The following is a 144,179-nucleotide window of genomic DNA, read 5'->3' on the forward strand; positions in this document are numbered from 1 at the left end:
CTTCATTCATTGTGCAACACGCAAGGTGGAAAAATAAAACATGACAGAGTAATTAGAGACTGCAAATTAAGATCACATCTGCACGTAGTAAAACCCTAAAACTTCAATGTTCCCTTTTAGAAATGTCTTTTCTATTTAACGTTTGGCTGTAACTAATGTCAGATCATTCAGTCTGAAATCAACAAAATCACAGGGCAGATTATTCTGATGAATTTAAGAGACCTCTAATTACACTGCTGCTATTCTGTGTCTTGTTTAGGGAAAGCTGCTAACCTTGCCTCCCTGACAAAAACTCATGCAGATGATTCAGACAAGTTGCTCATGACAACACTTTGCAGGAATCTTCTAATATGAGTCACTTTGTGATGATTCATTTACTTTTTCATCATTTTAAAACAAACTTTGCTCTGTGAAAAAGTTTTAAGATCTCACTGAAGAGTCAAATTGCAATTGCAAAGGTGTACTTGTTATTAGAGACAGAACTGCTCCTTTGCTAAAACAAAGCTCTTCTGAGCAATTTTCATCTGTTTATAGCATTATAAACTAAGCCAAATCTGAGTGTAATGTTCAGAGGAGTAAAATCAGATATTCTGCAGCATGGGTGGGTTACTAGGCGACACTGAAAAGTTCTACAATTTTACCCCAACCCCCAAGATTTACCCAAACTATGATCATTATATTTTATTTACTTATCAAAGGTCTGATGCAATGAAGTAAAAAACTTGTCAAGTTTCTTATTTGTATCAATAGATTTTCTTTAAAAGCTAATCCTACACATCTTAGACAGCAGCTGAGGTTTTCCTGTGCAATGAAATTTTCTTTTGCTGTGGAAGTATGGGATGCTGCTTAACAAAATTGGAACCTACTGAGATACATTGAGCAGGAATTACTAGATTTGAGGTCCAAACTTTTTTTTTTTTTAAATGTCCCTGGAAGACCAGAGTTCTGACCAGTCCTTAATAGAGAGCTACACTTTAGGTGATACACATGTATACTTACCAAATACACACACACACATATATATAGTTTTAATATATTTAACCAGTTGCAGTGACTGTGTAGAAAAGTCACCTAACTTATAACCAATGGAATCCCCCTGACACTCAAGTTTCAACTCATTGAGAGCCAACGTCTATGAATCCCACACAAACAGTTACAGAGGTCAGCAGAATTCTGTAGAGACCAAAACAGAAGAAAGTTGTCTTTACTGCTGCTAAACTGATGGACTTCCGAGTCAATAGCATGGATTAACAGGCCTTTGCTAAATATAGAGAAACTAAACAGACAGCCCTAGGTTGAGGGAGGAAATTAAATTACTCCTTACACTCAATTAACAATAGGAGTGTGACAGGAACACTAAAATCAAGGGAATACAAAGTCAAATGTGAAGCGATGTCCTCATCAAGTGCTGCTTTCCCAAAACATACATAATTGTGAAACAGCAAAAGACTAAAAACTCAGGCTCTGGAGGGAGCTAAGGATACTCTCTCAGGAACCCAGATTTCAACATCACATTTGTTAGAAGTATGATGCCCACATAGAAGAGTCTGAGGATTCTGAAGAGGCCAAAAGAAACTATGCAAACACCATTCAGAAATATACTATGCCCTTTCCTATGTTGTCACTGTAAAATCGATACATAACCTGATGTTCTGCAACAGGAAGATCCGTACAAGTCATTCCAAAGGAGTGACTGCACATACAAGAGCAAAAGCTCTGTCTTACATTGTGCATCAATTATTGTCTTGTCCTTACCCAGCAAAGCAAGACTGACTAATGTATTATTCTGATTAATTTGTTGGGAAGATGAGCAGCTCTGGGATGCACTCTCTCCCCTGTTATATTTGTGCCATTCTGGTGGTTTCATAGCATTTGCAGCATGTCCTCAATTTGTCAGAAATTTGGATTTCAACTCTTCTGTGACACTTCAATAGGAAAGCACAAACATTTCTCCACATTGCCACAGAGACTGAACTCTGAGCTTAAGTAAACCTCTACAAGTCTCTCTCTACTAAGACCAAAGTCACATTTTCACACTGCGCCTATTTAGGGAAGAAATGTACAGAAAATCTGGCACTTATGAGTGATCTCGAAGGAGAACATTAGCTTGTGATTCTGGAGATCTTTCTAGACAAAACTGTTCAGCCATTCTATAAAAACTACTAGAGACAAGAACTGTTCTTATTTAAGAATATTCTTGACTGGAGCTTGCATTCTGCCTCAAGCAACTTGTTTCCCCTCAAGCCTGTTGATACACAGTGTTGTCTCTGAATATGCTATTTTTCAGTTACCTGCAACACCCATGCTAATAACCCAAAGCAAAAGGAAGCAAAGATGATAAAAATGATGTTTCAAACGTTTTGGTGGTCAGAAAAAAAATCTGCAATAGAAGAATATAACACTATCAAATAAATGGGACAAGGTAGACATCCATTAATACAATGAAGGTCCAGGGGTAACTCATCTGGCCCCTAGATGTATGCTTCTATGATACGTTAGCATTAACCAAAAGCAGAATCATATACTTCTTTAAGGCCATCTCTGCTTTCACTCATGCCAAAAATACAGGCATTCTTGTTGGCCATGTAAGGCCTTTCCAAATCTTTAACAAATTGAGCCACAATCAGCTTCCTCTCAAAAAGAAAACTGTAGGAAAAAAACCCTTGTGATATAAACCTCTTCTCCCATTTTAACTCATCAGCCTCTTGCCTCCCAGGTGTAGCTCTATGAGCTCCAGCCCTGGGTCACAGAACAGCCATAAATGCAGGTGTTGCTTGAGAGAAGTAATGGTCTCATAACTTAACCTTAACAAAACCCTTTGCAAATGCTCTCTTTCATGTCATGCCCCTATTTATCCGTAAATAGACACTACAGAAAAAGAACCACTCACAGATAAGTCAAGCACATTTCAACTTGCTGTTTGCCCAGACATACCACAGCAGCCAGATTCTAAAAGTTCTGGGCAGACACCAAAAATTACAGCATGCTTTATTTCACTCTGCATAATAATTCCAACAGACTATTTTAAAATTATGCAGTTTATTACTATGCTCTGTTCCTGACACTTTCATTCTTCAAGCATCTTCAGAGTCACATCTGGATTGTTGAAGCACCAACCTGTAGTATTCTAGCAGTCACATCCATATTTGTGCATATTTTTGTCAGCAGCTGAGCTTTACTCATTGTAGGGTACACACTGAAACCAGCAAAAGCAGCTGAACTGCTCTGTTAATGTGCACGGTTGCAATCCAGTGTATGAACACCTTAAACTACCAAGGCTCCCAAACTGGACAGAATTCTTCATTTCCTCTCCTGAGTATTGATAAATTGATATCTGTTACACCATCTGCTGACCTCCTACACTATCCCAGTTACCCATAGCTACTCCACTCTTGATGGTAGCAATCTTATCTGATGCTAGCACAACACAGAAGTACATTAATTCTACCCCTAGACAATTAACCCCCTGTCTGAATCTTATTTGCCAGGCTGAAATTTCTCAGGGACTCAAAATATTTTATGAAAGGCTTCACAGGCTAAATGCTAACAGCCCTTTTTTTGTTGAGTTCCCCCAGGGAGGAATAAGAGAGTCAATTTAGCTGACTAGCCTTTGTTTTCAGAAGCTGACAATATCAAAGGGGGCTGTAGATAGTGGATATAAACCTACAAAACAAGATTTTTTTGATGTTCTAAGTGAAGTAGATGTCTAAGTTATTAGTGTACATAACAGTTGCCCCTTTAATTGAACTGTGCAATTAATACAAAAGCATGAACACACCACGTTAGAAATTAAATAGCACCAGCATAAAGTTTGATATTAATGTTGCTTTCATTTAACATCAAGAGGAGTAAAAAGATATAGAGGGCATTTATCATAGAATCGACCAGGTTGGAAGAGACCTCCAAGATCAGCCAGTCCAACCTAGCACCCAGCCCTATCCAGTCAACTAGACCATGGCACCGAGTGCCTCATTCAGTCTTTTCTTGAAGACCCCCAGGGACGGTGCCTCCACCACCTCCCTGGGCAGCCCATTCCAATGCCAATCACTCTCTCTGTGAAGAACTTCCTCCTAACATCCAGCCTATACTTCCCCCGGCACAACTTGAGACTGTGTCCCCTTGTTCTATTGCTGGTTGCCTGGGAGCAGTAGAGTATCACTAACATATATGATCTGGTACATACTGGATTTGCCATTCTTATGTTATGCACTAGAACATATTCTAATTAATAAACACCTGATCACTTCAGAGCACTTTTATAAATAGCAATACTAATTCAGAGCCGTTTACAAACAGCAATACTAATCTGATAGATCCAAAGAAGATCTGGCAGAAATTATCTCTAACAGCATGAATAATCTTGCCATTCACAAAGCTGTGCTATAAATGCACATATTGCAAATGCCAGCCAAAACCACCCTAAAAATAGAAATTTATATTTTATTGCAACACCTCCATAGTGTAAGTTCACTCACCTAACTCATTAAAAACAAGCCTTATCCAGGCTTATCTTCAAATAAGTGCCTTAGAGAATGTGAACAATTTGTCAAGAACCACAATGAAAATCTACTTGGATGCCAAATTTTGCATATTCATTGTTGGGAAGGGAAATAGATTCATGGGTGAAAGATCATTTCTCATGAAAAATGCCCTGAAAGAAGAATGAACCTTTTCTGCACATCATTAATTATTTTCTAAATTCTGGGTTGGCAGCACTAGCAGCCTAACCAGATTCAGAAGAGAGCATAAATTCGTTTGGACCTCTTCACAGAAAACTAGTGAGAGACCAATGTGATGGTGACCAGGATCATAATCTGTGTGTTCCATTGTAGGGCGCAGTGCTCAAAAATACATGGAAATATAAGACAACTAATAACTAATCTAATCTTTTGGAGGGGCCCACCTAGTCAGTACAGTGCAATGGGAGCACCTGCAAAACATGATTCCCCTGGTCAGACAGCTCCTCAGAGGATGAAGCTGTGGCTGAATACTAGCCTGCAGAGTCAAAGATTTTTTTATTCCATACTTACTATGAAGGGTTTGAGAATTAGTTTGTAGCAGAATAATTGAGAACTCTGATAGTAAAGGGAGCAAATCTAGAGATCCATCAGCATTTAAGATATTAAAAAACACCTATATGAAAATCTAAACAAAATCAAAACACAATATCTAAACTGTATGTAGATAGTCACACAGTAACAGATTACAGCTTTATAGGTGAAACTTCCCGTGAGAGCGCTCCTGGAGGACGGCATAAGGGCTAGAAGGTAACAGGCAGACAGATTCACTTGGAAGAAGAACAGGAGAGGAAGGGTCTGCCTCAAATACAACATTTTGATGAAATCAGTACACTGAAGTTATTGTTCTGGCAGAGTCTGTTATGACAGCAGAGTAGCACTAACTGTAACCCAATGAGTTATGAGGCAAGCCTGAGTAAGAAGAGTGATCATGAGTGCATCTTGCAGCACTCCAGAGATGCTTGTTTATTACATTTCTTCCAAATGCCTTGTACTGAAGCAACTACAGAACACTTGACACAGTAAATAAAAATGCGGCAACTTTGAAAAGTTATTAATATTACACTGATTTTATCAATGCCATCATGAAATCATCAAGTTTAAATGCACAAATGTTTAGTTTACAGCTATTTTACTTCCATGTTTTAAGGTAGCATCTGCTAGCCTCCATTGGTAGACTTTGCCAGAAAACAATATTTTTGTGTGCTTCAGGGTACTTAGCAAAACCAATTTCCTTATTTTTACAGTAATATCTTGCGACATAGCAACAATTACCATGGACTCCCCTCTCACATCATTAGCAATTCATTAATAACTAGTAGTTTCCGTAGGTATGGATCTACTTGTTATCACAGTATCACCAGGGTTGGAAGAGACCTCATAGATCATCAAGTCCAACCCTTTACCACAGAGCTCAAGGCCAGACCATGGCACCAAGTGCCACGTCCAATCCCACCTTGAACAGCTCCAGGGACGGCGACTCCACCACCTCCCCGGGCAGCCCATTCCAGTGTCCAATGACTCTCTCAGGGAAGAACTTTCTCCTCACCTCCAGCCTAAATTTCCCCTGGTGTAGGCTTGAGGCTGTGTCCTCTTGTTCTGGTGCTGGCCACCTGAGAGAAGAGAGCAACCTCCTCCTGGCCACAACCACCCTTCAGGTAGTTGTAGACAGCAATAAGAAAAAAAACATCAGGCATAGAGCTTTCTTCTTCCTTAATCTATTTACTAATACTTTGGGTGACAGAGAACCAAGAATGCTCTTGTTTATTTCTACTATGTGCAGTAACATCCTGAAGTGCTGCAGTTAACACATTTCATAATGCTTTATCTCAAGGGATGAAGCAGTTTCCTAAGATTAAAAAGGGAGGGGTGATTACTTTAATTAACCTGATGCTACTAGAAATCTAAGGACATTAATTCCATATCTCTTAACGAGTGTAAGATAATAACTTGTTTCTTGTTAGCAGAAGAATTCATCCTGATCTCCATTTTTAATACGTATTCTATGCTCACACAAGAACAGTTGCAGTCCTCAAATATAAGGAGACAGCTTTTCACAAAAACTCAGTCTCACAAATAAAACTAATGCAGCAAAACAAATAGAAACATTTAGACAGTTGCTCTCCTTCAACTAAAATATGATGACAGCTCTAGCCACTTTGTAACACAGAAAAGTGAAGGGAAAGAAAATACTTTGCTCATCTTGATACAACCAGGAAATTGAGGGAAGTGGAAGAGTGAAAAGTGAGACACTATGTCCTGACTTCATGGAGTGGGCATGGACTCATTTTAGACCTGTTAAATTATTTTCATCTACTCATCTACATACAATCTCTAGAACATTCAGAAACGGTTCTGCACATTCTCAGTTAGAGAAAACTCCCACTAACTCCAAAGAACATTCAGCACAGCAAAGTCATTCCCTGAGAATGGTTAGGAAACTCTTTCTCAAACAGTCTAGGACTTTCCAGTATGCAGGCTTTTGAAAGTCAAGTCTAGCACAAGTTAGCATGTTGCACCTAGAAGCTTGCATAACACCAGCCAATATTACGCAACTGTAACCAAATGCTACTAATTTTTTCAAGAACATTAACAGAAAACTGCTTTATAAAAGGGAATTTGAAAATTATACACATCAACTCACTTTTTGGTTTCTAAAAGGAGATCTTCAATCCATTTTTTGTAGCTAAACTAATAGCTAGACACTGTAACACCACATACTGTGAGTTACTTGCAGCTGCATACTATAATTTCTAATTTCACCCATCTCCTAGTGGCAGTTAACAGTGATGAATCCAAACATGGTGCAATCTGTCAGAGCAAGTCAGGAAGATTCAACGAGTCAGAGCTAAGAGGTGGGATCAGTGAATTTGATAAAAGTGTGCAGCTCCAAAAGACATGTAAAAACAGGAGGCACTTCCTACTGAAACTGAAGCGCCAGAGAGACAGAGCTGTATATCAAATAGTCAATTCTTGACTTTCTAACCTATTGGTTTCCTGTCACTCTTTTTCTTTCTTCTTGAAGTCTATTATAATGATGTATTTTTAACCTGGTTCTTCAAGAAATGAGGCATATGTGGTTGTGTTGCCTGGCCATCTGTCAGTTTGCTATTTTCCCTCAAGCACATTTTGAACCTGTTGAACAATTTCAGCCAATTTGACAGAAGGCTAAAGGTCTCAGACACAAATTTCTGCATCTTTTCTCAAAAGCTATACCTAAAAGAAGAGAAATATCCAGCTGTTTGCTGCATAGCTGTGGCTAGCCAGGTGGCAAGACAACGCACCGTCACTGACCCACTCAGACGAGTAAGGGTATGACAAGGAGGCTGAAGGTGCACTCAACTTATATGCAAGCTCATCAGAAGCTGCACTTCCTCAACAGTGCTCTGTAGCAGTGAGTGTGACTTTTTTTTCTATAATAGTGTCTTCATGCCACATTCACAGAAGGATATTTTGTTCTTTTGGGTTTGTTCTTTCATTTCCTGTTAAGAAATGGACTAATGCTTTAGAGGAACATCCACAATCACTCCAAGATTTCCTCCCTGCACAACAACAGAGGATATAGAGTTCACTATGGTCTATCTATGGGTCAGTTTACTTTTCCCATGGCTGTTTTTTTTTAAACACTGAATTCTGTATCTTTTTCTTTCAGTCATTCTGTATTGTACTTACGTGATTATTTCCATCTTTCTCCCACTCTCACATTCTTTAACATCTTTGACATCTCCTCCTATTTTTTTCTATATTTCAAATTCAAAAGCTTGTAACCTTATCTCTATATCCTTCTAACCTGCACCTTCAAGTTTTACGAGGGACACTAAAGATTATAATAGTGAAACTAATTTTATATTAGCAAGAAAAAATGTTAAGTTGGTTGTAATGGAACATATTTCAAGTCAAAATCATTGTATTAATTTTCCTATTTATTAATTCAATAGCTGTCAGTGCTTTCATCTACATCCTTCTGCAGCTTCTGCTCAGGGATTTTGTGTACCTCAGACATATATACATACATAGTGTCAGCGTCTTTACGTAACAGATATTTTGAATATATACCCTGAAGCCTATTGCTCACTGTCAGCACCATGTGGAATTATCAAGATTCTTTGTAATGTGATTAGGAAGCCTTAAATACTGTTTTGTGCAGAGAAGATACGCTATGACAAATAGAGTGGATACGATGAGTCATCCAGAGTTTGATTTCATGAAAGCAGGACCGCATAACAAAGCGTGAGGCAGCAGCCTCGTCGGCAGTGCAGTCACATCCTGCCTCCCTCATTGAAAATACAGTCACATGCCATTATGCTACTTTTTATACAATATGATATCCACCTATTCTTAGCCAGCATCGTGCTGAATATAAGTGGAATAAAGCACAGCATCAATGCCCCTTGTCTATTTCAGACAAATACAGAGTGAAAGCCAAAGCCTTTTCACAGATGCTGTGTTTAGGTGGAAGGGTATTACATTACGATCCATAACTAACCTAAGCTGCATAGTTACCTAACAACTGCAGTAACCAGAGGTATGCTGTTCAGTGCACACAATTCCAACAAATATATAGGAAAAATTAGCTCTTTCACCTCTTCATTGCAGCTATTTTCAGTGTGCAAGTTCTTGATTCTGTGTTTTTCAAGTCATTTGACTAAAATAGTTTTAAAAGTTCTGCCACATTGTATGACATCATAGGAAATAATTTCAGTGAAGACAGGATATTTTAAAAGGACTGGAAACATACTGTCATCACTACAAAAAAAATAAATAGACAAAACACAAACCCACACACACTGTATTTCTTAAAAGCAAATAACAATTGCCTGCCTTTCTGGACTTAGTGCTGGCAATATGATAAGGAATCTGTGGAGAAGGCAAGACCTTCGTTTACTTCAATCCTAACACTAATAAGAAGGTAGCATACATCCAAATTCCTACCTCTCCAGCATTTCAGTAGACTATGCACTATCTTTATCTCCAATGATCACCAATCTCCAGCTACAGGGGCAAAAAAAGGAAAAAAAAAACCACACCAGAATTATTTGTTGTGATCATAGAAGTTGCAGCTGTTTATCCATTTATCAATTTAAAAGAAATTATAGGGCTAGCAAGGAAGCTTAGAGGTCATAAAGTCCATCTCCTTGCCTCAAAGCAGGTTCAAATGCCTCTGTATCCCTCCTGACAGACATTTGTCTAATATGAGTATGGCACTAACTCTGAAAGTTATTTCAGTGTTGCCACTTAAAAGGGTTCTACTGTGTTCAGTTCTGGGCCCCCCAGTTTAGGAGGGACATTTTGATGCTTGAGCGTGTCCAGAGAAGGGCGACGAGGCTGGGGAGAGGCCTTGAGCACAGCCCTACGAGGAGAGGCTGAGGGAGCTGGGATTGGTTAGCCTGGAGAAGAGGAGGCTCAGGGGTGACCTTATTGCTGTCTACAACTACCTGAGGGGAGGTTGTGGCCAGGAGGAGGTTGCTCTCTTCTCTCAGGTGGCCAGCACCAGAACGAGAGGACACAGCCTCAGGCTACGCCAGGGGAGATTTAGGCTCGAGGTGAGGAGAAAGTTCTTCACTGAGAGAGTCATTGGGCACTGGAATGGGCTGCCCGGGGAGGTGGTGGAGTCGCCGTCCCTGGGGCTGTTCAAGGCAGGATTGGACGTGGCACTTGGTGCCATGGTCTAGCCTTGAGCTCTGTGGTAAAGGGTTGGACTTGATCTATGAGGTCTCTTCCAATCCTAATAATACTGTGATAATGTTGCTGAGCCTAAAAAAAAAGAGAGAGACTGCTGATAGGAGTAGAACATACAGTTTAGGATAACAATTCTCCCTTAAGAAATGCTATAACATCTCTGCATCCTCCAACAAAGCACTGGACAAAAATCCAGAAAATTAAAGTAGGCAGTATCAAAAAAAAGTTGTAACAAAGCCCTAAATATGAGCCTGAAAGTAAGCAACCAGAACAAATATATGCAGGCTGTTTAAGAAAGATAGTTCAGAAGGAAATTTGATAAAGTGTATTGACAAGGAACAGAATCACTATGGATTAAAACTGCAGTTCCCAGTGACTGAAGGAACAGTATGAGTGGAAGATGTCCCTCACCATGGCAGGAGGGGTGGAACTAGATGATCTTTAAGATTCCTTCCAACTCAAGCCATTCTATGATTCTATTAACTTTGTATTTCTGATTTACCAGAAAAGTAACAACTTGAAAAGCATCTTTAAGGGAAAAAAAAAACAAAACAACCAAACCACACCACAAAACAAACCAAAAAACCCATAACCATAATGGAAGATTTCAACCACGTACACATGAACTGGTTAGGTGTCAATGCGGGCGACACTAAGACAAAATTCTTCAATAACAAACATTTTGATTTTGGAGAAACTTCCTAGGGACTGGAAGAAAATACCTAACTCAACTACACACTGAATGATATCTGTGTTCTTATTCAGGATATTGCTTTCAAAGCCCTAATGTAACAGAAGAGTCCCATAATGTAGACATATAACATCTCACAGGAGAAACAAAATACCTTTTGCACCTACTCTTAGTTTCAAAAAAGGAACCACAGAAGAGAAGCAGCAGCAGCCAGCAACTCATATTATGACACTACATTATGATATGACTACACAACATATGAAAAAGCACTTTAATAGCTGAGAAAGGTCAGTATAGTTCACTAACAGAGCCTATCAGAAGCAAGAAGACATGCTTCAAAAAGCACAAAGAAAAAAAGCAAGACCATCTTATCTACCAAGTTACATATAAAAAATGTTAAATGGAGAGGGAGGGGAATCTTGTGATCTTTTCTTGAGAAACAACTTTAAGAAGACACTAAAGCTATCAGTGCATCCTTAAAGGGCAGCCAAAACATGTAGACTATCAATCTTTTTGCAGGACCAAGTGACAACAGAGGTAGAAAGGGAACATTCAAGGAGGATAATGCCTTAAAAATAAAGGTAATAAATTACTGTAGCTGGGATATGCACAGCCACTTAGACTTAACAACCTCTGGGGATACATGAGAGGATTTATCTTAAACTGATGTGTTAGGAGAAGGCAGCATTAAGAAAACCAAACTGGTAAAGGAAATAGCAACACATTATGGGACACAGAGAAGCATCATAAATCTTAAATATAAAACTTCTAAACTGCTATGTTGATGACTTAAAATATCCTTTGCATCAGCTGAGTGGAAGATGGTAAATATGAGTCAAGAAGTACCCCATTTTTTAAAATTACTTTTTAGGGGATCTAGAGAATTACAGCAAGTGTATCTTCACCAAACCAGATTCCAGAATAATGAGCAAAGGAAACAGCAGATACTAAAACAGTAGATAATCAAAAAGTCAACACAGTTCTCATACAGGTAAGCCATACTCCTGAAACTCATTTGAGTTCTCTGTAGGGTACAGACAAAGCAATTTATATGCTGCACTTGGAATTTCTAAAGGTTTTCAGCCTCAACTAAAGGTTCATAAAATGCCATGGGAACGTCTTCTTATGGATTTAAAACAGATTACAAAGATAGGAAACCAAAGTAGGAATAAATAGTAAGACTTTAAATGAAGCCTCTGCCCTGGGGCTTGTGCTATTTAGTACTTTCATAAATGATCTGGAAAGGGGGTGGCAGGGGTAGGAACATTTGCTACTGATGACAAATTTTTCAGGGCAGTAAAAAGGCAAGCAAATTCAAAAACCTACGTGAAGAATTTCAAGATACATAATGACTGAGAATCAACTTACAGACAAAATTCAGCCTAAATAAATATAAACTGGCACACAAAGAACAGTAACCTTAATTACGTACGTTCAGTAACTGAGTCTGGGCTGGCTATTAACTTTCAGGAAAACTATCTCAGAGTCATAATAGATAGCACCATGAAAACATCATCTTGGTACTCAGCACCCCATAAAAAGGCAAATAAAGCATTAGGTATTATTACAAAAAGAGGAGTGGATGTAAGAGAAAACATCATTATGGCATTTTAGGATTTCATAGTGAGCCTACTGCTGTATGAAATCTGATTTCTCCATCTTGCAAAGCACCAAAGACAAGAGAAGGCACAGACAACTGCAGCAACGGTGATTAAAAGTCTTTTAGGACAGAGACAACAACAGAAAGGAAATGCTGATATTTCAGGATTCTCATAAAGTGGAAATTTTAGGGTGGAAGAGAAATCCATATTGGAAATGCCAGCATATGTTGGTTCTGAAACACAACATGCTTCTTAGGACTCTGACAGCTGTGACTGAAATTAAACTGGTGAAGTTTCATGCCTCTAACACTCCAATGACAGCCCTGTTACTCAGTGTATTTCGTTCTTCAAGGGTACTAAGTACTTCAGTTTCCTTCATTTACAAATTGCATGGCAGCCCCTGCCCTGCCCATCCTGAACAGATGTGAGCTGTTTCACTGCAGGAGCCTGGGCCTAAAACACTCCTACTATGAACTTGAACCAAGGCTCTGGAGAGCTCCACCTTGTACTAGGACTTCCAGGGGTACTACACTTCAGGACATTGACAGAAACACTTGTCAAGGCTCATGCTATGTCTGTGAAAATGCTTTTGCCTTTATTCCCATCAAGCATCCAACCTCCCCTTGAAAATTGGGCACTCATTTGTCAAACAACTGTCATAGAAGAATTGAAGTCCAACTTACTTTTCTGACAGCTTTTACACACAATATAAGGATAGAAGAGCTCACATGTCCATATAGATATGGACAGATAAGAAAAACAAATGGAAGAGTAACTTTAAAGTAGGTCATTAGGCTACTTTGCCTAAGGTCTGAAAAACCACCTGCAGTACTGTTGGCTAGCCTTACTGAATCAACCAAGGTGATGACACTCAACTTCCCAGCTACCAATATCTGATTTTTCAAATGACTCTCCAAAGCAGTTCAGAAGAAACTTTCAGTCACTTAGACTCAAAGAAAAATAAAACCACTCTGGTTTACAGCAAAGTTTACAGTAATAAGAGCAACTAACATGGCACTTCAGTCTGGCAGGTAAAGCCAGTGAGTTTCAATGGCCAGAAATGGAGGCTAGACATAGTCAGACCAGAAGTGGTTTTCATTGTGAGATTGGATAAGGTTGGAAAGAATCCACCAAAGGATATTTAATATCTTATATCCTCATTTCCTAGAAGACATATTCGACCACAGAAAGAAATTAATCCTGTAACCTTTAATACACAGGTGGTCAGACACTGGACAATCACAGTCCTCACTTCTGATGCTATAATATGTGAAGGTAAAAACATAAGTCACAGAAAGCACCTAATAGATTTTAGTTTATTGGGAAAAAATAGTCTGTAGAAGACAGGAATTCCCATGGTTAACACACCAGAACATAGCTCTGAAACCTTATTGCAAGACTGTTCTTATTTTTAAAATACATAAAATTCATGACCATGACAAGTAACAAGCACAATCATAAAGGCAGACAAAACTGTAATCTTCCTTTTAAAAAGTTCACAATTCATATTTGCAATTGGCAATTATAACATTTCACGTCTTTTGCTCCCATATGCCTGTGTCATAGCCACAACTTTCCACATCTTTCCAAAATAAATTCTAAAGAGTCAGTCCTGATCCTCTCTCCACTTTTGTTACTGTAGAAAGCAAAAGAGCAGTAAGAACTGTGGTTATAAAGCAGCCACAGTAGCAATTTCATGCGAAGTACCAAATGGAAATGTACCCACTAAAAGATTTTTAGGCAAAAATTCATTAAGTATCAGCCAACAGCTATTTTTTCTCAGTTACATTTAAGAGTTACAATGAATCTGAGATTGGAACAGGAAATTCATCTGAAACAACCAACTTGTCTCACTTGAGAATCATAAAATCATTGAAGTTGGAAAATATCTCTAAGATCATCAAGTCCAGCTGTCAGCCCAAAACCATGACACCCACTAAACCCCTTAGTCCATTCTGATTTTGATCAAAGTTGTTACACATCTCATGGTTTCTAGCCAAAATCTAAAGTAATCTCAGCTTCTTCAAACTGTCTTAAATTGCTGCTTTTGCTCTATTTTAATCAGCCTAAAATGTCACAGATTTAATGAAATTTTCACACAAATTTAATACAAATTTTGGCTAAAATCGAGGCCAGGCTAATATGGCACCTCTTCAGGCTGATCTCTTCCCCAGGTCAGTTTGGGAGGCACCAGTTTGATAAACTAACCTCTCTAGCACATAACTAACTTGCTGAAACTGAAACCCCAGCCAATTTGAAGGCAATGGGAATGTTACCATGACCTCAACTTGGATCCTGTTAAACGTTTTATAAATGCAAACTCAAAAGAACAACTCTATCATGCATTTAATAAACCAGCCTTTTACACATCTTAATGATCTTAGAGATCTTTGACAACCAAAATTATCCTATGATATGTAATTTGTAGCCACATTACTTAGGGTTCAGAACCCATCAATTAGTAATTACTTCAATATGTTGCAGTCATTGGAGAAACAGAGAAGCCCCAAAAGCAAAGTTGTGGTTCCACTTCATTTAGTTTGATCAGAAGCTTGCCACTGAATTGGTGCAGTTGAGTCAGACTCTGTTCATTCAGTTACAGGTATATATAGAATATGTGAGGACAATAGGTACAGGCACATAGAACATTAACAACCTGCCCCTTATTCATGGAGTGACAGCTCTTGAGTGAGCCAGACACATGAAATAGACCCAGTCACTTCCCTTATTATCTCTCAATTTACAGAAATAATCTAAAGTTTCATGGATTAATGATTATAGATCCTTCAATGACAAACTGTGATTAGCCCCCTCATTAACATTAATGCACTGCCTATCTGGAATGCTGTGGTGAAAAACACTCAAAATCTGATTTTTACTAATAGTCTTTTTCCTCTCTTTAGTGTAGTGGTAAATGTAAGGACTCAAATGTTTTTGTTGCTGTTGATGGGCAAAATTTCCCTAAGTCTCTAGCTGTGCTCATCATTTGTATGGCCATAAATTTAGGCAAGGGGATATACTTTTATATGTCTGAAAAGAGAAAGAATTATATATGAGCCTAGAGAAGCACAGAAAGTAAACATGTCAGGATTATAGGGACTATATCATGACTTGACATGCCATGCATGCATCTAAAAGTATTACAACAGTAATGAGTAATTTAAAGATGCATAAGAGATGATCTCTTGAGCAACTGAGGCAAATGGATGTAGATACATGGCCATGGAAGCTGACATCTGTGTTTCCTTGACCCCCTTGCCTGTCCACAGTCACTGTATTTGAGTGAACTTTCTGCTGTGCCAGCAGTAATCCAGGCATATAATTACAACATCTTTGAGAAAACTCATCTGAGGAGCAAATAAGCTCACTCAAAAGAAAAAAAAATTCTCCATATTGCCCTGACTCATAAATCTATGCTACACTTAATTAAATTCAATAAGCAATTTTAGGGAGAGATAAACAAATTAAAGAACCTCTGCTAAAAGACAGAGAACATTCCAAATAAACATAATCCATTTTGCATTCTAATTTCAGTGTTGCTTGTCCTTGTCAGGGCTGATGTCTGCTTTATTCATCCTTTTTCTTCTTGAAAACAGTTCTCACATAATGATATTAAGGAAATATACTACAAAATATGTATTTCTGTTTAAATTAGGTAACCCACTCCATCCTCTATGGACACGTAGAAGGCGGCTGCAAAAGACAATTACAATTTTTTATTATGCCAAGGAGCTTTTCTTTAATGATTCTTCTCCTCCTAACCCCTCTGGAGAACAGCAATTAGCATTCTGCTTGTCCAGATCCATCAACAATGGCACGTATAAAGCTGCAAATATGCCATGCATGTGTTGGATTTATTATGGTATCTCCTAGTCTGACAGATTTATATGTTGTCTTTTCCCTTGTAAAGGGGAGAACTGCTGTACAAAATGAGGAAAATAATTTGCAAGCAGAAGTTTTCAGCTATGTGTAAGAGTCCATCTGAATCTATCCAGATTCTCATCTTTTCCTATCACCTTGAAACCCCTGTTTCCTATGCTCAGTTTCTCCCTCATCACCTCTGGAGAAGACCATTTCTTGCTGTTGCATCTCAGCATGTTTGTCATTTTCAAGAATCCCATTCAACACATGATCAAGGAATAGAAAACAGTTAAGACACAGGTTCTGAATTCTACTCAGAAGAGATCTTTTCCGTATAGGTGTCATGAAAAGTTTTCTCAGTGCAGACTGAAGTCTCTCAAGCCTGAGAAGCTGCAGACACTTCCCACCTCCTGTTTTCTCATGCCCACATTCTTCTTCACAGATTGCTCTCTCAAACACCAAAAAGTCAAGCTTTCTGTCACTCCTGTCCCTGTTCCACTGATGAGCACCACACAGCAAGTGTGGTCTGTAGGCAGGTGGGGGGGGATTTCTGTCACCAGTAGCCAGGAAGCGTTACCCTGGGCCATGCTGATTTGCTGCAGCTGCTGGGGAAGGCTGGAGGCAGGCAGAGAGTGCTAGCAACAAATGACAGAAAACATTTGTCTTCAACAACTTAAAAAGTAAAAGGAGAAGAAAATCTAGAGAAGCTGAAAGGTGGTAAACCACGAAACAGTTCACATGGAATTTTTAAAAGATAGAGGAAACCACCATGTGGTGCTCCCACACACAGATTTGTACTATGTGTGTCTGTCGATGAAACAGGGGAGCAAGGGAGATAGGTGCACTGCAGAAATGGTCTATGAATGCTTTTCAGCTCCCTGTCATTTGGCTTCTTTCATTCCACCCACTGAACTTGGAATAGCAGCCTAGTTTAAGTCTGGCATCTTCTCTCTCCTTATTTCATTTCTCAGTCAAGCACTTGCCTCATTTCTCAGCTCTTTGCTTTTTCCATTCTCTCTGGGTCTGTCTCCTCCATAGACCTCTGGTAGTTGAAAATCCATTCCAACCCTGCATCAATTCATACAATCTTTCACCCTTTGCCTCACTATCTCCCTAATTTGTCTCAATTCTGCACGGATAAACATTTTCTCACTGCCTTTGATATGACAAATCTGTTAGAAATGCTTATAAATAACTGTGCTGAAAAACAGCAGGGCCTGCAAGGTTTAATGGGAAAGTCTACTTCTTTAGACTCTACATCTTTCCAAGACCTTGAAAAATCTTAAGTGTGGACTACAATTTCCAGCGCTTGGGTCTATATTATGAGCTTACTGGACAGATAATTTCAGTTTCCAAATGTAAAAATGCATCCTCGTGACATGCATTATGAACAGAAAACATGTGCAGATATGGAAAAGGCTAGGTGTTTTTTCCTTAGATCAGGAGAGGAAGCAATATGGGGAGGGAAATAGTCAACTGAGTCTTAAACATATGAAAACCTTTGGTGATTTTTTGAGTGTATTACACCTTTTAACCTCAACCAAGCACCAGACAGGCAGTACCAAGCATATTTCTCATGCAATTTTTATTCTTCCTCCCTTTTCACCAATGATGGAAGTAAAATAGAACAAAAACTCAATACAAATATTTCTTTGTATATTAGGAATATATTCAATATTTCTGTAATTAGGATATACATATATATATATATATATATATGTAATATTAAGGATAAAGAAATGACTCATGGTCATAGTAGAAAAAGAATACTACCACTGTGGGTAGTGGTGGCTCAGCTAATTTGCCAGAGGTGCTATGTATGTATCTTGAGAGGTACACTGAATTTGATTCTTCCTGCACTACGAAGAGTTAACATAGATCCTGGAGTGCTATTACAAAACTGAGCTGTGTTATTCAGTATACAAGATGTTACAGTCAATCAGCTGGAACTTTTGCATGACCAGTTGAGCTACTGAAATTGCTCTTAGCCAGGATGCTGTGGTCATTTTTAAGACACTTCATGGTGAAGAGGTCTTTCATGAGCTTAGATGTCAGCACGGTTAGGTTTTCATCTAATAGGACCTCAGGTCCTGAAATCAGAACAATCTCGGTGACTGAGAAGCAAGGCTCAAATGTCACAGTATCACAGTATCATCAGGGTTGGAAGAGACCTCACAGATCATCAAGTCCAACCCTTTACCACAGAGCTCAAGGCTAGACCATGTCAGACATATAATATTTATTAGAAAGAGCAGAAGAAAAGTTTGCAGCCACCCTACATAAAAAATAGCTTCTAACTTCTCAACTAAATGGAAATTACCACAATTCTCATTGACAGAAGAGCCAGCAGTTTAAGAACATAAAATTATTAATAAAATCCTTAAAAAGACCCTCCATTTTCTCCAGCTCAGAGTCTGAGTCCATGGCTGACTGCAATTCCAAAGGTTCAAAGAGAATGAATAAGTGCAGGCTACTATCTAATGTTCCAGACAAACAATGCACTGTGCAGTACAGTGAAACACCTGTAAGGGCATTCCCTGATATGCTTCCTAGTGCTTTCTGCTTTCCAAACTAGGAATATCAAACCCACAATCTCTTCCATTGGAGCCTGCATTACAGAAAAACTGTAAGGTAAGGGACTCACAAATATAAGTGAAAGTTAAATGCCAATATGGAGTACTTAAGTTGCCTAAACTACCTACTCACCCTTGTGAGAGGCCTATTGCAATAACACAGCTGTATTATGGCTGTACAAAATTACCCAACACTACACAGCTCTTGCAAGATCTCTAGGAGCATCCTGAAATCATTAACGTGTTTGCGTCTGTTCCTACAGAACATAAATCAGTGTCTGAATTAATGTTCATTAAAATACTGCAAATATTTTATCAAAGATATCAAGACCAGCAAATTGGATCCACTCTTCTATTGTTTCCCATCCAGAGTCAAAAATCTATATTTGGGTTTGTAGGGTCTGATTCAGGAACTAAGTCCAAATTTTGCCCTGGGTTGACACTTAAAATATGGTTCGATCCACCCCTGTTATCTACTGATCCTTATTGTTCAGTGGAAAATTACTTTGAATCCTGCAGCTCTCTGCCTTCTGTTCCTTAGAATAATTTCTTTCATATGATATTTGCTGCATGTGTGGAAAACAAATGTATCACCCACATGCATATATTCCAAATGGTCTCAAAAGAACACCGACTTAAATTTTCAGTAGCATTAATACTGCAGAGATTGGGGGGGGAAACCCTCTAGAACTCTGTTTAAAGAAGAAATATGTGGAACAATATCTAAATGCAGACAATTTTTCCCATGCAAACCTGTTCACAGAAAACTATTAGTGGTGAAGAGAATTCTCCATGCATTGAGACAGCTTAATTTATGGGTAAAATAAAAGAAATCCTACAAACTTTGCAACCCAAGTGGAATCTTTTCACTTAATGAGTTAAAGTAATGACAAATTGCATGATGAATGTGAATGTTAAGTCCACAGGCACGATAACCTATTAAGAATCTTGCCCACACACAGTCTCTCACATGCATCACTACTGTCTAGTCCCTGCTCAAAGCAGAGACCTCCTTCTGTGTGGTATCAAATTCTGCCATCACCATGGTAACCAATGGACCACCAAAATTTCACAGAGCAAACAAACTGCATACTCCTACTTGCCTCATTATGCACTGCCAAAAAAAAAAAAATCTCCATCTTACTTTATGATGGTGGTTTGAGAAAGTTGATGGGAAACATGGCCACTGCCATGTCCAAATGCTAAATAAATTCAAGATGACAACTGAGAACAGCTATCCTTTGTAGCAAGCACTACAGCAGTTGACAGCAGAGGCAGTATAATGTTTGTGAACACTGGAGCTGAGACGGTAATAGTTTCTAACAGTATTTTTGGCTGCATTTGGAGACTTGAACTGAGAGTCCAGAACAACCAAGAGACAACCTTGACTGATGAGGTGGGACACTTGTTGGGGCCATGCTATTCACCTAAGTTCTTTCTTTGGCTCTTCACAGTGGCAGGCAGAACATTTCAGAAGGCAGCACAGCATATATGCCTGAACTACAGCTGCTGGCTGCAGAGGAAATGTAAGAGGAAGCTACAACGCATGGACTGCAACAAAAGGCTTGACCTCTAAAGAGTCAACGTTTATGCAAAATAGGACAGAAAGTAATATTGTGCTCATGACTGTTCTCAAGTCAACTGCCACTTGCAGGTCTTTGTCGTCTCTCTGTAGGGTTCTTTCCTGAGAAGTTAGGGTTCACTATATCAGCAAGCATGCACATGTTTGTCTGCTGCCCACAGCTAAAAGGAGATGCTCACCAGGAAACCTGCTCTGTCAAGATATAGCTGCACCCTGGCCTGAAGACCAGCAATGATGTCCAAGTGTAGCAAATGAAGTAAAATGCTTATCCACAGCTCTATATCTATCTATATTCTCACTTGCACATGACTTACGTTGGTTTCAGTGGGTGGCAATTCTACTGCTCTTGACAGTATTTTATAATAAGAGATCCATCTAAAGAAAAGTGGGAAATACATTCTGACTCCAACAGTGCACTCAAGATGGAAACAGACTTCCATCTGAAGACATTCTTGCAGATGTATTTTATTGGTTTCATAGTGCATCAGCAGTTAAAAATGAGTACGTGGAATTTATCAATTAACTGACACCAGGCAAAGACAAATGCTCAGCACCTCACAACAGTATGCAGTAGCTGCCTCTACCTGCAGTGCTGTTGGATGCACTCTGCTAGCTAGGCATCAGATCTCTGCAAGCAATTTCCATTTTTGGAAAGGTAAATTTTTTTTATCCTCTGTTCTTATATGCAAAGGCTTTCAAGTGAGAAAGAAAAAAAAAAAAAAAAACATGAAAGATATATTTGCATTGTATTTCGATTTTTATAGCTTTTCCTTGTAATGCCAAAGTACCAAGCATTTATTTGGTTTGACCCAATTAAGCAATACATAAAAGCCTAATTCACTAAAGTTCACTGGTGCCAGGAACTGCTGCAAATGACAAGCACAAGGACTTATTGGGTTGCTGCTGCACATTGAAATGCAATCAAAGGCTGGAATGTAAAAACATACAATGAAAAATGCAGCTGTCCTCCAAAAAGAGCTTCCTACTGCAAGGATTTGCACTACATTCCTCTAAACACAAGCACAATATATTGACTGAAGAAGTTTGAAAAGGTAACAAGCTAAGTTACATAGGAAAGATCAGTCCATTCAGCATGAGGATACAGTAACAGTGTGCTGTTTACAACCCGTGGAAAATATATCTTAAACCAGTGATAGTGTAGTAGAATCCAGCCAAAACAATGAAAGAAACAATACCGTGGCCTAAACACTACATGGTTACATCCAATATCTGATCATCAGCATCAATAAATGACTACAGGCATCAGAGCAAAAACTTTGCTGCTTTGTAGTTAGGAACTCATTCTTGTAAAGCCACTCTCCTTTTCCCATCTCCTTCCCACCATTTATTGATAGTATGCTGGCAAAAGGAAAAGACTTTGCTGTCACTTAAACTTCTTACTGTATAATTCTGAGTTGTCATAAGGCTGCTGCCCAGCTAACAGATACATTTGCATCTACCTGCAGCTGTAATACCGAGGCCTCCACGTGGTAAACTGCTTACTTCCACAAAAATTACACATCCTCTGGGTGTCCTGTCCTGTATCAGCCCACACATAGCTCCACACTCCTCTTCAATTTAGTTCTGTCCCTTTAAGCTCCAAGGACTGTGCCAGAAGCAAGTTACACGAGACGCAGCTGCATCACCACATACTGAAAAGTACCTCACTTTTTTTTTTAATTTAGCTTGAAATAAAGCAACTGCAAACAAGTAGTCCAAACAGCAGCAACATGCTCTTTAGCCTTAGCTACACCTGTGCTGGAGACAAAAGCAAATGTTCCCTTTTACCAGCAACAGAAAACTCACTGCTATGCAAGCAGTATGGTGGGAAGAGCAGGATGGGATGTTTAGCTGAAGTACTGACCCTCCTACCTCATCTCTATTCTTGGGCAGGTCAAAGAATACAGTAAAAAGATAACAAGCATCCCAGAGCCTTGCATGCCAGAGATGTGGTGTACCACAGAGATCTGCATCTACCAATACAGCAGCTATAGTTCTGTTTGAATTTCCATGTTTAAATATAGGTTCACAGCAGTAAAATACTGATCCCCAAAAGAATCAGAGGCACCACTGTAGCACAAGCATGTTATTAGTAAGAAGAGTTTATTATCCTTTGCCTTTAAAACACTTAATAGTAAGCTGATTCAGTAAAACTTGGGCTCCTATCTTCTGCTTTGCTTAAAATTCTTTGCAAGAAGCGTGAATCAGAAAAGATATGATGACCACCATATCTAGGGAAATAGTTCTTGACTTTCTGACTCCCAGCACAGAAAGCAATGATAAGAACATTGGCAAAGGCTACAAGGAAGCTTTTGGAACTGCGACTATCTAAAGTGTAAATGGGATTGGTGCCTGTCTGGTCTCCTTTGTCTACGTGTGGACCCATCACTTCTGAGATCATTCCTGTTATCCAGCTACTCCTGTTAGAGTGGAAGTCAAATGAGAGGAATGTCTCAGAAGCTCTTCACAAATTGGTGGGGCTCTCCCAGGTGATAGAACAGCATTATTGATACAAAGCACCAGGGATGCACTCTGTTTTCCTTTCCTCAAAGGGCTTAGCCATACAGGACTGTAGATAAGGAGAGCACCGAGACGGTTTAGGACTGCTGAGTATACTAAATCACAATTAGGGAAGCAGCAAAGGTTAAATAGATGCTCTCTGTTGGTCAACAGCAATGCTCTGTCTGACACACACAAGCATATACTGTGCATATAACCGGACGGGTCACCCTTTCTTTCCAAAGAGTCCTCAGACATTCATGCTGTTCACTGCTTCTTTCTCTGGTTCTGGGTTTTGTTGCTTTTCAAAGAAGCTCCAGAAAGTGCTGACATGAGCCAGTGCTCTTGGACTGTGCCAAGAGTAACCAAAAACCCTAGTGAAAGCTATGAATCTATATCTTTTCCTTGTGATGTCAAAAGGACCATGTATTTCTTTGGTTTGCTCTAATTAAGAAATGCATGACATGCTAGTGGGGTCACTCTGGTTTTGAACTAACAAGGAATTGCAAAGACAGATTCCTGTATCTCTGGAAACATTTGAATCACATACTGGATTTATCACTACAGCAAAATTAGAATCTCTAAACAGTACTAGCCATTTCCCTGCCTTTATTTCTCTTTGTACTGGCACTCCCAGTAGTAAACACACAGTGATATTATACCTCTGTCTTCAGTTGATAATAAACCATCTGCTAGTCAGATTTATATCTGTCACTTAGATTCTAGGATCCATGGCACATATTGAAAGGACATTACAGGGTTTCAGAACTTGGAGTTTGATGTATGTAAATGCTTTTAAAGTTCTACTGACAGTGGAAATTCATTCTCTGAGTTGTGCATCACCAGACTGATGTCAGAGAACATGATATTAACTTTCAGTCATTTTGGCATGTCGTTCTCCCAGTGATGTAGCAAAGAACTTGATAAGCATTCAAGTAGCTTCTAATTTTATTTCTAGCAGACCCTTTGGCGCAACAGCAAACTGAGCACATCCCAGTTAATAATAGCGCATGGAAGTTCTCTTCCCAGTTTCTGTTGGCACAGGTTTACTGAAGAGCAGGTTTCCTGATTTTGCTCTGAAATAGATGTATCAACAAATTTCAATAGAAGCAACATTGTGGAAGAAACTCAAAATCGCATATTCACGATCCAGCCTGAGATTTGTTATAAATGCAAGCCCTTACTTATTCACCTTTACATCATAGCATATCTTGGTACTCTCCCCTGGCATAATCTTGTCAACTCTACAAATCTGAATTACTTCATTTTCAAGTGGTATCTATATCAAAAACTCACTAACTTCATCAGCAAAAATGAAAGTCCATAATTTCAGTCCTTGCATTGTTCAGAAACATACTGACCAATTACATGGCAATGATTTGGCAAACAGTGATTCTAACTTGGTGCCTCCATTGTGCATTGACCATACAACAGTCACAAAATTATGGGCTCTCCAAACCTCTTCTAAAGAGAGTTAGGCCATTACTCTCCTATCATGCTTGCATTATTTGACAGCAAAGCACAACTCCCACTAGGAAATATGATAAAAATGCCATTGTCAGGAACAGATTCACAAACTCTTGATAGATTCCCATGAAAATTGAATTGCTGCAAGCCAAACTGGAGCTTCTCATTCCAGTTCCCATAGTACTGAAGGACAACAGCACACATACCTCAGGGTGAAGGATAAGGAACTTTGCCCTCCTCAAGCAGCATCAATTTTGTGGGAAGAGCTTTAAAAACTGAGATGCACAATGAAAACAGCTCAGTTTTACTCCTTAGTTACACTTTCAAAATCCTAACAAAATTGAGAGAAGCTTCAGTAGGACAGAAGAGTGTTACATTTACTTTCAAGACACTGTTATGAGAAACCAAATCCAATGCAAAATACAGTCCAAGTTTCAAGTGAGATCATTGGCAAAAAATCAGCAAGTTCAAGCTAGGCCCTAAGCATATTAAGTGGTCTCGTTTCACACACACTTAGATTGTAGGCTGTAAATGTCACACAGCTCATGCAGTCATTAGTCATCCCTATGCACAATGTACACATATAGAGGCAAAATGAATGTGGTTGCTGACTTACAGCAAAGAGCTCTTGCGAACACCTATCTTGATCATTAATATTGATAAAAGCATCATTAATAATATGGGATAGCAGAGTAGTTTCAATATATATAGGAACCTCTCCAACTTTTTTTCCTACAGCTGGGATAGAACCTCTGCTGACATTTATATAAATTCAATTTATTTTTATTTTGATCTTGGTGATTTTTCTTGTCTCTGTACTTGAATAGTCCAGACAACCATGGACTGAATGCTGAAACGTGTTAAGAAAAGCAATTGACGTAAGACTGCCAGCCCTGGGTTAAAGAATGAAAAGGATTGAAGTACCAGATTAGCATCCAGAGGCTAATTCCCTGCTTGCAAACATGAACAGCTCCATTGGGCAGAGAATTTGCCTGCGTCTCCCCCCACACCTCCCATGACTGCTGATCTGAACTGAATCTACTCTTCTACAGCCTACTGCAGAAATGGTCTGGTGGTACCTTCCTGTTGCTTTTGCAAGATCACAGCTGAAGGCGAGGTGCCTTTGGTTTATCTTCACAGAGCTGCAGTATTAACAGCCTGTCTGCCATGTCATGTCCTCTCTCACAGCCCCTGCATATTAGTTCCACCTTAAATGACTCATCCACTTCTCCATCTGGAAATAACATCTCCTCTGTATTCTTTTGAGGATAGCTAATAAATTGAGTCATCACCACTTTTCACATGATCGAGTCTTAATGTTTCAATACTCCAGGTTACACAATATCCACATGGAGGAGTTCTTTGTTTAACAGCAGGAAAGGAAACAACTTGACTTCCTCATGAAAACCTCAAAAACATCCCAACTACTAAACGGTAATGAGACATGGCCCTGATTGATTGCTTAATAACCTTTATCTAGATACTAATGAATGTAATAAATTGGGCGATTTATGGGTAGCCCCTGCTCCTAGACCATCTTTTAAAGCACCTACTTGGAGAACACTTAAGTTGTGATGTGACATCCAGCTTTGATTTCACTGGGAAAAAAAAAAGCCTATTTAATGTGCAGACTTGAAGTCACAATCAATCAGCTAGGATGTTGAAGTGAAACAGCCCAGGGGAATAAATTATCATTAAGTAAAGTTTGAGTATTATTGGAAAAAAAAAAATGTTCAAGTATACTTTGGAGGTCACAAGGGCCAGCCTGAATAGTAATATGATTTTATTTTTATGGTTATTTATTACAGTACTTAATAATTAATAGTATCCTAACATCAAGTCCCAAGCAGAAAATCTTTCTAGCATGTCAGAACTGATGGCAACATTTGGGAAACAAAAAAGAAAAGAAAAAAATCAAAGCAGTTTGGAATACTAAATCCCAGGTCCAAGAGGCACAGCATTTTCAGTCCAGATTTCCAAAGGTATTTACATATCTAGGTCTCAAGTAAATCACTGTGAGACTTTATATCTGAAGTGCTTTCAATATCACTTAGACATCACATGCTTTGAAAGCAGGACTTACAGGCTCAGTAATTTTTGTTTGCCATTTAAGCTCTTACTGTTTATATTACTGTTGTGAAAAAAAAAGGTCTAGGATAAAAGCAGTGCACAACCTATACAGGAGCTCCTACGTGGATTGCCAGACTTCATCTTTGAGGGCAGAAACCAAGTCCTTACCAGTTTTTGTGTTATTTGGCATCCTCAGGTCTATTTTGCAGCTCCACTTGTTTAGGGTAGGAATTTGTGGCCACATTTTAAGAAATTTCTGTAGCTAGAGAATTTTTCCTTCATACAGCCTGATCCATGCATTCCTCCAGTTCAGGTGGTATAGTCAATTCTGAGTCAAGTTGCAGCTGACCATCCCACATGTGCCAGGAATGCACAACGTCCTGGCTTTTTCCAGCCCAGCTCAAGGACACTGGCCATGCCAGAGGAGCACCTGGCAGCTCCCTCAGGCAACAGGCTCTGCTCCAGTCTTATTAAGAAAGCCAGTGGGTAGGATGAATCCATCAGGATAAAACTGGGTCTAAAATGCTTTAGGGTAGAGTGGTGGTAGTAAAGCATCTCTCAGTGAGAGTGTGCAGCACATAGCTTTTGACATAACATGGTAAGAGCAAGGACTGGCCCATGATTGCTGTGAATAGATTCTCCATATTTGGGATGCAATTTTAATGCCAGCTACTTCTGAAAGAAACCACGTAACACTCTCAGGATGCACATTGCAAAAAACAATTTTCCCCTGCTCTTTACAAACCCAAGACAAGTCCTAAGACCTCTCAGGAAGCTGAAGCATCTTATATAAAGGCAAGAACAGTAATATCAATAAAGCCTATTTACAGCAGCACTTACAAATCATCAGTGCCTCATGCTCATTTTGACAGTGAGAATAATTAATAGCCTTTTACCTTTTTTTATGCCACTCAAAAATCAATGTCAGCACAAGTGAACAAAGTACAAGAGAAATTTTCCACTACTGCCTCCATTTTCAGATTCCAATGTTGGTTTTCCAACTTTCAGAAAAACTCAATATAAATTGGCAGTATCTTTGTGACAATGTCCCTAATTACAAATATTCAAAGAAACAGTAAGAGGAGGAGCTGTCCTTTTCAAAAGACAATTGCTTCTGTTACAGAATTCACTGATCTCTACATCTAGTCTGTTCTTTGAAAGAGAATATTTAACTCTTACCAGGTCTGCGTGCCTGCCCATTCCCTGTGTTAGGAAGAAGTGTTTCAGACATTTTGTGTTGCATTAACAATGTCTGCCCAAGACTGCAGAGAAAGCTACAACTGCTCTGTAGCAATGATTTATGAGCAAAGTGCAGCCATGCGGTCTCACCAGAAAGCATCTCTCAACATGCAGCACTTGGTCTTTCAGAAAAACCTCTGCTTGCACCATTTTCTATGGTACCTAAAGAACTTAACCTACAATTAAACTTGGATCCAAATGCTGCCCCTGCAACATTACAGTACCTACTGCATGAAAATAACAGATACACCCCCAAGCCAGGTCTCAGATGTGTCTGGTACTGGTAATATCACAGTACCACCAAGGTTGGAAGAGACCTCATAGATCATTGAGTCCAACCCTTTACCACAGAGCTCAAGGCTAGACCATGGCACCAAGTGCCACATCCAATCCTGCCTTGAACAGCCCCAGGGACGGCGACTCCACCACCTCCCCGGGCAGCCCATTCCAGTGTCCAATGACTCTCTCAGTGAAGAACTTTCTCCTCACCTCCAGCCTAAATTTCCCCTGGCGTAGCTTGAGGCTGTGTCCTCTTGTTCTGGTGCTGGCCACCTGAGAGAAGAGAGCATCCTCCTCTTGGCCACAACCACCCTTCAGGTAGTTGTAGACAGCAATAAAGTCACCCCTGAATATGTGAGAAACCCCAAAGCTAGCTACTATCAGCAAACTTACAAACAAGACCTTGCTTCAGAATGCAAAGTTCATTTATGCCTCCTCTCAGCAAAGCTGTACCCAAAGGTCCAATTTTTTTCAATTTCCTTTTGAAACCTTGAATAGCAAACAATTTTTGCAAGCCTTGTAAGGTACCAATCAGAATACCTACTCAGAAACTGGTCTGAGTCAATAATGTTGGGGGGTTTTGTTTGATTTTTTTTCTCCTAATCCCACATTTCCAGCTATTTCCAGAATTAGAAACCTCAGAGTTGGGACAGATTTTTTTTTTCCTGGAAATGCACATAACAAATTCAAAAACTATTTTAAAAGTTTAGAGGTAAAAAAAGAGCTAAGGTTCAGTTAATTGTGAAGGTACAGATACTGGCTTTCCAGCACTATATAATTCCAAGAGGCAAAATTATCTTGCTTGTATTTTTCTTACTGTTCAGAGAAGGGAGGCATAAGAAACAAAGTCTGTATTTCATGGCATCCAAATGTATGTACCACCTTCTAAACACAGAGTACAAACACAAATGTGCAACACATTTATTCAATTGTATCAGAGCTCTGCCAAAAAACAGAGCTTTAAATTAGTTACACTAACCACCGGAATATGCTAACAACGAACACATAATCCCAATCTACCAGCACAAATGCTGTTTTCTTCATCTTTCCTCACCCTGTTTATCTTGTCCATTGTACTCAAACTACATTCCACAACATCATTTAGTGAGCTGAGGGCTTTGCCTTTTGTTACTTTTCATAAATTCATTGACCAGGAAATTAAAACGATGATAGAAAACATAAAAAGGCATCACATTAACTAATTAGAAGTTCAATCCATTAAAGGGCACAGTAAATTTCTTTTTATGTTGTTGCTAAACATCAGACAAGCATAACCACTGATTTTCTGTTTTTTTGTTGCTAACACTTTCTGTGAATGAAAAGAGCTAAAGAAATCCATCCTGGTTTATATGTTAAACTTCCTGCCTCGTATCTAAAATGATTGATTTAACCTTAACAGCAACTATTAAGTATTAGGAAAGCATTAGTGCGACAAGAGAGATACACGTGGGTGCCACCAGTTCAGCAACAGTATGTGCCCTGTATAAATAATAGGCTCAAAGCTAGATTCATCAAAGGAAGAATAGAAAGATGTCTTCAAAGGGAGAGAGGGAAAATTAATTCGATGAATCATGTAAGTGGCAGCTTACATCTTGAGGGAACAGTTCTACATACTGTAATTATGAATGTGCTACATGTGGAGTTTCATCAGGATATGCTGAAAAGGAGAAAAGAGCTTAGAAAGAGCATGTTGGAAGGTGCTCTACCTGGGTTGCTCCAATTCAGAGCCCACAAACACTTCCAAACCAGTAAGGAGCAGGCTCCAGTAGGACTCGGAGTTCCACAGTCTCTTCTGCAAGGCACCATCTGAGAAAAGAAAGGAAAAACAAGCTTGCAGATGCACTATATGAAGGCCATTATCTTGCACAAAGGTCCTGTTGATCACAGGTGAAAACGGTAGAACCAGTCACAGGTTCTGCCCGTTCTTTCTGTAATTTAGTGGAACTGATTTGCAGGTTCTCTCCAACTCAGGTGCATAGGACAACAAAGCATTTGCATTTACAAAGTAAACACTGAGATAATTTGGAGAACCTCTGTCAACAATATTTGTGGAAAATATGGTTCTAGGTAAGTCAATACTGGTGCTGGCTGGACACACATTCATTTCTTTTTTTCTGTTTTAAGCATTGCAGGGAATGGAGAAAAGACCATGTCTGCCATCCACCCATCATGTGCTGGTATGAGGCTAATTGGAATATTTTAATGAGATAACTTAGATCCTTGGCTGTGAGAAGAAAATAATAATGACATCTATATCACTCATTTGTTCTGCTGAGAGACATAAGTAGTCAAAATATAAGATAAGGCACTCACTTCTCACTTCTCTGTGTGTCTGGTTGCATCTTGCCTTAACTCCTTTGCGTGAAACCTGTGCAACCCAATCTAACCATTTCTTCTAACCTCCTTGTCAGCTTTTGACATCTCACCTCAGATCTCTGCATATTTATCATGTGAGCTATACAGAGATTTACCTTGTTATTTCTGAGATTGGGGGAGGTGGGGGAATGAGGGGGGTTGGTTTGGAGCCCTCTTAGGCAGTCCAACTGTTCGGGAGGGATGCTGAATTTCTGTATTACTTTTAACTTGTATATAATTGTAAATGCCTCTCTATATTATAAATATATGCTTGTATATTTGTGCACTTCATAAATATAGCTTCATTCCTTAACTTCCAGATGGCTGAGGTAGCCTGGTTAATCAAGCTGGGGAAGGGGGGGGGGTGAACTCCCAAACCACAACAATCACACAGGTCTGATTTCTTCATCACTCGGACTAACTACTGAACCCCACCATCTCCCTTCTCATTTTCAGCAAGCCCAGGCTTTGTTGCAGCATAAATGTCTGTGTGAAGCAAGTGGGAAGCACAGTCTCTTCATCCACAGTCAGGTCCCATCTGGAGCAAGGATCTAAAATTCACTCACAGATCTTCCCAGTTTAGAATTATCCTGGGGCTACTCATATTGAGGCAGTTATTTGGAAGATCAAGAACCAGTGAAAGAGAGACAGATGCAATACTATTGTATCACTGACTGTCATTGAACAACAAAATACACAGAGTGAATCCTGGCTACAACTTTCATAGCTGACAATTTATAAGCAACTCACAGACTCAGTCGTAATTGCATACAGCATTCATTGAACAATTTCAAATTAATGAATGTGTTCACAAGTGCTTAAAGCCCTTTCACAGATTATTTGTACAGAAAAAGGGCTTCAGAAACACCACAAGAGTTTTTGGGAAATAGGCTTATGCTCTGAGTGGGCTTTATAAGTTTAAATTCTAAACGTTTTCATGGAACAAAAGAAGGAAAATTTCTCAGCCTGACTCAGATTATACACTAGGTTGGATTATCAGAGGGTCTAAATGAAGCTCATGTTATTGGAATAAAAAGACAAACACCATGTTGGATGGATTTAACATCCAACTCTCTAGTGTGGCAATCGTCTTCAGCAGAGTCACAGGCCTAGGGGGAAGTTATGTTTCCTTTTACCCTAACATTTTAAGACACTGTAGCTGAAAATGAGTTGGGACAAAACTGGTTATCAGTGAAGTCTAAATAGTATTGTAGGAACAGCCACTGGCCTTGCAGCCATCTTAAACTGGTTACTGGGGTAGAAAATTGAATTAATGAGATATATCACACCATTTTGCCACTACCAAGACATTTCATCCTGCTCCTTGGCTGGGAGGTGATGCTCCATGTTGGTAGATAAACACTTGGTCAAAGAAATTCAGTAACGTGCAGTTTCTGAAATTGATTATGGTAAAGTGTTACACAGGGAGCTAAACAAGAGTAACTAATAAAATAAGCTGCAGCTGGTGTCAAGGCAGGAAGGGAAGCTCCTTTGCCCTTTTATTTCCTTCTCTCCTTCAAATACTCATGGGAAAGCAAGAACAATTTGAATCTCAAAAGAATTGTGAAACGCTTTCAGAGCTCTTCCCAGTGAATCCAGGGGCCACTTCTCCTTCAAATTGTGAAGCAGAGGAAGGCAGGGTTAGAAAGCATCTCCTAGGTAATTAATTTTCTTACTGCAAAGGAACAATAAAAGTGAATGCAAATTCACAGATCGTAAGACGTCAGCAAGGATTTTTTTCAAGAATCACAAGTTAGGAAATGAGATGACCTACATATTTAATCTAACTGCTTCATATCCATCTCAGAACTTCTCCACACAGTAAATTTTAAGGCTCTGCCCACCATTTAATTGCTGATAGTTCATGCTAGCCTGCACTGTGCACCTGAAAGTTTGACAGATCATAGAGATTTTCCATAGGTAAAGCAGCAGCTGCTGGAACCATGAGTGCAGCAGCTTTCATTTTAAACCATACATCTTTCTCTTTAACTTGAATGTCCTCTTTTAGTGCAAAACAAAAGAACTGTACAATATCACTGACCTAGTTTTCATTAAACTTCTGCAGGATGCCTAACTGGTCTGCAGTGAGTTGACATGGATTTGAACTAAAAAAAAATGTGGATTTATGATATCCTGATTTAAAGGTGATTATTTATTGTCAGTGGTACACAGGTGCCTATAGACTGCCAGGTGGAGGATACATTATCTTGTAAACAACATAGAAGACAAAAATATTTTCCAAAAACCACAGGATACCCTGTTCTGGATATATTATGGAGATTGATGAACCTACAGCAGAGTGAAATGAGCAAGTTTAACAAAATTCATCAATTTAATTAAAAATTAAATATTTTGTCTCCATGTGTTTAACTTTGTCATCTAAAACTGACTCAGCTGATATCTCTAAATGAATCATTCTGCCCTGGTTCACTTTCAATATAATTTATATATAAGATTCCATTGCCCCAGTTTTCATAGGAATCACAAACCAATTTGTTGCTATCCCAGATATCTACAAAGGGTGGCAGAACTCTTGATTCACATGGGAGCAGATTTCCAGATCTGACTTAAGTTTACATTACTAAGAGATCCAAGAGAACTGCAGTGCAAATTAGTGATAGGAAAAATAAATGGCAAAAGAAATTACATTTATCACCACTTTTAAAAATAACCATTAAAGTCCCAGGAGACAGTGACCAGTTTTACTTACTTTCCTCAGTTTAAAATGTTAACCCATCCCTGACTAGAAGGTGATACTCAAGACCCCTCAAAAAACCACTGAGTATACAAGACAACACTACTCCAACAGAGCTGGAATTTCTCCATGTGAGAGGTAAAGCAGGGGCTAACCACGTGACACTAAGCAGAGCCACAGAATTAATCAGGTTGGAAAAGATACTCAAAATCATCAAGTCCAACCTATCACCAAACACCATCTAATCAACTAAACCAGGGCATGGCACTGAGTACCACATCCAGACTCTTTACAAACACTTCCAGGGGCAGTGACACCATCACCTCCTGGGACAGCCAATTCCAATGGCCAATTAGCCCTGTTAAGAATTTTTCCTAACATTCAGCCTAAACGTGGTGCAGCTTGAGACTGTCCCACCTCATTCTGTCACTGGTTGTTTGGGAGAAGAGACCAATCCCCAGAGGGACCTACCTAGCTAGAAGCAGTAACATGGTAAGGGAAGAGGGTCACATACAGGCTTCCTTCAGAATTTCACTCCTGATGCTCAACTGAAATGTTCCCAAGGTCTGATGAGATACAATTTTTAGAGAGCAATTTGGATACAAATAACCACCAATCTTTGGGCTGTAGAGCCAGGCCCTTTTAGAATGGGGCTCGTCTGGGGCCAAGCAGTACATACACGTACAGTGCTGCCTGTTGGTTACCTTTCAAGATCACAGAAACAACTGAGAGGAAACAAGCAATCATCTTTTCCACTGAAAGTTCTTTTGCAAACTGGAATTTTCATATGAAAAACTATGCCTTTTTGAAAGCCAGGAAGAAGGTAGATGAAAACCTATTACACAGATGCCATGATAACTACGCTCCAGTCATTTAGTAAATGCATTTGCAAGAACACTCATCATCATCTTTTCCCGTTTCATTTTACTGATTTTACAGTATGCAGTAAAAGAAACACCTGTGAAAACAAACGCAAGAGTGATTGCACATTCAGTCAGAGAAAGTTACACTTTGCTATGCTGCAAAATCAATGATGAAAATTTAAAGCAGGAGGTTAATGAGTGACAGCCACTGCTGTTTGATTGTCAGAGCAGAGATTTGTGTCAAACGTCAGAGACAGGCTACACATCTCAGCCAAGAGGTGACCACATCCTACAAATTTACCATGTAATTTGACAAGTTGGATGCTTTTCTTGACTTCACATTCCTTGAAAAGATGCCTTGAATCTGCTCTCATGTACCTCCCTGTGCAAATTTACAGATCTGTGTACTCTTCCATCCTCTTCAAATCATCTCTTAGGAACAATTTGTTTGGGACAGTAAAGAGATAGCATCTCTCAACTTTTGCATATGGATGGTTGCATGGGTGCAGTGACCAACTAACCATTAATCCACACTCCCAGGCAAGCCCTTAGTATGTCAACAATAAAGACCCAGGGAAAGAAGATTTGATACCTTTACCATCACATGCCACACCTCATCCCAGTTAACTGAAAGCCCTGCATCGTACTGGCAAAATCATATCATAGGGATGCAGAAACTAATCAAAGAAGGAAAGTAGTTTTGCAAAGGTCTTATCTAGTTGTATCACGTGTCCCCAGATAAAATGATGATGGTATTAGTGCAAGCCCTGAATTTAAACCCTATGTTTTTGAGGAGGAAATCATGACTAGGAGCAAAATGTCACGTGTTTTACCAAGACAAAAAATGAAAGCTGCGTAGCATCTAAATGTTCTGTTAGGAAAGAAAGTCTGTGAATATACAGTATGTCTGTTCCTTCATCCTTCTTTAATTTTTTAGACCTACAAAGCAAGTCCTTTCCAAGTCTCTTTTTGCTTTGCATTAGCTGAATTTAATTGTAAGTGCTAACTGAGAAGTCTCAGAGTCTCTCAGCTCATTAGAGAAACATGCACCAAAAGAGTTAAGCAGGCAGCTGATATTTTATCATTTTGTACCTTTAAGCTTATTTTAATTAGAACAGATCCATTTTTTGGGTAAATTCATAAATAACTTTCCTCGTAATGAATTGCCTCTCCGTGAAATTTTAAGATGGATTTGAATTGGCCAGGAGAGGGATGATTTCCTTTGTAATTAACTAATGTATCAAAAGGGATCATTTACAATATCTGTGGCCAATGTCAGTCATAACTGTTACTGGGCATCACACTAGGGCATGACTAATGAGCACATGATGGAATCAAAACTGACAGACAGAAAAGTCATAAATCATTAATTTGCATCCTGAATTTTGCATTTGAAATGGGCAGTTAGTATCAAAGTAATGTGATTTGTGGACAAGCTACAAGCTTGAAGTCAATGTCAAATCTGAAAAGTGGCTAGCTGGTCCTTTCTTCAGAAAGTGGCTGGAGAATTGAGCGCTGATTCTCAGTCTCATTAGGTACTCATGTGAACAGAAAGGCACTGGGACCTGTTCCACTTCCATCAGCAGATCTAAAACGTTGTGTTTCTCGTGAGTGCCCCTGAAAATGGGAGTATTGATTACATAATATAGCAAACTGATGGGGATTCTATAAATACTGAAGAGCGATAGCATTCTTATCCTGCTTATCCTGAACAACAACAGCCTGCATCTCCACTTTAAATATTGACTCTTCTCTCATCTTTGCTCCTCTGCCTAACCCAATTTGTTCCACCTGAGCAACTCTCACACTCAATCCTCCACACAGCCAGTTTCAAACTAAAGCTACTCCAGCACCTGTCACTTACTCTTATGAAAGTACTGTGAACTGTTTTTAGTGTGCAGACACAGCATCAGAGAAAGCATAAAGGTCATAAGAGGTAGGGCCACACATCTATCTGAACTTCTTTGACATGGTACACCACAATCTCCTTCTCTCTAAATTTGAGAGAGAGAGAGATTTAATGGGTGGCCTGTGTGGTGGATAAGGAATTGGTTGGATGGTCTCATTTAGAGTGTAGTAGTCAATATCCCCATGCCCTGATAGAAAGAAGTGACAAGTGGTATTCCTCAGGAGTCAATATTGGGACTGGTGCTGTTTAATATTTTCATCTGTGACACAGACATTAGGATCCAGTGTACCCTTAGCAAGCTTGCAGATGACACTATGCTGATCTAGTTAAACACAAGCAGGTGCTCACTGCAGGAGCCTTGCACTAGATGGCCTCTAAATGTCCCTTCTAACTGCAAACATTCCATGATTCTATGATAAAAGGCTGACAAGCATGACCTCACGTCAAAATCAGAGCAAATAACTTTTACAAGCCCAATTACTCTCTTGAGTTTGGTACACCATGGCAAGTCCCATTGCACTGGTTTTATTTCTAACACCATAGAAAATAATTATAAATTAATACACTTCTTTTTTTTTCTTTTAAGTCTCCACATCAATTCTGATACTCCTTCACCCTTAATAAACCTGCCTACTCATTCCTGGTTTTGAAGTGTCTTGGTGGAACATTACTTTACTATTACAGTCAATGCTACTATTAATAACAGTGTGACACAACAATACAGATTGTAGTAATGTCTTTCTGGCATAAAAGTTGTTTCTAGGACCATATGGTGCTGGGCCTAGGCTACACGCAGCTATAGAGGCTGGACAGATAGTTCAGAGGTTCACATACCATATGGAATGAGCAAAAATTAACCAGGAAGCATACGAAGGAGCTAGGAACACTGCCAGTATTCAGAGAAGGCATTTCCTGAAGTTTGGAACACTCAGCAATTGAAGGAGAAAGGCTTTCTGGATGAAGGTTTTTTGTTCTATTTAGCAAGGGCTCATTTTGGCTCTGTTTGCCTTAAAGGTAACATTTTGGTTATCAGCTGCCGCTTTGTGTTAAAAAAGCAATTGTTCAAATGTGATTTCTACACAGGGATAGAAAAACTCACCAAACATGAGGGTTAAATAAGGGCTGTGATGCAAGAATGCCACTTTGTCAATGTCAAGAGACTACCCTTAACATTATAGTGAGGATTTGCTCCTAATGACAGCAGCTTGTGAACATGGCAACATGCCATATTTATGAAGCTCTTTTACAAATACTCTCCATGGTTCTGAGCTGGGAGCAACCTAATAGAAATGTATTCCACAATCTACATGTTAAATCATCCTCCTGAAGGTCATGTTTTTCCACCTCATTGTGTTTGAGTCAGCTGCTGGTAGATGGCCATATTTCCTGAGACAGAGTGCCACAGAGAGTGAAATAAAGGGAACATTTCAGCCTATATTCAGAATATTTTTGCTTTCAGGGGTTTAAATGCTTTAACAGCTGCTTGGAGCCTTGCATAGGGCAAGTAATAATGAGGTTTGTAAGGAGCACTCAAAAAAAAAAAGGCAACCAGATGTATTTGCTGCATTATTCCTCAGTAGAATAAGTTTTATCCTACTGTGTTTGGTAATGTTCAGCACCAAGAACCTTAGCAGTATTTTTGAGAGGAAGGATATATATACCTGTTCTTTTAGATTTCTTGTTTATAAGCCTTCTGAGGAATAGAGGAAGAAGGGGTTTAAGGTTCCTATACTTAACACTCATTTCAGGACACAGTACAATCAAACCTATCTCAAACTGGGTTTAAGATACCAGATTTTCATTTGCAATGTCTGCATTTCTCATCATAGATTTTTATAATCTCTTTTGTCTCCAAAAGTGCATGATACCTTGCATGGAAGACCAAAAAGATGCACTGGATATTGTTTCTTGGCGTTTTTTTCTTTAACTTTTATCTTTTCAGTTCTAAACAAAACAGCATTACAGAAACACACTAAGCCATGTTACATGTGAGACTGGGCTAGGTGGATGTTAGGGTCTCAGATGACCTTCAAATCCACGAATTTATGTGATCAGTTAATAATAAACTCTCAATTCCAATGCTTTTTGTGCAATTCCAAAGGTCCTTTCACCCCTTTCCCATCTATGATTTTTTTCTGTCTCTTAATTCAATAACCTGTTTTTAAAACCCAACAAAAAGCCTTGCAATCACGACCACCACAAGTACATTACATTTTGAGTAGAAGACTACAACCTAATACTGCTCTTCAATTTCCACTTTTTCACTTCAAGAATTATCATAGGCATTTTAGAGAAAAATACATTTTAAAATCCATAAACAAATAATCAGATTTTGCACTTATCTCCAAAGTAATTTTACAATTGTATTCTTAAGCTCTTTAATTGTAATTGATTATATCCAATTGTCCCTGAGAATTTAATCCTAGGATTCAGCTCAGTTACTCTATTCTGACTGACCTTGACTACATGAGATGCAACACTTGTTGTTGAAATTGAACAAAATTGGTTCCCTCTTTTGAATGTTTTGAAAAATTAAGTGTGAAATTACAGATTGAATATCAACCAGAGTAATATGAGGGTCATGCAAGTTAAATCTGTTACATCTGAGCACTCAGGATGCAATTGGGGAGGAGACACTTTAAAGGCTTTTACCAGGTTTTCTTTAATCCATGAAGCACTCGACTTTTTTGACCAAAATGGAGAACAGCACAGGGAAAGCAACACCACCTCCATGAGGCTGTTAAGATAACTCACTAAATATGAGCTGCCAAATACCCATGCCATAGGTTAAAAACTGCTTAAAGAAAGCTGGCATCTATTATGCCCAACCTGCCAATTTTAATTGCTAAAAATAAAAATAAAAATTCTCACTTAGCAACAGCAAGAGCCAAAACCTGCTTTCCAAAGGCAAGCTCTAGCTTTCATACACAGGTATAGAAGTTATCATATGGCACATGGAAACCAGGATACTTCAGGGATTTAACACAGAGGGAAAATATACTTCACTGCAACACAGACATACCCAAGTAGCCTGTAAATTCACCAGTTACACCAGAGAAGCACTCTGATCACAGAGGCCACCACAGGCCACTGTTCCACTCTGCTTTGCCAGACCATAAATATTCAAGAGGACAGAGGACCGGAGGTGGAGGGACAGTGCATGATGTTATATGCTTACACATCCCACCTTGAATGTGGGTCCTGCTACATGTTAAGCTTTTTTCTAGTACAACTGGCTCTGTATTGATCTCTGCTTTGTTGCATGTTGAGTAAATCAAAGTTAAGACTGTTTGTGAATCTCTAACTGATGATGTATGCATCCTAAATCCTGTCCCTGCTAGTCTGAGTTATCCAGATGTCTTTCAAGCCTCACAGACAAAACATAAATGTACCAAATGAAGAATTCTCCAAGGTGCCACCTTTTTCATTCACCTTCCCCAAATATCAATTCCTCCCCAGCTGCCTCCTTTGCAGGTTGCTGTCATGCTTTGTTCTGGGGAGCTTTCTGAGAAAGATACTTGAGCAATGGGACTAGGGAGGCTTCCCGGTTGCCATGACAACCAGTTTGAAAGCCACATCTTTAGTCAGAAGAGCGTGTTGTCTTTGGAGAGAAATCTAGCCTAGCTACACCTTGCCTTTTCCCACAAAACGAATTTGTGTCTAGTCATACAGGAGGTGAGGCTCTGAGGGCAGGCAGGGCCAATCCTCTCATGCAGCTCGCAGCAGGATGGTGGTGCTCCGTGTCCCCTGAACTTTTCCTCTACCTTCAGTAAGGATTACACGAATCCCCCTATGCCGCTCACTGAGCTAACAAACTCAGAATGCTCAACGTTCAAACAATACAACAACTCAGAAATGTGCTTTGATCTCAAATAAAGCTTCTGCAATATCTGGATCAATAAAATCAATACTAAATAGCACAACCGATTTGTGCAGATCTCTACTTCCAAGTTTCATATTGTAAGCATTTTATGCAAATCAAGAATTTCCTACTAGATGTGTTTTCACTTCAGCTATTTTCTTCTGTCTTTCTCCCATGAATACTATAACATAAAGCTCTTTGAGTACTAACCTTCATGCTAAAGAACACAAAGCTGAAAACGTACTGCTCCAAGATCAAAATCATTTGGTAAGAACAGTAATCCTTCCCCATGGTGATACAAATAGAGTACAGCTCTCTAAACCCTTCATGTTTCTGCACTTCTTTCAGCAAACTCTTCTTATGTTTAATTTCCACTGCAGAACTCTTGTACCACACAGTTCTGACAGCATACATTCTGTTATTGGCAAACCTTGCTATATTTCTGCAAATACATTCTTAGAGTCAGTCTCGTGTCTTCAAAATGCTTCAGCTGAAGCAACCTTATTCTGAACATGCAATGTAGGATCTACTTTGAAAATTCAAAGACCACCAGGAGCTGCAGATGATGAAACAATAAATGCCTGGGTTTGTATTGCAGCTGATAGCTGAATGTAAGGTGGTGTAATTCCCAGATGCTGAACACTGTCACTGGCAATTACACAGCTTTTACCACCAGAGTTCCCAAATTGATCACCATCTTCATTAATCTGTCACAGCACCAGTCTCTGGCAGATAGCAATAGGCTCTGGAGTCCTAGGGCCCTCGTTTACATCCGTGCAATCTCACTGAGCACCAACAGAATTATTCAGCAGAAAATTCGGCACACACTAGGCTCAGCTGTGCTTTGAGGGCCAAGGCTGTTGAAGCAGCATCCTGTTTACATCTTAGTATCACTAAGACACAAGAGACACAGTAAAGAGGGGAAAAGATTCTAGTACATTTACTTTGTAGACCAAAGGGAGTTTCCATAAACGATGAGTGCAAAAGGATTTACAGGAATCCAGCGTCTGCTTGAGATATTTACCTGACAAATACACTATTTCCTCTCAATCCTGCTAAAATCCCATCAGAGCCAGGATTATGAGCAGCACCAGGACTATGACCATTTCTTCCATAACAAATAGTTAGTACACAGGAAATGGACCAGCCTTTTTCTTCTTATTAATTGAAAAATAGCAGTTATGAAAAGTATGTATTATCAATTAATTACAATACAAATAAATGGTAATATTAAAAAGTGTTTATCATATAATAGATCACCCAGAGCCTATCATGAAATTCAAACCCATTTAAATCATTAGTACTGAAATTTGGTAATTTGTGTTTACTTGCATATGCACACATGCTGGGTTTTGCAGAATTTTGTATTTATCTTTTTCTAATACAGTAATTGTTTTGGATGGCTATTTCTTCCATTTTATAAACTTTTTCTTTACTGGCATGTTCCTATGTTGACATTTAATAATTACCCATAATTTCAATCTTGATCTTTTAATTCAGCGTAAGAAATGTTCAATTTCAGTAAAGCCACTTTGACTCAAATTGATTTAAAGTAGTTTCTGTTTACTGATTGGTAGGTTTTATTTAATATCATTTATATTCTAATTAGATTTTCTTCCCCTCTTTAAACAGGGTTCATGGATTTATCACAAGGACCACAGGCAGTGGTGAAAATCCCCCTAAGACAGACATGGGTTAATTACCATTATGAATCACAGAATTTCTTAGATTGGAACAGACCTTCAAGAACATCGAGTCCAATCATTATGGACGCATGAAGAACTATCAGCTAATTTCCTACCAAGATCCTGCTTGCTGAGAAGTCAGATCTTACCCATTTGCCTCATACCTATGAAGCATCAGAGAAAAAAGGAGCAGAAAGCTGGAAATCTAAGCATGAAAAAAGCATCATGAATGAATAATGAACTACACACTATGATCTGTCCTACCTCTGACTTCAGTGCCTTTTTGCAGGAGTAAGAAACTGCAGACTTTATCCAAACACTGCTCACGGGTAATTCATGGAGCAAACCAACTACTTGTACTGGTAATTTGTGGATCTATTTCTTTTTTTTCTTTCTTTTTTTCCTCTTTTTTTTCCTATCTTTTCACAGAATCACAGAATTAACCAGGTTGGAAAAGACCTCTAGGATCATCAAGTCCAACCTATCATCTAACCCTTCTAATTAACTAATTTCCTTCCCACCCAGCTTCGGTAAATAATAAACCACTTTCAACTCTGTTCTCCTCCCTTTAGAGCATACCATACTTTTAAAGAAATACCATACTTTTAAAGAAATACCATTCCCTTACTAGTATGTTCTGTTATTTAACAGAAGGATCAGTACATGCTACATATTCTTTAGACTGTCATTCTTTTAGCTTTAAGAAAATGATCTCCACTAAAAAGCTTATAATGAGGGTTCACATATTGGACTTTTCTCCTTCCAAAACTCTAGCTTTTAACTCCAGCAAAACTTAATTCCAGAAGGAATAAAGGAACTTTCTATTCCAGGTTGCCCTAAAGCATAGACTAGAAACAATGACCAAAGCTCTCTCCATTGTAAGTGACTGCCCTGTTTGTTCTACGTCACTGCAGCCTTTTAAATGAGTGAACTTCCATTAAGCTGGCTTAAAATTAGTGAAACAGCTGAAATCAATGATACTCATTCCTGATTTCTATCAGGTAGCAGCCAGAAGGAAATTAACTTTGTAGCTGAGAAATGGAACATAAATCTGATTTCTAAAACTTTACATTTGACGGACTACCCTAGGGGCAAAAGTTAGGTGGGTAAATCTGCAGTGTTTCCATTGCAAGTTTCCATTGAATTTAGTAGTACGACACATAAAACATATGCATAGGAATTAATCATGAGTACAGATGTCGTAAACTTTCTCAGAGATTTCATTAGACAAATCAGTGAGTGATTTTTGCCAGTGTTCTTCAATAAAGCTGTAATTAGGAGCATATATTCCAAAAGATTTTCAATGAAATGCCAGATAATCCTACAATGTGAATGCTAGTTGCTTGGAAACATGGCAAGCACCATTTTTTTTCATTAAACCTCCAAAACTTTTTGCCATTCAATATATATTCCCTATTGGCTTTGTCAGTCAGATGACTAAAGAGAGCTACAACATAAGAAATCAACAAGATTAGTGAAACCTCCACCTTGGTTTATAGTCATTTAGTGAAAGGAACTGCTGCAATTCTTTCACTAGTTCTCATATTTATAGATGAGCATGGCAGTTTTTCACATAAAAGAAATGTTGGTTTATGAAAGAACTAATAAAAGGGCCTTTTTTATTCTTAGCTGGCAAAAAAAAGGGCTTGGAGGATTTGGAATAACGGAAGAAAGACATTTCCCTGCTACCATTTTTTTGAAAGAGACAGCTCTTAGAAGGGAAGTTGTTTCATTCAGTAGTGAAACAGGCATATTGTGATCAACAATTGTACTCAGTCTGCTAGAACTAAGTTGACGACCTTATTGCTGTCTACAACTACCTGAGGGGAAGTTGTGGCCAGGGGGAGGTTGCTCTCTTCTCTCAGGTGGCCAGCACCAGAACGAGAGGACACAGCCTCAAGCTACACCAGGGGAAATTTAAGCTTGAGGTGAGGAGAAAGTTCTTCACTGAGAGAGTCATTGGACACTGGAATGGGCTGCCTGGGGAGGTGGTGGAGTCGCTGTCCCTGGAGCTGTTCAAGGCAGGATTGGACGTGGCACTTGGTGCCATGGTCTAGCCTTGAGCTCTGTGGTAAAGGGTTGGACTTGATGATCTATGAAGTCTCTTCCAACCTTGATGATACTGTGATACTGTGACAACTATTATACATCAGTACACCTCCAAGCTCATTTTTTAACACCTTAAGACAGTGAGAGTCAGAAGGACAGAAGGAAGTCCCTGGACAACTGCACAAATTCCAATTCACATGGAGACAAAAATGTGAACTCTTCAAAGTGCTACCTGTTATATTTCCAATAAAAACTATAGGTCCTTTAATTACAAACATATTTCACTGGCTTTTACTTCCAATTCTTTCAGCTAGATATTTAATGCAGAGTTAGCAACACCAAGATGTGACAAATTTATTTTTTTAAAGCAACTTAGCAAAGATTATTTGCAATCAAGTATGAATATTTCTCTTCACCATTTTCTAATCCAAATTCAGTATTTTTTTAATCCAAAATAAATTTTATCTGACATGCTCAAAACTAAAATTCAGTGTTCTTCTTTGCAATGTACTCCTTTTATCAAATACCAATCTTCATTGAAATTTGATAAAATCAAGAATAAACACTTCAACTTGACAGTATCCATATTTTACTTTTAAATTCATCAAAAATATTGAATGTTTTTGGGTTTAGTTCAACTTAAAATGTCGTTTTCTCTATTTTGATGGATTACTGGTGACTAGAAGAGCTTGGGTAGTCCTTGGCCAAGTAAATTAAACCAGAAAGCAAATCACATTAAATGTTGTCATTAGTTAAGCACGTGAGAATATGTTAAAATGTTTGGATTAATAAAGTTTGTTCTTAAATGCTTTTCTTTAAATTAAAATTATAACTAAAGTAAGACTGATAACCTGTGCTGTATGGGACATGCACACTACAGTACTGCTCCCTTGTTATTTGCCATTGTAAACAAGAATATACACAGATTAACTTGTAGCATCTACCATAGCAAACAGTGGCAACTATTTTCATACTTCAGTAACTATATCCTATGCTGAAAGAAAAGATTAAAGGGATTTTAAACTGCTTTTTAAAAATAAGCAGGGGTTAAAGAACTGAGCTGCTCTGAATGACTCAAAGTAATGTAGTATTGGCATTCAGTTCATTTATTGTTAATAGCATTAGACAACAATGCTAACATAGCCAGGCATGGTGAGCTGAGCTCACTCCGAAGACTGAAAAAATTGTAATTGGGAATATAGATTTTCAGCAATACACACTCTCAGTGTGAGAAGCCAACTGCATGCTCCATCACACTGACCTTTACAAAAGGAAAGATTTGGAAGGCTTAGGGGAGTAGTCCTGGGTCTGGTATTTAACTCCTCTAAACACATTCTTGTTAAGCCATAACAACGTTAAATAAATTCACGGTAGGACTCCCTGGTTTATCCTAGTGCTTCTTCATTTCCTCTGCCGTGTTTTCATGTCTGTTATCGACTAGTGCTCTCTAAATAACAATAGGTCTCTGTTGAAATGCTGTGACAGCAGCAAGACCAGTATTTGTCACCTGCCTTCACGTTCCTGAAGGTGCTTCACACTGCAGTGGTGAGGTGATATCACTGCCACTTGAGTGAGCACACTGCTCCACAACAGTCTGTCACCTAGGCATGGGACAAAGGAAAGGCAGAGGAAATAACTGCCTGTGTGCATCCCCTTGCTCCGTTCAAGAAGCATTAAGCTTATGATGAGCTTTACAGACATAAAACACTCTTAAGGAAAGCCTATGCATTCCTGCCGGTAGTAAGAACTGAGAGAATTTCAAAGGGGCTTCACTGCTGGCACTGCATCTAACAGGATTATAAAGTGGTCTACAAAGCCTCACAGGTATGATGAAGTGTAAATTCTTGTCTTGAGTACCTGCCTGAATGTTGAAGAATCATCTGCTTCATTAAGCTGTTCCTTCTTAGAGCTTAAGGGCCTCAGGAGTGACACATACACAAACTGATATCATTGCCTTGCTTTTTCTTACTGGTCTTCTCTGTTTTTTCTGGTGTTTTGATTGTTTGTTTCCTTTTCGTGGCTTTCAGCAGCAGAACCTTGAAGAGTCTCTTCATCTTTAAGCTGATTAACAATATTTTTCACAGCCAGTAAGCAAAATGTGACTCCATGCTATGTGTATTTAATGGAAGAAATATGCTTTACATGCTTCATTAAGTTATTTGTGAAATTGCATTAGTGCCATTCCATTAGTATACCTCTTTCAGCTACATCTGAGGCCTGGTTTTGACAGGCAAATTACCAGTTTCATAAGTCTATTTTGAGTTAGTAATGATCTTCTAATGTGTTGAAAAATATCCATCTTAATAGCAATTGGAAAAGAAAATAATGATGCATTTTTTCAATATAATAGGAGAGAAATTATCTGCCACCGGGCAAAATAATTATGAAATTCCTTAAAACAAGAAATTACCAGTAATTTTGGATATTTCATTAACATTACAGCCTTATGCAATACAGGAACATTAATCTTGAAATAAGATGTCATAATCAAGTCAATATGGATTAAAAGAAGTGAAGGGAAAGCATTTGTTCCATTAAAATCTTTTAAGACACCTGCAAAAAAAAAATCAAACTATACAAATGCTGATATAGTCACTATGCACACTCAAACTGTGAGGAAAATTTTAGTACCTTCTTACTCTGCACAGCAAGAATTCTTTTAAAAGAAGTGAACCGTTACTGATCCTGGTGTGGGCACTAATAAAGAGCTGAGATTTAACATAACGGTAATTATTTTTTACTTTCTAGCCACTGTTTCATACTGAGATCCTGTTTTAAATCATACCAAGAGAGATGTTTAAGGTGGAGGATGCTATCTTCTAACTTTCTTCTAGGATAAATGATAACATACTGTTTGTGTTCAGTTCGCTCTTCACTGAAGATCAAGGTCTCTTTATGTTTAACCTTATAAATAAAGAGGAAAAGGTACAAAGTTTGGCTTGGGGAACCTACGGTCAAAGAATCCTGAGTGTACTCATCTACACTGTGCTCACTTGCAGTGCTGGTGCAGAAGTTACCATGCACAATACATCTTTCAGGAGCCTGAAAGACCATGGAGCCTTCTTCTGAGTGAGCAGGGGAAAGAGAATGAGGGCAGCTGGCATACTCATTTAATGTTCCTTTTCTTAGCTCTTAGTTCGAGGTGAGGAGAAAGTTCTTCACTGAGAGAGCGATTGGATGCTGGAATGGGCTGCCCAGGGAGGTGGTGGAGTAGTCGTCCCTGGGGCTGTTCAAGGCAAGATTGGATGTGGCACTGGTGCCATGGTCTAGCCTTGAGCTCTGTGGTAAAGGGTTGGACTTGATAATCTATGAGGTCTCTTCCAACCTTGATGATACTGTGAAAGCATAGTTTTAAAGAAAGAAACAACTATCTACATCTATTATTTCTCCGTCTAAGATACTGACTGTTATCACACTTTCCTCTGCCTGGCTGTTGGCCTTCAAAATGAACCAACCTTGTGTCAGGTTTTGAGTCAGTTATACAAGGTGTGTTAAGATACCAAGCAGATAGTAGCTGTTTCACTAAACTGTCCATGTGCCAAAAAGTTTAGAAGCAGGAATATGCACATCTCAATCCCTTGGAAATCTACTGTTAAAGAAATATATATTGAGTGGAAGACATAATATAGGTGAAAATATCAATGAACAAAACAACATGAAGAATTACAGCCTCACAGACAGGCAGCTGTCTCTAAACATTTTGATTTTAGTCTACAATAAGAGACACTTGGCAGGATTTGCCAATGACAAAAATACACCAAATTGGATGGCTTCTTTAGAGCATTAAATAGCAATGCAGAGAGAAACTACCCACTCTGCAGTTAGAATTGAATAGTAAGTAGTTCAGGCTTTTTTCATGGCTTCTCTGGACACATCAATGCTGCCCCTCAATGTATGTAAAGTTGAGAAGCCCTTCAAGCCGGTCAGCTCTCAACTCTGACTCTTTATTTGATGTTGTTCCAGTGAATTCTTTGAGGACCAGGGAGCATTCTCACACATAGATTCCCCACTCTGGGTACGGTTTCAACACTTTATTATAGCTCAAACACTAAAACTATGAAGAGAAAGGTATACCGGAAACTACAATGCTTATAGCTCAAATACTAAAATCATAGAGAGAAAGATATATAACAAGGAATGTCAAGTAACGCTATTGATCAAAGAGCAGGTTATACTTGTGCTATCCAGCTGTCCAGCAAAACTGAGATGCGTAGATCACAGGGCTGGCAGGCACTTATCTTCTTACGGGAGGTGTTCCCACCAGGAACCACACCATCATGGTGCCGCTCCAATCCAGCTACCTAGGCTCTCAGTATATATAGGTTCAGAATTCTGTGATGTAAGGTCAGGACACCTCAGAAGGACAAATGAAGGAGAACAGAGCTTCTCCTTTATTTTGGAATCTGTTACCTACCATTTTTCCCTACTGCTCATGCACATACTTGCAAGCCCCATTTCCCCTGGATCTTATCTCTAGCAACCTGGTGATTATCAGCCTGTTGTAACTCCTGATCAAACACATACCAACTCTTCCCTCTTACAAATGTTCATCACAGAGGGACAAAAGATGCCTCATATTGATGAAAGAATACAAATAAATTTGTTAAGAGGAGCATATCGTGAATCTGTACTTTAAAATCTCTCATTCTTTTTATCACAGAAAATAGCTAGGGCATCTGGATTTGGTATTATGTGGTTTCCAAACTCTGAAGCAAACCAGGCAGATGTACACTATGAGATGTACATCACTACAAGAACTTTCAGCTTTTGATTGTCACTGAGACATGTGGTACATATATACATAATAAACACCAAGCAGATTGTTGACACATATCCCTGTAACACAAAAGCTCTCTGTCCTTTGCAATTGTTGTCCTTAGCTCAGCCTTTACTAGGAGCACTGAGGACCAAGCACAATGTGAGAAACCCTACCATAAAGATAGGAGTTCTGAATTACTGTCACTCTCTGGTTTTACACCTTGAGCATTTTGTAAGCATTCAGTATCTCAGTTATGCTGGACTGATCATCACTTTCTTTTACTCATAAAATTAAAGACAGCCATCTAAAGCGACATACATAAAATGCCTCACTTATTTACAGGCATGAACCATACCGAAAGACTCATGTACCTTGAGCAGCTTTAAAGGACTGCAGCTAAAATCAAGGGCAATGCCACTGAGAATTTTCTAACGTCAAACCGTCTGTCAGGTTCATTAGTATATTTGCTTCTGCCATTTGCAAGCACAACTGTAGGCTGCACTCTTGCTACCCTCACAGATTTTAGAGAATATTGACACAGGAGAGAGTCTGGCCCCAATTACAGCTCACAAAAGTCAAAGCTACAAGACTCATAAACTCCTAGGACAAATGAACCACAGGGAAAGAAATGCACAATTCAAGAAAGCCTGGAAACAAGGACTAATAATAGCTGCAGACACATGGGACTAGAAGAGCAGCACACATGGGTAGACAACAGTGGCCTACATTCACAGAAAGGTTACAGAGAGCATCAGCAGGCCATGAATCACAGGCACAAATAAAAGGGCTGCTCCACAAATAAGTGGTTGAGTTTTTGCAGCTTCCTTGTGATAAAAATGTTGGGTTTGGTCTTCCTCTATTGAACTCAAATGCACTAAATGTTGTCTTAGTACCATAGGCCAAATTTGACTGCTTTCACACAGAATGTACAAAATTCACTGATTTAAAGGATGAATATTAAGCCTCATGCTCCTCTTGAATTCTGCAGATAGAGCAACTCCATGAAAACACTTCAGTTTTCATACAGAATAAGATGAAGATCCTACCAGCACTGTTTATTCTGTGCAGAGCAGTACTCAGGTTTTGCCTGTCTGCGGGCAACATTTTTACTACACAAAATGCCCACTACTGTTGGAAACTCTTTATTCCACGTTTTAAAGAACAAATGCATGGGTTAACCATACGTTACTCACATCACACTTAGGTAGCAAAGAGACAAAAAGGCACATTATAATGGAAAAGAGGTAAGCCTCAGCCAGGCAGCAGAGTGACACCACCCAACAATACTGACTCTTCTCTTTGTCTCCGTCTCCTGAAACCCTGTCTTAGTCCTGATGTCGCTACCATAAGCAGCCTTCTAAAAAGCTTGCCTAAGGACATTCGGATCTCAAGCATGACTTTTTAGTTGTCTACCGTATTAGATCTGAAAATAAGATGAGTTTAGTTTTATGGCTTGGGTTTTCCCCTCAAAGACTGAGGGAAATTAGTGTCAGAGGAGAAAGAACTACTTAAACCACTGATAAGGTTCAGTGTATTTTAACATTCCTGCTCCACTCACATACTAGTATAATTATGTGTATTTAGAGAAGCACTTTTGGGGACCAGAGATGTGGATTTTGGCATGCATGATCAAAATAATTCTATAAAGAGGTACTAAGGCCAGAATTTCTTGACCTTTCAATTTGCCAGACTTGTTGGTTCAATAAAGGTCAAGATGTGTGACAAAATTCAAGCCTGTCTAAGCCAATTAAAGACAAGTAACCAGACCATTAAAAATCTCATTTATGCTAGGCAGTCACATAGTTTATGTGAGAGCAATCCATACCTTAGATAGCCTACACACTTGGTTAGAAGTGTAATAACAAAGGACAGAAGAAGGCAGAATGAGAAAATACTTAAAGTTTTATGAGTTATAACTTAATATTATTATAAGTTAATATTATTATAAGTTAATATTTCCAGCTTGACCAGCAGAGATAGAAACATACATTAAAGAATGCTAAATGGCAGCATTTCTTTATTTCACCATAAACATTGGTATTTCACAAGAGAAAAGTACAAAAAGTTTGCACATTAAGAATTCATAGATGCATTGTATCGGTAATACGCATGGGAATAACTCTTCAACACATCTGTATGCAGATTATCAAGTGCCAGTGAAATGCAGCAATAATATATTAAAGAAACAGTTTAAAGGAACCAAATTACTCAGGGATCTTTTGCAAAACTCTGGAGACCTGAACAAATAAAGGATGATACTAATCACAAGGAAAACCAGAAAATTAGAACCTGAGCTAGGCTGTTAATGTCTGGTAAATCTAATCTTAATCCCTAACAATGTCTTTTGTTTTGTGGTGGGGGTTGTTGTTGTAGCTGGGTCTTGTTTGTTTGTTAGCTGTTGGGAAATGAAAATGGTAGTATTCAATCTTTCTCTGATGCTCCTAAGTGCTTGTACTTAAGAAAATTCTTTTGAAATCAACGGACAAAATATCCATCGAGTTTCTTTTATTCAGACACCTTGGATTTTGGCAGTAATGGCAAATCGATTTCATTGGCTTAGATTTCAGTTTGGCATGATAGTGGCCACAATCTTAATTTAATAAAAATGTAATAAATCCTGCTTTTGTAAAGTAAGATGTGATATTGGTGAAAGGGATACATTCTAAAGTAGAAGCTTGTCCATGTTTCTGTTAAATAGGGACATATAAGCTATGGGGTTTATTTCGACTTGCACGTTACTGCTAGAACCAACATTAAATATTGCAAAGTGTCAATTGTATTGCTAGTAAAATTGTCTTCCCAGTAGGTACAATGAGAATTGCATCCTCCACCATGTCTGCAGGTAAAACCCTGCTACTGGGACTACCTGTGAAGAGGGGGAATCTCTGATGTCACACTCACACTCATCAAAAACCACTGCCTGCGGAAGGACAGACTTGGTGACTCAGACAGCCATGCTGCTTGTAGGGACAGGCAGGAGAGAGTATCTGCCAGGAGTCTCAGATGCAGAGCTAGAAAACAGACAGGACATGCCACAGTGCTGTGGGGAGGCAGTGTGATGAGGGTCAGAGCAGCACGGCCTGAGGCTGCAGAAAGCTCAGCACAGGTTGGTGCAACCCCAGGCCAGGCGCAGGCTGAGAGCCATGATCCAACAGCAGATAACCTCCGCTTCATGCGAGGATCACAGCTCCCTACAGCTGCGCAGCCCCAGCGGGCCCCAGGGGCAGGGAAATGCGCTGGAACAGAAAAGAGAAGCCAGTCCTCTCCGAGCCTCAAACATAGACCCAAAAAGAAACATATTTAGCATTTTTGCTCAAAGTTGCTTGACTTGTCTGACAGCGCCCTTCCTTTTAATGGCTGACCAGAACTCCCCTGAAGGCATTTAGTGAGCTTGGTAGGTTCCAATTTGCAGTGAGTTGTTTTTAAAGCAGACTGACAGACACCTTCACACAAGGATAAGTAGCCTTCAATTCTTATACAGCAGAGAAAGTTTGTTTTGGTGACTGAATGCTGCGAGCCACATAGCAGCAGCTTTGCCACCACAGCAGGCAGGGCTGGGCCCAGGTCAGCAGCCATCTTGAGGCACAAAATGGATTCTGATGCCAGACACAGGCCACAGGCACGGCCTTACCTTTTGCATCCATTCAGTTTCTACTTCTCAAGCACATAAACTTAAGCACGTTTTAGCCTCTAGTAACTGAAATCAGAGATGCTCAGTGCACTATATAAACCAGCTGCTGAGACTGGAGGGGCCTGGGGCCTGTGTCACAACGCACAGCTTCAGCACTCCCTGGAAAAACCTCTCGAACAAAACTCAAATTCACCCCCAAGGGAGACAGATACTCACCTCACACCTTTCTTCTTGTCACCACCTGTGTCTTCCGAGCTGTTTCAGCCCTAATTCAGCAACTCCTCTCCATTCCCAGTGTGTTCCACCCAGCACAAAACTGAGATCCATTCCTCGCTCCCATCCCTGTGCTCTCTCCTCAGCCCTGTCGGCTCCCTTGGCACCTCTTCCGCCCTGCTGCCTTCTCTACCCTTCGGCCTCTTTCTCACTGCCTCCTGCTCTCTCCTTTCCTACATCTCCTCACCTCTCGCCAATGTCCTTTCCTTAATAAAGAGGAATCTTCCTAACTATTCTTCCACTTTGCTATAGCTAAATCAGCAGAATTTAATTCCTAGGCAAAATTTGTATCCAAACATTCATGAAATGTATGGATTTAAAAGAGTGCAAATTTTGCTATTTGATGATGGACACTACAATATCTTATTCTGCATTCCATCTGCGGCAGCAAAGCCAGTACTCACTAAGAAAAACATATTACAGTATCACCAAGGTTGGAAGAGACCTCACAGATCATCAAGTCCAACCCTTTACCACAGAGCTCAAGGATACACCATGGCACCAAGTGCCACGTCCAATCCTGCCTTGAACAGCTCCAGGGACGGCGACTCCACCACCTCCCCGGGCAGCCCATTCCAGTGTCCAATGACTCTCTCAGTGAAGAACTTTCTCCTCACCTTGAGCCTAAATTTCCCCTGGCGCAGCCTGAGGCTGTGTCCTCTTGTTCTGGTGCTGGCCACCTGAGAGAAGAGAGCAACCTCCTCCTGGCCACAACCTCCCCTCAGGTAGTTGTAGACTTGTTGTATATTCATCCAAAATATGAGAATTTTAGGTAAACACGTGAAACACTTAGTTCCTTTACAACTGTTATTTGTGTGAGAGCTGCCAGAGATGAGGTACACCTAAACAGAATAGCTCCTTATAGCTTTCTTCTAGACTTAAGGTCTCCTTTAAACAAAACCCAGACAGGAGCAACTCTGGAATAAACCACTCCTCTAATTCAGCCTTTCTCAAGAAACTCCAAGTAAATTATCAGTCTAAAATACTTGAAGAGTTTCAGGTTTGGAGTTATTTTTTGTTTGGGTTTTTTTTTTCCTAATAACATGTGGCAGAAACTGTGCTTTGGAATTACAAGGATATGCAAGCTACATCTATGAAATGCTACCTCTGTGCAAGGGAAAGTCAATCACAACACTCGTGGGTTTATATGTGGCCATGAAAGAGGACATTTGAAACAAACTAAAATACAAATTAGAAGTTCCAAACATGCCATAAATTCCTTACACACCAACCTGGTTGATTCTATGATTCTGTAACAGCTTCCTAATAGCAGCAAGCAACATTTCTGGATTTCTAGGAATGAGATAAGATGTAAAGTGTAGGCAACTGTATAATGTGCAAAAGCTCCTGATAATTTCAAATGCAGGAGAGCAGAGATAAAATTTCATGTATGTGAGGGCTTTTTTTCTAACCTAGATCATCTTTGTGTCAACATAACTATGTAATTTTATTATTATTTATTTCTTGGGTTTTTAAAGCCAGAAAGTGTGTTGAATAGTGAAAAATCTTCAGCATCCTGCAACTGGAAACTGCAGAACACCAGTCAATTCACTGACCTGGTTCCCACGTTCCCAGCACTTAGCTTTCTCTGCACAGCGTGACTAAAGAAACTGAAAACTCTATTAGTATTTCCATAATGCAATTTAAAACATGACTCCTCTCTGCTTTTGCAGGGCTTAGATAATACAATCGCTCTTCACACTGCATGGAGTTGAAGCTCTAGCTTTACAGATACAAGCCTGAGCATCTCGAAATCAAAGGTAATAATGTATTTGTGTTTCTCTCCAGGCCTAATTCCTTTACTCATCTAACCTCCGAATCACTGAGGAATAAGCAAGTTGGCAGTTATTCAATCTAGCAACATGTTGCAATTTTCACATCCTTCACCTGAGCTGGCATTTTATCTTGCTGACAGTAGCATTTAACAGAATGTGGCTTAATTATACTCAGAACTATCTGAATAGCTGGAATTTACTTATTTGAAACTCCTTTAACTCTTTTTTCTTCTTAAGTCCAGCCCATGCCTATCTTTACAATCTGCAATGATTAATTTAACAGCCTATATTATATTTATACTCGAAAAGAAATGTAATTTCTTTTGGCTGAGTCTAGCTGGGTGACTTCTAAAGTGTGGGGGGGCGGGGTACACCCAAACCCTCACAGTGGTCTTGTAATTTTGACCTCTGTTTTATGCTTTGAATAACCTCCCATCACCTTTATTTTACAAGCACACATTCTCACTGTGAGGCCATAGCATATGATGATGAAAATTACTGTCTATTCTTTCTCTCAAAGCTGTTCTATTCTCTAGACTTGAAATTTTCACAGAGCCAGTGAGAGAGAACAGAATGGAGCTCTGCAGGCTTGTAGCATTAAGCACAGAGGGCTGTAGCTTCTACACCCCTGTTCCAAGACTGTTTTCAAGTACATGTTACATAATATTTGGACAAAGTAATATTTTTGTCATATCTGGGGAAAGAACTCTATATAATTGGATCTAGAACTTTGCTGAGTCCTCCAAGTTCCACTAGAATACTAATTATAATGTCAGTAGCAGCTTCACAACTTTCAATTCAGCCAAACATACGCATACAACTTCCCAACACTGTTCTGAGGATCTCAAATCAACTGTGCAACTGTTCAGTGCCAGGAACAATTATGGTAGACGTTTAATTCCAGAGTATTAATTAAATTAGGGCACAGTGTCAAACTTTCTGGGAGCAGGTGCATTCACCTTTCCACAAGCTTCCTGCCTGTCCCACATACAGGAACTCAAAACCATCACATCTGCCTCACTTTAATTGCTACAAATTGAAAATAACAGCATTTCCTTTCTGTATTGTTTCGGCCTCAATAGCTGCACAGACACTGAGATTGAAATCAAGAGTTGTAGATGAGAAATTTAGATATAATTGAGCATGGAGCATCTCATTTCAGACAAATTGTTCCTCTTTAATACATACAAGTGTACTGGTGAAAGATGTTTTGAATTGCAAAATCCAATCAATGAAAGTGTAAAATAAATTAGTCACATTTTGCAAAACACATAGGAAAAATGTTTTCTGTTGAAGTAAAAAGAACACTTCCTTTCTCATGAAATAGGTCTTTTAGGAACTATTCTACAGTATATAAATCATATTAAGCCTTAAAGGACATGTATTAAAGAAAGAATTACAGTAGCCAGTAGAGCTCAAGAAGTTCTTACCTTTGCTGAATAGCTAATTAGAGTAGTAATTTATCCTTCATAAAGGCTCGGGGTGGGGAATATATATATATATATATATATATATATATATAGGGGGGGAGAAGAAAATAGATACATGTGGTGGCAAGACAACTGAATAAGCAATGTCATCAGCTGAATGTACTGAGTGAAAAATGGAACACCAACTGAAGCCAAGTAAAAATACCATCACACAGAGATTCTACGGCATGGCTAAGATGGGGCAGGCAGCCTTTTGGGAGCTCATAAGCAGCCACTGTGCAATATCATCATCATAGAACTGAGTTTTATATCTGCCATATTAGGACTAGCATGAGCTTGTGGTAAACCAATGAAATTAATGGACTGTTTTACATAGGGTTCATTTCTTCTTAGACAACTATCTAATTAAATGAAAAGCTCTAGTACCCTTAGCTTGTCATGGTGGGGGGGTTATAGAACTTACAGAAAGGCATATTTCTTTCCAGTACTTTGTTGAAGGTTTAGTTACCATCCCTAAAGTGCAACAAACACAAAAAGAAGTGTTCACTGTAACAAACCATCAACACCTTTACCTTGCCTTCTACTTCCTTCTATGTAAGAAACAATTGCTCAGTGCAATTGACCACAAACCTGACCCTCCAGTATGTGAAAACCCCTCTCTGCTGTTACATCTCCTCCTATCCTCTCCTTATTAAGTGTCTGATTCTGAATCACAATATCCATACAGTTGATGAAGGACGCTACCCTTTTGTATAACAATGGGACATGGCAGTTGACAATCACATCCCTTTAGTGAATGGCACTTGAGTACAAATTCCCCCTTATTTGTACATATTATAAAACTTTTCTGATACAAACTTAGTGCAAGTGATCTAACACTGACTTTTGCTACTTTAAACGTTGTTTTAAAACAATATAAACTGGTTGCCTGAACCTAACACCTCCCCCGCACTGAGAAACTGCAGTTTCTCTGTTGTGTAACTTTTCTTATTTAGAGCTAACTGTTACATCGCTGGAAAAGATTTTTCTTAGTTGATACAGACAATCCTTCCATCCATAACTTATTGTCTCCACAGATTAACACCATCACACATCAACATTCATGGCTGAAAGGGGAATGAGGTAAGCAGAATGAAGGATACAGATATATTGCCAGCTATGAGACAATGTCAGGCGAAGGGGGAAGCAGGATGCTGTCTTCCCAAGTGAGTGCTGAGGCAAGATCAATCTGCTGCTTGTAGTACTGGGGCCTTTCACACAACTGAAAGAACACCATCAGAAAATTCCAGACAAAACCTCCCTACAGCATGGCAACGCTTAACACATACTCAGTTCAAACAACTGCCACATCATGTCCCTGAGGCAACACAAAGTCAGTGAAGATGAAACAATTCTTTTGTATGCTGTATCATTTTGCCATGGGCTTCAGGAGCCATCTGCCTAGAAGGTGTGTGAGAAATGAAAGCTGTTATTTTGGGTTTAATTGTTATGAAAGTTTTTGATCAAACAAGCATAGGTATTGCTCAGCAGCTCTGACCCAATAACTTTTGAAAGAAACTGAAAATAAATATTTAAACCTAAGAAGATGGAAGTGCAAATCCCTGTTTTCAGATTCAGATGCATCATTTTGGTGCACCATACACAAACTACCTTTTCTTTAATGACAGTCTCAGAAGCAAAAGCATGAGAAGAATGCTCAAGTCTAGCGTGTTATAACTCAACTGCAAGCAATGTGCCTTGGGCAGCTACTGCTAGTAGAGATCATGGACTGAGAAGAATATTTTAAAATGTCAGTCCTTCAGGCAAGTTCTAGAAGAGTGTAAGGGAAGTAAAAGCTTTAAAGTTGTCTAGATCTATATTTTTCATGCAGTGGACTGAAAAGGCAGGAAGGTAGATTATTAGATACAGAAGGGAAGTTTTAATTGGTTAAGAAGTACCAAAATACTCAGTGTGATAAGTATTGAGATTCTTGACCAAGCAGCAATAAGCAAGGCCAGGTATCACGTACATTACAGAGTTTTACACACAGTGAAAGGAAAGCAAGCCACTGGCAACCAATGAGGCACAGCCACGAAGACAGGCATTACAGTAACAACAGCAAACTGATAGGAATTTGAAGATGTCACAACCAGGCTTCAGCATTTTGTTCCCCACTATCACTAGGCATAGCAGTATTGAGATTCTCAAGCCTTTCAGAAATAGCTGTGCTATTGGACAAATGAGCTGGTGCTTATCCTTTTTCCCTTCTCTCAATTGAGTTAAATTATGCTGCACTTCTGGGTTTGGTTCGCCTTCCTGTCAAACTCTAAGATGACTGAGGATCCCAGTATCTAGAAAGAGTCCCCCAGAGTGTTAACACTAATGTGAACATCAGTCATTTAAATCTTGTCCTGTACAGAACCCAGTCCTTGTGTTATGCAACTCCATCTGGATACATTTCTCCCCCTGTATCAGAGAGATGACGACAAAGAGAGTATCTCAGAGCTACCACAGGTGAATGAATGTTAACTAAATAAATAAATAAATCTTTGCAGAATCTTTCTGAAACTTAAGACAAAAAAACTACTTCGGGAGCCTCGTTACAATTCTTGCAACACTGGTTACTTTATTTATTTAAGTCAAAGACATATACAGGGCAAATTATACTGTTTCCAGAACTGGCTCTTGATGGTTGGGCCATCAGACACAAGACAGTCAATAATGAAAGGCTTCCTCTCCATCTCTGATTCATCTTCTATTTTGAGTATTGACTGTAACTTGAATCAATGCATTATATCAAGCTACCTGAATACTTTAGTCTCTACAGAGGTAAAAAGGTAAGGTACCTTCACATAAGTACAATGCAATAAGCCTAATTCAAGGGAGAGTCTTAACATACTTTCACATTATTTTTTACTTTCTTCACCCTTTTAGCCCCAAACTGAGATCTCCGATTTGCACCCTAAGTTCAGAAGCATTTGGCTGACCTTGGCTACTTAAGAATCTCAGCAAAACACTATTGCTTTAATGCTAAAAGAGCTATACAGACTTCAAAGCACGTTTTTATGAGCTCATTTAGTGACAATAAACCCCCAGTAATGAGTTAGCCAAAACAGCTGATCTGCACTCCATCATCTTTCCTTAGCTTGTGTTTTACCCTCAGTTTTGAATTTGAAAATTGCCACCAGAGTGGAGAAGGGAGTACAAAAGATTAAGAGTTCCACTTAAAATATTAGAGGCAAATTACTTGTGATGCAGAACACCGTTAGCAAGTTTTTAAGATCTAGATACATTCTCCTTCATAATCGAAGTGAGACCTCCAGCAAGAGCAACAGAAAATTAGGATCCTCTTCGTCTACATTCTGTGTCATCTCTGAACAGTATAAAGTAAGGATTGCTCTGAATATTCCACTCATTTTTTACCATTATCTTCCTCCCTGCTTTCAGGAAAGGCTTTCAGTATGTTGATTACATTTCTGTGCTGAGTTTCTAGAAATATTTAATCTAAAGTGACAATTTGACTAAATGCAGTAGCTGCCATTTTACATAGCCATCAGGAGAGGTGAAAAAGTCAGTCTGCTGCTTCACTCTGTGAAATGGATAATACAGCACAGAGAGCAGACATATAGCATTCGCTGTCCATCACTCTTCTTTCAATTTACAGTTTTATCTAAAACCTACTTGTTTACCCAGTCACTCTTATCTTCCTTCTATGTGAAACTCCTTTGCAATAAATAAAACATCTTGTGTCTGTCGTGCCTCCAGCTCATTTTGATTTCAAACATACTCAAGATTTTATTTTGATTGCCGTTCCAAACCTCATATTTTGTGTCATGCCATAGCATCCAAATGGACCAATATAGGATACTATTTCTGGTATGTTTGGGTTTTTTCCTGTTTGTTTGACAAACAAAACTAAACACACGTGTCTTTTAAAATGCTCTCAGTGCACTTTGAATTAAAATGAACTAGTATTAATGCCATTACAGAGGGTGGCTCAAAGAGTAAACAGAAAGATGAACATAAACTAAGTTGACTACCAATAACTTCCTATAAGAAAGAGGAACTGTTATACTGATTAATCCAATAGCGAGAGGAGTCTTAGCAAGACTATTTTCACTGTTCACTGAACCTCATGAAATATTTAGAGGATCTCACAACAGCAGCTGACAAACACACTGATGGCAATAAGAAGTATTCTAGTCTGATACAATGATGGCAGAAATAAAAATGAAGAAGTTCCTCTATCAATATTGTTAGAAATTAGCTTCTTTGCATGAACCTAGGAATATAATTTAGCTTTTTCCATTCACATGCAAATGTACTATTCGAAGTGCACAAAAGATATCCCAAGGAAGAAATTAAAACATTATAGATTCCAATAGTAGGGTTATTACATGCCAACCAAGTTTTGTGCTATGCTTTGTTTCAGGTTCTGCATGACATGACAGCTGTTTCTATTCAAACGCTGTTGTAAAGGAAACATTTTCTGTCATTTCAGCTGACTCACTCAAACTACAAATACTCCACTTTAAAACACCATTGAGAAAATGCAAAGCATTTCCACACTGAAGACAGCATTTACTGTTCTAATCTAATGCAAATGTTAGTTAGAATCAACAAGCCTGCACAAATGCCAATATCTCCTGTCCTCCTTAAGATGATTTCACACCTAGCACAGCAACAGACACAATTTGCCAGAAAACACATTAAAAAGCAGTTTAAAATCTATCACTGTGTATTATCACTATGGTAAATAACACAGTAGGCCCCAGATGGCTGTTCTAAACAAAGAACAAACACAAAAATAATCCCAAAACTCAGCAAGGTCTGTGATGCAGATTCAAACGAGACTAATATTGCAATCCCCAATAAGGGCACCACCCCAACAGGAATAAAACTTTCTTACTTAGGAGGGCACAGCCAACACATTGTCAAGTTAAGACAAAGGTCTGCAGATGTGTTTCTAAGCAACATGGCTTAACACTAGACTTGGTCATTAGATAATGTTTGGACTCAATCCTAAAGGCCTTTCCCAACCAAAGTGATTCTGTAACTCTGAAGAAGTAAAGTAGTAAAGCCACTTTTTCCAGCTACTCCTGGACAAGTCCCATCCCATTCTGCTAAACAGAAGATGAACTGATGAGACTGAAAGCTTATTTGCATTAAAATGAAGCCTGTGCAGAGGTTTCAGGGAAAGACGCAATGCTGAGATCAATTTGTCTTCTCAGAGGTTGCTCAAACTGTAGCCCCACCAGTGCAAACAGCCCTGTGACTGTGAGACATGAAAGGCAGCAACAAGACTTGTAGGGGCAGGCAATACCAGAACAGTGCATGAAGCACTGGGGAAAGAGCCATATGGTATTAAGAAAATGGCAGCTATTTAGGTGGCCATGAGAAGATCATTTGTTTTGCAAGCTGTGATCAAAACTAAAATGGAAAAGCAGGAAGACTAGAGAAAGCACCTGGTGTTGCCAACTGGAACAGCTGATGCCATAAAACAGGTTGGTGATTATCCAGATGTAATCCTTCATAAATCTGCCCCAGCATATGGTGAACAGGAGGATGAAGATGGCCTAAATACCAGAGCATATCCCCTATCAGAGGCTGCAGAAGGTAGGTAAGAGCTGTAACAGTTATGAGCAGCCATGTCTAAGACTGGGGAACATGAATGACGAGGGTGAAAACTATTTTCAGGGAGGGAAAAGAAAAGGCACTAAAACCAAATTGGGGATCTAAATTTATGATAAAACATAAACCTGAGCACTAACGGGATTGTTGCCAGCAGATTCACAGCCAGGATGACCACTCCTGAAGCACTGGGGTCTTCTCACCATTTGGACCTGACTGAGACCCACAAGGCAGAGTTGTGCAAAGCAAATACTGATGTATCAGAGCTCTGGCACTTGCATTCAGCTCAACTTCAGTATATCTCTCATCTCAGCTCTACCTGAGCCTTGCATTTTAACATGGCAATTCCTCCTTGCCTTTTCATTCCTCCTGCCTACTTATGGCAATGTAACCAGCTGCTAATTCTTAGCCCGACATTGTGCACTATTCCACTTTCTCCTCTCTAGAACAAACTAAATAGAATGCAGGGGAAGGGGGGAGCAAAAAAAAAAGTATCCAGTGTAAATTCAACTTGTATATCCCCCAACTTTCTGCATAGAGCAGATCATCAGGATGCACAGCAAATCATATCCTGCAGGACAGAGACACTCCCAAGGCTGTGTCAAATCCATCAGTGCTTTTGCTAATTGATAAAAGAATGTTTGAGGCCAGAAGCCAGTGCAGGTTCATGTCACGTCCCCCGCCCAGACAGCACTGAAATATTATGTTGATGCTGGAAGTAGCAACACAGTTTTCCTCAAAGACTTGTTCCCATCTGTTGCTAAACTACATCAGAAGGGGATGACAAGAGTCTTTAGATCATTATCCTCTCTTGTGCTAAGTGGAGAGACAGGAGGCAGCAGAGACATTCACATGCTGTCAAAAATTTCAGCAATGGATTAATTGAAACTGGCAGAAAGAAATGAGCTACTATGGGCTGACTAGAGTGAAAATACTCAATATTTGGCCTATTCAAGTATATGTAACTTTGATAGAATATTTTGTAAGAACATTTTGTTTAGCCTGTATTATCACCAAACTAGTGAGATAGGTGGGGAAGCAAAGGCAGAGAGGTAAACCTACACACACACAACACAGGTGTCATGGCTTTGTGCAAGATCTTAACACAGAACCTAGGGCATGGTTCTGTGTCTCTTGCTCCAGGCTGAGACATACAGATCCCTTCTCAAATGAGCTCAATGCTCTAATGCATTTCACAGAGAAACACAAATCCATCAAGGACTATTGCACTGAGAATGCAAAGGTTTTATTCCATATTCTCGTTATATTTTATTCCAGGTCAGTCTAATAGTTTTGTTATATTTTCAGCTCTTATTGAAGTGTAAAACTTATAACTCGGCTCAAATTTAAATTTATTTCTACTCTATCATAAATATTTATCAGGCAAAAGATACAAAGGAGTAAGAATGAAAAGAGGTATTATTAAACTATAGGATAAAGCGTTATGTCAAAAAGGTTCCAAAAAAAAAGAGTAGTGAATCATTCTAGACATCAGTTTGTCTTCTCACTACCTTGGCAGACCTGCATTTATAACAGGCACAAATTAAAGCAAGAATCACAAAGGTTATTTCTTCAAGTGTAGAGGAAGAAATGTTTATGACTTCAGATTATGGCAGGCCAAAAGCAGACATACTCACTAGACACACAGCACTGAAAACTGATTACCAGAGCCATTACTGCACTGAATGGTGCCTCTTAAATTGAAAGCAAAAGCCAAAAATCAAAAATCTTTATCCCATCTTATTAAATGGCTATTAAATAATAGAAATGCACCAGTAAGTATTTCAGAATGACATTTACAAGCAATAAAGCACAGAAGACAAGGCAGACAATTTTCTCCCAAGTGTATTACAGTAACACAGAGAGAGTGTTCAGAAAGGTGCCAAGGAGCAACAGCAGGTCACTTCAAGGATTATGGCTTTGTACTGCTTCTTACACAGCTGCTTTATGCCAGTTAGTCTTCATACACATTACTACCTCTGAGAAGACTAACCTGCACCCAGGCACAGAGATCACAACTTTAGAGCCAGAAAAGCAGAAGGTCGCTAATTAGATGATTTCTGTCATCATTACAATGTCTGTCCTCGTTTTCTGCATTGTCCAGAGGCAGACAAGGTATGCCAGCACTTTGTTCTATACACTCCTGTCAGCTGTGCTGTCCTGCCAGCACAGAGTACAAATCACGAGATACTTAAGCAACCTGTAAGGAGGGACACCATGGGTGAGCTGCACTGGGAAGCCTCTCTCAGTGCCTCTCTAGCATCTTTTCCCATGTGCACCTATTTCAACATCAGCTTGTAGCCTGGCTCACACAGCCTGTGCCAAGGCCACCTTCTCTGAGCTAGCTGCTCCTCCCACAACCCATGGAAAAGAAGAGGTACACCAGCCTTGTTAGAAACAAGGACAGCTAAGAAGGAAAAACATAGAGGCAGGGGGTTTCAGAAAATGGCAAAATGCCTTCTACACTATAGCCTAGGACCAGAGACAATCAAGGCAGGAAAATCAGCTGCTTCAGCAGCCAAAGCTTTCCCAACAGCAAAGCATATCTCAGAGAGCCACTCAATATTATGTGTCTGAGAGGCACTGAGCATTGTCCCGCCCCCCATCCATCTATCCCAGGCGTATCAAACTTCCTGAACACAAGGCAAATTCTATCCTCTGGGAAAGACTCCTTTGAACAATAAAACATAAATGCAGAAACGCTCCTAAGCACTTTGACCACGGTGCTGTGGCAATCCCAGCTGTCACAGATGAACTCGCAGCCATGTATTTTTGTGCTCTGCAGAGTGCCTGCGTGCCGAAGGGCTCTGTCATCAAGCTTGTAGTGAACAGCTCTTGTTAGAACAATGGGATATTTTCTTTTGTATTAGTAGCAGAACTGAAACAATGAAATGTCTGATACAATACAACTACATGAAAGCAAGAGAGGAAGCAAGCAGATGTGCCTCAGCTCCACACAGGCTTCCCAGCCATTTGCAATGATTTTCATTTATATGATGTTTCCAGCTACAGCTGAGACCAAGTTGCTCAAGTGTGTCATTGCTCTCTATGCTAAACCAAGACCCTTTTCCTTTGTCCGGTAGAAAGCCTCTCAGCTTTGTGTGCTTCCTCTGGAAGTGCTCCCTTACTTGAAAGACTCTTGCCTCAGACACTGACCAGGCCCAGATCTGTCCTGAAGTTGTTGAAAGTCATGATGAGAGAGGTGATCGTACAGATAGCTGGTGCTGGGACTCCACAGAATAAGATTGGCTGGTGGTTCTACTCTCATGAACTCTGCCTTCATTGCTGAGAGCAGTAGGACAAAGTGGGTGCAACAGGGAGTGCTGTTGTTTAAACAGTTTGGTAATTAACAAACCAAAAGACTCTGTCAGCTGTGTCCTGCATATAGATTCTTTTTGCTGCCTTGTCTTGAAGAAGACCTTTCAGATCATCTAGTCCAACCACTCTCTAACTCTACCAAGCCTGGTGCTAAACCACGTGCCTTAGCACCACATCTCTGTGTCTATTAAACACCTCCAAAGTGTTTGAATGTGTTGCAAGATGAATATTATTTCATTTTTCACCATGGTGTAGCCATGATTTGATATTTGTATGTGTAAGCTATACAGATACTTCATAAAAGTCTTGAAGAGTGTGATTCAGCTAACAGTGGCAACAGTAATCAGCAGCCTGCTTCAGATACTGAGCAATCTGACAGCTTTCCTGATTGCATCTCAATATATTGCTAAAAGTAAAGATTCCTGTAAATGAGTGGGTTTGGGGGGGGGGGGGGGAAGTGTGGTTGAATAGGTTTTTAGAGGGGATGGTCATGGTCACTATGCAAGTACTCATGTTATACAAGAGAAAACAAATGGGAAAGAAAAAGAAAAATTGATGTCTCCAAATGTTGTCCATATTAAATGAATTTAATTGTACCCACTTGAAGTGAATTATAAGTTCTGCTGCTGAGCAGATTTATGTATGCTTTGAGAAGGCTACTGAATAATCTTCTCATTAACAAACATATCTCAAACATGACAGATGTAAAAGAGATTCTGATTTAGGTGCCACTAACAATATGCTGGAAGTTTAGGGAATATATGCTGGTTTTAACAGAAGTGCATACTTCAAAAAAATCAAGTCAGCAAAGTCAATAATGGCATTATCTATTATTCATACTTTCAAAAGGTGAAATGCCCCAAATAAGCAGTAGGTTGCTTCTCACTTAGTTCTCTCTCCTCTGTATTTAGCAAGCTGTGACCCTAAAATGTTTTCACAAAATATCTCCTGTGTTTTCTTAACCTAATGCTTCACCAGTTCTGTGACACCCTTTAACTGTAATTATACTTCCCCTGGAATTGTAACCTAAAGAGAAATTGAACTATTCATGCTGCAAATTGAAAGTCTTCAATGTGAAGCCATACAAATAACTTGCATTCGCATTAACCTCCTCCCAAAATTTGATAAGATCATTCCTGTTTCTCAAAAGTATGTTACTAATTGCTGCTATTTTATCAAGTCCAGGTAGGCACACTCAAGCAAACAAATAACTGCTTGAATGACCCATAAAAATTTCCTTTAATCTTTAGAATCTGTAGATGGCCTCAGGTGAAGACTCACTCACAGCACATGCAAGGTCAGAGTGACAGCAGGTGGCATTTCAATAATTAAAATCAGAGTTCATGGCACTATGCACTTAAACAACAGCAACCAACCAAACAAAACCCCCAAACTTCAGGAATAGCAACTAAGGAAGAATCTACACTGTAGGACTGCCACAAACTCTGCTAGACCAAGATCCACAGCACCCACAAATGTCATTGGTGCTAAACTCCCCAGGAAGCATCTCCTACGTATAAATAACTCCATGTAAATGCAAATTTGGCAGAAAGAGGATTGCTGTATTGTGTGAAAGTGTGAAGCAAGAGTAAATACAACTATGATATATGATGTATGCACCTCCAAAGATTTTATGAAGCAAAAAGAGCTTGTAGGGCCCTTCAGAAAAAGAAAAAAGGTGCTTGACAGCAGGCAGCCATCATTAACAAGACATCTGCCTCAGAGCCCACTTAGGAGTGGGCTACTGTGTGGCCCTACACATTTAGTGATTGAGAATGAAATCATCTGAAAGAGGGCCAGTCTCAGGGGCTTCTCAAATGAAGGCAGAAGTTGGCTGGATGAGACTTCTGCTCATGCTGTGTGTGTTATGCACTGTAAGATCTTTCTGTTCTCACACTGAAAAGTTCTCAGACATCCTCTCATCGATAGTACTTCCTCTTTGAACAATCCTTCATGGCTCACTACGTGTCACCCCGCCAAAGAGATTTACACAGAATGCCTTCAAGCACCTCCCAGAGCTTCTTCAAAAAGTTGAAGCCTCTGCTGCAGCTCTCGTCCGACATATTTAGGCACTCTGAGTGAGGTTGCTTATGCAGATTTGTAAAGTTCTTTATTCTCTTGGAGGTAAAAAGTCAGCACCATCAGCTGCTCTGCTGTCACAAGCTGGACAAAGAGAAGAGGTCCAGCTTGACTAATCAACTCCCTTGGCTGGAAGAGAATTACAGGAAGTTTCTGAGGGGAAAAGCTCCAATTTTGTCTCAGTATGGGTAAACTTTTCACCTGAAGCCATCTACTTACCTTATCACCTAGAGTGTCCTGCCAGCCAGCCAGCTGAAAGGAAGTGACCAACTGACTGAGAAGCCCAAGGAAAGACTCTCAAGCACATCTCAAGACATCACACTGCAGCATCCATTTCCCAGTGACAGACAACAGCAGCAGAAAGAGCTAAATAGCTCTTGGTGCTTTTGATTCTCCTTTTTTTTTTTTTACTTAAGAACCAAAAAGTCAGTAAAACTGCAAAAAAACTTTAAAATGTAGGACAGGACAGGGTTGTGCTGGGTTTCAATTAGTAGCTGGTCCACAGGGAAGAAGAGGGAGGTCTGAAATGTCAGGAATGAAAGGCTGGATGTTAGGAGAAAGTTCTTCCCAGAGAGAGTGATTTGTCATTGGAATGGGCTGCCCAGGGAGGTGGTGGAGGCACCGTCCCTGGGGGTGTTCAAGAAAAGACTGAATGGTGCACTTAGTGCCATGGTCTGGTTGTCTGGATAGGGCTGGATGATCTTGGAGGTATCTTCCAACCTGGTTGATACTATGATTCTATGGTTACACAGTTACATTTCTCAGAGGGACAGGGTCACCATAGCATTCACCAACCAAATTTGTGATACTCATCCTCAGGAAGCAGCATCTTTACAACAAAACCTACTCTGCCATGACAAAGAAAATCCCAGAAGATGCTGTCATGGCCTTACATCAGGCCATGCAGAGCTTAGTGCTGAAGCTGGAGCATAGCTGTGCTGCCATGGAATGGCTGCAAATGCCTTTCATAGTCCAGGAAAAAAAGAGTAACTCTATAACTTGTCCTGAGCTGCATAATTAGAGGTTATTTAGAGACCAATAGAACCAGATTTCTTCTACAGATTCCTGATGTGCTTCTAAAAACCCAGCAACTCTTCTTCAAACCCATCCCAGGTGTAGATCTAGGTCTGTCTCCTTTTGTTAGGGACTCACTTTCAGGGTCAGCAGGGGAAGGTGACTCCTGAAAATGGCCCCAGGCAGGCAAGTGAGGCAGCTGGCAGTTGTGTTGGCTGAGGAAAGACAATTCCTTTTTGTGGGGTTCTGTGAGGTTGGGTTTTTTTCTTGTTTGAATTACTAAAGAGAGCCCTGAGGAAGAGCCTGGATGTGATCTCAGCATGGTGTTCACTCCTTACCACCCGTTTCCCCAGCAGCCCGAGCTAGTCCTGCCTGGCACCATCTGAACGCTGAAATCCACCTCTGCCTAGCTGCCTGCATTATATTTCCTAGCTAAAACAGGCACCTGCAAAAAGATAATGCAGAAAGAAAAAGCTTACATCTTAACATGTCAGCAGCTAAACCTAGGAAAGAGAAGAGTGCTGTCCCTGTACAGAAGTTCTCAGGTCAGACTTGTGCTCTTTAATTAAGCAAAGCATTAAGAAGAACAACAATAAAAGGCAGCAGAAACAGGTGCCTGTAAGTCAGCTCATGCTCCCTTTCTGACAGTTGTAAAGCTGAATTTTAATAGCTTGTCCTGCTCTTCTCTGTGCTCCAGGCTCAAAATCACATTACAGGCAAATACAGAGTAAGGTCAGCATCTTCAGGAGCCCTTTGCAACTTGTTTTTCTCGAAGCAGCATCAATGCATCTGATTGTCATCTGCGTCCTTGTGTTACTTTCTATCAGCTGTGAAAGTGCATATGCTAACAGGGATAACAGAGCATTTCCCTGTGCATTCCTGAGCCTAAAGTCCACATGCCACCTGTGGGTACTTCCCACCTGCTCTTCTTTATGACCCATTTTGTAGCAAGTCATGAGATCAGCAAATGATCCTCAAAAAATCCTCTGCATAAATCCCTATGCAGCAAGCACAGGGAAAGTTTGTTCGTTGAAGTGCATTGCTAACATCATTTGGAAAGAGAAACACATCTGAAATGTCCTTAACTGGGCTGAGCCATTCACGTGCTCAGAGATGGGAGGGATGAAAGGCACAGCTTGTACCTGTAATTGTGTTACGTGGCTTAAGATCACATCTGTGTAAGTTCCTCTTCTATTGGAGAGGAATCCCTTTCAAATCTTCAGGTCTCCTGACGGCTTAAAAAGAGCAGAACCTTTTCATCACCCTTTGGATGTCTTCTTTCCTGGCTGTGCTACAAAGCAGCACTTTGTATCAGCCACCACTGCAGCACTGCCGTCCTGCAGCAGCACAAACCTTTGCCTTCACATACCTCTGCTGTCCTAAACCACCTATGGGATGTGCTTCCACCCCATTGTCCTTCCATGCATACCATGAAGGGAAGATGCTGCACCATGAAGAGGCTGAAAACAGAGAACAGGGGAACGACCCAAAGGGACTGAGTACACACAACACAAAAGCCCATCCAGTCTTATGACTGGTGCTGAAATTCAGTGGCAGAAAAGGTCTTTCAGGAAGCTGGCTGGGTCAAGTCACTCTGCAGCTAATTACAAGTGAGATGAAATGTTAATGGAGGACAGACTGTTTCCCCTATTTATTAAGGCTATCTCCTGGCCTAAATGTAGTGGACAAGTGCAAGTTGTTCTGAGGACCAGAGAGAAGTCACAGGCTCCCAGCTCCCTCTGGCCACCCTAGGGAGTATGAGTCAGTGACCCAGTTTGCAGACCTCTCCCTGCATGGTTCCCCGTCCCACTTCTGCTTCCATCCCTTGAGTTAGGACAGGAAAACATGGTTTTGCCTGCTCTGCTGAGAAGCCTTGAACCAGTTTGAGGAACTCTGCAGGGTTTTTGCACCTTCCATTGAATTGTCTGGGCCATTTACTCCCTTTACAAGTGTATAAGCATGAGTAATGCATACCAGAGACTGTAGGACAGTGTAGTTCAGCTGTCAGATGGATTAGGACAGCTTGCAGCAGTAATTTGGAGGGTCCTGGGCTGCCAACATATACACACTTACAAAAGCCTGGTACCTAGCAACAAAACTCAGTGTGCAACTACTACCACAGCACAAATAAATAATGAAAAGCACAGCACACAAATGACTGATTCTAAGACCCAGTTTGACCCTGAATAAAGACCAGCAGGCCTCCTGACTCCCATTCCTGACCTTCATCTGGTTCTTACCTGTCCCTTGCATACATGGGACAGAAAGTAGCCAGCAAGCTAAAGGACAGAAACCACCAGGGACAAAATTTGTCTCTTCCATTTACCAAGCAATTTTTTTTCATGGGAAACTGTGTTTTGATACCAAAACAGCTTTCTGCCATATAATCCTAACACATATTTCAGCCACAGCAATGACAGTCATATCTTGAAAATAAACCAAACCATTACCACTGATCACAAAAAGAGTAGCTTATAATTGGCCTACAGCACTTCCTAGCCTTTTCAATGGTGGATTATTTCCTATTTTATTAAAAGAAATATTTTTTGTTGCTTCTGGGTTTATAAGAGGACAAACAGGAATTGATTATTCAATGTTTCCAGAGAATCTCTTAATTGCCAAAAACATAGTCTTCCAAAGCTGCACCCATTATTTGCAACTCACGAGTCTAAAATCAGTTTTTCTTTGCCCAGCTTCACACAGACAATTTTGTGGGTTGGTTTGGGTTTTTTTCTGTCTAGGCTAATTATCACTGCAGCTAATCCACTGGAGAAGAGTCCAGTATAGATATTACAGGAGTGCCATTAGACTATTTAATACATATACTCTATGACAAGTAGTAATTTAAAACCCCTTGAAGGTTGGTCTTTACTTTTCCCCTCAAACAATTTAATTCAGTTGTGACAATAACATATGTAGAAACATGTTGCCAATGAACATTAACTACATTTTAAGGCTCTATTCTTTTGTACCTTGCTGGGTTGTCAAGAAACAGATTCACAATAGAAGACAACATATGAACATTTCTGGTGTCCAAACTTGTCTAGATGGTACATTAGCTAGCATTAGCAAGAAGCTCTTTTTAATTTGCATTTATGAGGATCAGCTTATACATGAATTCACATGCATCAAAAGCCCATTTTAGTATTTTGTGTGAGCAGAACACTTCTTTACTGAATTCCTTGGTCTTAATGAGTCCTTACTCCATAAAATGAATGTTCTGGATTTCATGGGAACATGCACTTCAGGATATAAATCAACCAGAACACATCATTACAATTATTCTTTAATCAAGTAATACAATGTTTTTGCTTCAGTCAGCAACAGCAAAGAGGAAGAAGGATCACTAGCAGCATACTTTGAACACTTAGCACCACATGTCCAGTGCCTGGGGGCTGCCTGGTCACCATAGGTGCTCAGATAAGTCAGCTCATTTCTGTGTCACTGGGAAAAGGTCATGGTTGGTTTGATTTTACTTTTTGTTGAATTTGTCTTGATATGTGGTGTTTTCTGTGTCTGAGCTCTGTTCTGTGAGCTGTTCCATTTCATAGATGGCTTCCAGTGTGATTAAAACCCTGCTTTTCTAAATGATTGTTATTAATTAGGAAATTAACTAATTATCAGTTCTCAAATTGCTATGATGACACATGACAGCATAGAGAAAGATGCCAGACATGTTTATGATTTCATTCACTACCTTTCATCTTCCAGAAACTCAAAGTTTTAACCAAGTCACAGGTAAGAATTTTTTTTAATGAGGATTCAACTTCTTGTCACAGAATCACAGAATGTTAGAGGTTGAAAGGGACCTACAGAGGTCATCGAGTCCAAGCCCCCTGCCAAAAGCAGCATTCTCACAGGAATGCATCCAGGTGGGTTTTGAAAGCCTCCAGAGAAGGAGACTCCATAGCCCCCAGGGCAGTAATAAATCAGAACTTTTGTCTGCATGATAAAATTATGACAATGATATATGCACTTAAAAAAAAACAAACCAGAATAAATATCAGAAAGGGAAATGCCTCTATCATCAGAACTGAGCCTCTGGTCTAATTAATACTATTCTATTTTACATTACTGCTACATAGAGCAGTGTGTTCATAAGGCAATATCTAGATATTAGGATTTGCTTTCATGCAGCACATGGAGCAGTACCATCCTTACACTTTCTGTGAGGTGTTTAATGAAAGAAAACACAACACAACAGAAAATTCACTATCTCTTTAGATTACTGTGTGCATCAAACATACATTGGCTTTTGAGGCAATGTTACTGTGTGCAGGGAAACACCAGCAGTCTTGTTACAGAGTTCTACTGAAAAGAAGAGAGCTACATATGGGTTTTGTTCTGAAAATCTGTGAAACATGCTGCTTGCCTGGAGTTAACACAACATTTTACAATACAGGGCTGAAAGATGATTCAAAATTATCCTCAGTGACTACAGAAGCCAATGATCAGGTAGAACAATGGTCCAATGCTTCTTTTAGTAGACCATGAATTCAACTAAGAACTGAAAAATAAACTTGTGTGATGAGACACTAGGAAATCATAGAATGGTCCAGGCTGGAAAGGACCTCTAGAGGTCATCCAGTCCAACTCCCCCGCAGTCATATCCCCAACTAGACCACGTCACCCAGGGCCTCATCAAGCCTTGCCTTGAATGTCTCCAGGGAAGGAACCTCAACCACCTCCCTGGTCAACCTGTTCCAGTGTTTCACCAACCTCATAGTAAAGAACTTGTTCCTATCATCCAATCTCACCAACCTCATAGTAAAGAACTTGTTCCTGTCATCCAATCTAAATCTGCTCTTCTCAGGCTTGAACCCATTGCTCCTCATCCTGTCACTGCAGGCCTTTGTAAACAGCTTCTCTCCATCCTTCCTGTAGGACCCATTCAGCTACTGGAAGGTTGCTATTAGGTCCCCCCAGAGCCTCCTCTTCTCCAGACTGAACAACCCCAGCTCCCTCAGTCTGTCCTCATAGCAGAGGTGCTCCAACCCTGTGATCACTTTTATGGCCCTCCCCTGTACCTGCTCCATCAGGTCCATGTCCTTCCAATACATTGGACAAGTACAAACTGCCCAATAGTGTTCAGAAAGACAACTTATAAACAGCCTTTGCTTACTTCATTCTGCATAATAAATTACTGTTGTGCATCCTACCATCTCTACCCAGGACTTCATGGACAGATCAGAAAAGCATGGAGCAAACAAGTGTAGCAAGGACAGGTCTATTTGTACCAGTGACAAAACATGAACAGGTGTGAGTTCAGGTACCCAAAACCAACTAGATTACTTTAAATGTCTCTTTTCCCTACTTTTTTTGAGTCTTACAGGATTGCATCACTGTGAACTATTTTCTGACTCAATTCTTTACCAGATAATTTGTCAGTGTAAGGAAATGAGCCTGAAACAGCAGGTGGGTATAAAGGAGAAGAGTTCAGGGCAATCTGAACCATAATGTGCTCTGCAAGAAAAGAAATCACAATGTTTCACATAACACTGCAGCAGTGTCTCTGAAGGTCTGATCTTCCTGTGTGCTAAAAAAAAATGCCTTTTCCCAAAGCCTACAGCACAGGTGAACACTAATAACTCTATGTGGAGCCATTAACATTTGCAGAGCTGCAAGGAGGTAAAAATAAATACAGGTCTCCTAAACACAGCCTCAAAAGGATGGAAGAGAAGGACCATAACTCATGTCAAACCTCAAAACAGCAAAGCAATAAATTCAAGATCTGTTGTCAGGTGTGCTGAGTAAGTGTGTCAAAGATCCAGTACCCTGAACTCTGACCAAGACTTGGTCAGAAGGTCAATGAGGGCACAGAGCAGGAGAGCAGAAACTGGCCTGGAGGGCCCAAGCTTTGGCTCATCTTCCAGATCATCAAGTGTGGCCATCCTCACCTGAGTGATGGAGGAAGAGAGGGACACATGGCTGCTGCTGAAGCAGCTAGTCCAAGTACAAAACAAATTGCAAGAATAGTAAAGAAGCAACAAAACTCCCAGTGTGCAGCTTCAGCCAGAGGTTCCTGCTAGTGATAAAAGAGTTCTCCATGCAGAAGCAGCAGCAGAAGCCAGCAACCTAACTCTCCCCCCTGCCTGATCCACAGTCCACCCATCAGAAAAGACCAACACCCCCAAACCCAGAAAGCAGAAGCAGCAACTGAAACAGGAAGCCTCCTGTTATAATGTGAACTTCAAGCCCCATGGTACTTTGCTCCAGCCAAAATACTTCTATTTTGGCTGGTATAATGGCAGCATGGTTATGAATATCAACAGTACACTCGACTCAACCCATGACACTGGTTCATACTTGAAGACCAGAATTTAGCTTTCAATTATTCTGTGTACAAAATGCCTCCCACTTTAGGGCTTACATCTGCTTCACAGCTTCCCTTGGCTGCAGGCTTGGGGAGAACTGAGACACAAAGAGCTCACAGCTTTTTGCCCAGTGTGTTCTCTGTGTTTCCTTGTGACATCTCTTAACTGCTGCACACATTTTATTGTCAAAGGCAGATGGTCAGATTTGAGACATGAAAAAAAATCTCCTGACTGCAATTGCCTGAGGGAGTCCCTGAGCCACTGGGGATAATTGAAGTGGAATCTAAGATCAGAGTGGGGAAACCTCTAAATCCACCCAATTGGAAATTCTTCACACAGAACTCTGGGAAAAAGGAAAAAAAAAGGGCCCAGTAACACTTCCCAGCTCTGTTCAAAGTCACACTGATGCCCCAGGCCTCTTCTACCTTCCAACTCTTCTTTAACATGCTGAGAAGGTCTGTGCACCGTTTTCTTCTTGCTCTTACTGGGTTTCAAGAGAAAATTTGAACTTGTTTCACCTCAAGATGTGCAGGATGTGGAGAAGGGAGGGGTGAAAGAAATCAAAGGATGGGACCAGATGTTCTGACCTGTTTAGCCTCCATAACAGACAGGCAGCTGTTCTTCTACTCACAGATTTCCTGTCTCAACAAGGAAACATGAGCCAAAGCTCTAAGGCTAATGGGCTTCAGACTTTCTTATATTTTTTTGTGATCTCAGGTAGAGGGAAAATAAACTTCTGTCCCTGTGCATTCAACATGACTGCACTCAGCCACAGCATTTGATGCAAGTGCCCTGAAATGATTTCAAAAGTAGATGCTACAATTAATCTCTTCCAGTACAGCAATACAGGATTTCTCACTGCCTGGGACAGAGACATGGATCTCTGGGATGGATACCTATCCTGCAGGAAAGCCTACAACAGCCTAAACCAACAACTCCATCCTGCCAGTTGCTTGTAAATCACATTCTCTGATCCAGATTTCCCTCCATTTCTCAAACCTGGGCTGCAGGATGCAGCAAATTCCTCAAAGACCATTCAGTGAGACATAAATAGGACTCCTCACCACAGAATCCATTCTCCTTCTCCCTCTCTCTGGGACAAGAGGTACCATAGAGGACTCCTGTTTCTTTACTGCCACAGCTGAGAAAAAAAGATAAAAGCTCAGGGAGTCCTTTAGGACATAGGAACTGTCCTGTCCACAAGTTCAGTTTTCAATATGTCTGACTGGCTACAGGAACAGCAAAATGTGCAAATAAATTGAATTATTAAGTTAAACCATACCCATATATGTCTCTTCCTTACTTTTTGACTGTGGAGGGGCAGGTGCTAGAATCCTTACACTGAGAAATTACAAAAGAACAGCGCTTCAATATTTAAAAACGTCTTTCTCCAACGAGTGTTACAAATTGCAGGGGGTCAGGAGCTGTTCCAACCATCAGTGCTGCTATTAGGCTGAAGGGAACAAATGTTACTCTGCTTTCAGAAAGATACAGGCCAAGGTCAAAGCTTATGTCATCACAAACGCAAAACATGAGAAGCCTCCACACTGCTTTCAGCAAGAGTTCAATTCGCTGACACGCAGTTTTCTATTCATTCAGGACATTTCCGTCTAAGATTAAAAGCCAGAGGGTACACTCTGTGCTGACCTTCCTCCCACAATTAAAAAGAACACAAAATCTTCAGGCTTCAGAGGGGAAAAAATTGATGCCAATTTAGTCTTAGATAACACAGCATCAATGAGCCAAATCGATATTGCATACAAGTCAGTCAGCAATCTAGGCATCTTGTTACCTCTCTTTTTCGGGGGGTTATGCATACTAGGGGAAAAAATTGCTATTAGGATCAAAGCCTAGTGGAGAAAAGCTGTATTATATTGCTGAAAAGATACTGCCAGAGCAATTTCCAGCATTCTCTGAAACTCATTTCCTCCACCAAGATCTCAAATAAGTATTCTTCATTTTTGGTTAGCTGTTAGTTGTACTATTGGAAACTTATTTATCCTGAAGGATTGCAAAGCCAGCACAAAATCAGTGTATTGAATATTTTTGTTTAAATTAAAACCCAAAACCAACAGTAACCAAAAAAACCCCAAATAACAACCACAAAGTATGGCTGGCTGCACTACATTATTCTCAAAGCCAAGTTCAACCCATTGGTTTTCCAAGACTATGAAAAATACAAGGGACAGAAATTGGAATTACATTTAAGGCTCTACAAGCCGTGATGCATAAGGCAAAAGTACATGATTACCCTGTATTAGAGGCTTTGTATTTTATTATGTTTCAATTTCAGTAGGTTTGGAATTACTTTTTTTTCTCTCCAGAAACAGAAATTGTGATTCCTCACAACTTGTGTGACTGTTCTGACTGTTGCTCGGTGGCTGCCTGACCCAGCTGTGTCCAGCCAGAGGGTCAACCCATTGCTAGAACTTGGCCTTTTTTTCTCTTTTATGCAGAAACCCCACTGTCAAGAAAACTCAGTGTCAGAATCTAAACCAACTCTCCTCTTGCATCTCTGAGCAACCTTTTGTTGGAAGAGCTCTAGCCAGCCAGATTTTCCAATGCTGATTCGCCTGTTCTGAAAATGCTGGCCTCCAGCAAATTTCCTTTGGACTAACAGAGTTACTGTAGCAGGCCTTGAGCTACACTTTATTCTAAAAGGAAACTTTTAAGCAGAGTCCTTTCACTGCCAGGCAGATGAGACAAGAAAGTAGGCAGTAGGCATAACGAATGGCTCAAAATAACCTGTTTAACAGGGAGGATGCAGCAGCAATCCTAGTTCCCACAGCTGGAGATTGTCAAGATAAGATCTAATACAGAACACAGGCACTGCAAGTCAGGCACTCAAATGTTAACCATTTAGAATCGTAGTTCCCAGGATTGAAAGTCAAGCTTAGAGTGAAGCCTCTGGGCAGGTACTAATACTGCACAGGGTTCTAAGTCTAAATGGCTTCACATGCTGGATCCAGTGAAGATGCTTCCCTGAGAGCAGGCAACTATATGCTTGAGCGTGTCCAGAGAAGGGCGATGAGGCTGGTGAGAGGCCTTGAGCACAGCCCTACGAGGAGAGGCTGAGGGAGCTGGGATTGGTTAGCCTGGAGAAGAGGAGGCTCAGGGGTGACCTTATTGCTGTCTACAACTACCTGAGGGGTGGTTGTGGCCAGGAGGAGGTTGCTCTCTTCTCTCAGGTGGCCAGCACCAGAACAAGAGGACACAGCCTCAGGCTGCGCCAGGGGAGATTTAGGCTTGAGGTGAGGAGAAAGTTCTTCACTGAGAGAGTCATTGGACACTGGAATGGGCTGCCCGGGGAGGTGGTGGAGTCGCCGTCCCTGGGGCAGTTCAAGGCAAGGTTGGACGTGGCACTTGGTGCCATGGTCTAGCCTTGAGCTCTGTGGTAAAGGGTTGGACTTGATGATCTGTGAGGTCTCTTCCAACCCTGATGATACTGTGATACTGTGAAAGAAACTGGATGTCTCACAGTGTATCCACCAGTACAGAAGATATTATCTGTCTCAAATATAATAACAGATACCTTTACCTGCCAGCGATCTGTATCACACACATCCTAGCTCAACACCAGCCCTCCTCAGATAGCACATTTTGTAACTGCACACAAAAATTGTTGTTTCCATAAGTTCCTGTTCCTGACAGCCCAGACAGAACAATGATGAACGTTTCAGCATCAGAGCAGCTACTTCGTTCACAATGGAATGAGAGGTTTTGTCTCTGAGCTACTTTGGTAAATTTAAGTGAGCATCAGCGAAGTGCAATGCCTCAGAAACAAACTGTAGTGCAAGTAGTGTACACAGTCCCTGCTTGCACCGCTCTGATGTTTAGTGAGAATTGTGGTTGCACTATGTACACATGCAAGAACGAGTCATTTTTCAAACAGACACTGCCAAGGAATTACATTAGGAAAAGTTACTAATTAAGAGACGCTGAGGTTGTCTTGCAGTGGAAGTTGATACTTTCTTTCTAGAAAGGTAATAATGACACAAATAAACGCAAGCTTTCATCGGAGCACAGACCATGGTATACGAAGGAGCTCATTGACACTGGGCAAGACAAATTTATCACCTTCATGTAGAAAAATTAAATTAAAAAAGACTCCACACAGGACAAATATTTGTGATTGCCTTATATGAGAAACAACCGAGAAGTGGATTGCTAACATCAGACTCCCTCCATGCGTTTCAGGTAAACATTGATTGGAAATGTCAAAGAATCAAAATCTCATTAACAGGAATTTACCCAGCATTGATCTGACCCTCTGCCCAGTCAGCACAAGTGCTGGGTTGGATTTCTGCAGTGGAGAAATACCATGAATGGATGGTTAAGTGAAAGAGCAAAACGTTTTAAGCAGAGAGAAGGATGTGTTTTTACCCTCAAGCAATCCAACAGATCTATGTTTATTTCATTACTATAAGTTTTATTACCCAAAACAGGTTTGGGGCTTTTTTAGAGCTAGGAAGATGATTTATTAATCCTGTTACACAGTTCCCATCACAAAATGAAGAGATATTGAGCTTGAGTCTGCGCCAAGTCAGACAAGCCCCTGAAGTTGCCTTGGTATAAAACTGAGGTGAATATAAGGCAAATCAGGCTCACAAATTACACCTTCCACATACTTTCTTCCCATGGGAATATTATATATGGGGCATCAACCAATGGGAAAGTAGTTTAGGAGGTCTAAAAGCACAGAGCCAATCTTTAAACATTTCAAAAACAAAGAGCAGCCCATGCAAATCCACATAATTCCCAATGTCACCTCACACTGATGGAAAACAGAACTATAGTTCTCTGTCACGAAGAGCATACCATGTAGCCAGTGAAAAATGCAATTGCAGTTCACAGAACATTTCCAATCCACCAAAAACAATTATTTCCTGATATGAAGAAGAAGTGAACCATGGAGTTCCTCAACTCACTTTAGGCACAGCCTCCATACTAGATGTTGCAACCATGCACCATGCCCTTCTCTGACTTAAGAAGTAATACCTCTTGTATTCCCCTTGAGCCCCTACCCTCCTTATTATCCAGCTTATAGACTCATCCAGATACTGCTACTTCAAGGTCCTGTCACTCTTGAGCTGCAACTTCTAGAGGCAAATTCATTATTCATTCGGGTAGATGTGTCTGGGCTTTGAATAATTTCAGCAAAAAAAATTTGCTGCTCTTTTTTTCTAAATTCCCTCCTCCATTTGCTTTCAGAGACCACTTTGTAGTCTTACATTCCTGGATTTAATCCCTCATTCCACACTGAATTATTATTTCCTGCTTGACACTCATGTTTTTAAAAGAGGTCTGTGACTGTGTCACTCTCAGACCCTTCATTGTCATTTAGCTAAGCTATTTATCTCAGAGTCTTCTTCCTCCCTGGCATGAACTGTATTCCTGAATGGGCTTGTTTCTTAGATTGTTGGTCTAGGAATGAATCCCACAGAAATATTTTCATTACAGAGACTACATTAGTTTTATCCACCAAAAACTGACACTGCTCCTAGCAGTTAAAGTTTGCTTTTGTCTTCAGACGAAGCAAAGAAGACATCCTGTTAATATTGTGCAGCCCAAATTCATGACTTCCACAGAGACAAAAATATGTGCAATTTCTATCTGCTGCTCTTCAGAATTCCTGTCTGTGTTCATTATTGAGCACCAGTTGACTGATGGTCTTTGTTGAGCATTTCCTTCATTTGCTGGTGCTGCACAAGTCAGAAAGCTTGTAAAACCTTTAGCTGTTTGCTTAGCACATCCAAAAATTCACAGCAGTAAGTCAGAGAAGGTAAAAGCTGCACCCTCATCTTTGCAAGCATCAGTGGAGTTCCACCTTGCAGAAGACGCTGTGATAACATAACCAGGAGACCAACAACTTGCACAGTAACTTCACAATTTGCCACAGACTTCTTATGCAATCACAGACATGTCCAAGAGATTCTTTGCAAATGAGTTTTCTACTTATAAACAAAAGATAACAGGAATCCCCTCTTTCACAGGGGAGTGTTAACTACACTGATGATTATCAGGTGCTCAAAAAAAAACCTATTGCAGTGGGCCAATATAAACCCGAAAATAATGCTACAGTAAGGGGTAATCTATAGCACACTCATTTTGAAAATGTGACCTTTTGTTGTCAATCCTTCTTAAGCTAGGAAGGGCAGATGTGGATTTTTCAATTTACAAGCCTGAAAATTGCAAATTGAAAAGAATTCACATCTGCCCTCTACTGTGAGATAGCTAAGTATGAGTGACAGGTAGATGTGCTCTAAATAAAACTTTAATTTCTTTTGAAAGCCATCTGCAAAAAAAAATCCTGTTCTCTGCAATTCTTCTCTATAGTGAGTCATTCTGGGGCAGAAGACAACTTCTCAAAAGCAGTATGAAGGTGATGAGCAGACCTGTGTTTCCATCAAACACATTCTTCAGATACAGTGTTTCATAACAAAGGAATCATTTAGTGATTTTGCAAGTCAATGAGCCAAAACAGAATAATTCATGTCAACGGTAGATGATGAACCCTTAGCAGTAGTAGCAAACTAATTGCCACTAGCCTGCAGATTCTGGCTCCAAACTACCCAGCCATGTGGAATTACTTGCACTCTCTACATGGCAAGGAGCGACTAGTGAAAAGGCTTTTGGTTTGATGTACTTGATTTGTGATAGAATTAATGCTGTGCAATTGATGGGCAGCTGCTCAATTCCAAATATTTCGATTTTAAAACTCAAGCATTGGTGCTTTTCAGGCTAGGATTGAATACAGCTAATACCTGAGAGCTCAGGTTTAAACACTAAGAAACATCAAATAGCTCTCCAATATCTTTTTGGGGTTTAACACCTAAGATGCCATAAAGCAATGTACATTTGCTCATAAATATTGAAAAAATATTGTCTTGCCTTGGACCCTACTCTAATTAGTGCAATCTAAACTTAAATATAAATCACACTTTAGTGTATAAACAAACACCATTAATGTACCTGGCAGGGCACATGCATACCTATAGCACAGCACAGACAACAGCTAAAGGCAAGGCGTTTGGGATCACAAACACGTCCTGAAACAAAAACTTGCCGATGAGATTTATGCCAAGTTTTTTCCCAACAAGCCCTTCCAAGCAGTCAGAGAATCAGAGCTGGCCTTCAGCAGCCAAAGCCCCAGGAGAAGACAAAACCTATGGATGTATTTAGGGCTCTGACAGCTCTTACCATTGCAAAAGGAAGTTTAGGATCATTTTTACCAAAATAGAGTGCACTACAGTTTGACTCAGTAACCCCCACAGTGCTCTCCCCTCTCTACCCTGCAGGTCACACCATCATAGGGAAGCTATCAGATTGAACAGGCATGGTTTCCCCTTTGTGAATCCTTTTTTTTCCTCTACAGTCCTAACTATGACCTTCAGAATGAGTGGTCTCATCACTTTTCCCAGGATGGAGGTGAGGCTGCCTGGTCCATAATTTCCTGAGTCAGTAGTAATGTCCTGAGTCAGCAGTAATGGATATGGTGGTCCCTATTCTAGTGCAGTGAAAGTGCTCATGGCAGTGGTGCCCAAGGGGAACCTGGCAACTTCCCTTCATCTGCTTCTAATTTTGTGGTCTCATTTATGCACCTTTACATCCCACAAGTGTTGACACACCTACACCCAAAGCATTATCACTTTAAATTCTTAATCTTTCCAAAGAACAATTACCCTCCTGATTCATTCTTGTTGCATTCAACTCATTAATCTCCCTGCTTGTCAAGGGCACTCAGAATTGAGCAAGAGCACCAAAACCATCCATTCTTTTGTCATGAGCCACCCCTCTGGGATCAGCATCAACACCCACTCAGAGCAAGAGGCCAAATCAGTGCTCACAGAAAGCAGACTTGTGCACTCAAGACACACCTTCTACTTCTAACCTTTCTCTCAGACATACAGGAGGGAATTTGGAATAAGAAATGCCCTTTGTATAATCTACGTGTTTGTGAGAAAACTGACCTATTTTACTGTCTCCATTCATCTCCTTCCATTCTTTGTAGTCTACAGAGGCAGTTAATCTTTCTTCAGTGGGAATTGCAGCAGTGCCTTATTTTTATGCTATCAATCATTGCAATGCCTGTGTGGAACAGCTAATGTAACATAATTCAGTCATGGAAAGTACAGAGAGTGTCCATCAGGGAAGTCTCCAAATGTTTTGAGAGGAGTCTAGCCCCACAAAAGTAAGAAGAAAACAGTAAAGTAGGACAACTAAGGAGGAAATACAAATATTTGTCCTAACTGCTTCCCAAAGAGCACACAAAAGGCCAGGAGACAGGAAGCAAAAAATAATACACAGGAAAAGCTCTTTCTGAGGCTACTTTCAATGACAGACATGACAGTGGTCTGGGATTCAGGTGACAGAAGCTTTGTTATCACTACTGATCTCCCAGATGGCCTTGACCAAGTCCCTTTGTCTGCATTTCTTCTCTCATCCTACCCTGATGTACAAAACGTAGGGTGTTTTTTAAGAAACCTTTGAGAGCAAAAGCTTGTCACTCCTGTTATGTGCTACAGACTCAGTGGTAGGCCTCAGTTACCAGGACATATTTATTTAAAAGTTATGATAGTGGAGGAGAAGGAAATTGAAGCCATCATGAGCACTAAAATCTTTGTTCATCTGTAAAAGGAAAACCCCTTATTCCTCATCATCTCCATGAAGAGCTCAAGGGAAAGGCTGCTTGCCCAAGAGCACATCACCTCCCCCTTCCCTAGTCACATTCAATTATTCACCTCCCTGGTGCAAGGTGTCACCTTAGTAATGCTTGGGGAAGCATTCCTGGCATGAAGGTGCCGTGCAGGGCAAGGCTGCTGCTAACACAGAATCGAGAGTGGTGTCTAGGCTGCCAGCACTGCTGTGCTGAGAGCACCACATATCCAACACCTAAGGCATCTCTGCCTGTAGCTACACATCCAGCCCAGGAAAGCAGCCACAGAACCAAGTGAGACAGTGCAACTCTAATTTAAGACTGCCTCCTATACATTTGTTGTCAATAAAGGAGAAAAAATGGACTATAAAAGCACAGAGATTTAGGGCTCATCCAAGGAAATGTTTTAATGTTTTTTTCCACTTCCTGAGTTCAAGAATAGCTTAAGAAACAATCTTTCAAATTGTTTCAAAACAGATTAAATCTGACAAGAGACTTCAAGGAAAGGAAATACTCCTAAACTCCTGGAGTTTATCAAAGTCTGTTTATGTTGCATTTCAGATCAATAATCCTGCACAATCTACAACATAAGTGCCTAGCTCCTTTCTGACAGCAACAAAATCACATCTGGGAGGATGTTGTCTAGATCTATCCAGCATAAGCAACAATAGCAGAGCCACGAGGCATCTCCAGCCAGTGGGTGTCCCACTTGAGGGCAAGTCAAGTCCAAGAAGAGCTTCTCTACCTCTAACCATGCCTACAGAGCCATTCTTCACCTTTCCTGTGCCTTGAAAATTTGCTATCATCGCCATTGCTTTTGACCGAAAGAGTCATTTGAGAATCTCAATTCCAGGAGGAAAGGGACCTGGGGGTACTGATAGACAGTAAGCTGAAGATGAGCCAGCAGTGTGCCCAGGTGGCTAAGAGAGCCAGTGGCATCCTGGCCTGCATCAGGAACAGTGTGGCCAGTAGGACAAGGGAGGTTATTCTTCCCCTGTACTCAGCACTGCTCAGGCCATACCTTGAGTCCTGTGTCCAGTTCTGGGCCCCTCAATTCAAGAGAGATGTTGAGGTGCTGGAATGTGTCCAGAGAAGGGCAACAAAGCTGGTGAGGGGCCTGGAACACAAACCCTATGAGGAGAGGCTGAGGGAGCTGGGGTTGTTTAGCCTAGAGAAGAGGAGGCTCAGGGGAGACCTCATTGCTGTCTACAACTACCTGAAGGAGCACTGTAGCCAGGTGGGGGGTGGCCTCTTCTCCCAGGCAGGCAGCCAGCCCAGAACAAGGGGACACAGTCTGAAGTTGTGCCAGGGGAGCTATGGGCTGGATGTTAGGAGGAAGTTCTTCACAGAGAGAGTGATTGGCATTGGAATGGGCTGCTCAGGGAGGTGGTGGAGGCACCATCCCTGGAGGTGTTCAAGAAAAGCCTGGATGAGGCACTTAGTGCCATGGTCTAGTTGACTGGCTAGGGCTGGGTGCTAGGTTGGACTGGATGATCTTGGAGGTCTCTTCCAACCTGGTTGATTCTATGATAGATGATACAAGGCAAACCTTGAGGCTTCCTCGTCAGTCTCTGGTGGCTCAGTCAAGGCAAGGATCTCCAGATGGGTTACTTCTGTTTAGTCAAGAGTTAAACTATTGCTCTTTTTCCTTAAATGACCCCAGCCAATTACGTAGTCCCATATGAAAAAGTTGCCTCAGCTGACTCTTTAGGACACAAGCAGAACCATATCAAATTTAAGTCCTGTTAACCCTCTACTTAAGGCAGCTGGTAAATCCTGTAGCACTTTAGAACACTGTATTATCAGCCTCAGCAATAATTTGCTGGAAGTAGTTTGAGCTCAATTACTAAAGTACCTCTGTTCCTGTGTCAGACACTACAATTCTGGGGACAAATGAAGTCCCACTACATAAATGTTGGATATCTAGGAATACACACTAGGCAATGACCCTCATCCATCCATACCTCAGTACCAGAAGGAGTTTTCTTCTTTTTTTTCTTTTTTTTTTTTTTTTTTGGGGGGGGAGGGTTGGGTCTGAATTTTGTGGGTTTTGGGGTGGTGGGGATTGGTTGATTGTTTTGGTTTTGTCTTCTATTGAAACCATTCCTGGACACTTATTTCTGCATCTGTATGGACACAATTGCTTGAACCTCTGCTGGTTCTCCAAGTGGCCAGCTCCTTAAGCCCCAACTCTCCTTCCTCTAGACCTGAAAAGAGGACTTGTCTCATTGTTCCTTTCTTTGACAAATAAATGTTTTCAGAATAACTTATTTGTTCTTAGTAGGAAAACACAAGTAATAGAGAAAGCTCTGCTGATTTCTCTCACAATAAAAACATTTGAGATATGAATCCATGTATTTTCCATTTCTTATTACAGTAGTAAGGAAAAGAAAATGCTTTGTAAATCTCAAATAATACAAAGGCAACCCAGACAAAGATAAAAGTTTCTGTGGGTTTTTCACCTCTTATTTGACTGATTTGCTTCAAGTAGCTTCTGGTCAAATTTTTTCTCTGTTTTCACAACAGCAAGTACATAGCTGAAGGTTAGGAAAGTTCCATCAGCTGAAATCTTCACCAACATGTAGGCAAATGCAATTTTTTACTTCAGAAATCAATGACAACAGATACTAAAACTTATCTGGATCGAGAAAACATGACCAAATTGAGTAACACTAACACATGCTGAGTTTTCTTTCAACTAAAGCAATTTCAAGTTGGGATCAATTCAGGATTAAGATAGCAAATGAAGTGGCAACATAGAGGTGGACATTAGAGCAAAGGTAATGATGCCTGCTCTCTGGATGCAAAACCATTTGAGAATATGTTTGCATTCTGGATGCAACTGGATGACCTACCATTTATTTGTCATTAGTTTCACCAGGTCATGAAAGAAATTATTGTATTGACTCTAGGACATTTATTTAGAAGAAGTCAATATGCATTTATCACAATAATTCATGCTTAAATTTATGGGAGGCATAAAACTCTTGTGGTAGAGTGCCTGTAATAGAACTAATGTATCTTGTGTGACAGTTATTGACATCAAAAAGAACTCTTAACTTGTAATGTGTCCTAGTTAATTAGTACCTTTGGATTCAAAAAAGACACATTAAATAAACAGGTTTTAATAATTTCTCTTTGTTTGAAGGACACAGTGAAATTTACAGTGACCTCAGTTGGACTTTATGGTCAGCTTTTCTGAACGGGTTCCCTTAATCCCAGTTTGGTAGATTGGACCTTCAGAACCAATTAATTTGCAAAGCATCATCTTCAAGCTTCAAGATGGGGTGGTACCAAAATCAAATTTCAAGAGGTACTGAACACAGGTTGAAGGTGGCCTGCATACAGGAACAGGAAGCTATAAGCAACAGTAAACAAACTGGCACCAAGGATGTTGCTCTAGCAAAGACACTTGTAAGAGCAAACAAACAAAAACTGATAGTTGTGACTCACTGTACTATCAGTCTGAGGGGGAGAAAAGGGAATAATATTTTTCTCCACTAGATTTTTGCAAGTCTTTTTACTGTAAATGTGAAAGCTCATAAACGGTGATCCTCAATGGTATGTTACAAAGATTGCTGCAGTCTACTGCCCACACACATGCATGCATTCACTTTTGCTCCCTGCAGTCAGGGGAGACTCCCACTCTGTACACTTATACAATAGCCTTTGCAGGATCTGAACTTGGGATACTCAGTTACAGTACTTGCAGGTTGATGTTTCTCTCTTTTATATATATATATATATATAGAGAGAGAGAGAGAGAGAGAGAGAGCAAGAAAGCATGAGAGAGCGTGAGTGCATCTCCCTCACTATTTTAAGGAAGACTTTAGACAGAGAGCATGGAAGTAGGCAGAAACAAAGTAAAGGATAATGGCTGGAATCTGAAGGTTCAACCTTAGTTTAGAATACGCAGTTTGATATCTATAGCTACAATTTTTTGTTTCTGCAGAAGTTGAGGAACATGGTCTTCAGGCACAGGAGTCAGAAATAAAGTGGAACTTCGAGCAAGATCTGGAGAAGATGAACATCCAGCCAGAGAGAAGAGGCTCATCTTCCTGCAAAGAGGAAGAGCACAAAAAGCGTTGATCTCCTGAAGAGTTGGGCAGCAAAGGCTACAGAATCAGCCCATGGAAAAGTCCCTTCAACCCACTAAAGCACATCCACCAAAGACTCCTTTTAGGTATATCAACATTTTAGGAAAGTAAAAGTCACATAGTATTGATTTCATCGGGAGCATCACATGCATAACAAGGCATCAAACACAGTAACAAACCTCAGCACACTGCGGCAGCCACTGAGCAGGACAACTGAGCACAGAGCTGAGAGTAAAAGCAAAGGAAGCCCAGACAGAGCCCCAAGACCTTGTTTACATGCTTAATGCTTAGCTAGGAGATCTAGAAGAATCAAACCAACCCAGTAAGGAACTACTTAGAAAATATAAAGTCGTTCTTTGAGAGCTGTGAGCTATCCAGTGAAGATGACTTTCTTCTGCTATCATTGATTTTGTGCACATGCACAACGATGCCGTGGAGAGATAAGGCTACACCAGATAAAACTGAAGGGGGGAGGGAGTAAGTTAAGCCTTAAAGAGGATTTGGACTCCAGACCTTTTTTCATCTACTTCAATTCAAGAAAGAAATGAAAGTGTGAAACAGAGAAGCCTCACATCATAAGCTCAAGCCCCAGTCTGAACAAGGAGCAGCCAGGGTAAGGACTTGCAGCCTCCTCCTCCCCAGGCAGTTCTTTGTGACCCAGTGTGTTCTTCCCTTGCTGTGGGGCACAGAACTTTTGTGCTTCACAGGACAGCAGGTAGATGACACCTCATAGAAAATTTTAAAACTGGCAAGAGGAGATAAAAGAGATGTTGACCTAATAAAGTCTCTCCCTCTGAGCTGAGTCTCACAGAGTCAGGTAGATGTTAGAGGCCACACAGGGCATCTGAAAGAGATTAACACAGGCTGGTGTTTCTGCTAAAGACCAGAGAAGTCCACTGAACACAGTAAGAGATGCATACCATTACATCATCATACATACATTACTGTGCACTGCCTGCTATGGGAGGGTAAACAGTATTTGATGTGACATAAAACTGGGACAGTGGAGAGATATGAATCCTGAACCTGCACAAAGTCCATGGCTCTCAGTTAAACCACCAAAACACTCAGAATATGTCTGAAGTGATAGAGCCACTCCAAATTGGTGCTGTATGCCACACATCCGTGAAGCTTCTTAAAGGGTTGCAAACAGCTGCAGCTTTAGAGAATTTGGGTCTATTGCATTACAAACCATGCTACATTAGAAGATTATATAATACATTGGTACCCACTGTTGGGAAGATAGCTCTTGCAGGTTGTGAATTAATCTTTAATCAAACTGCAAGCAGTAATGTCCTCAGGCCATATCTGCTCGTAAACTGGTAGCCACATGTTATTCATACCTGTCACTTCATAGCATGACAGTATCACCAAGGCTGGAAGAGACCTCATAGATCATCAAGTCCAACCCTTTACCACAGAGCTCAAGGCTAGACCATGGCACCAATCACCATATCCAATCCTGCCTTGAACAGCTCCTGCAAACTTTCCAGCATAATTCTTCAATGAAATCACAGGGAACAGCGACTGTGTAATGCTGCAGTGTAGTACAGAGTCCCAACGTTCACTTTACTCTTGTGTGACAAATGGCTCTGGTTTCCGTCCCTGAGGAGAAATGACTCACTGGTGTCTTAGCTCCCTGAAGAGAAGTTTGTGCTCTGCTCTCCCCCACCTCTGTTACTACTTCGTTTCCTTTAGGCTTTTGACTGCTGTCCAATCTACATCTCCAGGAGTGACATCAGGCAGTAGGGGTTTGCTAGTCCTTTGGCCTTTTTGCTTCTCTACTGCTCAAGGCATTTTTTGTTTGTTTCTAAGACAACTGAACAACAAACTGCCTCTTCCAAGCCACAACAGAAGCAAGATTAATAACACTTCTGTAACACTGCTGAGTTTTAGGATATCAGATGTGATGCAGAAGTTTACAGAGAGATTTATACAAGAAATGAATGCCAGGAAAAGGCAATGATGATTGAAACAAGGCTGACAGCCTGGTGGTTTATATCACCCTTTATTACAAGTGCATACCCCAAAGAAGAGCAGAAAGATAAGAAGAGACAAGAATGATCGAGGGAAAATGTCAGATTGTTTTCCTCCCACTATAGACCCCCAAGGCATTGATGGAGTATTTTCAACCAGAATCCTGCATGCCACTGATTTTCAATAACCATGTGTTGTAAGACCACAGGAGCAGCTCTTAATAAATTAGATGCTTGTAAGGTGCTGTATCTCAAATGACATAACATGTCAAGGGCTCCTGAGTAGTGTTTATTCTTTAAAAGGCAATTTTATACAGACTTTGTTTGCAATTTAAGGTTCAGAAACACTGGAAACTAATGATTTGTAACCAAAATGAAATCCATGTCTCCTATTGATTCTGGTTTAGTTATTTGGAAACAATATTGATTCCCAAGAGATGCAACTAAACACCAAGTCTGAGGCCTAAAGAATTCCCATACCATTGATTATTACATGCAACTTCCTGCTTTCACTTTTAATGAGACATTTTCTCTTCCGTGAGATGCTGTACTTCATCGAAAGGTCAGATGTGGACTCTATACAAGAGAGAATAATCATGGAACACAACTGGCCCTGGCTCTGGAACAGCTGATTTCTTTCCTTCAGTTAATTGTTTTCCTTCCTATCCCTCAAAAGTTATTTTATTGTTTTTATGCTTTTTTAAATTTTATTTTTATTTACTATTTGTTCTTTTGACAGTCAACTCTGTTAACATTTAACTTATGCTTTAGGTGGACTTTCTTTAAAACTACTTCTGCTCTGTGGTTTTACAGGACACAATAGAAACGTGATTCATGACCAGGTCACTGCATTACAAATAATAATGATCCTTATTAAAGAAATCTCTCCTCTTGCTCTTGGAGGTGTCTTTCCTCTAGGCCAAATGCCATTATCTCTGCAATGCTCTTAAAAAAAACAACAGCAAAACTAGAAGTGACAATCAGTGCAAAGCCATTCACAAAGGCAGCTGATTTGCAACAATATTCACCAACCCAGTGGGAAATACATATCACTAGGAATTCAGTAAGTGATGCAAGTGCTTATTATACATTCAGCTGGGTAAACGATGAGAAAATTTCCTCCAGGCCTCAGAGAGAATGGCTTTAAATAAATCCTTATGGATTAACAATGCTTCCAGTAGTACTTGGCAGCACACGGACAGAATACACAAGTTACACTAGTAGGAAGGCTGAAAAATAGGAATTTTGTCCCCACAAAAGTTCAGGGTGAGAGAATAAGAGGGTCCAGCATCAGCAGCTGATGCAAACTCACAGACAGGGACAGCAAAGCCCTAACCCAAAACTAGTGAAAGGAAAATCAGGCTGAAACAATAATGCAAGTTGAAATAGCCCTTAGGAACCTGCTGCCTCTTGCTATTCCGTGGAGCATTTTCAAGAGGAGCCTGTCTCAGACTCCCCTAAGTCATGCATTTGGATGATTGATAATACTGATGGCAATACAGTAAATTTTTCCATTTCTTTTTCAGATCCCCTATTTTCATTGATGCTTTACAGACTTATCTGAAAATGAACAAGTATAATCCACCCTAACCTGCTCTCTTCTCCCCACTGGCTCTATGGAGATCTGGATTAAGCCCTTCTTGTATTACTGGGTATAGGGAGCAGCAAGAGAATGTTAGGCCTTGGGCAGACACAACGCAGAAGTAGAAGAGCTATATGAAGGCTACTTCATGATCCCCACATATGCACAGCCTGTCACCTTTCCCAGCAAAGCCAGCAATCGCATCCACTAAATGCTCCCTGTATGAAGCCTGAGCCTTCACAAAACAGAGCAGAACCACAGCAAGGTTTTCTGCCTTCCCATACTCCAGGCACGACAGCAGAATCACCCAGAGAACTGCCACATATCACCTATACTAAATGCATCTGTAGCAAATGGCAGCCAGCAGTAATTCTCTTTATCCATCCACTAGTATTTGGGGACTAGAGGATGAAATGCTCACCACATACAGCATTCTGCACAGGATCTGGTTTATTGCTAAAAGATTTGGCACCTCTTTATCACATCACAAATCAGCACTGAGAGAATAAGCACACACATTTTCCAAGCAGTGCATTGAATCAATTGCCAGCAAGCAATAGAAAGTGCGGTAGCGACATAAGCAATCGTATCCTGCCTGGAAGACAGAGAATATAAGCAGTTTCTTTAATTGTATTTTGGCAGTTCCATTCACACTGATAAAATCAGGTTGCATCAGCAATTGTGTCATGACCTCCCTTTCAAGATTTACGACTCACCTCAGAAAGGCTTCCCAGGGCCAAAACTTGGTGTTTGAAGTCCATATTATCCACCTGTGTGTTTGCACATTGGGAACACTGGAAGTTCAGAAACTCAGGTTCTCCCTTTGCAAAACCATGCCTGCACTTCTTTCCCCATCCTGTGCCATTCTTTTACAGTACTACAAATGCAGGGAAATAGCTGGTAAAAGAATGTCATTAGCTGGAACAACGGCAGCTAATCCATCTGCAAACACTGGCTCCCTCCCGCTTCTGCAGCCACAGGGAACTGAGTTGCACCGTGCCAGCTGTGGCCCAGTTAAGAGCTTCTGGTCCCAGGTGTTTGTAGGTGAGTACTTCACTAGCAGCAGCCCAGGAAAATCCAATTACTCCCAAACTCTAAGGCTGGGAAGGATCACAAATATTTTTATAATGGTTATTACAGTTTTAGGGTAACTGTTAATCTCAATAAGATCCCACAGATCAAAACAAATGGTTTTCAAGGTACTTGTATTTAAAAAAAAATAAAATAAGTGCTCTAATGAAATCCTTCTTGAAAGCAGTTTACCTTTAAAAGCCCATTTTTAAAGTACTCCCTCATTTCTTCCACCTGCCCACACATTCCAGGCTTTCTGCTGCCACCTCCTACTGTCTCAAGGTCCAGATCCACTAATACATGGGGCCATATCCACAAGGCAAGTTGCAAGGTATTCACAAAAGTCAACTGGACAAATGACAGCTACCTAAAAAAGAACTTTCCCTGCTATGCAGAGACAGATAAGACAAGTTGTCTTTAAAGAACAAAATGCTAGTAACAAAGTGCTGATATCAGACTCAGTTACACCTGAAGTGACTGAGATTAGCCAACCAATAATCATCATGTGCTACTGAAAAAGGCAATTAAAGGTGAAGTTCCATCTCCTTATTGCAGAAACCCGCAATTAAGAAAACCACTTGGAACTTGGGGATTGATCAGGAGCATTCAAGACAGTTATTTGAAAGAAAAACTGAATAAAAAAGGTAACTTCAAAAGATATTACATATTTTTTACATACTGTTTAAAGATACAAATATTCAAAACTTATCCTTTCAAAGCACATAAAAGATTTTACAGAGTCACAGAATGGTGGAGGTTGGAAGGGACCTCTGGGGATTATCTAGACCAACCCCACCACTAGCCCAGTTTCACCTAGATCAGGTTGAACAGGATCATGTCTAGGCAGATTCTGGAACTCTCCAGAAAAGTAAACTCCAAAACCATTCTGGGCAGCACGTTCCAGTGCTCTGTCACCCTCAAAGTTTTTCCTTATGTTTAGGTGGAACTCACTCTGCTCTAGTTTGTGCCCACTGCTCATTGTCCTACCACTGGACAATGCTGAAGAGAGTCTGGCTCCAGTCTCTTGACATCTTCCCTTTAGATATTTATAAACATTGATAAAATGCTCTCTCAATCTTCTCCTCCCCAGGCTAAGCAGCATCAGGTCTCTTATCCTGTTCTCAGAAGAGAGATGCTCCATGCCCCTCATCTTTGTAGCTCTCTGTTGGACTCTGTCCAGCAGATCCTTGTTTCTCTTGAACTGGGGAGCCCAGAACTGGACCCAGTATTCCAGATGTGGCCTCACTAGGACAGAATAGATGGTGAGGAGAACCTCCCTCAACCTGCTGGCCATACTTTTCTTTGATGCACACCAGGACACCATCAGCCCTTCTTGGCCATAAGAGCACACTGCTGGCTCATGGTTAACTTGTTGCTTGCTAGGCCTTCCACATAAAAAGTGCTTTTCAGAAGTGTAGAAAGAATGTCACTGGCATGATCTTTAATTTTTCCACTAATCCAGAAACTGAAGCAAAACTGCCAAGTCATCTCTATTGCTGTTGTGACAGTGTGTAATTGTTTGCATGGATTAATAATCCAGATTTATACATAACACAAGTTGGTTAGTAGAACATTCATAGACTGTCAAGAACCTAGAGACTTCAGTAGATTTATTTTCTCCCTTGCACCAAAAGAGGTAGCAGCTTTGAGACATTTTCCTATTCAAATCACTAGGTTTGTCTCAGCTGACAGTGTTTTTCTTATCTCCAGAGGTCATCAGGGTGCTGAGATACCTGAAGATAAACACAGATACAGTCTTTCTGTTTCGGCTACACATGGCCCTAATTCTTGTGTCTTAAATTAAGCCAAGTGCCTAAAAATGTTACCAACCTGACCTCCACCTCAGAGTTTCCACTGCTAACTAGACAGCTTCAACATCTACTTCAGAAGTAATAAGTAACTCAGATTAGGTATGTCTCAGTGCAGGGTATCTTGTTCTGCTACCTACTACAGCTTGAATTTTGGCAAAAATAAGAAATACAGGAAAGACAAGAAATAGTAGATATCTACAAAGGGCATTGTTGAACAGTCCTTCACCTTAGGTTAGCTGACATTTTCATTTGTCATTAACTGGAGGGACAGTCTGGTACCCTACTGACTGGTTTGGGTTTTTTTTTTTTTTTTGTAATGACACAGAAAATTCAGTCTCAAGCATGTAAAAGTTTGGCAAAGGAAGGAGAGCAGACATAGTTGGAGTCCAGCAGTCCAATTAGCTTCCCTGTACTAGGGGTGTGAATATAAAGGAAAAAAAGAATGCTGAGAGTTGTAATTTCCCTTTTATAAAAGGTGAAGCATTTCTATTTTTTTCTCATGCCTGGGAAGAGCATTTTCTCTTCCATTAAATGGCACAAACAACTTCCATTTGTAGAGGAAGTTTGTTGAAGTTAGACCTCTTTCTCTCCCTATGTTATTTATTCTATGTATAGCCACGAATCCCAACATTTCAAAAAGAAATCATCCTAACACCTAGTCTGTGCTGCCCTTACTTGGAAGATGTCACTAACACAGAGAGACATTAAAGCAGAGAATCTAGAGAGGTTGCCAATGTATGCTGGCAACCCTATCCTCATAGGAGCTTTTCTGTGGAGTATCATAGCAAACTGAACTTTACACATCTTCTTCAGCATTTACAGCTTAGTTCTCTTTGCATTCAACATGTGAAGCCAAACCCAAGAGGGTGCAGTTCTTATACTTCACTCTGAGATCCATAAGGCACAACCCAAGAGGCAGAATCATGGTTTGGGGGCTGGTGCTAGACAAGGAAACACCTACCATTAACAGGAGAAAGTGGAGCTTGGCCCAGGAGGTCCCTGAGGAGATTTGCAACTGCACTGTGCAGGTTGCTCTGTCCACCGTGAGGTCAGAGCAATAAAGTCAAATGCAGTGGAAACCACTTCACCCTTTCTAGCATTCAAGGCCTGTGCTAGGCATGAGTTGTGCTGTGAGACTGAACCAGGTCACATTTCTTTGTGACTGCAGCTCCCATCTAAAGAAACATCCTTCTCTAAAGAAGTTGAGGATATCCATTATGCTGTTTCTCTGCTAACAGAGAAAAAAAGCATTAAGGATGCTGTGAAAAAAAGGTGATTGGATATAAGTTCTTCCCTGAAGGAGTCTGCAGTGCCTATAGCTTTAATACAAGTCTGAAGAATTCAGCAGTTTCCCCACTTACTTTGATGGGATCTGGGTTTGGTCTTTGATGGAAAAGAAAACAAAACCCAAAAGCACATGGTCATCAGAGTTTTTAAAAGAGCTTCAGTAAATGCAGCTATTGCTGCATCACAGGACTAGTAAACAAAGTCATTACCTGTAACTCATCCATCTCCAAGGGAACCTACCTTTAAGAACTACAGATCTCTGACAGCAAAAGAACATTATCATCTTTTTTATCCCAGATCCTGGTAGAAGGAAATATGCCAGGAAGAAAAAAGAAAGAAAAAAAAAAAAGTAATAAGACAACATTGGTTTCCACTGGAGGGATGAAAGAATGACTCATGGGTCCTCTGAATAAAAAGTCCACCTTCACAATAAAAGGGAGGAATACTTGCACCCAGGCTTAGGTGTTACAAAGGGAGGAATAAAGATTTACGATGATCCTTAAACTGACGAGATACATCAGAGAAACACAAAATCCTGGTCAAATATTTCAGTGGAAAAAGACTTGGGGAAAGATTTCATGTTGTTTAAGGACATTTGTTTGACTTTCAAATGCTTTCATAACCTAAAAAAAAAATAATAAAAATTCCATGTCTCTTGTCAAGATGAGACTTCCAAACTTTCCTCTTGTAGAAAAGCAATGTCCTGGAGGTGCTCAGCACTACAACGCAATTTGAACATGGCACCTGCTCCTGCTTCCACCTGCAGGGAGCAGAGCTCTAGACAGACACTAGGCAGCAGTGGATTTCATGGAAATAAGTATGAGAAATGTAAATATTGCTAGAATAACATCTCATCGTTTTTGTCTTCCTAAAGAGTGCTCTGACATGATGGATGTGCTGCTGACACCCAGTGTTATATTGGTTGCCACTTTTAAAGATCATGTTTTAAATCTCAAGCGCAGAAACAGCTTCGTTGTAGGCACTAATAAATAAAGGGCATTTTGACAGCTATGGAAAGGGGAGAAGTTAGACACATACTGCCAAGTTAAATTAAACCCAAAATTCAGGGTTTATAACAAGCTTTAGCAAAAGCTAAGACAATCAAAAAAGTTTCCAGAATGTTGTTTCTTTCATTTTAGTGAAACCATGAACAAGCACTTCTCTCAATGCAGAACTCCTGGATTTCTAGTCCATTGAGGACAATAAAAGTGGTGCTGTGCTAACAAGCCACTAATTTTATAGACAGGTGGTGCTGAGCACAGGCTGAGTGTACCATGGAATTTACCACAGACAAAAAAAGCCAAAGAGTTCCACAGAAGTATACTATGTTCCTACCTCAACTGCCATGTACAATCATCATAGAATCAACCAGGTTGGAAGAGACCTCCAAGATCATCCAGTCCAACCTAGCCCCTAGCCAGTCAACTACACCATGGCACTAAGTGCCTCATCCAGTCTTTTCTTGAACACCTCCAGGGACGGTGCCTCCACCACCTCCCTGGGCAGCCCATTCCAATGCCAATCACTCTCTCTGGGAAGAACTTCCTCCTAACATCCAGCCTATACTTTCCCCGGCACAACTCTGGGCCAGAATCAAAGGTAGTTTGTAGCTTCTGGGTTACAATTACAATAAACACACCCCAGTTCACACTGCATTTCTGCATTACAGGGGTTTGCCACCCATGCTCAAAAGTGAATTGAATGGAGTTTATAAGTTGGGAGAGGAAGAGTGAGGGAGGAGGGAGAATGTCTGTAGTACTTCCTAAGGTTATATATTTTTACCAGACATTGGGAGGCATTGGCAAATATCACTCTTGAGCGATATTTTGTGACAGAGCACATTTGACAGGAAAAACATTCAGATACTTATCTAGCAATAGTTGTGGGCTGTTTAGATGGATGGAGAATAAAAAGAGCATGAGCCAAGGCAGTAAAGCTTCTGATTTATAAAGAGATGTCACTGTATTAGTAAAAAGGCAATTCAGTCAATATCCAGGAAGCTTTGAAGTAAATGTGACTTATAACTAAATAACAGCAAGTTGTGAGGTTTTATACACTCTGCCACTGAAAAGTCATACCACTAAGCCTCTGCTCTTACAAATGATCTGAAATCCACAATAATTTCTGAATGGTTATTTCACAGATGGATTGCAAATGCATTTTAGTAAATACTAGCATCTTTGCTTATTCTTCATGCAGTGAACATGCATTTCATTTCAGTTTTCCTCCTTGGAAACAATGACTCTGGCAGTACCGAGGAAGGGTGCAGCACCTGCTACATGCAGCTCGTGGAGAGCAAGCTACCAAGATGGGTAGGACAGAAGAATATGGAGACATGCAAGTAAGGAAAGCAAACACTTATCACAAGCAGAAGCTTTGCAAAGCTTTGCAACTCACAAAAGCACAGAGGCACCTCAGCACACACGGTTAAGCTGTAACAACATGATTTCACACAATCTGTTGTCATTAGAAACTTCCTGAATTCCTTGCAGGGTGCAAAATCTCATGATACCTTTTGATTAACCCACCTCTTTTACTTCACTTCACTGCTTTCTGCACCTGCCCTCCACTCATTCTTAGCTCTCCACTCATTCTTGACACACAGTAAAGGTGGGCAGAGCTATATGTGCTGCAGGAGCTGCAGTAGCCACCACCACTCTGACTTGGCAGAGTCTGACCCTGTCTCTGTTGTAATAGTGACATAGTAGGGCTGAAAACGTGAATGAAGTGACATCTGGAGCCCAGAGGCTACCTGCACCACAGCTCCATGCCGGCACAGTGCAGAATCCCTGGGCTGCACCATGCTTCACCCCTTACATGGGACTTCATGCCTTAAGAGGAACCTGCAGCAAACTAAGTCTGAGCATCACCATCACAACAAGAGCCATAGCTACTGCTGGAATTCATTCTTCTGGCATCTCATGGGTAATGCAGCATTAGTTACATAGATTAATGTGATTCATGCTCTTGGGGATCTCATCCTTTTCTTCCAAGTTAACATATTTCTACTTTACAGAAAGCAACATCAGCTTTCCAAAGCACCTCCAAAAAGCAGTTACACAAATATGCCTATTACTCTTTTAGAAGTGCCAATCCATGTCTTTACAGCAGAAAAAAAAAGGATGTTGAAGATCCAGCCAGATATCAGCAGTTATGGGGTTGCTTGTAATTTGTGTTAAATAGAAGTTGCAGCAGTATATCTTGACAGACAGACCCCAGAGGCCACATAGGAGGTGCAGGTTCTGCTCCTACATCTACTGCTGGTCTATTGGGTGACCTTGAGCTAGTCCATTCACTTCATCATCATGTCTATGAAGCTGAGCCAATACATCTGACCTCCCTCGAGGATGAGCTTTGAGCTCTGCCCGTGAAAAGCTCTGTGAAAGGGCAAGGGGGTATTGCATTATTACTGCACCAATACATTAGCACAGTTCTATAGGGATCAGTTTACAACACAGGCAGAAAAATAGCTTAAGCTGGCTCTTGGAAGGGAGACTTTCTGAACAGCTACTGAAAAAATGACAGATCTCTGGGCCTGGGAGTCCAGAGCACAGGGCACAGTTTGAAAGGACTCCAAGACAAACTACAGCACAAGCTCTGCAGGAATGACCATGCTGGTATCACAAGATGGGAAGTAATTTGGGGGTTATTTTTGTTGCATTTTAGGTATTTTTGTTGTTATTGTAGTTCGGGGTGATTTTCATTTCATTTCATTCCCTGTTCTAACAGGGTAACAGCTCTAATTTTTCATTTCTGCCAAACATATGCTTTGTTTTAAGGAGATTCTTAGACACTCATGCAGGAAAGAATTTCATTAAAATCAAGGCAAAGCATACATGGGATGGTAAATCGGTGTTTGATTCTTAAGAGTGTATCTTTTGCCCCTGAAACCTTGGTGAAGTTTTCCCATGCTCACCAGATAAGAATTACACTGTGCCCAGTCTGATATTGTTCCTGTACACAGTGGTTAAAGCAAGCACTGAGAACAGCCACAGCTGACCAAACTTTTCTACTAAGAGCCCAAGGGAGCAATAAAGAGGCCCCTAATGTACACAAGTCTTCTGTAGCATTCACACAGGCTCAGGCCAAGCGGATAGGCACACATGAGCTCATTCACCCTCCACACACAAACTGAACCTGTCTTTGAAACAACACCAAGAAGCAAAGCACCCCCAGGAACTCTTCTTCCCTTGGAGCTACAAGAAAGGCTTGAAGAAAGCCTCATCAAAAGTTTGCAAATGTCTTAATTATTGGAAAACTTGTTGCACAGGAAGAAGCAAAATGTAGTGGGCTGCAGAAGTCAGAGTCATAAAGATCTCTTAATTTAGGTATAAATCCTACATAACACACACAAACCCTTTCAGTCTCTAGCTTAGGGAGTCCACAAGCCAGAAACTGCTGGAAGGTATCAGCCTGGGATGTTTCCTCCACTGGTTACTTGTAAACAGAGATCAATGCAGGATACTTTGCTGTACCAGACAGCACCTTGATCTCAGCCAATGTATTTGCTACACTCCCTTCAGCCATGGGAAAGGTGTTAAAAGAAGGTTTTGCAAAATAACTTAGCAGCACTCTGCCATTCCCCTTGAATAGGTGAAGAAACTTGCTGATGTCTGAAGAGCTACACCCCCAGTCCCGCACCTCTTATCTCTGACAGCAATCAGAACCCAGAGTGGGAAGGCATTTCCAGAGGGAAGCTCACTCACTCATGCCCTTCCCTCCATTTGCCACTGCCAACAGGCCTGCACTGCAGCCTGAAGGGTTGGCCTCCCACGCAGCTCTGCTGTTGCAAGATGGGCTTTGTTTGGGAGAAATGAGCTCAAGAAAAGACTGCTACTAAAGCTACCTGACAAATAAAAAGAGCATGCTTGAAAACAGGACTGCTGTGTGCCACTAAGTCTTTTATATATATGTATAAAAAAGATAAAATAATTTGCTGTTGAGAACTTTCTGTATTAAAACCTGCTCAGCAGATAAGAAACTAATTTGATGTTGTAACCAACCATTTTTACAAAGTGTAGGAAGAGACAAGTGTGAAAATTACAGTTATTTATATTCAGACTAACAGCTGACAAGGCTGCACAACAGCCCAGCAGCACAATAGCGACGGCTCAGAGTGAAACAAATTAGCCTAGCATTTTCAATTAAAAATTTTCTGCTTCCTGGAATTGTCATCTCTTTCTCCATGTCACAGATTAACAGAATATCCTTTGACTGCTTTTATGGAACAGACTGTGCATATATGAAATAGCAAAAAAGTACTGAAATGAGTTAATTTCTCTTTAGAGGCTTTTCCTTGACATATATACTGTAAATGAGATGTTGAGTGATGTATCCTACAAGAAATTGAAGGGTGGAAAAGCTATAAGCTACCTTTGATAGATAAATCACGGGGAAGATTGGAGGGGGAGTTACTTGTTCTTAGAGTTTGGATAGGTAGCTCACCTAGATCTCACTCAGGAGCTCATATGATCATAGAATCATAGAATCAACCAGGTTGGAAGAGACCTCCAAGATCATCCAGTCCAACCTATCACCCAGCCCTATCAACAAGACCATGGCACTAAGTACCTCATCCAGTCTTTTCTTGAACTTGATACAGACTTCTACAACAATGCTAGATTTTCATCCTGACTGCATGTTTTCTCTGAAATAATTTTATATATATATATTTTTATTTTTTTTTTTAAAGAAATTAAACTTGTTATTATGCACAGTGGAAATTCAGGGTATAAATCAGAGATCACAGCCTGTAGTTCTGCAAAATGTGTGCCAATAATACCATGGTGATGAGCTTAAACACTTTTACAGTTCTGGTCTATTATTTTTTGTTGTTTGCATAGAGATGATCTTTAAAATATGGATCTGGTACATATATATACTGCATAAACCTTCAAATCTGCATGTGTTCCTAAGATTTACACAAGATGTGGCAGCTCCTGTTTCAAAAGCAGGCATTTATGATGCTACCTTGTTCCCTGACAATGAATTGTTTTGGTGAGGCAGCATGAGATGCTCGCGTGTCATACACTGCTGCTAACTTGTGGCCTCCGATGTTTTCCCTCAAGCTCCTGAGAGGTTCTCAAGTTTCAGATCTTGTTTTAAGAAGCCTTTCAGCTTTTGCAGCTTTAGAAAAAGCAGTCCAGGACTGGAGAGCAATCTAAAAAACGTTAGCATTGCCTTTAAAACTGACCCAACATTGCAGTTGTCTTGGTGGTTGATGCAGGATTTTGCAGTGTTGTAACTTAGGGACTCCCTAAGCTGGGCTCCCTAAGCTGATGACAAGTGTTGATATATCACTGAAGCCCGAGAGGCTTAGATACAAACTTCTGCACCTGTCTCAATGTTAGCCAGGGCAAAGGGAACATTCCTCCAACTTTTTTCTTAAGGAAATACATTTAAGTTTCTATTTACTTTTCTATCTGCAAAACAGTATCAGACAACGATCTGAAAACCAAAGCAGAGGCCAAGCAGCAGGACAGAAATGGTTCGGTGCTCTCTTCTGGCCTATGCCTAAGCCACACACACCATCTTGTCAGGTGGCAGCTTGTGATGGAGACAGCATTGCCAGGTCCACTTCCTGGTGGCTTCTGAGCATATGGGAGGAGGGAAGGAGAGGAATGAGGGTCATTTCTTTCTTCTGTCCTCTTGAATAATGCAGATAATAAATAGCAGGAAGTCTCATTCTCTACAAAATTATAATTGCTAGGTAGCCACCATTCCCCTGTCACAGATTAGCTAATTATTTCTTGGTTTAGGGAAATGCTCACCTGTCATTTCTGTCCACTTTCATTTAAATACAGGCCTCATGGGACTTAATAAATTGGAGCATTTCACAATCATTGCTGAAATATAAAATGTGTTTATTTTTCAGCACCACATGTTGGACCAGGAGGTGGCTCAGAACTGTGCAGCAGCACAGCTCTGTTCTGGGAAAGGAAATAGGTTTTCCACATCTAAATCAACTTGTCCTGACAAACATGTTACAAATATGCTGGTATTTCTCATTTTCTACATGAAAACCACACAAGCTCAGGGAAATGTGCATTATCTTCCTTTTTCTTTATCTTAACAGAGATCTGATCTTCTTTGAGTATGATAATTGGAGCACACATGCTGGAGGGGGGAGGAGGTAGTACTTACTTGCTCTGACAGTATACTAGTAAAACCATTAGTTAAATTACTCAAGATCAACTAATTAAAAGAAATTTAGCATGTACTGTCCTTTTTATATCCCAAATGAAAAGAGATTTCTAACCTTCTACATCATCAGAGTTAATTAAAATACCATGCATATTATTTCTGAGTACAGAATTACACAGGACTGGAAGGGACCTCAGCATCTTACAGTCCAGGACAGCTGGACAAGAAACCTTTGCAAAGATCAACAGAAAGCATCTACACCTCCCTATGGTCATAAACAAGCACACAAAATGGGGAACTAGACAGCAAAGGGAAAATTCAACACCAAAAACAAATACATAGATAAAATATATTTTATCCTGTATTCAAAATGTAAGTTCTGCATGGCAGCACTGCACAAAAAATAGTCCCAAGTACATTTGAGCTTCTCCTCAGAAAGGTTAGCCAATTCTTTGATTAGGAGAAGCATATCCTCCTACAACCTGGAAAAATGCATGAGGCTGCAATCACTTACCCTAGGGCTGACAAAGTAGGTGCTGTGTTGTTGGTGTCTGGCTGTTCCTCTTGGGCCAGCTGCGATTGCCTGCTGAGGAATCAGAAGTTGATTATTGCCTTCAGAACTGGGTACTGGAAGACTTTTGGCATTCAGTATGCTAGCAAATCCATCTATGAAGTGTTTTGATGTAGTGGCACCAATTGTATGATCCACTTAACGCCTCGTTAAACCATCTGATTGGGATATTACACATAAATAAGCCATCAGCATTGTTCCTGACTGGGTCTTAATGTCCAACGCTGTCATGCACAAACGAAAGAAAACAGTACAAATATGCATGTAAGGCTCACATTGAGCAGTAACTCAGACATAGCTACGCAAGATTTAAAAGGAACAATGCTGTTTGTGAATTAATCAAGCACCTGATTACAAGGAGAGAAGAATAAATACAAAAAGCCCACATCTTTTAAAAAGAACAAAGAAATTCTGATACTAAAAACGCTATTTGTTTTCGTTATTGAGCAGCACTCTTGTTGTCAATGTTTCTTGGGTCTCTAATATTGTATTTACATACTTTGAAGTATTAAAATGTCCTTTAACAGTAAATCATAAGTTTTCAGATATGTAGTGCTTGTTTGGGGCATAACTAATATCTCCTGCTGTGACTTTTTTGCTCTTATATTATTATAAGCATGTCAAGCCTTAACTTCAGCTCCCTGCAGGAGTTTATCTAGCAGCAGGAACAAAAACTTCAGTGAAATACTGTAGTCAGATTTTTTAATAGCAGGATCATTTTGATGAGGATATTTTTTACTGGATTTTGTGACTGAATAGACAGGGAGATTTGTTGTGCTGTCAATAGTGTGCTTTCCTACCATAAAACTGGGCAGGGCGGAATGTCTTTTATGGATGACTGGGAAAGCAACTATCCTATGGAAAGGTAACACATCTACAAGTTCAGAACACTAATGAATCCCAAGTGTTCTGCAACACTATTCTGCTTGTTAGTTTTATCATTAAACAGCCTTGCTGGAAAGCCTGCATATTTGCTTCCAGTCACCATAAAAAATGTGCTCATGCCCCTCTTATTATCTTCCAGGGCAATGTCTCTCCACCACCATCCCTATACAAGCCAGAGGATGGGGCAGACACGAGGCAGAATACTGCTCATTGGACAGATTGTAGGGTGAATAAAGAACATCACACCACATCTCACCCTCTGCAAACTGAATGTTCGTAGGAAACTTGATGGTAAATCGTTTGTAGATAATTCTGCAGTCTTTGTCCTGTGAGGAGTCTATGCCAGCCAGGTTCTTCCAATACAATATGCCTTTAGCAATACCTATGATTGCATCAGTGATTACCTTCCTAAAACGTAATCCATTTCATAAAAGGGTATCAACTAAAAGCTATGCTTATACAGACAACTTATGACCAGACAAGAACATGCATAGATTATGCCTAAAGTATACAAGGATTGAAAGAAATTAAAAAAGGACAACAGCATTTGGCCGAAGGGAAATTAAAGGCAGAGAAACAACAGGCCCACAGCAGTGATCAACCAGGCTTGAGCATCACCAAGATTATTTGTATCCTGTCTGATACAATTCAGCACCCCAGCCCCAGCTGAGCACAGCCAGGGGATACCTCCCCTAACAAACAGTATGGATAAGGCCACACTTTGAGGCAAGGGAAAATGATTTTAGCCCTAGAAAGTGGTTCTCACCTGTTTTATTCACCATTACACCTGCTTTACTTACTGCCCTAGATTCAGGTTCCTCACTAGCTCATCCAGCCTTTAAGTTCTGAGCACTATTCCTTCTCTACCCTGTTTTCTGCAGTAGATGAAGAATGATTAAAAGAGACTTCAGAACAAATTCAGTGAGCACATATGACTGTAACACTACGATACTTGGTTTCCTCCTTACTATGAAGGTCTATTGCTTGCTGCTAACCTGCAAATCTGACTTTCCATCATCCAATTAAATGCAAATCTTAGCTAAATTTTGCTTATAAAGAATTTGCAATTACAAAAACTTTGCTATCATTCATACAGTGAAGTCTACATCATGATTTGCATGCAAGACTCAGGAACAGCATAACCTAGCTCTTGATGTCATTTTATCTCTTGAATCCAGTCTTCACCTAGCTCATGTTAGATGAAAACAAATCTTAAAATATTCCATCCAGCACGAGTACAGCATCTTTAAGCAGCACACCCTTTGTATCACACTTTATTTCTCTTTGCATTTAAGACAGCACTGCCAGTAATCATTCAGCATTTTCCTTTATTGCAGCCCTTTCCTAAAAAGCAGAAACCCAGGAAATTAAACAGAAATGGAGTTGCCAGGAGTGAAACAAAATACTGAGTTTGCCAAATAAATCATTACTTATTTAATCATATCAAAACCATTTGGACAACCAATTCTGAGAGAACCTCCATATTACACAGGTTGTAGCACATTACAGCAAATTAAAACCTCTACACAGCAGTCTTAATGCAGTTACACCTGTTTTAAAAATCAAGGAAGTGATGGCTATGAAATTAGACAGTTAAAGGAAGAATTTCTACTGAGCTCTCCAAAATACATCCAGAGTCCTCTGTAAGCAAAATATCTTGATGCTTCCAGTGCTTCTAAATCCAAATAATCTGAAAGCAGAGCAGAGACTGTTTTTTCACAGAAGTGGGCCCAGATGGCAAGCTTCTATCCATGTGGCTGTATTCAAATTCATAGCTTTGGCTTATGCCTTCATCACAGGAGGGAAAAAAATGCAGCAGCATACTTGCTTGAGAAGCAGGAACAAAGAAAGATCAACAAAACTAAACTAATCTCAAAGGAACTTTGGGGATAAACTCAGCTTAGCTACAGGCAAGAATGCTCACCACAGGGATGTGGACTACAGAAGTCTCTTCCAAATCAAAGCTTTTTATGATCCTGTGCTAATTCCTGCTACCCTCATACAGACTGTCTTCTTGTGAAGCTTAATTATGCCTTTGCTAATTTGAGAAAGACCACCACTGAAGTGACTCCAAAACAGAAAACTAAGAGGACAGCATCTTTGCAAAAAGCTTGGGAGTTACCTGAAAAAAAACATAAGCTCGAATAACATTTTAAGTCTTGCACTTTGGCAGCCATAAGTTAAAGTCTTAAAGTCTTGGGAAATGTTCTACGTGCACACAATTGCATAACAAGGAAAAGAGAGAGGGAAAACAAAGAGTTTCTATTAACCTCCAAAATCAGATGAAGATTGATTCTAGCAAGGATTAGGAAAGCAGTTGTACTTGGTTAAGAATGGCCTCAACTAACTTTCTATGCAGGCAAGTGACAGCAATACAAGCAGCAAGGAATAATGTCACAGTTTGATTAATTTGCAATCCTTTAGATCTTTGTTAGCTTATACCCAAGGTTTCATCTCTCTCTGGGGTAGTTTCTATTAATTTATCTCCATTTGAAGCAAAACCACATAATTTTTCATACACTGAGATAACTTTGCTTTTGAAAAGAGTACCTGATTCAGCAAGAGGTGCAAACAGATGTAAGTACTATCTGCACATCCAAAAAGTGTATTTCATCTCAGTTCATTTCTCTGACACAGCCTCAGAGCTCTATTCTGCTAATTACAGACTAGGAAATCACATTAAGAAACAGATGTGCAGGCACGTTAGTGAGAAGGGCATTAATGTACATGTGATTGAGATATTTAACACTGTCTCTGCTTCTTTAGGGAAATGTGTTCACTAGCAAAGACCATCAACTTCTCAAAGCTCTCATTCAACTCTACACCAGGTTGCTTTTTTCCAGGAGAAATGTGGAGAAGTATGGGTATGTTCACCTCACTTCGTTTGACAGTTTCTTCTAATTCACTTTGACAGCTTTCCCCTCATATGAAAAGAACCTCTTAAAGCTCTCAACCAGCCTAAACAATTTTGTGATTCTGTGAATGTTTTTTTTTCTTTGATGAATTTTCCATCTGTTGTACTGGAACCTTCTTGCTAAGGCCACTGTAACTTGTAGTTTGGCCTCACGTCACTATCCCAATAATCCTACATACAGTCAGTAATGACCTAGGAAACTGTTTTATACAGTGACATACAATCCTTAAAACAGGTAAGCCAGATATGATCTCTTACTAGGGCAAAATTTGTCTCATGTTTTAGTGTACCGAATTCAAGAACTGATTTGCCAGGTGTTGTGGTGGGCCTGACAGGCCCAAAATAGGCTTATACAGGTCCTGCCTTTCCTAGGTATGTTTTCCTGCTCCACCAGAGAGGCAAGCATGGGAAACAGACACAATAGAACCTGTAGCCGCTGAGTCTGGCCTGCCCAGGGTCCTGTGGTAAATAAGGCACACACACTTAGCTTGTGCCTGCCCAGTGCAAGGCCTGTGCTCTTCCCAAATTAGGGAAAAGTGAGCCTGTGGCTTTGCCTAATACGGTACGGTTTGGCTAACTGACATCCTCATTGGCTATTCTGTGTCCAAAGGGCAATTAAGCTCAGCCCACATTGATAAAAGGAGATATGCAGGTCAACAACCTGCTTTGCTTCCCTGCTTTGCCTGCTCTCTCTGCTGCATTCAGCAATGTTCTGCCTATTGCCTTATTGTTTGCCATGAACTCCACTGCCACGAGTTACCAGGAGCAGATTCTGGACGCCTGCATGCGATCAGCCTGCATGGTCAGTGTGACATGGTGCTGAGACTGCACAACATCCTGCCTCTATACCGGAAAAGTCCTGCTTAGCAGTCCTGGACATAACAGACCATCCAGAAGAAATCAGGAGAACAAGGTCAGAGATTGCCTGCCTCTTTCCCCAGAAGCCAGCAAGATTCAAGTATCACAGTATCACCAAGGTTGGAAGAGACCTCATAGATCATCAAGTCCAACCCTTTACCACAGAGCTCAAGGCTAGACCATGGCACCAAGTGCCACGTCCAACCTTGCCTTGAACTGCCCCAGGGACGGCGACTCCACCACCTCCCCGGGCAGCCCATTCCAGTGTCCAATGACTCTCTCAGGGAAGAACTTTCTCCTCACCTCAAGCCTAAATCTCCCCTGGTGCAGCCTGAGGCTGTGTCCTCTTGTTCTGGTGCTGGCCACCTGAGAGAAAAGAGCAACCTCCTCCTGGCCACAACCACCCCTCAGGTAGTTGTAGACAGCAATAAGGTCTCCCCTGAGCCTCCTCTTCTCCAGGCTAACCAATCCCAGCTCCCTCAGCCTCTCCTCGTAGGGCTGTGCTCAAGGCCTCTCACCACCCTCGTCGCCCTTCTCTGGACACGCTCAAGCATCTCAATGTCCCTCCTAAACTGGGGGGCCCAGAACTGAACACAAGACTCAAGGTGTGGTCTAACCAGTGCAGAGTACAGGGGCAGAATGGCCTCCCTGCTCCTGCTGACCACACCATTCCTGATGCAGGCCAGGATGCCGTTGGCTCTCTTGGCCACCTGGGCACACTGCTGGCTCAATGTCCGACAAGACAGAGTCCCCTGAAAGCATTTGGGCACTGTTTGGACTGTGACTAATCTCCATGAGTGGGTAATAATAATTTGTAACTGCTTAACTGCCTCTCTGTAATTCTCTATTGCCTTCTGCCATAAGCAGAAAGACCTTAAGCCCATCTACTGGGCAAGCAGCATATTGACTGCAAGCAGCATTTGACCACTGGCATTTTCTCTTCCAGTTCAATTAAATGTTCATATCTTTTGCTGGTTATTACTAGATCTAGATATTATCCATAGAATGTTTCCACGACTGTGTAAGAACTGAAATATTATTAAAATTAGTGGTTGGGGGTGGCAAAAATTCTTAATAATAAAATTAATAAACAATAGTAATTTTGGAAAAATATAATCTTGCAGCAATTAATTTCCCCTCTGTGACAGCAGGTTGGAGACATCAGGGGTTTATTCTCTCTCATCCTAAAAATCTCATCTCTCATCTCAAAAGTCAGAGAGGGAAGCCCAGCAAGAGACTTCCTGCCACCCATATTTCATATACTCATAGAATCAACCAGGTTGGAAGAGACCTCCAAGATCATCCAGTCCAACCTAGCACCCAGCCCTATCCAGTCAACTAGACCACAGCACTAAGTGCCTCATCCAGTCTTTTATTCAACACCTCCAGGGATGGTGCCTCCACCACCTCCCTGGGCAGCCCATTCCAATGCCAATCACTCTCTCTGTGAAGAACTTCCTCCTAACATCCAGCCTATACTTACCCCGGCACAACTTGAGACTGTGTCCCCTTGTTCTATTGCTGGTTGCCTGGGAGAAGAGGCCACCCCCCACCTGGCTACAATGTCCCTTCAGGTAGTTGTAGACAGCACTTCAGTTTTTGCCCGTTTGGAACATGAAGAAATCCTTTGTGAGTACAACACACAGTTCTTTGTGAGAACAGCCATAGTCAGATTTTCAAACACTAGTGCAGATAATTAAAGAAAGGGCTCATTTACTCCTAAGTAGCTTGCAGAAAACTTTCTTCCCAATATGTGGCCTTCCTTTCCTCCCCCTCCTTTAATCCATAATCACTATTTGTAATTTATCATACATGCCTAATTAAACATGGGATGCCAGTGATCTTAAGTCTCAAATTTCAACTTATCTTTGTATTTGCACAAGATGCTCTCATATTGTAAATTAATTGACCTAAAGCATGAAAAAGATACTAAATCTACTGCTGGTTAGTACAGCCTAATAATTGTAACATTCACTGTTGTATAACAGCATTTTAATTTCATAGCCATACTTCTAAAATATGCCAGAGTGGGAAAAGAAAATGGAAGGAGAGAGGTGAGGGCTTTGTCTCCCAAGAAATCAGGTAAGCATAGAGAATTAGAATGAAAAAAAAAAAATCATTGAGATAAGAACCAATATATCCATAGTCAACTACTTTATATGTTAAATCCTGTCAGCAGGGTGAAAAGAAGGCAAGAAAAACAGTAGTTTTCCCAGGTTCCCTCTCGTCTACAACTTCCTTGTATCAGTTAGTGTACATACACACACAGAGAGGGGAAAGAATGGTTGGTTTTCCAAAATCCAATATTTGGTTGAAGGAAAAGGAAAATGATAAATACAGATATCTGGTAATAGTAAGTGGTTAAGACAAGGCTCTCTTTAGAAAACATCAGCCTATAAGGTGTAAGAAAGACAGAGGGCCTGTTCCTCTGAATCACTGACATCTCATTTCAAAGCTATTCTCCTATTTTATTGCTTTTCATTAACCATTGGACTTGATGATCTTAAAGGTCTTCCAACCAAAACAATTCCATGTTTTCACATAACATTGCTTTCACACGCCAGAGATATACTGACACCAAAGTACTTTGGGCAATACACTGGCCACTGCAGGTATGCACAGTAACACAGTGCTGGGCACTCAAATTGCATCTGACAGACATGTAGTACCTGATGGGTTGTTGAAATCCTTGAGCAATTAGGTGCTATTTTATAGGTTGCTCTGTTAAACTTTGGATAAATAAGAAAATTAAAACAAGCTTGTCATTTTTTAGGATCTGGCCTACAGTTCTAGAGGTGAACAATCAGGAGTAAAGAGTGTGTTGTATCTGCAGCAGCAGTTTTGAAGTCAATGTCTTGACAAGCATGAAGAAAGCATATGTCACCCTACTGAGATGGTCACTTAGTCTGGTGTCATGACAGACCCTGCAGCATAGAGGCATGAAAAACCAAGCAAGACAAGACAGGAAGATAAATCAGTACAGTGATACTCTCTCCACATTGATGAGCTGGCTGGCTTATGAAGGGCAGTAATTATTCATTGGCTGCTCCTGAACAGACCCGCAGAGAGTACACGTGGTCTGGTGTCTGGTTAGAGAGGGGGAGGGAAAAGATCCTCCATCCTGCAGTGTAAATGTCAGCACTGTGTGCTACCTGCCATTTAGTCACACACCACTGTTTTATCAGATGCAAGGTCATTTCATCAGGGTCAGGGCGTACTCTTGGTGGTAGATGCAGCAGCCCAAAGCTTTTTCTGCACTTGCTGATAAATCCATGAGAAGCCTGCATTGGAGACTTAAGGCGAAGGCCAACAAGGCTGATATCCTGGTTGGAGTCTGTTACAGACCACCCAACCAGGAAGAAGAGGTTGATTTATTACTCTTTAAGCAACTGGAGGCTGCCTCAAGATCACCTGCCCTTGTTCTGGTGGGCGACTTTAACCTACCAGACATCTGCTGGGACTTAAACACTGCAGAGAAGAAGCAGTCTAGAAGGTTTCTGCAATGTGTGGAAGACAACTTCCTATCCCAGCTGTTACGTGAGCCTACCAGGGGGGCAGCCCTGCTTGACCTGCTGCTCACAAATAGAGAGGGGCTGGTAGGGGATGTGGTGGTTGGAGGCTGCCTGGGGTCCAGTGACCATGAAATTATAGAGTTTTCAATACGTGGAGAAACCAGGAGGGGCATCAACAGAACCTCCACACTGGACTTCCGAAGGGCAGACTTCAGCCTATTTAAGGAACTAATTCAGAAAGTTCCTTGGGAAATAGCCCTTAGAAACAAAGGGGTCCAGGAAGGTTGGACCTGCTTCAAGAAAGAACTCCTGAAGGCACAGGAGCAGGCAGTGCCACTGAGCCGGAAGATGAGCCGACGAGGGAGGCAGCCAGGCTGGATGGGCAGGGAGCTGCTGAAGGAATTAAAGATTAAAAAGAGAGTGTATCACCTTTGGAAAAGAGGGGAGGTGTCCCAGGAGAAGTTCAAGGAGGTTGCTAGGTCTTGTAGAGGAAAAATTAGAGAGGCAAAAGCCCACTTGGAGCTCAGGCTGGCCACGGCTGCCAAGGAAAATAAAAAGTGTTTCTTTAAATATATGAATAGCAAGAGAAGGGCCAAGGACAACCTCCAGTCCTTGTTAGATAGAGAGGGGAATAGAGTGACAAAGGATGAGGAAAAGGCAGAGGTGCTTAACACCTTCTTTGCCTCAATCTTCACTAGTGGGACAGGTTGTCTCCAGGACAGCTGGACTCCTGAAGTGGTGGATGGAGTCAGGGACCAGTACAGTCCCCCTCTAATCCATGAGGAAGCAGTAAGGGATCTGCTAAGTCACTTGGATCCTCACAAGTCCATGGGACCGGATGGGATCCACCCTAGGGTGCTGAGAGAGCTGGCAGCTGAGCTGGCCAAGCCACTCTCCATCATTTATCAGCAGTCCTGGCTCACTGGAGAGGTCCCTGAAGACTGGAAGCTGGCCAATGTGATTCCCATACACAAGAAGGGTCGTAAGGAGGAGCCAGAAAACTACAGACCTGTGAGCCTGACCTCAGTGCCAGGCAAGGTCATGGAACAGGTCATCTTGGGTGCCATCACAAAGCACCTACAGGATAGCCAAGGGATCAGGCCCAGCCAGCATGGGTTTAGGAAGGGCAGGTCCTGCCTCACCAACCTGATCTCCTTTTATGATCAGGTTACCCGCCTGGTGAATGTGGGGAAGGCTGTGGATGTAGTCTACTTGGACTTCAGCAAAGCCTTTGACACTGTCTGCCACAAGAAGCTCCTAGCCAAGCTGGCAGCTCATGGTTTGGACAGATTCACTCTGTGCTGGATCAAGAACTGGCTGGATGGCAGAGCTCAGAGAGTGGTGGTGAATGGTGCCACGTCCAGTTGGCAGCCAGTCACAAGTGGTGTTCCCCAAGGATCAGTGCTGGGCCCAGTCCTGTTCAATATCTTTATTGATGATCTGGACGAGGGCATTGAGTCCAGCATCAGTAAGTTTGCAGATGACACCAAGCTAGGAGCAGGTGTTGATCTGTTGGAAGGTAGGAGAGCCCTGCAGAGGGACCTGGACAGGCTGGATGGGTGGGCAGAGGCCAATGAGATGAGATTTAACAAGGCCAAGTGCAGGGTTCTGCACTTCGGCCACAATAACCCCAAGCAGCGCTATAGGCTGGGGACTGAGTGGCTGGAGAGCAGCCAGGAGGAAAGGGACCTGGGGGTACTGATAGATAGTAAGCTGAAGATGAGCCAGCAGTGTGCCCAGGTGGCCAAGAGAGCCAATGGCATCCTGGCCTGCATCAGGAACAGTGTGGCCAGCAGGACAAGGGAGGTTATTCTTCCCCTGTACTCAGCACTGGTCAGGCCACACCTTGAGTACTGTGTCCAGTTCTGGGCCCCTCAATTCAAGAAAGATGTTGAGGTACTGGAACATGTCCAGAGAAGGGCAACGAAGCTGGTGAGGGGCCTGGAACACAAATCCTATGAGGAGAGGTTGAGAGAACTGGGCCTGTTTAGCCTGGAGAAGAGGAGGCTCAGGGGTGATCTTATTACTGTCTACAACTACCTGAAGGGACATTGTAGCCAGGTGGGGGTTGGCCTCTTCTCCCAGGTAACCAGCAATAGAACAAGGGGACACAGTCTCAAGTTGTGCCAGGGTAGGTATAGGCTGGATGTTAGGAAGAAGTTTTTCACAGAGAGAGTGATTTCCCATTGGAATGGGCTGCCCAGGGAGGTGGTGGAGGCACCGTCCCTGGGGGTCTTCAAGAAAAGACTGGATGAGGCACTCAGTGCCATGGTCTAGTTGACTGGCTAGGGCTGGGTGATAGGTTGGACTGGATGATCTTTGAGGTCTCTTCCAGCCTGGTTGATTCTATGATAAGAGGAAAGTGCAAATGCTCTTTCTATGAATATTGACCAGATATAACATCACTGGGCTGTTACCTACCCTGCAACACTCTGTACTACACAAGAGCTGGGTGCATGCCCCAGCATATCTCCGCAAAAATGTTACCACCAGTCCACCAGCAACTGCTCAAAAACAAACCAACCAAAACTTGATGCCTAAATACTTTGCTACTTAGACTCTTCTTCTGTCTGTATTTGGTTTGTTTTCATTGTTTCACCTACAGTTTTCAGCATACATCTGCAGTTGCTCTTTGTGTAAAGCTATAGATAACAAAGCAAATACAGTTACAGAGGAGAACAGGATTCCCCCTAAACAAGCTCCTTTTCAGGACTGATCTAAAATCAGCTGCTAGGTAGAATATATTCCCATATTGATTCCCAAACATTATAACATTGTTTGTTACTATAATGTTGCAAGAAGAAAGATAAGTAAGTTCATCACAAGTCATTCTGAAGAAATATGACCTAAAATGCTCTCAGATCATAGTCCTTTAACAGATCACAGCTGCAGGTAGGAAATGCAGCAGAACCACAAGAAACTTAAATAGAATTTTGTTCTGTCAATTCCCCAGTTTTGAAGAGCAATTAATTTAAACATCTTTACAACTCAGTGTAAGATGCTAAAAATCTCAGTAATTAAAAAGTTTATTCAATCAGCTACTCACCTGCTGGCAAGAAAAGGTAAACGTATTTTGCTTTTGCTTTTCTGGCTGTACAGTGAACATTGATCACAAGCATGGTCCTCTAGCCTTGACACCAGCTCCCAGGTTGCTGGTGTCCAGACTCAGCACGAATCCTAAGCTGAGTTATCACTGACCACAGTGAAATTGCACAGAGGGTAATGGAAACATTTGGCTAAGAACAGAACATGGAAAACATGGAGAAAAGAACAGCGTATGGAATGATGGATTATGGCTTCTTACAGTAGGGATACTTATGGGTTTGTCTTTGTTTTTTGACCTAAAACAGTGCAAACCAAGAGGGGAATTGATGCCAGTCACCTGCCAGGCAGATGCCTTTTCAGTCCCAAGCACTGATGCTCACAGGCTTTCCTCTGGCTAAGAACAAGCAACCTAGGCAGACCTACGATGCACAGCTGATGTGGTGCCACCATTTTCCTTTGCATATTTTCCAGATGTTTGCCTGAGCAAGATTCAGTTATTTCAGGCCTGTAGAGTGCAGCAAACCAAGGGTGACAGGATACATTAATAACAGAAATCCCAGGCCCAATTAAAACTGAAAATCAGCAGCACAGTCTTTTTTTTTTCCTTAACTGCAGATCTCACATTTACATTTAAAATTTCAGAAGCTTTGACAAAGTCCTGTCTTTTTCATCAGTCTTTAGGCATATTCTTCCTGCCTTACCACACTGGGAAAGAGTCCAGAAGTAGTTTTTGTTTGCCATGTTAAAAAATGAGCTATAAAGTATTGATTCAAAATTAATTCAAATTTAACTGCCTAACTTTGTGAAAGCAACATCAAAAATTGGATCTAAAAAGAAAACACGGGGTAGGAAGATCATCTGAGTTCACTTAAGCGTAAACCCATTTCCTACTACATTTTCCTAGAAGAAATTTATCATTTCAGTGATTTCATTTATTAGGGTGACATTCCTATTTGTAGTTGGTTTTGTTGTTTTTTTTTTCCCAAAAAGACACAAAAATCACCGTCCTTAAAAAAAAAATATACACTTCACATTTCACTTGTAATAGTACCCCATAGCCTGAATCCACGATGAGTTTATTAATTATACATTGTTCTCAATGCATAATTATGTAAAGTGCAACAAATTTGGTCTGATTTACTTTTCCCTTATGTGGCAAGAGTACATGCATATTTAATAAGGCCATTGTTGCAAAAGTAAAAGTCTAAACTCCCTGCACTGTCCACAGTTATGAAGACAGTAAATTACAGCTTCAGCGTGGGTCCTTTGAGGGAAATGCAGCAATTAAAAAACTGTATCCAAAAATTACTTTTTTTGTCAGCAAGGGAATAAAAATCTGAACACCACACTCCAACTGTTTTGTTACACAGCCAGTGATATTTTCAAATTCACATCAATGACATTTATTATATATGAGCTTTCAGACAAAATACGACAAACATAACATTGTTTTAGTCTGCCAACAATAGGCTATGTATATTTAAAGTATTCTACCTCATGTTTCCAAGCATTCTCCTAATGGCATTTCAGCTCCCTTCTCCCTGGCATTCTAAACCACATCCACATTTCTCCTAAACCTCTATTTCAACTCTCTGTTTGTCAGTTCTATAGCTTTAGTCACCATTTTAGATAGAAAATCCTGAAAGCAGAGAAACACACTGGTCTGCAGACAGCGCAAAAAGAGCTGACACAGAAATAAGGCTGTTGTTAATAAACTCAAGATTATTACTATTGATTTGCCCAAGCACATTTCCCTGATATCCAAACAGGATAGGGGGAAAAAAATTAAAACCTCCAGAAAGCTTCTGCTCAAATGCTCAGTCTCTTGTTTTGGGCAAAAGTGGAAGAAACAAGAGCAAACACTCAGACAGATTGACTGCAGGCTGCATGGCTGGAGCACAGTTTGTGGAGACACCAAAGTACAGACCAGAGGAGAACAGCATTAATGAACCAGATTGGATGATTAATGGATGATCTTGGAGGTCACTTCCAACCTGGTTGATTCTATGATTCTATGATTTACCTGTGATATCTTAAACGAGATTGGCTGAGATGACAAGGGAATGATTGAGTAGGAAGAAAGTGCAGAAACAAAGAAAGAGGTTTGTGTAGGAAACACATGCCAAGAATTCACATCACAGGTGTGTTGGAAGGTTGCAATTTAAATCTGAGGCAAGGAGAATAAAGAGGACTGCAACATGGCTAAAATGGAGAGCAAAACCTTGCAATATATTTCCAAACTAAGACTTTGTTTCCTCAATGTAATGTTCAAATAAAACAATTCAGATTTCTGTCCTAAAACCTCCCAGTGAAGCTTGTGAGAAGCCTGTCAGGCTTTCTTCCAGAGCAGAATCAATGTGTATCTCACACATCAAAAAAAAATGCCAAAAGAAAGCTATCAAAAAACTGAAGACAATAACAAGGTAAGCACACTGCCATGGCAGATAACAACATGCACAGTCAGGGACTTGGGAAAACTCAGATCTGGCACCAAAACCTTGACTAAATTTTCCCAAGGACACTAAAAGTGATCGTTTCAAATGCCAAAAATCTCTGTGTTTCATCCTCAAAAAGAAACTCAAAGGTCTGAAACAGTATATCCAGTGCAGCCTTATCTTTGTTTTCTTATGAGCTTGGCCTGCATCAAACCAGTTTGGAGCAATTTCCAAACATTTCATACATTTTTCCATGACATCCAGTTTCCACACACACCTATTTCGCAAAATCCCCAGAAGAGAAGCAAGGCAGAGAAGGACTGTGATGTCTAATTTCCACTGGGCTCACTGAGCTCCAGCTTACTGACCAAAAAAAGTGAGGTGTTCTAAGCTCCCATGCAAGGATCAGTGCTGAGCCCAGTCCAGTTCAATATCTTTACTGATGATCTAGACGAGGGGATTGAGTCCAGCATCAGTAAGTTTGCAGATGACACCAAGCTAGGAGCAGGTGTTGATCTGTTGGAAGGTAGGAGAGCCTTGCAGAGGGACCTGGACAGGCTGAATAGGTGGGCAGAGGCCAATGGGATGAGATTTAACAAGGCCAAGTGCAGGGTTCTGCACTTTGGCCACAACAAACCCAAACAGCACTACAGGCTGGGGACAGAGTGGCTGGAGAGCAGCCAGGAGGAAAGGGACCTGGGGGTACTGATAGATAGTAGCTGAAGATGAGCCAGCAGCGTGCCCAGGTGGCCAAGAGAGCCAGTGGCATCCTGGTCTGCCAGGAACAGTGTAGCCAGTAGGACAAGGGAGGTTATTCTTCCCCTGTACTCAGCACTGCTCAGGCCACATCTTGAGTCCTGTGTCCAGTTCTGGGCCCCTCAATTCAAGAGAGATGTTGAGGTGCTGGAACGTGTCCAGAGAAGGGCAACAAAGCTGGTGAGGGGCCTGGAACACAAACCCTATGAGGAGAGGCTGAGGTGCTGGGGTTGTTTAGCCTGCAGAAGAGGAGGCTCAGGGGGGACCTCATTGCTGTCTACAACTACCTGAAGGAGCACTGTAGCCAGGTGGGGGGTGGCCTCTTCTCCCAGGCAACCAGCAATAGAACAAGGGGACAGTCTCAAGTTGTGCCAGGGTAGGTCTAGGCTGGATGTTAGGAGGAAGTTCTTCCCAGAGAGAGTGATTGGCATTGGAATGGGCTGCCCAGGGAGGTGGTGGAGTCACAGTCCCTGGAGGTGTTCAAGAAAAGCCTGGATAAGGCACTCGATGTCATGGTCTAGTTGACTGGCTAAGACTGGGGGATAGGTTGGAGTGGATGATCTTGGAGGTCTCTTCCAACCTGTTTGATTCTATGATTGTATGGCAACCCTGTAAGCCTTTGTTTTTTCTGTGCATTCAAGTCAGTCTGAGTATATCAAAACAATCTCCAAAATAAGTCAGTCAACTGCTAGTAAATATTGCTTTGAGGCCGTACTCCATCCAGGCTTTTTTCTGCCTCTTCTCAAACTAAGAGTTTCTTCCACTACTGCAGGAAAAGTAAAATCACCTGTAGAGTTTCATCCCTTAAGACACTCCTCATTTTAAGCACTGCTGATTGGATTAAATTTGGCACATGAAATATCAGAGTGCAAAACGGTCTTCAAGACTTCAACACAAAAATCAAATCTAATATTTAGATCTGGTGGGGAAGGAGGAAAAAAAATCCAATGATGCATAAGGAAAACTCAGAAGAAACCTGGAAGCATCTAAAATACTATATTAAAACCATTTATCTGCAGCAGAAGATAAGTTGAAGGAGTTTACAAAAGACAGGAAAGCCGACAGTGATGAATGTAGCAATTTGGAAACTGAGAATGTAAGAAAAGCACAAGGAGGAGAAGTTACGGAGGAAGAAAGCTGGGAGGACTAATAACAGGAGAGACTTTGGAAGGAGGAGAGGAAAATCAGGATAGCTTTGTATGCATTTGATTGTTTTCTGTGGCTGTAAAACAGAAACAAGCAACCTCATCCCTCTTCTGACTTTACTGACCTCAGTAGAGCTAAAAAGGATAAAACAAGCTGCAAAAATATTAAGCTGAGGTCTCTGCACTGAAACCTTCTCAACCTATTGCACAAATAGCTCATCTCTCTCATGGGATTTTCAGTTCCATTATCCAAAGGCAGCTGAGATATTTACAGCTTTGATACTGAGGGAGACAACAACCTGGATCATTTAGGAAAAAAACTAAGAGCTTTCTCCACAGACCTCCAAGTGGTGGAGTTGTAGATTTCCTCCTCCTGCTCTATCCCACTGCAGCAATTAACATAGAGCATGTAAGACTCTTTTGTCTTTGTGCCAGACAAATTCTTTTGTTTTAATAGATATGGCTGCCATTTAATGATTACTTGCCGTGGCTCAGGAGATGTGCAAGAATGGATGTTTCTGTGAAAATGTCTCAACATCTGCTATGTAGATGCAGACTGGATCCAGCAACTCACAAGATACTGAACAAGATACATGACATACATTAAAGAATTCCTTGGTTCCTCAAGGTTCATTATCACCACAGGAAGCATTGCAAAATCAGAAATTAATTGCTTAACCATGACAATCACTGATAGAACAGATGTTAACATTCGTTATCATCTTAAACTGGCCAGAGAATTAAGTAGCTCTGAAGTCACATGAACATTATTCCACAAACTAATTTCAATCCAGCTAAAATATCCTTGAGTACTTGTGCTGCACTGCTGGATAGCTACGTCCAGTCTCCAGCCCATCTAATCAATTTGTGTTTTCCTGCTGATATGCAGAGGAGTTAGCTACTTATTCCAGCATTTCTTAGTTGCATCTGTGCCTTGCTTTTGCCATTTTCTATTTAACTTTGCAAGAGCCTGAAGGGCACCAAAGTGCTTTGCAAACTACTTTGAGTTTCTATAGCTCTGTTTTTTTTCCTGTCTTTGAATAACACATTACATCTGTTTCTTCCTACAACAGCTTCTCTGTACTGCCTATCCTGCATGCTTTCTACAAAAGCCACCCACCTTCCCTCATGCTGGCCTGCACACACCATGTGTTCCAGACATTTCTTGGCACCAAACTGGTCAAGGGCACCTTCAAATAAAAAAACTGAACTGCAATTCAAAAGGGCTGCCAAGCCAAACTAATTATGCTCTGGTGATGGTTTTGCCAACCACAGGAGAAATCAGATAGCCTCAGCTGGAAACACCAGAACTGCAGCATAAAGTTTTAAAAGAACTTCAGGCCTTTGTTTGTCAATGAAACTAACTTCTTACACTTCACTCAGGTTTTGGTTCCTGCTTTTTGGTTGAGGTTTTTTGGTTGTGTAGGATTTGATTTTGTTTTATTTATTGTTTGTTTTTTTTTCCAGAGTGTTAGAGGTGTTAAGAGAGGTGCTTGATTTTGTTATTTTATAGTTTCTGTATCACCTACATTGTGCTCTCTTCCCTTTGAGTGGTTCAATGTTTGTCTTTCTATCTAATATACTGACTTTTCACATGGTGTTCAATACAACTGGCAATGACCTGAAAAAGCAACCAGCTGATGGTTATCTTCTATGCATATTACCTCTCAAAAAACAAATCTAATCAATTATAGACCATATAACAGAACTGGTGCTTATCCAGGTAAAATACAAGCTTGTAAAAAGTTAATACAAAGCCAAAGGAGTTAAAGATCCCCTGAGGTTTAGAGAAAAATTATCTATCAAAGCATGCATGAAATATAGGAGCAGTACAACAGATACCTTTCGCACACAGATCCCAGTGATTCCTTGCTCGTTTCATGTGTTTGAAGTAAAAACCTTTAAACAACATTTATAGAACAGGACCCAGAGGCTTGGTGAGACTGTGAGGTGGCCTAACAGGTGCAGAGTCTTCCGCTATTCCGGGTTACCTGCAGTGCAAGAGCAGCCACTGTGCAGCACCACACCACGCTGGTGCCACAGGGTGCACGGCAACAGAAAGGATCAGTGGAGACCTGCTGCACAGTCAGCAGTGCTGGGTCCTCCCTGCTGCAGCTTCCACTAAGTAGTGGAGGAACGGGCTGAGAAATAGAGGAATGAAGTCAAGGGGACACTACTGGACAGGAAAGCTCTGCTCATTTGTTTTTTTTCCTGTAATCATGCACTTGCAGTTTTGCCACCTGGTTGCTCATTGCCGCAAGCAACAAATAGCTCAGACAAGTGAATTCCAACCATCAAGCCATCTGCTTAGCCAAGAACCACGTCAGCAATAGCCAAAGGCATTCCTAGCTGCAGTTGGGAAGCAGCACTGCGAGATGAGCAGCCTCGGTCCAGCTCCCAGTAGAAGAAAAAAGGTTCATTTGGAAGCAGCACCAATGAGTCTCTCTGTCAAATGTTTTAGAAGGTTTTAAGGCACAGCACTGAATTCGGTTAGATTCCTGCACAAAATACGGGCACAATCAGGAGAATTTTAGCCCATCTGTCATCTCACAGCCAAACACAGACTCTGTTAAAGTGAGGAGAAACATTTTCCTTCCTTTTGTACCCAGGAAACTGTTACAATCACTCGGACTTCAAACACTTTTCCAAAATGCTGGACATAAAGATCACACAGACCACATGCTTAGACCACACTCTGCTTCGTGCAAGCACTGCTAGCTGCAGGGAAACACATTCCTTCTGTTGCAGCCAAGTTAATCTTTGAATCCTTGGTGAAGCAAAGGGTTGACACTGTCAACTTGAAGATACCAATTAGCACACTTTACCATGACAGCCACTACATCTTCTGGAGAAACTAGGGACATTTTTACATCTTCTCTGGGAGTCAAGCTGTTCTCAAACTGTGGTTCATATTCCTCTCAAGAAAAGCCAACTATTCTTCCATACCAGAGATGTAAGTGTGGCATCACAAGGAGGTGAAAAACCTTAATATTTAGGAGGAATAAAACTTAGGAGCAAAGTAAGTCCTGTTTGAGAATTAACTCGTTAATGAAGAAATATACATAGTTTGCTGTGGGTTTTTTTAAGATCCACAATATCCTTCTTGCACACTGTTTGTGATTGGCAGTCACTCAGCTATGATTTGCATCTTTATCAGGAGAAATTATTGCAACAATCCCTTAAACAGCAGAGGCAATGTGTTACTCTTTCCAATAGGAGCTACTCCTCCAGGGATGCTGCTAGGATTGGTCTTAAAGTAGACCATTGAGCAAATTCTTTTCCACCTAACCAGGGTTTATAAACCTCCAGGTCTAGAATTCAAGGCAAGAACTAGGAAAAAACAGCATGGGCTAGATGGGTTAAGAGAAAACAAAGTAGAAATTTCTCTCTAGAGTTTTCTCTAAATATTTGACAAAATATTCTGACTTGGGGTCAGAAGGCAAGTGCTCACCTTCTTGCTTTAAACTCAACACCTTTTCCAGGTGCAGATCTGCTCAGCTGCAGAATTTTAAGACCTCATCTTACAGGAACTTGAGTCTTGTGCTTTCGTTGGAATAGCTCAAAAATGCATTTTGACACTTTGGGAATAGATGGAATAGGAAGAGTGAGAGTGTGAAGAAGTTTTCACCAAATCAACCTGCATGCTGACTCTTCCATAGTGTCTCCTGTGAACACATCATCTAACACTCAGTGAAACGTGGAGAAACACATTGAGAATATTACAGGCAGTTAAAACAATCAGCTATTGTTAAGCATCTATCAAATCCTGTACTATATTCCTATAAAGGATATATTGTTTTGATTTGAGCAGCTTAAATTCCATTTCATCACTCAGCCTGAGGCCAGGAGAGTGCAGGAGTGGCCTGTCCATTATGTGTCCTAAAGTCATTACAACAACCATTCCCAATTTTGGAGGCAGTTTTATTTAATGGCATCCATCACCGATCTGCATCACTTCTCAGCACAGCAGTCACACAGGCAGGATAACCAAACTATCAGACTCCAAAGGGCAGCAGTAAGTTCTGTCCTGCGGCAGTGATTAGCACCAGAAAGGTCAAGGTTTAAAATGAGGTTTTGCTATTCCACTTCATATGAGCAATTTTAGACTAATAGCTGTCCAATCTCTTATTAGTGCTGAGTAGTAACTCATACTATGAAAGCCCTGCAAGGCACACCTGACAATGACTTCATTTTTTACTACAAATACCTTCTGGCATTCTCCTTGAGCTGGCACAGGAATATTATTTACATTCCAGTTAGAAAGCAGATAGACACTGCATTTTGATCAGCTTCGTGTTCTGTATTTCTAGGATTCACAATTTGCACTCAGCCAAGTGGTTGAATACCTATGAGACTCTTATTACTAAGTACAAAGTGATCTAGACAAATGTTACTGTTCTAATCATTTGCACTTCTCAAAGGCGTCAGCCATGCAGCTGCCGATCAGTTGCAAGACACAGGTAAAAGACTGTTTTCATGCTTATCAATTTGCACGTCTGAAACTTCCTTCCAGTGAACAAACAAGATGTTCAACTCACTGCCAATGTTTTTAGAAGATGACATTTGCAATTCACTGCATTCAAGTCAAAATGCAAAGGATGGCCTCACAACTGTTTGCAGAGAGGTTTCCAATGCTACTGGCAGGAGTATCCTTAATAACCACTGCTGCATGCAACAACTGATGCAGTTCTGACTTTTTCTGGATGTGTGGGAGTTTATGCATGAGCTCCTGATTATGCTCAGATTTTCACTTCAAGGAAACTATGTGTGCACCTCCATGTCACCTGATAGTGCAGTCCTTGTAATTATCTTGTCTCCTTCCATTTTTTTTTCCCCTTAGGTTTTCCAAAGATTATTCTCCCTCTCACAAATTATTACACCCATGAATATGGCATTCATTAAATACAGTGAGTCAATGCTAATATCAAGGATAATGAAGGAAAAGAGGTTGAGGTTTTATCCTTTTCATTCAAGAAAGTAGAATGCAATTATTTTTATTGCAATCCTGGAATGGGAAGAGATCAATCTAAAGTTTTTAATTCTATAAATCTCCAAGGCACTACTTTTCCCACAGTCTTTTATGTTTAATATTTTACATTTCTTCAATGAATGAAAATTTATCTGCTTCTTCCAACACGAAACACGATTTCTGGGCTAAACAAGTAACTGTGTAATACCCACTCAATGCATTCAAATATCCAGTGAGATAATTCCTACCTCTCCCCTTTGCCATTTGCATTTAAATAGTCCAGTATTTCACTGGGGAGAAAGTTACATTTAAAAGGATGTAACCTGTATTAGTTATACTTTTGTGAACAGAAAATTAGAACTACTAAAATAATTACACAAAAGCTCTCGAGAAGACAAGAGGCACAAACAACAAAGGCCAAAGCTGAACTAACACATCAAAGTTTGCTGACTCCCTAAGAGCTACTCAATATTATCTGCAGCTTTGGAATGATGCTATTCCTCTGTAAGTCAAATAGCTGCATTAAACTGATAACACGTATCTATATATCTTAGGGAAAAGTAATAAACTCTGCTGTGAAACACTATTTCCGTGGTATCTTGGAGGAAAGATAACTTTTTACACAAACTCATTTTTCATTTCCACAGCATTGTCTTCTCTCTCAAACAGGATATAAGATGATTCCACAGACAGCTTCAAAAATGAGTATTTATCCAAACTCACCTTTTGTACAAAAGCTGCCCATCTCAAGAAATGAATAAGAAGAGAAAATAATTACACTGCACCAGAAAGTGAAAGACAACACTAAAGACTGGCAGAGCTAAACTATTTCAGGTCCTTTTTCCAGGCAGAAACATCACCTCCCTTCAGCTAAAAGGATAAACTAGTTGAGAAATCCCACACAGTCTCAAGTTGTGCTGGGGGAAGTATGGGCTGGATGTTAGGAGGAAGTTCTTCACAGAAAGAGTGATTGGCATTGGAATGGGCTGCTCAGGGAGGTGGTGGAGGCACCATCCCTGGAGATGTTCAAGAAAAGACTCGATAAGGCACTTGGTGCCATGGTCTTGTTGACTGGATAGGGCTGGGTGCTAGGTTGGACTGGATGATCTTGGAGGTCTCTTCCAACCTGGTTGATTCTATGATTGTATTCTAACTTTTCCTGTAGCAAAATAAGCAATTTGAAACATTATTAACTACATCATAAGACATTAGGAATGGTGATTTTCCTTTGCACTGTCTTTGAGACCTCACATTATGGGTGGCAATGGTGTAAAGAGACAGGCATCAGCTTCCACGTGGCAGGAAAATGTTCAGTGCAGACTAGACCCTCAGCCCTGTTAATGCTGTGAACATTGCTGAGGTCCACAAGGACAATGCTTTATCATACTTCTACAACTCCCTCCTAATTTAATGTTCCATTGAAGATATCTTTGAAAGATTAGCACTGCAGTAATGAGAGAATGTGTCATTATAACCCTATTGAAACCAAACCGCTCAGAGTTCATTGCTGTCAACAGTGTCATTACAGAGCTAATGCCACTCTTCTGCTGCTGGCAGTGGAGGAAGCAGAGGTGCTCAGCCACAGTGTGTCCTAGCCTCTGATCCAGCAGAGTGAGGGACACAGCAGACTTTGCTGAGGCCCAAGCAGAAGCAATGAATGATGTCTCCTCTTTGATCCAGTGTCCCAGTCTGGGCCCCAAGCACACCCAGTTCTGGAGAACAGAATCAGCTCTTACCTCTTTCAGGAGCAAGAACGAGGACACTGTACACCAGTAGGAACTTCAGAGAGAAATTCTGTTTGTAAGAACATATATATATAAAAGGCAATCAGGTAGGGTAAGTATAAAATCCCTTAGGCCCAAACTGGGCGTCTAGAACCCTCCACCCCTTCCACCCCCTGTCGGCCTGCAAGGTAGGCTGGAGCCGCCCCCCCTCAGCTGGGCCTGCAAGGCCTCGGAGGCCCAGCTCCCTGCTTGCCAGCCCCCTCACGTACCATGGGTGCGAGGAACGCCCTGTGCTACTCCGAGGGGAGAGGTGGAAGCAGGGAAGGCAGGGAAGGGAAGGGAGAGAAGCGCAGCCAAGCACTGCCTCTTCAGCTGTGGTGGCGGAAAGGAAGTAGAGCAACAGCACTGCAATAGCCTGGGACAGGCAGCTCCATCCGCCTGGGATTGGCCTCTGCTGCTACGGTTTTGTTTAAGGGGGACCTGGGACCCCTCAAACTGCCACATCCATTAGTGCTCATCTGCCACTCAGCACTTGGACTCCCCTCTGCAAGCAGGGTCTGATATGTTGCCTACACACGTGGCACAAGTGCCCATGGCTGTGCTACAGGTGCTTGCCAGCCCAGCTCATGCACTCTCACCATGCACCATCATGCTCCCAGAAAGACATTCTCTGTTCAGTGTCACAGTATCACCAAGGTTGGAAGAGACCTCACAGATCATCAAGTCCAACCCTTTACCACAGAGCTCAAGGCTAGACCATGGCACCAAGTGCCACGTCCAATCCTGCCTTCCAACAGCAGTTCCTCCCTAAGCACCCCTAAGCAATGCTGATGTGACTTCAATGCTGCCCAAACAGTAGTTTAATTATAGCTTTAGGAGCCCCTCACCATAGAATGCTACAGACTCTGACCCCAGCCTAACAAAGCAACTTTGAGTCAAAACCAGGAACCAGCTCCTGTTCTGGGGCTATTTACAGTCTGAAGTGTAAGAATATGCTTAAGGGCAACTCAGCACCCTGCAGAGTTTAAGTTACTCATTATCTGGTTACCCACTGGCCCCATTCAAGATAAGTTCCTGGCCCCTATTCTTCTTTGCAACCTCATCTCCCACCAACTTATGGCCACTGACCTGGAATTTCAAGATCTTACAGAATTTTTAATCACTCAAAGACAGTCTTTAGTTACAAGATAACAAAACACAAATATATATAGAAAGAGAGGCAGAAAAATTGTGAAATATTTTAGTCACCTTAAATTCACCTTTTCTTCTTCTTTTAGCAGGAGTGAGGGGCAGCAAAGATCACTAAGATATCTACCTGATCTAAACGTTCATACCAATCTTAAAAGTCACTGATCTCCTCTAAGCCTTATCTGCTTTCAGTGTCAGGCTCTGCTTTTGTCACTTTTCCCTACAGCTGCAAGACTGAGACAGTCCTTGGCAGTGGGTCACTACCACTGCTATCTCCATCAACATTAGTTAAAGTACCTATGAATATCTAAGGAAGTTTCTTTTAAATCAGTATTTAGCAAGTATAAAAGCAGTAATGCAAACAAAACCAAAGACTGTAGAAACTAAGGAGATGGTTTTTTTTTCCAGACATCTCCACAAAAACAACACAAAGAAAACAACTTTAGAAAGTAAGTTTGTGAGCAGCTTATCCTAAATTCTGTATTGACAAAGCAAGATCATGTAATCACCTCGTTTCCAATGCAGCTGCAGACAAAAAGCACTGGAGGTAAGTAGTTTCTATGTGATTCTCTATTGTTGGCTCTTGTCAGGGTAGTTTTTCTGCAGAGACATTGTGCCTTCTTTTGTTCTGCCTGGTATGAGGGAATTATCAACTTTTACCTACCCTCACTTGGGCAAATCATCTCATCCAAAATAATATGTGATTGTCCATATTGGAGTAGAGATGGCAGTCAATCAATAGAGTAATGTCTGAGTTTTTGCCTGATCAAATCAGAGAATTACAGAGTGGTTTGGCTTGGAAGAAACATTACAGATTGCATCACCTAGTTTCCAAGCCCCCTGCCATGGGCAAAGGCACCTTCCAGTATACCAGATTGCCCCAGTATCTCACCACCCTCCTTATATCTAATATAAATCTACCCTCTTTCAGTCTGAAACTGTTAGTCCTTGTCCTATTATTATACTCCCTGATAAACAGTCTCTTCCCAGCTTTCCTGTAGGCCCCTCTGAAGTACAGGAAGACCACTTGCTACAAGGTCTCCCTGGAGCCTTCTCTTCTCCAATCCTCTCAGCCTGTCTTTGTGGCAGAACTGCTCCAGCCTCTGACCATCTTCATGGCCCTAGCTGAAAATAATGACTGCATCAAAAAAGAAGAAAAGAAATTGGTTTTTTTGTACACCTACTACATGTGAAATGATACAGCTCCTACAGAGTTTATCTTAACAGCTAACTGATGAGACTGGGCTTCACGGTAACAAATATGATTGCTTTCATTTCCTACTATTCATTTCCAGTAACATTTGTCCAGGCTCTGTTTAAACACACCACTTTTTTACTAAAAGTTGCTAAAAGCAACTCAGAGGCAAATAGGGTAGTAGGAATGGAGCTGCTCCCTGATAAGGTTGAATGATTATTTCTCTGTCCAAGCAGATTTCAAGCCAGGGGGACTTGTTCACTTCTCCCACATCAACCCCAGCCATCAGCCAGCTTGAGTGAGTGCACTTCTTTGGCTGAAATGACAGCGTCCAGATCCCAAAGGTGCTGATTAAATCCCCAGAGCTCCTCAGGCTGACTGCTGCATGTGGATACAAAATGATGAATAACCACACATGAGTGACTGCCACACTTGAGTGACTGGGGATGGTGTGTCTGCTCTGGTCTGCTGCCGCTGAATGCTGCATTTGATCTCACAAAGTAGGAAAACTAAAGGTGCCCAACAAGTTTCTCACCTAGTAAAGATCCCTGCTGTAGCAACCTGTTTGGAGACTGCCAATTAGGCAGCCTGTCAAACATATTATCAAGGCAATCCTGCATGGAAAGTGAGAGAAAGAAGAAAAAAGAAGGGATTTTGAAGAAGTGAGGTCCCAGATTAATCACTCAAATCACTCTCTTCTGAAGAAGGGAGACACTGCTGACTATATAAAACCAAAACTTGCCTCAAACACTCCTTACATCTCAGAAAATCTTTGGTTATATTTCTGCTGTGACTGGTTCAAGACTAGGGTTTGAACATAGGTCACTCACAATCCAGTAAGCAATTTGATTCCCAGTTATCACAGCCTGGCAGGGACAGGGCTTCTTTAGAGCTGTGCTCCTTTTATACATATATGCTTACTGCAGGCAAGATACAAAGGTAAGGCATGACATACAGCCAAATATATGACAGGCTACAAGGTTCAGTGTCCTTCCCACAAAGTTGTCATTTACTTAAAGAAAAGCTCTATCTGCAGGAGTTGACACCAAACCCCTCAAGGGTCTTTTAAGGACAGCCACAATGTCCATTTGAGGGCTATCCTGCTGCTGATGCAGAGTAGGAACTTCTCTTACTTCAAAACTCCATCATCAGCTTGATAACAGCATCCAAATTTTATTTATTGTTTTCCCAAAATGTCACTTTTTTGTGGAGGTTTTACTCTTTGTCAAATCAGTGCCCTTGTGAAGGGAAAACATTCACCACAGCACTTCACCCCAGATCAAGCTCAAGTTTCATGGCAGAGCTGCAGGAGGACCTCTGCCTCTTTTCATGGGAGATGACCCTGATATTAGTGAAAATTTTTACATCAACAAATACATTTAAGTTTACCTTTCTGTGAGGTTTTGTCACTCACTACTTTGTAAGACACCAATGTGTTCCACTGGGCAGTCAGCAGGACTTGTGGCAATGGTTTAAGTCTGAAAACTGTTAGAAATTAGTTTGTTGTTACATAAAAGCCAGGACAGATGAAGATGAGGAGAAAAATACAGAATTTCATTCCACAATTTGTTACTACCTAGAACAGAATTTGTTCATAAGGTATTCAAAAATATTTTCCTCCTGACTTGCCAATGTGAAATTCTATTTGCTGTGCATTTGCTTTCCATGATCAACAACACTGGAAATAGGCTGCAAAAGTAGTTACTTTAAGTCACTATATTGCATTTTAAAAGGGAAAAAATGCTTTGGAATGCAACACACTAGCAGAGACAAACTTTCAGCTACAGACAAAATGTAATAAAAATCTATCAGACCAGTGACAGAGGCACAAGCTTTCTTGGTTAATGAAGAATACAGACCCAGGTAACAACAAGTATTTGTCAAACCAGACCTAAGGAAGATGACATCAGAAAGATCATTTGCTTACATCCCTTCCATTTCAATAACACCACTCAAGCTTTTGTGATTCATTTGCTGCACTTGCAGTGCTAAGTTCTCCTAGTCAACTCATATTTTTCAGCACTGTGCCATCAACCCCCTTCCCATCAGGCCAAGCTCATCAAAACCCTGCCCACCTTACAAAGAACAGGGCAATACCTGCAACATTAGGAACTCCAATTCAATTGTTAAAGAGAGGTGATGGAGGATACATCCTCTCCTGTTCTATTTATTTTTCATGCCATCAGACACCTTCCTTCACTCCAGATGAAGAAAATATTAATGCTGTTTCTAATTGTTGTTTTCTTTATGAAAATAATAATAATAATTCCAGCTTGCATACTGCATGAAAGAATATCATGAAATGGAAAGTCATCCAGAGCTGCTTTGTGTTTGTCCCAATACCATTCAGAACAAGCTGTGTGAGTATTGCAGAATTTCCAGGAGAAAAGACTAATCTCAGTTCTATAAAGATTCTTTTGAAAAAGCAGGAGGAATCAGACATGAGAAATGTATGACAACAGCTACACATTGCTAGCCATGAAGATGACAATGTATCTTTACATTTTAACTTTCTGAGAATAAGAAGCTATGTAGGATGCCCAAAGTTAGGTAGACATACCAAAAAAGTCAGTGTTCAGTTTCACAGTATCACCAAGGTTGGAAGAGACCTCACAGATCATCAAGTCCAACCTTTTACCACAGAGGTCAAGGCTAGACCATGGCACCAAGTGCCACGTCCAATCCTGCCTTGAACAGCTCCAGGGACGGCGACTCCACCACCTCCCCGGGCAGCCCATTCCAGTGTCCAATGACTCTCTCAGTTAAGAACTTTCTCCTCACCTCCAGCCTAAATTTCCCCTGGTGCAGCCTGAGGCTGTGTCCTCTTGTTCTGGCGCTGGCCACCTGAGAGAAGAGAGCAACCTCTTCCTGGCAACAACCTCCCCTCAGGTAGTTGTAGACAGCAATAAGGTCTCCCCTGAGCCTCCTCTTCTCCAGGCTAACCAATCCCAGCTCCCTCAGCCTCTCCTCGTAGGGCTGTGCTCAAGGCCTCTCACCACCCTCGTCGCCCTTCTCTGGACGTGCTCAAGCATCTCAATGTCCCTCCTAAACTGGGGGGCCCAGAACTGAACACAAGACTCAAGGTGTGGTCTAACCAGTGCAGAGTACAGGGGCAGAATGACCTCCCTGCTCCTGCTGACCACACCATTCCTGATGCAGGCCAGGATGCCACTGGCTCTCTTGGCCACCTGGGCACACTGCTGGCTCATGTTCAGGCAGGTATCAATCAGCACCCCCAGATCCCTTTCTGTTTGGCTGCTCTTCAGCCACTCCGACCCCAGCTTGTTTCTCTGCATGGGGTTGTTGTGGCCAAAGTGCAGCACCCTGCACTTGGAGCTATTGAACACTATCCCATTGGACTCTGCCCATCTGTCCAGGCAGTCAGGGTCCCGCTGCAGAGCCCTTCTGCCCTCCAACCCAGCCACATCTGCCCCCAGCTTAGTGTCATCTGCAAACTTGCGGATGACTGACTCCATGCCCTCATCCAGATCATCTAGGAAGATGTTAAAGAGGACGGGGCCCAGTTTCCATACTGCTGTTAGAAATGTAAGAGGCAATCCCTTTTAAAGGGCAAAGCACAAATGTGAGAAGCAGTATTTTTCTCCCCTTGAAGAGATTAAAAAGAACAAAATTCCTCACTATAATCACAAACAATGATAAGCAGCAGGAATATGGCATCTGACCGAGGATTACAAAGGTCACATCAATAGATTCTTTCATATTTTCAGCAATGGTTTTAAGTGCCATTTCAAAACTATGGAATGGTAGTTCTGAAACAATCATCAATAAACATGCTTCAGGCAGTTATTAAACTGGGCAGTAACGCTACAGCAATAGCAGTCCTCCTGTCATCCATCCAAGTCCAAACTCAAACCGGACCTTTTATCATTGTTAAGTTGGAAACAAATTAGTATCAGAAACGTCTTCGTATCACTACAGATAAATATGTTTCAGATGCATTCCCTAATAAATCAGAGTTTACACCAAAGAACTATGCAAGAGAGTAATGAAGAGAAGAGGGACATTGTCAGAACTCATTTCAGAAAAACACACTGATGAGTAAGCTCTGACTTACTTTCTTGGCATACATGAAACAAATGGAGAAGTGGAAGCACATGCTGACAGTCTTCTTTCATTGCAGGACCATACAGAGTCCACCCGCAGGCCAAAACATCCTTATGTTTGATAAAGTATATAACAAAAATATGTTCTTGTTTTATTTGAACAGAAGTGAGCACTGCTGTGATACCCTCCCAAACATAGCGACACGGTAGTAAATCTTGTAAGAATGTTCAGCTGGCTGACAAAAAAACCTAATCAAAAAAGTATCTGAGACAAAAACTAATAAAAATATCTAGAGGAAAAATGGAAAAAGAGTTCATATCTTTCACAAAAGCCAAAAAAAATACCTAGCTTACAAAGGGATCATGTAGAAATGACAAAGTTTTCCAGAACCTCTCCAAGATTTGAGGAAGTCAGCTATGCTGCTCTGCAGATCATCCTTTAAGTTATTATTGAAGTTATTTAGATACTGTGTTCTCTGAAGGTACTGCTGAAATAGAGTCCTGGGATTCACTCATCATACTATGAAAGTGCACGCACACACCAGCTCCCCTGAGCTCAAAACCCAAGTCAATCCCATATAGAAGCAATATTCCTCTTTCACAGGATGTGAGATCATTTTCTTACTGTACCAGAGAGTTTTGCTGTATTTGTTTACTTTCAAGGAGACAGTGAAACCCAGCTGCTTGGTTTTCCCTTCTTGAAAAACAACACTGAGGCTATTTCAAATAGCTCTTAACACTTGAGAGAAAAATTACATCTCGGGGGTTAGCTCATTTTCTTGATCCTTTATAGGTATAGCCTGGGACAGCTTCTTTTACACAATCCCAAAATTCTCAGCTGAATATTGTTCCTACGCACATCCAACCAGGATGCAGACTCACACAGGCACAGCCACTTGTAACAGAGTAGCCTGTTTCACATACAACTTGGACAAGCATGGAAGGACCATCACAGATGTAGGAACAGCCCTGTTTGGACAAGACACCCTACAGATACCAGCACAGAGATTAAAGTTCAACATGGCCTTTGGTGCACTTGGGGAACTTGAATCATTCCCTCAGACCGACTGTACTGACAGAGATGTATGTGCTGCAGACTTCAGATACACTGTATACATTCATGCCTGTCACCTGCACCTCAGGTAATTTACCTTGAAACAGAACTCTTCATACAACAGGAAAAATAATCCTTTGGACAAACAGCATTTAATGTATGAGGAATAAACTGTGACCAAAACCAGTAAGATGTGTTTGTTAGAAAGTTATTCTAGCAATTTTAAGATATAAGGGCACTGGGAATCTGCAAGGCCTCCCAGTATATGTCTGACTTCTAACGGTTTATCAGCCTGCACTATCATAGAATCACAGAATTAACCAGGTTGGAAGAGACCTCCAAGATCATCCAGTCCAACCTATCACCCAGCCCTATCCAATCAACTAGACCATGGCACTAAGTGCCTCATCCAGTCCTTTCTTGAAGACCCCCAGGGACGGTGCCTCCACCACCTACTTGGGCAGCCCATTCCAATGCCAATCACTCTCTCTGTGAAGAACTTCCTCCTAACATCCAGCCTATACCTACCCCGGCACAACTTGAGACTGTGTCCCCTTGTTCTATTGCTGGTTACCTGGGAGAAGAGGCCACCCTCCACCTGGCTACAATGCCCTTTCAGGTAGTTGTAGACAGTAATAAGATCACCCCTGAGCCTCCTCTTCTCCAGGCTAAACAACCCCAGCTCACTCAGCCTCTCCTCATAGGATTTATGCTCCAGGCCCCTCACCAGCTTCGTTGCCCTTCTCTGGACATGTTCCAGCACCTCAACATCTTTCTTGAATTGAGGGGCCCAGAACTGGACACAGTACTCAAGGTGTGGTCTGACCAGTGCTGAGTACAGGGGAAGAATAACCTCCCTTGTCCTACTGGCCACACTGTTCCTGATGCAGGCCAGGATGCCATTGGCTCTCTTGGCCACCTGGGCACACTGCTGCCTCATCTCCAGTTTACTGTCTATCAGTACCCCCAGGTCCCTTTCCTCCTGACTGCTCTCCAGCCACTCTGTCCCCAGCCCATAGTGAGTAGCACTTTGCTCCTCTTAAACTAGCCACTCACAGCACAGCCTGCACTGTAGGCAGTTCTCTGGTATTACCAAGGCACAAGCGTTCCTGCTGCCTACCCAAATCTCCAGGCTTACTTTTACAAGCAAAATGGACATGAAGAAAAGGTTACACCTCTATTTTAATATATATTGTTGGTTGATAGATGAGTTCTGAGCTTCAGTTTCTGCTAAGATCTTTCTCACACAGTCCAGAAAGTGAAAGCAACACAGCCACAAGACAGGTATAATATGTGCAAATGTGACCTGATGCAGATCAGTAACCATGCAGTTCAGGGCAATTAATTTCTAGCTCTTGCCATATTCAAGTACTAAGCCTGCCTTAGAATTACTTATTTTCATATTACCAGCACTGGCAACCAACTGTTTGAAATCATAGCTCATCATATATGCATTTTTTCTTACCCTCCAGGAAGATTTTGCTTATAAACAGACCACCAAAAAAAAAAACACCAAACTAAAGAAAGGGTGTTGTAAGAAGGTAAATCTTCTGCATAAAGAAAGCATAATCCATTTCATTTTGGAGCATACCTTCATCTCTACCAAATAGAAAACATTATTTAAAATAAATCATTCCTAGGAAATGAAAAAGAAGAGCAGCCTACCATGAAGAAAAGAAGAATTTGACATGGTAAGAGAGAAATATGTATAAATGCCAGCCAAGAGGTCATGCTAACAAACAGCTTTGAGACAAGTTTGAAGTAGTCATTAAACTATGATGAGCTAGGACACAGCTGGTTCCAGGGACTTTCATGCAGAGCCATCTGCATAAAACTTTGGCAATCCCTGACTTACCCAGAAACAACGGATGCACACGATGCCTGCATGTGTATTGCAGTAACTCACCAAGACTCCTGCAACAGAAGCTAGCACTAGGGAGGACAGCCCTGAGAAATCTTCTGTGACAGCATGCTGTACCAACATGACAAACCTAAACATCACTTCCTTCCAGAAGACCAAGGAAAATGACCCAAGAAACTCATCCTCTGCAGCTGTGGTGTGCCCTAGACAACAAAATCAACACTTTCTCTTTCCTTTGTTCACCATGAAACAGGAAAACAATCAAACCCAACCATGACCAGACTGTTTGGGAATGTCAGATAGGTAAAATACATCCTTTTGAAAAACATATTGGAGTGTAGCAATGATAAAAAGCACCTCAAATCGCCAAAAGGCTTACAGGTAAAATACCACATTGAAAAGCCTGTCCACTTACTCAGCAGCCTCTGCTGGAAATATATGATGGTCATAACACTTAGAATGGACAGAATCATACTGGAAAGAAGAAAAAGCCAGTGGCTATGGACAGAATCATACTGAAAAGGAGGAAAAAAACAAACAGTGGCTATTTCTAGTCTGCCTGAAAAGCACACAGCACAACCTCCAGCTGTTTAAGTTCAGCACCACATCCCTTGTGCTGCCTGATGCAACAAATTACGTAAAAGCAGCACTGCTATACAACGAGCAGCACCCCTGGGCACGGCAAACTGAAGGCATAAAATGCTGCATCAAACAGCACATCCTCCTCATTAGTACTGCTGGGACCGTGGAGAAGAACAGCCTGTGACAGCAGTCTCAATGCCTGCAACACACTAGAAGGACAGGATGATTTGAACAAGCACGTTTGGCTCACTGAGAAAATACCAGACAAAAGCTTTTGGAGCGGGGGAATCTTGGAGAGAAAAAGGACAACTCCCCAAGGATAACAAAAAGATCTTTGTGCTCACTTCCTTTCACAGAAAAAAAAAAATAGAAAATAAGATACTCTGTGGTAACAAGGACAGCTCATCTCTGTTATGGGCAAGCAGAACTTGCAGGTCCATCAAATGTGAGCTTTTCAGCTTCATGAGTTTATAGTGTCCAGATATACTGACAGTGGCAGAAAACCACCCAGGGAGAGTCCAGCTACCACTGAAACACTTGGTATCTAGGAGAAGCTCCTGGTAACGCTTCCAGAAAAGCCAAAACCAGGAGGCAGACCCACCTAGGAAAGCAATATGTTGGTACTCCTTAGCAGTCAAGGTGCACCAACAAGCAGCAAGGAGGTTCTGATGAAGCTGCCCAGTTCGGGGCTAGGATTTCAGATGGAAAAGAAGCCTGTTCTGAGGGAGCAGTTCAGGGCTGCAGCTGATCATTAGAAGCACAAACTCCAAACAATTAACAAGCTTCAAGTTATGAAATCTGTTGGCCCGATATCCATGGCACCCAGAAGAAACACTGGATGCCTGGCTTTGCAGAGCAGACAAGGCTTCAGGTTTCCAGAGTTACACCTGAAATTATACTACAAGAGCAGCCACATGGAGTTAATTCAAATATTAATCTTTCCTGTATCCTAACATTGGCTATAAGCAAAGACAACAGAGAAGTTACAACAGGATAGAAATTGACAATATCTCCTCCAGTTTCCCCACAACACTTCAGTTCTTGACCCAGGCACTTAGTAATACTTGGTGGTTTTTTTGTCTTTACATGTGGACATGACTGTCAGGTCCAGACATGAGATGCTGGTTTGACCATACCTTATAGCTACCATCAACCAGATCTTCAGGTACTCCTGTCCAAGAGCAAATCTCTGCAGAAAATGAGGAGACTTGGACCTGGGAAATCTCACTGTGCCTTCCCCATGCACAGCCAGAAGTTAAAAAGGAATTTCACAGTATCACAGTATCACAGTATCACCAAGGTTGGAAGAGACCTCACAGATCATCAAGTCCAACCCTTTACCACAGTGCCCAAGGCTAGACCATGGCACCAAGTGCCACATCCAACCTTCCATTTTATTTGCTCAGAGAATTACCTAAAGTATCAGGGTAGCTCCTTTCAGGTCACCCAAATCTTCTACATATTTCAGATCAGCCCTGTGAGATCAGAAAGGGATGGGGAAAGCAAACGCTTGCAGAGCTCTGCAAGCAGCAGAATGGTAACAGACAATGTCTCTGCACTTCAGTGCAGCACCTCTCTCACAGAGCACATCAGTGGTTAAAGACTGTACTGCTGATTAGCATCAGAATTATGACCACTACACCAAGAAGAGATCTCACTGAATGCTCCACTCATTCTTTTCTGCCGAGTCATTTCAGCAATTTACAAAGTACAACCCAGGGAAGAAGGCAGTTAAATGACAAAGCTCATTTGGCTGAGAACACAAGACGCAGAAGGCAGCAAAGACTTGCTTTGTTCAGTTTAATTGATAGCTCGTTCTCCACACTGCAGATATAAATTACTTTCACAGATTTGGCTTTGCACCTAGACCAAACAGACAGCTGAAAGTAGGAAGCTATGTTATTAGTGAAACAGCACCACATCCTGTGTTTATCATCCGAGTTACATTCATACATCAATGAGAAGTGCTCATTAATAAGTAGCCCTAGCTCAAAGTTTCTCCAATTTACCTTTTTAGTACTAATGTTCACAAAGGACTCATAACAAGGTTATTCCTTAAGAAAAATATGTAGGGTTTAGGGAGAGGTCCAAAATATTGTTTTTTTTATTTGCTTGCCCAAGCTACACAATTGGCATCCACTGCAGCAATTGTCATCATCAGAGATTTTGCTGTCCTGTACCACTGGAAACATCACAGGAAAGAACTCCACTCACACACTGTGCTACTCTTTTCCAATAAATTAAACATGATAAGCTATCCGTGCACTATGCAGAGTGTTTCACCTGCATCAGCCTCCCACTGCTTGATCTGGAAAATTTCACATCCTAACCATAAACCTCCCACCAGCAGCAGAGCAAGATGTGAACTAAATGAGTCAAGAACTTTTCTCAGGCTTAAGAACTTAAAGAGAAATTCACACTTAGTGAAGAGCCCTAGAAAACTGCAGCCTAGCTGGCAGATACATCACTAAATTCTCTATAACCAAACATTTGGTTAAAAGGGGGGGGAGAAAATCTCTAAGAATTTTCATACTTTCTCACAAAAGGAACTCTCTTCAAAGTTTCTAATCACAAAACAGTAGTCATGTCATGGGCACAGTAGCACTAAACACAAGAAAAGTCTGTAATCATCAAGTTTAGTCATTACCCCAGAAAAACAGGCTTAAAACTGAATCAGAGGAAATTCAGATTATAGTCCACAGAGTAAAAAAGGCACAATGAAGGTTGTGCCAAACTAAAAAATGAAAAGCAAAGCCAAAAGAGAGACGTTGTAAATGCTCAGAACACAAGGAGATGGCTGCAAGGACTGATCCAACAACTGTGTCACCCAGTCCATTACAAGGCAAGGAGAGACCAGATGGACCAATACAAGATGTTTAATCAGATTATTATGCAGTGCATGGTTCACAACATATCAGAAGAGACAGAGATCATCTTGCTTCCACTCCTGTCTGTCTCTGGCTCAATCCAAGAAGCTTCAGAACCTCTTTCCAAAGGGAAATACTCCTGCTACAGCAGCACAGCGAAAGCACCAGCTAATAAATCCTGCAAGCTTTGAGTTCACTTCCACGAAGCACTTCGACATATGTCAGAATTCTTAAAATAGAAACTTCATGGATACACCAAAAATTTGTGAAGCTGTAACAGCATTAAGGCCAAAGCCCTTTGTGGCTTGAGCCCACACAGGGGAAGCATGACTTTTATGGGACACTCTAGAAAGACAAAGGAAATGAGTCACTAGATCTGGTCATTGGTAAACCTTTTGTTTTTTCCCCAACTAAATCATGGCTAAGCTGGTTCTTGTATAGCTTTTAGTGGCCATAGAGTCCTCCACTCACAGCTTCCATTGCATGAGAAAGAGCCAGCAGTAGTCTTGCTACTAACCCAAATAACCTGGATGACCTACACTACAAGCAACCTAAATCTAAGACACATAAACACATCAGGGCTCTAATACGGACACAGCATGGCTTGTTTCTTACTCCAGACCATGTAACCTGCTTCTTAGCATTGCCTCAGTACGCAATCTCTCTTCCAAGAACTTTAGCTTCTGACATTTGGTACAGAACATATAAGGTTACATCCCTCTGCTCTAAGGAGCAAGTTGCTAGCAGAGAGATGGCAAAAAGAAAAAGATCAGAAGACAAGAATCAGTATCATCATCCTGTAAGATTATCTGCACCAACTCAAGCTGAGTCAGACAGAAAGCAACCAGCTTTATTAAAGTGGATTTCAGTGAACAGAGTGCATAAGAGAATGGTTACCCCTACAGAAACATTTACCTGTCCTCCAGTATTCCTGAAGTCTCAGACCACTAGGGATGCAGCCTATAATCAATTCCCATGCAAGTGGGATATTAGTTTGAGGAGGCTGTCAATACCACAAATGTAAATTCTGGTTTGCAGTTTTGAGGGAGGTCAGCATCTTAACAACAGGCTTTGTCTGTTGTGCAGACGTCCAACAATACATCCAGCAGGGCTTCTACTTGATTTTTTTCCCCAATTTCCTGCATTCTGAATTCCCTTCTCTGCAGCAGTTAACTGCAACCAGGCTATTTGCAATGTATATGATCCATTCCCCTGGCTTTACTGTCCTACTTCCCTGCAGCCTGAGATCCCTGACCTGCAACTGAGCCTTCCACTATGATCAGCTTCAAGAAGGTTCCCTCTGCCTCACTGTCTAATAAGCTTAGAAAACTTCTGAACATCTTGTCATGGTTTCAATTTAAAAGATTATTTTTCCTTAACTGAGATGGGCAGGAGGCAGTAGCTCCAGAGCTGCCCTTTGGATGCCAAGGCTGAGCTGCAGACTTCAAAAGCAAGGCTGAAGTGGTTCCCCCTCCTTTTCCACTTTTACTGCTCCCTTTGACATTTTGGAGTTCAGAGGGTTACACACACAGGCAAGAGAAATAATTTCTCACTTGGCCTGCTGAAGGCTCCTAAGGAGAACAACAAATTAACAGTAATGGATTACGAGAAGTAAACTGAATTTTGCTCATTTGCAGCCATGCTCTGCCCCCAAGGGACAAATTGTATAAATACAATGTTGTTATTCAAATATTTCCTCCCAGATCTAGACTCTCACCTCTTCATCGGTGCCAGGTACCGTTGTCAAAGTAGCTGTAAATGAACCAGCATGATAATCCATGGAGCAAAGAGCAGACTGGAAGGCTCAAGATCATCAAGCTATTTGCATTTCTGTTGCAAATGGCTTGCACTGCTTCTCCAAAGCAGGCCTCATGCAATCTATACATTTCCTAGTCATCTTCATCAAATTCTAGCTGTTACATAGCAATACTGTAAAGTCATTTAAGCACAAGAATGATTTTAGAGGTTTCCAGAGAGCTGATGTCACCTGGGAACAGTGTACTCCATTTATGCAGTACATCTGAAAAAAAAGCCCCACAGTCAGATACAAATCACAAGGAAACACAGTGAGTGCTTTATGAGTTCATAAATCTGGGGCTATGGATATGCAGGGACCAAGACCACAATTTATGGACACAAAACTTTGCAGTATTTAGAATATGAACAAAACATGCCGCAGCAGAAGCAAATATATGATGCACTAAAACAGCACTAACTACAAATAATTTACTATTGCTCTGTTACACAAGTTCAAAGGCAGTGGTCTGAATGTGTACCAGTGCACATCAGTGAGACAGATGTTGAGAGAACACACATATAGCACATGTGCAGTGCGTCACATATGCTCTAGCTTGGCTGATCATTACATATGTTTCTTGGTTGCTCCCCCTTTTTCTTCTCCAGCAATAAAGATTAGGGAAAATGCATGCACAAGAAAAGGTCTCAACTGGCAGCTGATGAAATGCAGGAAGATTGTGGAGATCCCATTCCTGGAAGCATTCAATGCCAGGCTTGATGGGGCTCTAAGCAACCTGATCTAGTTGGGGATATCCCTGCTTACTACATAGAGGGGCTGGGCTAGGTGACCTCTAGAGGTTCCTTCCAACCCAGGGCATTCTATAATTCTACAATTCTCCATAATTGTACATCCCAATACCAACAGAGGAGCTGCTCAACTGCAAACTGGCAAAAGTTTCATCAGCACCCATGCACAGCCAGGAAGCAGGCAAGTACACACAGCAGGAAAGGCAATCTGCTTTTAAAAATTAAATAAAATTTTAAAAGGACAACAATTTTCAACTATGGGGCTTTAATAACCCAAGTTTTATCCCTGCTTCCCAACTACTTCTGCCTGCCTGCAGCAAAGTGTTTCCAGGCACCAGCAGCTGAAAGCTATGTCAGCCATGCTTCAGTAAGGCAGAGGAGCACCTTGTCTTTAAAGAAACAGCACATAGAGTAATCTTGACAGGCAAAATTTAGCACTACATTGCCCACCAGCTTCTGGAGTGACATATATGATTTTGTACTTGCAAATATGGTAAGTTATGGTAAAGGCTCAGGTGTAGGAGACATGGCCACATCACACAATTCCCCACACACCCATAGGCACAGAGAAGGCACTGAGAGTAGTATTGTGGCAGCACAAACGCATCAGTTTAGAGGATCTACGATCCAGCCAGAATACAGAGCCACTTCTGGCACAAATTTGGCAGATCCAAACAGAGCAATAGTGAATACCTAACACAAAGATGTTGCAGTGATAGGAAGTCTGGCTTAAACCCTAACCCAACTGAAATTTTGAAGACACCGAGAACACGGAAGATATATTCAAGGCCTCACCAGACACCAGAGCAAGCAATCAACCCTGCATATCCCTCACCCAGGCCTTTGCCCCAAACCCCTTTTAGTCTTCACAGATCCTGATAGTGCCTCATAAGCCTACTTTGAGGAGAGCTCAAAAACAAATCATGTAATCACAGAACACATCAGTCGGAAGCTGTCCCTATTCAGCACTGCACTGCCTGCAGTCAACAACACCCTCTACCTGGACTTAGCTATGGGTCCTCTGAGTCTGAACTGAGCTCCACCAAAACACATGGAAATATTCTTCCTTTAGATCAACATGCTGAAGCACTAGGTGTTCCCACAAGCAAGCATTGTATCCATTTTGTAAATAGAGGAACACAGATGAGCTCATACTCATCTTTCCTCAGTGGTATCAATTGGCCCTGACTCCCAGCTACTTGCTCCGGTCTTGCAGTGCAATGAAGTGCAAATGCAAAGTCAGCTTCAAGCAAAGCAAAACACAGGGCAGATACCTGGCTGTCACCTGCATGAATCAGTAAAGGCCCACTAGCTTTCCAATAAGCAGGGCTGTGCCACGACTGCTAAATCTTCCTTTAAAGGAGAACTACGCAGTTGTGGATAGTTCCAGTTTCTCCCTTCCTGTTTCCTATCCTTCTGCCTTTCTCCCACACAGTCACTATTTTTGTTTAGTTTTAAGAGGTTGTTCGCATTTTTCCTACTGTCGCTCTCACTGCAACACCTAATTAACAGTATTTAGACAGTAATAGCAGCTTTTATGGAAGAAAGCTTTCCATCAGTATACCACCAAGCTTCAAATGGCAGTCTGCATCATTTCACTTGGAGATGAGGAAATAGGTCCAGGAAAATAAAAGTGACTCATACACTATCCAGCTAACTAATAGTTAGACTAGATATAGAGACCTAATATTCCCAGTGCCCCATGCACTATGTTCTCAAGCTGCTCTCCCAGTAAAGTAGAAGCTTACTTTCTGTTCTCACAAATTAGACTATCATCAGGATGCAATAAAGAGCTATGTCTACAATTTAAACCTATTCCAGTCACTGGTGTTGTATGCTTTGGTCCAGACCTTGATTCATTTTGAAGAAGCAACTCATAAGAAGTGCAAGAGCTAGCTTAGCACTGAAAATAAAGATGCAATCATACATCTAGCAAAGGCTAGAATAAACTACAGTTGGGATCTCTAGTGTAAGAGGAAAAAAATGCATGCTAAAAATAAGTTTAGGGGACAAGAAAACATACATGTACACTGCAAATATTACAAGTACTAATACATACAGTTATAAATACAAGACATGTTAGCACTTGTCCAAATAAGCAGGGCATTAAACATTAAGATCTGCTTTTATTTCAAGAGCAATCTTACTTTCAGGAGCAACATGTTACAGAAATTTTGGTGCAGCATGTTCAAAACTACTGTAGTTAAAATAAATTACAAGTTTGGATTCAGTTATCAGACCCTGATGAGTCATAGCCCTTCCTTGGTATTTACTGGGGGGGGAGGGGGAATCTTGGAAGCCTCTAGTGCCACAAAGAAAATTCAAAGGGAGGAGAAACTCAAGCATTTGGAAAAAAATGAGAGGAGCATTAATCAGCAGGTTCAGCCTCCCAAAGGCAGGGGGAAAAAATATTGCTTCTCTCAGGCATCCTTCAATCTGACCTGCAAAGCAAGCAAATTTAAAGTAACATCCAGTACCTTCCTGAAGCTCACAGGCTGTGAGCCAAAAGAGCCTCCATTATTTGCATTTCCCACACACGTAGAGACAAGTGTCTTAACCACACCAAGGTCATTCAATACCAAGACCATTAAATTAAGTCTTCCTCTGAAATGAGACCTCATTATCAAGACTAATTAAAGAATGACAAAACCTAAGAGTTGCAATCCACAGCAAAGGCTTACTCATGACTATTCTTTAGAAATGGAGTTGGTTGGAATTATGAAAAGCTGTTTCAGTCTCTGTGTTAAAGTTCTCCTGATTATCAGTACTGGAACCCTACGAAATTGCTGCAACAACTGATTTTTCTATTGCACATTCACCATGTGCTTCCTATTGATCTTCTGGACTCAGTAGTTTCCTTTTTTTTTGGAACTTACCCATCAACGTTTGGAAACCACAGTATATGGGAAAAGAATTACATAATGCTTGATGTAATGCTCCATTTTACCCCAGGAACACTGATTCCACAGAGCAGACTGTACCACTTACAGGAGCTTATTCCTGCCATTAGCATTTTAGATTTCTAGTCAGATATAATGTCAACAGCTGGACTGTTTCTCAGTCAGTGCTAGAACAGAAGCAAGATCATTTCTTAGTGGCTCATACAGTTAGTATTACCTAGACAGCACCAGACACACAAGCAATGCTTTGTGAACTAATCCAGGATTTGAATCTCTACTCCAGAATGCCTGATAAAAAGCTAGCAGAGGAGTACAGGTAACGGAGGAAGGCTTACACTCTTCTCCAGAGAAAATTCTGTGGGTCATCAGGAAAAAGCTTTTGATCTCTTACTTGCATTCTCTATGTGGAATAGAAATTGCTCCTCTTCCTCCTCTTATCCACAGCTCCATGTTAAGAAACATCTTCCATGAGCTTCCCCTTCTCCTGTGGATCTTCATTCCACCCATTACATACAATGCAGAGATTTGCACTGTGGATTTGGAATGAGTACTTGAGTAAGCACTCAGGATCTTATGAGTTTCTTCCTTTACAGAGCAAGAATGGAGTATGAGAGCAAGAAGTTTCTTCTGGTACCATTGCAATTAACAGAGAGCCTACAAAATCACAAATAGCCAGCTCACTCCTAGCTCAGTCATGGAGCGTGTGAACCCCATGCTCCATAGAAGCTCTGTCTTCACCTCCTCCCAAGCCAGTGCTCACCACTCTGATCTTCCTCATCCTTAGCTTCACCTATACAGGCAGAACTCAGTTACCAGGCTCCTGCCATTAATCCTTTCAGTCTAACTTAAATAGCCTTGCTGTATATGCCCCCAAGCCTGAAATGACAACTTCCTACCATTTCCACCATCACGTGGCAGTGAAATGGCCTCCTCTATTCAGGCTGAACCAGGAAGGGTGATCACACCCACCTGCTTTAACCAGGCCTTTGAGAAGTGGCCACCACTAATGCCTTCTTCCTGCAGACCAGGTGCTATTGCCATCAGGACTATTGCTTATTGCTTCCCAGCAGGAAACACAGGTGAAACATCCACACAGCTCATGAGGGTGTTGCCATGCTATGCACACAGGGAGGGAGAAAGAAGATGAAAATCTTGCAAGACAGCCAATAATAAAAGATTTCATGCTGCATTTCTCAGACTCATGCCAAGGGGATGGATGTGGCCTGTTTTCCATAATTAGCTGTTCATTTTGCCTGATAAAAACTCAGGGATAAATCAATTTAATATTTGGAAATTACAGTTTTCATAATAAATTTCATCAACAGAGTAATAGTGGTGGGATTTCTTAGTACTAAACCTGCCAGTGAGCAGGGGAAACACTGGAGAACAGAGCCTAACCCAGAGCAGCAGGCATAGAGATATTAAAGAACAGTATGCCCAGACCTTTGTAAGGTACATATCCTATGGTGACCCTCTGGAAAAAGATGCAAAGCTCCTGAAGAATACTTTTTCACTTGTTCTCCTTGAGACAAGACAGTTCCAAGAACTGAAAGAGACTTCTTAGGGTTCTGGAAAATGTGTGAAAGTTTCTCTAATTGTGGATTACCTTCTAATGATTGATAAATTTGCCACCCAGAATATTCATTATACAATGCACATCCCTGAAACCAGCTTTTTGACTTCACCTTTTCTTTTCTTCTTCTCTGCTGGGTCTCTCCCCACCTCACATAAACCTTTCTCTCTGCCTAGGCTTTAATTCTTCTGATGAACTTCTCTTTGTCTAACACTGACCTTTCTGTTCCCCTTGG

General features: G+C 41.0%; 1 long non-coding RNA gene across 3 annotated transcripts; it reads right to left on the bottom strand.

Moving 5' to 3' along the window:
• Positions 1 to 22,324: 22,324 nt before the first annotated feature.
• On the bottom strand, positions 22,325 to 91,066 carry LOC135184029 (uncharacterized). Of its 3 annotated transcripts, XR_010305828.1 has the most exons (3): positions 90,707 to 91,066; positions 29,765 to 29,864; positions 22,325 to 24,079 (listed from the first exon to the last, which is right to left on the bottom strand). It is a non-coding gene; the product is annotated as an uncharacterized LOC135184029 (long non-coding RNA). The 3 variants fall into 3 exon arrangements; XR_010305827.1 differs by lacking the exon at positions 22,325 to 24,079 and having other exon boundaries at positions 28,956 to 29,864; XR_010305826.1 differs by lacking the exons at positions 22,325 to 24,079; positions 29,765 to 29,864 and adding an exon at positions 90,423 to 90,585.
• Between the last annotated feature and the right edge of the window lie 53,113 nt (positions 91,067 to 144,179).

This window comes from Pogoniulus pusillus, chromosome 19, assembly GCF_015220805.1.
Source record: "Pogoniulus pusillus isolate bPogPus1 chromosome 19, bPogPus1.pri, whole genome shotgun sequence".
Classification (NCBI taxonomy): Eukaryota; Metazoa; Chordata; class Aves; order Piciformes; family Lybiidae; genus Pogoniulus; species Pogoniulus pusillus.